We start from the raw sequence: 144,179 nt of genomic DNA, 5'->3' as shown, positions 1-144,179 counted from the left end.
GGAAGGAGGGGCTGGGATGCAAGGAGGGGGGCTGGGGAGGGAACTCGTGAAAAGGCATTGGCCTTTTTTGAAAAATTATCCAATATTGGGTCCACTTTTACCATTGAGCCCAGCTGTTGGCTACCGAGGTGTTCGATCTTGAAGGCATTTGGTGGCACCTAATGTTATTACACTCCATCAAACCCTACATTTTTTCAAGAGATTAAAGGTTTTTTCCGTGTCACAAATGTGCGGTATGTAAAATCAGTACATTTAAGAGTAGAAATTTGAGGTCCTTTTAATCATGGCAAACCTCTAAAACCGATGTTATACAACCATTTATGACCTGTAGCACAAAAAATGTAGTGTATATGATTGAATAGATATAGGATGGATCACTGCGCTTACTAAGGAAGAAAAAAAGAGAGGCTGCAGGCACTCCAATACAACAATATTGTTACTAACTTATATACTCCTTATATGTGACGCGTTCAGAAATGATAAAGTCAAATTCCTCCCACTTGTATAACAGTTATTAAAGTGTAAACATTTGAAAAAGTGCTGAGTGCATAAAGTAAACATCAAACCAATATGATATGTATCATCACATAAATCCTTATACTATTCCTAAGTCAGAAAACGTACTATTTGCAGATAAAGATGATGAGTTTGTAAACAGATAAAAAAAAAGTGCTTAGTGCAAAATTGTCAAGGAGCTGAATGCCAATATTCTATCAAATCACTATATTTGATCACTATACCTCTCAATGAGTATTGACCACCTAAACAACTTGGAGACAACTCACACAATGGCAGTGTGGATGTGGTATTTCCACCAAAACAAATGAATAACTTATGTTGAACTGCAATTAAAAAGTCCACTTTGATACCTTTTCTTATGACCTTTTTCTGTGTGATAACCATGAGGGAAGATCAATTCACATATAATTGGCAGGAATATTTTATAAAGTTTTTATGGATCAATGTTTTTTTATCCTATATTTAACTATGGAGGGGGGGGGGGGGGGGCATATGTCTTATGTACATATGTTGTATCTTCATGAGTTCCTGTCTGTCATTCAGGTCTCTGTTTGAAAACGAGGCTTGAGTTCATCAGGTGGTTTTGACAAGTGTTGGACTAAGACTGCGGAAGTGAATATATGCCCGGTGATGATCAGCCTCATTTTGGAGATGAGGCTTGGTCATCTACCATGCTGTTCAACACATTTAGGCGTGCATGATCTTTGTGATAGACGCCCTCGCCTCGTTTTGAAAATAAGGCTTGGTTAGAATGGCGAGATGTTGTCCAGGGCTGGTCTACATTTATGTTGGACATTTGCCCCTCATTTTGAAAATGAGGCTTGGTTGGATATGTACAATGACTGATTTTTATATACATATATATGAGAATAAATATTTATTTTTCGATTTCCCTTCTCAGTTATTTACGTGTCTGCCAATTATTTGTAATAGGTATGCTCATCTTCTATACATAGATCTGGAGCAACTTTTAATTTTAGATTAGACAAGCCTCAGTTTGAAAACGAGGCTTCACTATCCACTCAAACATATACTGACACACATTGAATTTCAAAGCGAGGTGTGGAACACAAGCTGAGATTACCATGTGGATTGATGTTCCCTTAAGGTAATAATCAATTAGGTGTGATTAAATACTGTTAAAGATAATATATATATAAGCGCAAAGGAAGAGAGTTACTCATACCCAAGAAGAAGTCTTTGGAAACTAAACACACGTCGGGTTAAGGGTTACAGTGAACCTTACCACCCTATTGTGCTTGTACCAACTGATTGTGATCACTATGCATTTTTGTTTTTTATCTTCTATACTGTAAGTTTTCTACTGTTAATAAATATATTTATTCATGCGTTATTACACCATGTGGAAGCTTTCTTTTGTTTTCTGAGTACCTGAGTCCTGGGGAAAGGACATATATCTGAGTGAATTTGGCTTACCAGAGGAGAAGGTTACCAGTGATGGTAGTTTCCTATGAGACATTTAACCTACTGCTTGTATGACTCTGTGCCAAAGGCATAAAGAGCCATAAAGACTCTACATGTTTCGGTAAGCGCTCCTGAGTCTATTGTGGTGGCAGCTACACTGGGGGATATTTACCAGTTCTTTCCCTTGGAGATACACTTGGTGTATTTGGTGGACTTCATACACTAGGAGACCAATATTTTCACCTTTTGGACACTCTTTCTTCACTAAGTGGACTTTATAATTGTACTTTAACATAAGTTATTAATTCGTTTTGGTGGAAATACCACATTCACACTGCCATTGTGTGAGCTGTCTCCAAGTTGTGGAGGTGGTCAATACTCATTGAGAGGTACGGTGACCCCCACATTTGATAGAATATTGGCATTCAGCTCCTTGACAATTTTGGACTTTATTATTTCCTATTTTTCACAGTTTGCACTAAGCACTTTTTTTATCTGTTTACAAACTCATCATCTTTATATGCAAATAGGATGTTTTCTGACCCAGGAATAGTATAAGGATTTACAGTATGTGATTATACATATCATATTGGTTTGATGTTTACTTTATGCACTCAGCACTTTTTCAAATGTTTACACTTTAATAACTGCTATAAAAGTGGGAGGAATCTGACTTTATAATTTCTGAGTGCGGCACATATAAGGAGTATATATGATTGAATGCCCATGTGGGTATCAATATGTGGGAAGAACAGTAAGAATGTTACAAACATGACTGAAAGAGCATATTGCTAATATAAAATGTATTTTTTTGGGTCATAGTGTACCTAAACATTATGTGAAATACCACAAAAAAATCCTGAAGGAACAAAATTTATAGCCATTGATAAATTCTCCCCACAATGGAGAGGGAGTTTCATTAGAAGAGAAATCCCGTGTTTGGAGACTAAGTGGATCTATAATTTGAAGACTTACATTTCATTCAACTTGAATGTCAATTGAGATGTAAATAGTTTCATTACTAACAGCTAGGATTGGATACGAACTTTGTATACTATATTGGAAGGTATTAATAAGTAGTATTAGTGGTTTACATACTGTATTACTAAAAGGACAAAGAGATTTTCCCCAGTGGTATTTATAAGGCACCGTTACAATGTATTTGAGACAACATCTATATTATACTTTGAAATATGTTAAATAGTGTAATATATATGCTGTCTCAAATACATTGTAACAGTGCCGTTAAAAATCCCACTGGGAAAAAATCTCTTTGTCCTTTTAGTGATGTGATAGGGATATGACACATGTACTAAACAGACTACAGGCATCACCTTTTTTTGTACATACTGTATTACCTCCTTTTTTTTTTTTGAACGACTTATTGTTGGTGTATATTATTTATGATCATATTTTTAATTTCTATTTTTTATGTTTTGATATACAGTATATTTTCAAAAATGTTGCTTCATTTGAACCAGCTGCTGTAAGGTTTTTTTAATTATCTTCGATATACACTTCTTTAACCACTTTCCCACCGCTCACATTGCTGCTACTGCAGCAATGTGGCTCGTTATCGTCCAGCGACGTAGACCTACGTCGCTGGACTCCTCCCCCTGTAGGCGGCGCTCACGCGCCACCGGAGGCGCGCTCCGGCTGTTTTCAGTCACAGCGGGAGTCGGGCCAGGGGAGGAGCGGCAGCGATCGCCGCCGCTCTTCCCCGATCGTCGGGTAATCGAGTGAGGAGATCCGCCCGCTTGTGTAAACAGAACCGGTATCAGAATAGAGGTACTCACCGAGGCCGAGATGCCGAGAGCGGTTCGCTGTTGCGACTAAGCGCACTCCGCCCCTCTGGAGGTGATACAGAGGGTGGATGGCACAAAGAGGCACAAGCTACCAGCAGGCAGAGTAGAGCTTGCGTGGAGGTCCTGTAGAGCTGGAGCAGAGACTGATCAGGATCCAGCAGTAAAAGTCCGGAGCAGGCTGAGGGTCAAACACAGGTAAGCAGACAATCCAGGTCACAGGCTGAGGGTCAAGGCACTGGAGATAGGAGACAAGACTTGGTCACAAGCAGAGGGTCAAGGCACAGGAGACTGAAGGTAAATCCGGGTCGCAGGCAGAGGGTCAAACACAGGTAAGCAAAAGCAAAGTCCGTAAAACAAGCCAAGGTCGGGTCCAGGAGAAGAGCAGAGCAGGTCAGGGTCAATCCGGGTCACAGCAGGTAAACGATCACACAGGAAACAGGAACTCAGGTACAGGAAGCTGAAAGACAAACCAGCAATTCCTCTGAGCACTTGCTCAGCTTTTATAGGCAGCCAGGAAGTCATGTGGAAGTCATGTGGTGCTTGTCATGTGATGACCAGTCTGGTGCTTGTCATGTGATGACCAGTGAAGGTTTCTCTGACAGTGCCCCCCCCCGAGGGGCCGTCTCTGGACGCCCAAACTGGACATCAACTCCGGGTGATTCACATGAAAAGCTCGGATCAAGCGAGGGGCGTGTATGTTTCTTGAGGGTTCCCAAGAGTTGTTTTCAGGTGGGTACCCCTTCCACTTGATTAGGTATTGGAGAAGTCTACCCCTCTTCCTGCAGTTCAGTATGGCTTCAACCTCAAATTCATTTTCTCCATCCACCTGGACCGGTGGAGGAGGCGGCTCCTCTCTTCCCGGGAAGGGGCTAGGAATCACTGGTTTTAGTAAGGATGCATGAAAGACAGAATGAATCCTGTAAGAGCTGGGTAAGGCCAATTCAAAGGCCACAGGGTTAACCATCCTCTTGATTTTGAACGGCCCTATGAACTTTGGGCCCAACTTCCGTGAGGGAAAAGGTAATTTGAGGTTAGCTGAAGATAACCAAACTTCCTCACCGACCTTGAAAACCGGGTTCTCCTTCCTTCCCCTGTTGTAGTACTTCTTATAGTCATCCTGGGCCTTTTGCATGGTTTCCTGAATCCTTTGAAAGTTCTGTTGGATGGAGGCTATGCGATCTTGGACAGCAGGAACAGATAATTCAGGGGTAGCGTTTGGAAGGAAAGAAGGGTGAAACCCAAAGTTAGACCAGAAGGGCGTTTGGTTGGTGGCTGAATGAACTGAATTATTATACGCAAACTCCGCGTAGGGTAGCAGAGAGGACCAGTCATCCTGAGAGCCAGAAGAGAAACAGCGGAGATACTGCTCCAGAGTTTGGTTCGTTCTCTCTGTCTGGCCATTGCTTTGAGGGTGATACGCAGAGGAGAGACAGACCTTTATTTGTAGTGCTTTACAAAGTTCTTTCCAAAATTGGAGGTGAACTGAACCCCTCTGTCAGAAACAACACTGTTGGGTACTCCATGTAGCCTTATTATTTCTTTGATAAAAATGTTAGCTGTCTCCAAAGCAGAGGGGGTGCCCACCATGGGCAAGAAGTGTGCCATTTTGGAAAGGCGGTCGACCACAACCAGAATGGAGGTGAAACCTTCCGAGGGAGGAAGATCAACAATGAAGTCCATAGAAACTTCAGCCCATGGGCGTTCTGGAATGGGTAAAGGTCTAAGTAATCCCCAAGATTTGGTGTTAGGCACTTTACTGCGCTGGCAAGAAATACAAGAGAGGACATACTCTTTACAGTCCTGCCTCCAACCAGGCCACCAAAAAGAACGGGCAACCAATTCCAAAGTCTTTTGAGTCCCAAAGTGACCAGCCAGTTTATGGTCATGAAGCAACTTTAACGTCATGGGTCTAGCCTCCGGTGGGACAAAAATTCTTCCTTGGGACCAGAACAAGTCATCTCGTTTCTCCAAGGAGGATATTTCTGGGTCAGTACAATGGCTGGATGCCAACTTGATGGTGGTCATAAGATCAGTGTCTGTGAGCAGAAGGAAGTTTTGTGGAGATAAGATGGTGCTAGGTTCCGTTGACTGGGGAGATTCAGGGAACATCCGGGAGAGTGCGTCTGCTTTCCCATTCTTGAGGCCAGGTCTATAAGAGATATGAAAGTTGAACCTAGAAAAGAAGAGGGCCCACCGGGCTTGCCTGGGTCTTAAGCGTTTGGCTGTCCTGAGGTATTCTAGGTTTTTATGATCGGTGAAGATCATGATGGAATGGGAAGCACCCTCCAACAGATATCTCCACTCCTCCAGAGCGAACTTGATGGCCAACAGCTCCCGGTCTCCCACATCATAATTCCTTTCCGGGGAACTTAGTTTCCGAGATGCGAAAGCTACAGGATAGAGGAGAGCCTTGGGGCCCTGTCTCTGGGAGAGGACGTCTACCTCCAACACAAATGGCAGGGCTGGATCCGGATGCCGTAGGATTGGTGCAGAGGTGAACAGGGCTTTGAGCTTGGTAAAAGCTTCCTGGGCCTCTTGGGACCACTGAAAACGACTATGTTGGCGGGTTAGTTGGGTGATGGGTGCAACAATGGATGAGAAGCCAACGATAAACCTCCGGTAAAAATTAGCGAATCCGATAAACCGCTGTACCCCCTTTTTGTCTACTGGAGCCCGCCACTCCTGAATTGCCTTGACCTTCTGTGGATCCATTGCGACCCCGTGGTAGAAATGATAAAGCCTAGGAATTGCACAACAGATTTTTCGAATTCGCATTTCTCTGCTTTAAGGTACAATTTGTGTCTCCTGAGAATTGCAAGGACTGTCTTTACATGAACCCGGTGTAGCTCAATGGTGGCAGAAAAAATAAGAATGTCGTCCAGGTAAACAACTAGGAAATTGTCCAGATATTCTCGAAAGATGTCGTTTACCAGGTGCTGAAATGTGGCCGGGGCGTTACACAACCCAAAGGGCATTACCAAATATTCATAATGTCCAAACCTGGACCTGAAGGCAGTCTTCCATTCGTCTCCAGGCCTGATTCGGATGAGGTTATAGGCACCTCGCAGATCCAACTTGGAGAAGATTCGGGCAGAACGGAAACGCTGAAACAACTCTGGGATAAGTGGAAGAGGATAGCGATTTTTTATCGTTATTTTGTTCAGTTCTCTATAGTCTATGCATGGTCTTAGGGAACCATCTTTCTTTTCCACAAAGAAGAGGCCGGTGAAGATGATGGACGAATGAAACCCTTATCCAAGTTCTCATCAATATACGTTTTAAGAGCCGCTAGTTCAGTCTCTGATAGTGGAAAGATACGGCCAAAGGGTATTTCAGAACCAGGTAGCAAATCAATGGGGCAGTCGTAAGACCGATGAGGTGGTAGGCAATCAGCTTTTTGTTTATCGAAGACATCTCTAAATTCAAGATATACCGGAGGGACGTGCTGGAGATTGTCAGGTGTAGGTGCTACGGTTAAACAGGCGGCTGGAGCTGGAGGAAGGCAATGCTGGGAACAGTAGGGAGAGGAAAATGAGACTTTCTTCTTGTTCCAATTGATGTCAGGTTCATGTGCCTGTAGCCAGGGGAGCCCCAAAATGATGGGGAACATGGGGGAGAAGATGATGTCAAAGCTTAGAAGCTCCTGGTGGCCGGAGTCCGTGGTGACAAGGATGGGCCTTGTCTGTTGTGTGACAAATCCAGAGCGAGGGAGAGACCCATCAGCCAGGTAGACTTGGAGGCCTTGTTCTTTGGTTTGCAGGGGAATGTGCAGTTTTTGGGCCAGTGAAGTGTCTAGAAAACAACTACAGGCTCCGGAATCAATGATTGCTGGTAGATGAACTTCCTTTTCCATTAGCTGTAAGGAGACAGAGAGGGTGACATAAGTCTGGGATAAACCAGGGTTCTGAAAGTTCATAAAAAACTGCGAGCGTGACTTACTGGGTCTCACGGGGCAAGTACGCAGAAAATGTCCAGTTCCCCCACAGTACAGACAGAGATTGGCCTGTCGCCGTCGTTGCTTCTCTTCAGGGGTAAGAGGAGCACGGACCAATCCAAGCTGCATGGGCTCAGCCTCTGGAGCAGAGGTGACAGGAGTCACTGGAAAGGATGGGTGAACGGGAGAAGGTTTAGGGAGCATCCAACTAGGTCGGGGACCCTGGGAGCGCTCAGAGCGCCGCTCGCGCATGCGCCTGTCTAGCTTGGTAGCGGATTGGATTAAATCCTCCAAAGTGGCAGGGGTTTCAATCCTGGCCAACTCATCTTTCAAAGCTTCTGACAGCCCCTGGCGGTACTGGTATTTAAGAGCGGGTTCGTTCCACCCTGTGTCAGCTGACCATTTTCGAAATTCAGCAGTGTAGTCCTCCACTGGTCTCTTTCCTTGGGACAGGGAGTGTAGCACGGCTTCTGCAGTAGCGGTGCGTTGGGGGTCATCATATAGTTGAGACATACTTTCAAAGAAAAGGTCCAAAGAGTTCAGAAGAGAGCTCCTCTGTTCCATCAGGCTGTGGGCCCAGGCCTGCGGCTCTTCGGTCAACAGGGAGATGACAAATCCCACCTTAACTACTTCGGACATAAAAGTCCTGGGCTGAAAGGCTAAGTACAAGGAGCATGCATTTTTGAAGGCCCGGAACTTTTTGCGATCGCCTGAAAAACGCTCCGGTGTGGGAACCCTGGGCTCAGGGGTAGCCATGATCACTGTGGGGCTTGATGCAACTTGAGAAGAGGAGGCTCCGCTGGTGGGCGCAGGGGCTGCGGCTGTTGATGCAGATGACCCTGAAAGTTGCTGGAGACGACCGTCAATCTGGGCATAGCCTTCCTGCAGTTTCTGGACTGCATCAGTGAGGGTTGTGACCTGCTGGCACAGGATCTCAAGAGGAGAACGCGCTCTGTCGGCCTCTGACATGGCTGGTTTGTACTATCAGAATAGAGGTACTCACCGAGGCCGAGATGCCGAGAGCGGTTCGCTGTTGCGACTAAGCGCACTCCGCCCCTCTGGAGGTGATACAGAGGGTGGATGGCACAAAGAGGCACAAGCTACCAGCAGGCAGGGTAGAGCTTGCGTGGAGGTCCTGTAGAGCTGGAGCAGAGACTGATCAGGATCCAGCAGTAAAAGTCCGGAGCAGGCTGAGGGTCAAACACAGGTAAGCAGACAATCCAGGTCACAGGCTGAGGGTCAAGGCACTGGAGATAGGAGACAAGACTTGGTCACAAGCAGAGGGTCAAGGCACAGGAGACTGAAGGTAAATCCGGGTCGCAGGCAGAGGGTCAAACACAGGTAAGCAAAAGCAAAGTCCGTAAAACAAGCCAAGGTCGGGTCCAGGAGAAGAGCAGAGCAGGTCAGGGTCAATCCGGGTCACAGCAGGTAAACGATCACACAGGAAACAGGCACTCAGGTACAGGAAGCTGAAAGACAAACCAGCAATTCCTCTGAGCACTTGCTCAGCTTTTATAGGCAGCCAGGAAGTCATGTGGAAGTCATGTGGTGCTTGTCATGTGATGACCAGTCTGCAGCTGAAGGTTTCTCTGACAACCGGCAGATCTCCTAAGTGACAGGCAGGGACAGATCGCAGTGTTCAGCATAGCTGAACATCCGATCTGTCCTTGTGTCACTCAGTCACCTCCCCCCCCACACGTTAGTAAGCACCAGGCATACATTAACCCCTCCCTCTCCAATAAAATTAACCCCTTCCCTGCCAGTGTCATTTTTACAGTAACAGTGCATATATATAGCACTGATTACTGCAGTAATGTCACTGGTACCCCCAAAAGTGTCAAAAATGTCAGTCAAGGGTCCGATCTGTCCGCCGCAATGTCGCAGTCCCGCAAAAAAAATCGCAGATCGCCGCCATTACGCGTTAAAAAAAAAAACACCAAAAATGACATAAATCTTTCCCTTAGTTAGTAAACGCAATAACTTTTGCGCAAACCAATCAAAATACGCTTATCGTGATTTTTTTTACCAAACATAGGTAGCAGAAAAGAAATTGGCCAAAAATTAAAAAAAAACTAGATTTTTACATTTTTTTGGGGGGGAATTTTATATAAAAAAATGTTTAAAATTTTGTTATTTTTTCAAAATAAACGCTCTTTTTTTGTTTATAGCGCAAAAAGTAAAAATCGCACTGGTGATCAAATACCACCAAAAGAAAGCTCTGTTTGTGGGGAAAAAAAGGACGTAAATTTTGTTTGGATACGGCGTCGCACGACCGCGCAATTGTCAGTTAAATTCGCACAGCGCCGAATCGCAAAAAGTGGCCTGGACATAAGACAGCAAAATCCTCCAGTGGTAAAGTGGTTAACAGAAGATTTTTAGGTTGAGTTTTTTTTTAGCTTGTTTTAATAATTATTGGTATATGTTTTTTATATTATTTTGACCATACAGGCTGATTGATTCGTTTTGTGATTTGGTTTTCCATATAGTGGCCACAAGATGGTGCTGTTGATGGCTGTCGTGTGGTGGCCTCTATTGTTTTCTGTAAATAGAATATGGCGCTGCTAGTGATAGCGTCCGTTACCTGGGTAACTCTTCTCCATGCAGCTTTTTAAGTATTGGATCCATGATGGATGGAATCTAGCCAGTCTCCTGACAGTGTCATTTCCTGATGAAATGTGTAGGGCATGGCAGCAACATGACATCATCATGCACAGTGCCAGTGGGAATTCGGCATTGGATGAACCGCCTGTTTTGACAGACTGGATTTTATCTAATGCACATATTGTGATATGGCCTGTGAGTGCATACTACATTTTAAATAAAAGCTTAGTTTTACGTACTTCACTATGTTTTGCACCTTTTCATTTCTCTACTAATACCAGTACTAATACCCGATAGCAGCTCTGGATATCATTGGAGGCATAGTAGTTTTAGTTCCGACCATTTATAACCTAATGGTCCACAGTATCTGATAAGAGGTCTCTTTACTTTAGTGCATGCATGTGTTGGAGAACACATTTTACTTTAATGTACATAGATCACTCAAAGGGGAATGTTTTTTTTCTTAACAAAAGTGGAGTTACTCTTTAAAGAACTTCATTTCTTTTTTAAAAATTGCTAGTCTTATTAATTGCTTAAATATTGAAATAAAATGTATGTAACAAGCACATTAAAAAAATTAATATAACACTAGGCACACTTCCGCCATCAACTAACAATGTTCAAATCTTATTGCAAGGACAGTGATCCTCTTCCCCGACTCCTTTCCAAGGTGTACACATTACTAATCTCCTCACCAGATCATTTTATTATGTCTGGCCTTACCAAATGGGAGAGGGTTCTTGATAGAACCTTTACACCTAACCAACAACAAAACATCTTGCTTTGAAGTCATCTATATGTACACGCACTCAGGAAACCAATTACAAACTAATAATGCACCGGTATTATACCCCGTTTACTCTATGCAAATACTTTCCGGAGGCTTCGGGTCATTGCTGTAGGTGCCGTGCCGTTTTTGGACTTAAAAAAACGTAAACAGTACTGGTCGGATGTGCAAAAGATTACTTAACAATTCACAGATTTTCCGATACCAGATGATCCTGCCTTCTTCTTGCTCCACTGCTCACAAATTCCTCTTAAGAAATACAACAAATCAGTTATTCGCCATATGGGTAATGCCGCCAAAGCTTGTATTACCTTGTGCTGGAAGGACGCTAATCCTCCTTCCATTGCCATGTGGCTTAATGAGGTCTGCAGCATTAATGCTCTGGAGGACCTTGTACTGACTGCCCAAAACAGGAGAGAGCACTATACTAAAACATGGTCATACTGGAACATGTTTGTATATTCATACAAGGGTAAAGCCCTCTTGGAAAACTATTCTGGAGGTTAAGGTCCTTACATAGTTAGTCAGGTTGAAAAAAGACACAAGCTCATCTGGCTCAACCAATAAAAAAAAAAAAAACAGTAAAGTAAACCCAACCATACAATCCCATATACACAATCCTATACCCGTAGTTGATCCAGAGGAAGGCAAAAAACCCCAGCAAAGCATGATCCAATTTGCTACAGCAGGGGAAAAACATTCCTTCCTGATCCCCCGAGAGGCAATCGGATATTCCCTGGATCAACTTTACCTATAAATATTAGTAGTACCCATTTATATTATGTACACCCAGGAAAAAATCCAGGCCTTTTTTTAAAGCAATCTAGTGAGCTAGCCAGAACCACCTCTGAAGGGAGTCTATTCCACATTTGGACAGCTCTTATGGTACAGAAACCTTTCCGTATTTGGAGACGAAATCTGTTTTCCTCTAGTGGTAAGGAGTGCCCCTTGTCCTCTGTGTTGACCTTAAAGTGAATAACTCAACACCAAGTTCACTATATGGACTCCTTATGTATTTATACATGTTGATCATATTCCCCCTTAACCACTTTACCACCGGAGGATTTTGCTGTCTTCCGTCCAGGCCACTTTTTGCGATTCGGCACTGTGCGACTTCAACTGACAATTGCGCGGTCGTGCGACGCCGTACCCAAACGAAATTTACGTCCTTTTTTTCCCACAAGCAGAGCTTTCTTTTGGTGGTATTTGATCACCTGTGCGATTTTTACTTTTTGCGCTATAAACAAAAAAAGAGCGTTTATTTTAAAAAAATAACAATATTTTTAACATTTTTTTATATGAAATTCCCCCCAAAAAAGATGTAAAAACCATTTTTTTAAAAAATTTTTGGCCAATTTGTTTTCTGCTACCTATGTTTGGTAAAAAAAATCACAATAAGCGTATTTTGATTGGTTTGCGCAAAAGTTATTGCGTTTACTAACAAAGGGAAAGATTTCTGTCATTTTTGGTGTTTTTTTTTTTAACGCGTAATGGCGGCGATCTGCGATTTTTTTTGTGGGACTGCGACATTGCGGCGGACAGATCGGACCCTTGACTGACATTTTTGACACTTTTGGGGTTACCAGTGACATTACTGCAGTAATCAGTGCTATATATATGCACTGTTACTGTAAAAATGACACTGGCAGGGAAGGGGTTAATTTTATTGGAGAGGGAGGGGTTAATGTATGCCTGGTGCTTACTGACGTGTAGGGGGGGAGGTGACTGTGTGAGTCATGGACAGATCGGATGTCCAGCTATGCTGAACAGTCCGATCTGTCACTCCCTGTCACTATGGAGATCCGCCCGCTGTGTTTACACACAGCGGGCGGATCTCCACACTAGATCCCCGGCGATCGGGGCAGAGCAGCGGCAATCGCCGCTGCTCCTCCCCTGGCCCGACTCCTGCTGTGAATGAAAACAGCGGGAGCGAGCCTCCGGCGGCGCGCAAGCGCCGCCCAGAAGGGGGAGTGTCTGACGACGTTAATACTACGTCGTCAGACGATAACGAACCACTTTGCCGCAGTACTATTACCGTACTCGGTCGGCAAGTGGTTAATCTCCTCTTCTCAAGAGAGAATAAATTCAGTTCCTCTAATCTTTTCTCATAGCTGAGCTCTTCCATGCCTCTTATCAGTTTGGTTGCCCTTCTCTGCACTTTCTCCAGTTCCCCGATATCCTTTTTAAGAACTGGTGCCCAAAACTGAACTGGATATTCCAGATGAGGTCCTACTAATGATTTGTACAGGGGCAAAATTATATCTCTCTCTCTGGAGTCCATGCCTCTGTTAATACAAGAAAGTACTTTGCTTGCTTTGGAAACCGCAACTTGGCATTGCATGCTATTATTGAGTTTAGGATCTACCAGAACATCCAGATCCTTCTCTGCTATGGATTCCCCCAGTTCTACTCCCCCCTAGTATGTATGCTGCATGCATATTCTTAGCCCCCAAGTGCATAACTTTACATTTATTAACAGTAAACCTCATTTGCCACATAGTTGCCCAATTAAACAGTGCAGTGAGGTCAGCTTGGAGACATACTGTACAGAAGTTATTCCACTGAAAAGTTTGGTGTCATCTGCAAAGACTGAAATTGTACTTTTAATCCCAGACCCTATATCTTTTATAAAGATATTAAAAAGGAAGGGTCCCAACACTGAACCTTAGGGTACACCACTGATAACTTTACTCCAAGCAAAAAGTTCTGGCGCTACTCCAGGATTGGAAAGTCCTGCAATGTCCCTTCGCAGAGAGTGCACAAAGGTATATATAAAAGTTGTATGTTTGTATATATAGCAGCACTGTTCGCCCAATCCCAAATACAGGACAGCATAAGAATGGACTTAGGAGAAAATGAGGGATGGCGCTCAGATGTGCATATTGCTAGTGAAAGACCCCAATGCAGACTTGGATGGACAGTCTCATAGAAATTTTTATTAAATTGATCCAATGGTTAAAACATAATAAAGGGTTAATCAGAAACAGTCCTACCACTCCTTGAAGCCTCTGTACCTTCTCACCAATAGTATAGGGAGATCCCTGGCATGTTCTTCGGGACCTGGTGACTACTATGGGAAACCGGCTGGCAGATGGAGAAGCGGATTCGGTCGCAGATGATGTCACTGCGTGGGACCGGAAATCCGCTAACGGATGAATGAATACACTTCTGTATACTTCGGATAATGAATTCACTTCTGTGGAGCCTCCCGGTCGCCACAACGACATGTTTCGCTACAATCGTAGCTTTGTCAAGTTACTGAAACTTGACAAAGCTACGATTGTAGCGAAACATGTCGTTGTGGCGACCGGGAGGCTCCACAGAAGTGAATTCATTCAGTCCTCCGTCCTTCCGGGTGACTCCGCAGCCGGCCGTTAGCGGATTTCCGGTCCCACGCAGTGACGTCATCAACGTGCGACTCCCGGTGCTTATGGTAGGCGCCGAGGGAGTTCTACACAGAGGCTCCGGTCTGAGGAAGCGGCCGCATACCAGACCGTCTGAGCCCTCCTGTCTGCGACCGAATCCGCTTCTCCATCTGCCAGCCGGTTTCCCATAGTAGTCACCAGGTCCCGAAGAACATGCCAGGGATCTCCCTATACTATTGGTGAGAAGGTACAGAGGCTTCAAGGAGTGGTAGGACTGTTTCTGATTAATCCTTTATTATGTTTTAACCATTGGATCAATTTAATAAAAATTTCTATGAGACTGTCCATCCAAGTCTGCATTGGGGTCTTTCACTAGCAATATGCACATCTGAGCGCCATCCCTCATTTTATCCTAAGTCCACTGATAACTTTAGACCATTCAGAGTAAGAATCATTAACCACTACTCTCTGCCCTTGCTTGCTTGCTGTGGCACACATGCACCTAAGGCTATCCGTCTGAGTGTACTCCTTCAGATTGCCTACAACAGGCAATCTGCATTACAACAGGCAATACCTTGCATTTTCTTTATCTTGCTTTGTGCTTCCATGATACTTTGGATTACTTCTTTTAAATGTGCGTTATTGCACCAGTTCTGTATTGTTATACTCTGTTGCTAGGATGCTTTATTCCTTTATAAATTCCTTTATAAAATAAAGAATTTGAAAAAAAAAATAATACATTCCATTCAGCCCGGTCAAGGCCAAAATATTGTGGCTAATAATAAGTGAAAAGCTTTCTGCTATTCTGAATGATAAAGTTAAGCGGATTAAGAAAACCTTGTACCCTTGAATAGTTGACATATCTAGAGGAAAATGAATGACCTATCTTGTGCTCTGGACTCATGGGGCAGACAGGCCAGAACTCCTATTCAGATGCCCTTCTTTCAATCATCTATCTTCTTCTTTCTTATCTTTCTCTTTACAGATATCCTTTTTACGTCCAAGGATGTGATGCACAATGTTGAATGTGGGGAATATCGCCAGAGTAATAGATATGCTTACTAGCTTACTAGCAGATCCCCCAAATAAGCTGTTTAGGTACTTATGTTACTTAAGACTTAAGACTTAAGACTTTGTGACTGCATGCATGTAATATTGTGCACAAACGTTTATAACAGTTATTGAACCTCTTTGCAGCTTTTCTTAATATAAAACAATAAAAACTTTTGAAAAAAAAAAATTATATAGTTTAGTTTTTATTTATAAATACAGTATATGCATTTTACTTTATTTTACATAGATCACTCCGAGGGGAAGTTTTTTTCTCTACAAAAGGGGAGTTACTCTTTAACCACTTGACGACCATCTGCTGCACATATACTGCAGCAGCTCGGCTCTACCTCTGTATGTTGTTTTGTGGAATAGCCAGTGTAGGCATGGCTGTGCCTCTTGATTGGCCAGAGGGGGAGCCAATCAGCGGGTCACCCACGATGTCTGCCAGCCACCCACGATGTCCGCCGGCCACCCACGCATACCCCCCATAGAGACAGAATGGCAGTCTGCCTATGTAAACAAAGCAGACTGTGATTCTGTCACAGATGAACACAGGGACCCTGTGTTCCTGCTGTTCAGGAACACAGATCTCTATGTTCATCTAGTGAGTCCATCCCCCACACAGTCAGAAAGCACCCCCTAGGCACACATTTAACCCTTTGATTGTCCCTGGTGTAAACCCCTTCCCTGCCAGTGTCATTAGTGCAGTAACAGTGCATATTTTTAGCACTGATTACTGAAGTAATGTCACTGGTCCCCTCAAAAGTGTCAGTTAGGTGTTCGATCTATCCACCACAATGTCGCAGTCCTAGTAAAAATCGCTGATTGCCGCCTTTACTAGCATAAAAAAAATAAAACATAAAAATGCCATGAATCTATCCCGTAGTTTGTAGACGTGATAACTTTTGCGCAAACCAATGAATATACACTTATTGGGATTTTTTTATACCTAAAATATGTGGCAGAACACATATTGGTCTTAATTATTGATTTAAAATGTATGTAAAGTGCACATTAAAAAAAAAACAATTCGATCTGGTCAAGGCTAAAATATTGTAGATAGTGGTAAGTGAAAAACTTTCTATTTGGTTTCCATTTATACATATACAGTATGTGCATTTTTTCTATTTTTTATTTCTTTGCTTTCACTTTGTCTGCTACCAAAGGTCAAAGAATGACAATGTCAAAGAGTGACACCCTTTCCAAAATATTTTCTGGGCAGTTGACACCTGCCTGGACTGCTGATATATATGCCGTATTTTTCCATCACCAGAAGAGGCAGATGGACATACAGTGACAGAGATCAGTGACATGCTGTAAATGATTTGGGCACAAATTATATAATTGCACATTGTGACCAATTATTTAATAAAGAGAACATCTGCAAACCATAATTACATGTGTAGAATATGGAAGTTTCTGCCTATTCTCTACTCTTGGATAATTGAGCAGAGGTAAATTGTTACAGGGCTTTAACCAGGTACAGGCTGTAAAGAAATTAGTAAATTGAACATAGGGTGATTATGAAAAACGGGTCACCTGCGCCAAGGACCACCTTTATAAGTGAACAACTATTTTTATTTTACTAAGGTAATAGATTGTGTTTTATATGTATGTAGCAGCTTCTAGACCACCTCCTGCTACAGAATTTGACTAAAAAAGAAAGAAAAGGGGGGTGGGACACCTACCCCACAGGTCTGTGCTTGCGAATGGAATTCAAATACCAGGTTTGGTGGTAGGATATGGGCTAAAACCCAGTGGATAATAGAATATAAAAGGGGGCACATTATGTGGCCACTTGTGTGGGATTGTGGCGACCCCTAGCAGCATTAGGTTAGATAGATAAGGGGGTTAAGCTATGCAGGAGTAGGCTTTTATGGGGTTAAAATTATACCTGTGCTCTGCAGCAGGTGTCATCCAATAGGGGCATGAGGAAGGTTCCTGCAGGTATAGCAGAGGCTATATAAGTTTGGTTTGGTCTGGGGTGCATCCTTTTGCACCGAAGAGCAAGAAGAAGAAAGTTCAAGAGGAAGACAGTACAGCATAGTGATTAAGAAGAACTTTCTGTGTACCTTGCTGGCATGGAGGCTCTTCTGAAGCAGCTTATAGAGAAGGCGGAGGGTGCAGGGGGAGAACCCTGGCTGCGGCATTGCCTGAATATCCCTGGGACTGTGGAGCATGGTACCGAAGATGGCCGCCCCACCCCTCACAGACCAGTGTATATGCTGAGCGGCCGGCGGACAGTCCAGGCCGGGAGACCAGAGCGAGGAGAAGTCGGGCCCCTGAGAGGGAGAAGACGCTGGAAGAAGAGCCCGCTCAAGTGACTGCAGGAGAGCCGCCGTGCGTTGTCACTGCGGTGAAGACAGCCCAGGCGCGCCTGTGCCGTGCCTCCAAAAGAAGAAGACGAGCCTCCCCGTCTCCAAGAAAGGGCGGTGGAGGGCGGGCTGAAGGTTTCCAGGGCTCAGAGCAGGAAAGAGGGTGGCTGCCTTCTCCACCTAAGGCTATCCCAGTGAAGGTACAGGCGACACCTGCTGGGGGCATGCCCACATTACAGCAAAGGCTTCCAGGAGCAGCCAGTGATATGCTGAGTGATGCGGAACAGCAGGCAGTGCTGCCCCCAGTGGGTGAGTTAAGTAATGCGCACAATTTGTCTGTTCTAATTAACTCTTTGTCGTCCTTGGTAAATTCTTTTGCACAAATTGCTCCTGTTGTAGCTCCTAATGTGTCTGTCAAGCAGCCTATTTCTTCGTCTATGTTTGTTCAGCAGCAATTGAGCTTTGAGCCTAATTTTTCTCCTGCTGTATCTACTGTCCCCTTTCCTTCTGCTGACAATCTGTTACAGGGGAGTGCTGATATATTAAAGGATGCTAATATATTGCCTTTACATGCATCGTCAGTGGTTAGCGGTGTTCCCGGAGGTGTGCATGAAGAGCGCGATGCCCTGCGAAGTGTCACCTTTGGGCTACCATCTGAGTTTGGGGGTCAAGGAGAAGATCTGGAAGGGAGAGTTCATTGACATATTGTCACTTTTGCCCGCTCACAAAGAGCTGTCGGCTAAGTCGGATAGGAGGGAGAAAGAGCAGGAGGAGGAACGACGCAGGGGGGCCCCCAGATCATTCCATAACTGGCTCCAAGTGTTTTGCATATTCGCTGGTGTAATAGCTGAGAAGCACCCCGAGAAGTGCGGGGGCTTGTTTCAGCATCTAGACCATATCTTGGAGGCTTATAAGAGCTTCGGGGGGTTGGGTTGGTACTATTATGACGAGTCATTTCGTCAAAAACTGTCAGTCCATTCCTCGTTACACTGGGGTATGAAAGATTTTGGCCTTTGGCTGAACCTGATCGCCCCCCAGAGGCAGAATTCTACTAGGCCAGCGACATTGACTACTCAGAATGCAGCTTATCGCAAGGGTTGCTGTTTCGCATTCAATGAAAGCCAGTGTCGCTGGAATGCGGCTTGCCGCTATAAGCACGAGTGTTCGTTTTGCGCGGGCACGCATCCAGCGACTAAGTGCTTTAGGAAAAATGTCAATGTAGGGGCTAGCCAATCACAGAACAATATTTTTCCAAAAAGCCTGCACGCCTGTGAGGCTGGAAAGAATGCGTCCGTGGTTGGACAGATACCCAAACAGGGAGAAGGCTCGTTTTCTCACTGAAGGCTTTGAGGATGGTTTTCCTCTGCCTTCATTTACCGGGGAAGGGTGCCTGGAGGTTAATAATTTAAAATCAGTTGAAAATTTTCCACAGGTGGTTCGGGACAAGATTATTAAAGAGATTGAGCTGGGACGGGTGGCTGGTCCTTTTGAGCATCCGTTTTTTGATAAGTTTCGTATCTCTCCACTAGGGGTGGTTCCCAAAAAAGAGACGGATGAATTCCGTGTTATACATCACCTCTCCTATCCTAAGGGTAGTTCATTGAATGATGATATAGATGGGGAGCTGTGTTCGGTGTCCTATGCTACGTTCGAGGAAGCCATCGCTAAGATAAAGGGTTTTGGTCAGGGTGCATTGCTAGAGAAGGCGGATATAAAGTCCGCCTTTCGGCTGTTACCGGTATCCCCTTTGGCATTTAATTCTTTGGGTTTCCAGCTGGATGGTTTGTTTTTCTTCGATACAAGCCTCCCTATGGGATGTTCATTGTCCTGCTCTTACTTTGAGGCCTTTTCGTCCTTTTTGCATTGGGTGGTATCTGTTAAGTCGGGTAGTGCGGGTGTTCTGCATTACCTGGACGACTTTTTGTTCATGGGTCCATCAGGCTCTGAGGATTGCTTTAACCTGCTCCAGGTGTTTAGAGAGGTGGCTGAGGATTTTGGGGTTCCTTTGGCGGAAGAAAAGACTTGCCTGCCCGCTACGGAGATAATTTTTTTAGGAATTCACATTGATACAAACAGGATGGAGTTCTGCTTGCCGGCGGATAAGGTGGCGAAATTGAGATCTCTGGTGAGGCTTTTTATGTCCAAGAAAAAGGTCCTCCTAAAAGAAATGCAATCGTTCCTTGGTTTGCTGGCGTTCGCGTGCAGAATTATGCCTATGGGCAGGGTCTTTTCAAGGCGTCTTTACCTGTCTACTTCGGGTTTGAAGTCCCCTTTTTCGCATATTAGGTTGACCAGTGAGCTGAAGGATGATTTGTTGGTTTGGTCAGAATTTTTCGACGTTTTCAATGGTCGTTCCTTTTTCCAAGCGGATTTTATTTTTGCCCCGGATTTTCGTTTGTTCACCGATGCGGCGGGTTCTAAAGGCTTTGGGGCCAGCTGGCAGACACATTGGTGCTGTGCAGAATGGCCTGAGTCATGGAAGAGTGGAAAGCTGACGAAAAATGTGGTCCTGCTAGAGCTTTTTCCAATTTTTGTGGCTTTGGAACTGTGGGGAGAGCGCTTCGCGAATAGGCGGATTTTGGTGGAGACTGATAATAAAGGGGTGTTGTTCGCAGTGAACTGCCTATCCTCCAAATCAATATTTGTGATTAGAGTGCTGAGAAGGGTGGTTTTGTTATGTTTACAGCTCAATATTTGGCTTAAGGCTAAACACACCCCGGGTGTCATGAATAATCTGGCCGATGCCTTATCTCGGTTTCAGATGGACCGCTTTCGCCAACTGCTGCCGGAGGCGGACGAGGAGGGTACCGAAATTCCAAGCCAGGTCTGGAAAGTAGTTGGGATCTAGTCGAGAGATCGATAGTGGGATCTGTGGCCTCGAGAACCTGGGCGAGCTATTCCGCTGCCTGGAGGAGCTGGTTGTCTTTCATGGAAGCAAAGGGTCGGATGGATGGTCGTCCGGAGGAGAGTTTTGTTTTGGAGTTTGTAGCGTCGTTAATGCAGCGGCAATTGTCTTACAGTTATGTGAGAAAGACACTTGCGGGCATTTCTTTTTTCTGCCGCTTGAAAGGCTTTCCTGCATGCACGACATATTTTTCAGTACAGCAGGTATTGAAGGGATACAGGAGGGCAGTGGTGGTGGTCGATAACAGGAGACCTATATTGCTTGAGTTATTGGTGGATATTTGCAGTGCGACCTCGACGGTGTGTTACTCTGCTTACGAGGCACTGCTTTTTAGAACGGCCTTTGTATTGGCTTTCTTTGGGGCCCTCCGCATCTCTTAGCTGCTACCCTTATCGAGGAAGGTGGATGGAGGCCTTCTGTACGATCATGTGGTAGTAGGCCGGGAAGGGGTTCATATTTGGTTAAGTCGCTCAAAGGCGGACGTTATGGGAAAGGGTGTGGGAATTGCCCTCAAGGCCCAAAATATGGGGGAAGTGTGCCCTTTATTAATGGTCAAAAAAATTTTGGAAGTGAGACCTAATAGTGGTGGACGTTTTTTGATTCACCAAGACTCTGCTCCTCTCACAAAATACCAGTTTGATTTCGTACTACACAATTGCTTAGAAAGGCTGGGTCTACAGAATTTTAAGTTTTCATCCCATTCCTTCCGGATAGGGGCAGCATCTGAGGCAGCTAGGAAGGGATTTTCAGACACGGTCATACAAAATATGGGAAGGTGGAAATCTAAATGTTTCAAATTATATGTGAGACCTAATTTGTTTCTTTAAAATTCCCTAGGTTGTCAGCAAACAGTATGGATATTAGGTCACTCATTCATTTATTGGGCGAGGAAGAGAGCAGCACAGCGTTCATACAATACGAATTTAGCACTACCTACGGATTTTCAGTTATTTTGGAAAGGAATTAGAGGCCTGCAATGGTATCAATTATATTTTCACCTGTCTAGGTTGTTTCAAGTTTGGCCTCCGCCATCCATAGTGGTAATTCATGCTGGGGGTAATGATCTGGGTAATGTTAGGACTTTGGGCTTATTATTCAGGATAAAAAGTGATTTGCATTTGTTTTCTCTCTCTTCTCCTGGGACGGTGATAGTCTTTTCCGAGATAGTTCCTCGGCTTCCTTGGCTTTCCTCATCACAGAGGAAGGTTATGGACAAAATGAGGAAGAGGGTGAATAGGGCCATGGAGAAGTTTATGCCGTCCATTGGCGGCCTGTCCTATAGGCATGTAGATCTGGAGGGCGGGTTTCAAGGGCTTTATCGTCAGGATGGCATCCACCTTTGGGATGTGGGAATTGACATATTTAACCTTGGATTGCAGTATAGCATTGAAAGGGCCGCGGTGGTGGGGCAGGGCCGTCCTTGATGCTCAAGCCCGGCTGGTGGGGACATTGTATTTTCATAATGGTAATTTATGGTTTATGGTTGCTCGAGTTCTTTAACTGAGCAACTAAAAGTTATTACGGTATTTGAGTGGTTGTTTACAAACAGTTAAATATTTATGATTTAAGTTATATTAAACCAATAAAGTGTGCCGCGGCCTTTTCTTGCCAAACTGTGAGTCAGTGCTATTATTTAGTAGGTTAAGATAGTCTTGCGGGAGTGTGGCCTACAATTCCATATAAAAGGGGGCACATTATGTGGCCACTTGTGTGGGATTGTGGCCACCCCTAGCAGCATTAGGTTAGATAGATAAGGGGGTTAAGCTATGCAGGAGTAGGCTTTTATGGGGTTAAAATTATACCTGTGCTCTGCAGCAGGTGTCAGCCAATAGGGGCATGAGGAAGGTTCCTGCAAGTATAGCAGAGGCTATATAAGTTTGGTTCGGTCTGGGGTGCTTCCTTTTGCACCGAAGAGCAAGAAGAAGAAAGTTCCCCACCCTCCCTCCCTTTGTCGCGAGCACCTTTGTGTGGTTGGGTCACCCTGGTATCCTAGGGGGGACATTGTATTTTCATAATGGTAATTTATGGTTTATGGTTGCTCGAGTTCTTTAACTGAGCAACTAAAAGTTATTACGGTATTTGAGTGGTTGTTTACAAACAGTTAAATATTTATGATTTAAGTTATATTAAACCAATAAAGTGTGCCGCGGCCTTTTCTTGCCAAACTGTGAGTCAGTGCTATTATTTAGTAGGTTAAGATAGTCTTGCGGGAGTGTGGCCTACAATTCCACAGTAATGGTGATTCTGTGTAAATATATTTGTGCCTCTATTGCATGAAACGTGCACGAAACATCACTCAAAATTCTATGTGCTACCTGTGTATGTTACAAAACTAAATAATACGTGCACTTAGTAGAGAAATTATATAAATAGCTAAAGGGCACAAAAAAGAATATACCAAAGAATATAAAGTATTGGGAAAAAGTGAAATGAAGTGCTACCATATTCCCCCACCAATCCTGGTATTTGAATTCCATTTGCAAGTGCAGACCTGAGGGGGTAGGTGTCTCATCCCCCTTTTCTTTCTTTTATAGGGTGATTTTATGTTATATGCATTATTGAATTGGGTCAAAACTAGCTCCTTTGCATGGCTAGCCTGAGAAATATATTTCCTTTACGCTTGATATAAAATAATTGTATTCATGCTGTAAATGTAATCATTTTTCTGTGATTTTAGTGTGGCTGCGACCATGCATGACTATTTACAGATAAAATCCACAAACACTGCTATACAATCTTTATTCAAACATGTTATATGAAAAGTCATGTTCAACTGTTGTCATCATATATCACCAGCAAGGCCAGGAGAACTATAAAAAGCGCAGAAACAGATCTGGAGCATGACTTTGGAAAAAGGCCACTGCGAGGGCCAGATGTCGAAAAGAGATATTATTTGTCAAGAAGTATATAAACACGGATCAAAAAAGTAGATGACAAATTGCTGACATAGAGTACAAAGTATATAAACAAGAAGACAGAACTCAAATTTGGCAGTGTTTATGTACACATAGTGTCATTTAACATCCTAGCTCATGGCAGGGAAAAAAATATCTAATTTCCAAGATACATTTACAATCCAGCTGTGGTAGATGGGTAGAACATTTCAGAAATTACCAAGTGTGAAAACACCCTAACTGACTCTGGGGGGAACTGACTGCAATTGACATTACCAGTGACATTAATACAGTGATCAGTGATAACACTGTACTAATGACACTGTCTGGGAAGGGGTTAACATCTAGGGTGATCAAGGGATTAAATCAGTGCTGTATCTTGGCCTAGGCCAACAAGGCCCAGGCCTAGGGCGGCACTTTACAAGGGGGCAGCAAAAAAGCTGCACCCCACAGAAAAAAAACCCAGCCTGCTCCTGACTCCTGCATAAAAAGGGTCCCCACTGGCTTGCGCTATACTTTTAGTATAGTGCCAGTCTTATGGGACAAATTGGGCCGGAGGGCAGGGTCCAGGAGGCAAATCAGTCCGGCAGCCCCATAAAGCGATCACACTGCTACCTGCTGGTAAGATAAATACCTGCCAGTGAGGACATTCAGACAGATCACAGGCCGCCGACCACACTTTAATACAACTGGCCCGACAGCCGCCAATGCGAAAAACTGTGGCACTGCAGCCTAATGAATAATAAATTAAGGGTTGTAAAAGTTTAGTCAGGCCTAGGGCAGCACAAAACCTAAATACACCACTGGATTAAATGTGTGTCTAACCATGTATAATATGTGTAAAGTGTGATGCTGTGATGCCAGCAAACTCACCTGACCTAAACCCCAAAGAGAATTTGTGTGGGATATTGTCAAGAGGAAGATGAGACACAATGCAGATGAGTGAAAGCCACTATCAAAGAAACGTGGGCTTCCATAACACGTCAGCAGTGCCGCAGCTGATCGCCTCCATGCTACAACACATTGATGCAGTAATTCATGCAAAAGACCAAGTGCATACCATACTGTACATAGACATACTTTTCAATAAGCCAACATTTCTGGACTAAAAATGCTTTTTTTTTTTATTGGACTTATGTTTTATTCTAATTTTCTGAGATACTGAATTTTGAGTTTTCACTAGCTGTAAGCCATAATCATCAAAAGTAAAAGAGAAAGAAATCATTGAAATATATCACTGTGTGTAACATATCTATATAAAATATACAGTATCTCACAAAAGTGAGTACACCCCTCACATTTTTGTAAATATTTTATTATATCTTTTTATGTGACAACTCTGAAGAAATTACACTTTGCTACAATGTAAAGTAGTGAGTGTAAAGCTTGCATAACAGTGTACATTTGCTGCCCCCTCAAAATAACAACACACAGCCATTCATTTCTACACTGCAGGAAACAAAACTGAGTACACCCCTAAGTGAAAATGTCCAAATTGGGCCCAATTAGCCATCCAGCCCCCCCCCCCCCCCCCCCCCGGGTCATGTGACTTGTTGATGTTATAAGGTATATCCCTCTCACTCTCTCATACTGGTCACTGGAAGTTCAACATGGCACCTCATGGCAAAGAACTCTCTGAGGATCTGAAAAAAAGAATTGTTGGTCTACATAAATATGGCATAGGCTATAAGAAGATTGCCAAGACCCTGAAACTGAGCTGGAGAGCTACAGTTCATTGAGGGAACCATGACTGTCAACATGTACTGTGACACTGAAGCAGAGCATGATCCCCTCCCACCCTATTGAGCATCTGTGGGGCATCCTCAAACAGAAGGTCTCTAACATCCACCAGCTACATGATGTCGTCATGGAGGAGTGGAAGAGGACACCAGTGGCAACCTGTGAAGCTCTGGTGAACTCCATGCCCAAGAGGGTTAATGAGGTGCTGGAAAATAATGGTGGCCACACAAAATATTGACACTTTGGGCCCGATTTGGACATTGTCACTAAGGGGTGTATTCACTTTTGTTGCCAGCGGTTTAGACTTTAATGGCTGTGTGTTGAGTTATTTTGAGGGGACAGAAAATTTACACTGTTATACATGCTGTACACTCACTACTTTACATGGTGGCAAAGTGTAATTTCTTCAGTTTTGTCACATTAAAAGATATAATAAAATATTTACAAAAATGTGAGGGGTGTACTCACTTTTGTGAGATACTGTATGTTTCACTTTTTGAATTGAATTACTGAAATAAATAATTGGATTTTTTGTCTTACCGTAAAACCCTTTTCTCTGAAGTTCATTGACGGACGCAGTGTCTGATCTTCATATCAGTAGGGTTATGCTGTCCCCTACAGGAATAAGACACTAGGCAGAAAAAAGTTCTGGCTATGCCTATGGGCAGTCCCAGGGGGTATACCCTCTCTCTTCCTGCTATAGGATGTCAGTTTTGTATCAAAGCAGTGTCAGAGAAAAGAATACCAACCCAACTCAAAATAGAGGGGCAGGTACTGCGTCTGTCAATGAACTTCAGAGAAAAGGATTTTACGGTAAAACGAAAATCCAGTTTTCTCTATCGCTCATTGACGGACACAGTCTCTGATCTTTATATCAGTAGGGACGTCCCAAAGCAGTTCCATAAAATTATTGGTGGGAACAGAAGAAAAATACGTCTAAGAACCCCCTTAAACAGCAGCCTGCAAAACTTTGTGGCCAAAAGAGGCATCTGCAGCACATGCCAGCACATCCAACTTATAAAATTTTGTGAAGGTGTGAACAGAAACACTGGTCTTAGCGCAGACCCCGCCAGGAAGTACATATTGCAGGCCACAGACTCCGCCTTTCTATCCGCTGGATCCTTAAAGAATGGGGAATCCTCCACTGGGATGATGGTAGCTTTATTCAGTCTTGAGACCGGAGGATCCACCGTAGGTGGCACAGTCCACTTCTTTATAAGGCACTCCTCAAAGGGGTTTGTGAGTGCCAAACGTAACCTGCGCCTCAGTCGCAGCTGCGTCCTCCATTTTTAGGGGCTCACGCACAGATACAACCAGTGCATCCACCAGCACCTTTTCATTTGTGGCAGTGGAGGTAGAAATGTCCTCCTCACTATCAGAGGAGACAGGGCGCGAGGTATTCGGCCTGGCAGGGAGACCCGCGTCTGTGGTAGCTGAGTCAGACTCGGAATCTGAAACATCAGATGAAGCAGGGGTAGGTGGGGCATTTTTTAGCACCTCGCCCCTTAAAGGCCACCTCCACCCGGGACACAAATGATTCCAGAGCCGCTGAAATAGCATCTATGGACAGCTGGGAGCCAGAGGGCCCTGTGGCCTCCCTGAGGGGGTCAGGTAGGGACACATGTTCCGCAGGGTCCATGTTGCACCAGTGGAACCCGTCAACAAAAAATGTTAAAAATGTTTTTTCTTTTTTCAAAAATGTCCCACCGCGCTACAGCGCGTCACAGGACGTCAGGCAGTGCGCCCTATGGACCCCCAGCAGAAAGAGAGAGGGAGACTCACCACCCTACACCAAGATGCACCAGGAGGCCCAGAACGTCTGTACAACAGGTGTCAGCAGCGATCTTGATCCAGAAAGAAAGATCAGAAGATCAGCACTCAGGGTATAGGGAGGGGCTCCAACCACAAAAACGCCTCCAGAAACTCCCATTCAGTGATTCTCTATCAGAAAAATCCACCGAAAAATGGCGACGGGTGTACCAAGATGGCCGCTGAGCTTCTGAGAACCCTCATGAGGACCCCCCATCCTCCTGAATGGGATCAATTGGAAGGTGGACCCTGGAGTGACAGGTAGTACTCCCCCCCCGCATGATCATTTGTCCGTCGTCGGCAGCGCACCTCCCCGCCCCCACCTGAAAACTCGGACTCAGCCCCTGGGAGTAGTCACCCACGTCTCAATATCCCCAGTTGTGAGGGGGGGTGAGGGGGGACAGTAGGTGGGGGTGCGTGATAGGACAGAGGGGAACCCGGGATTGTGAGGGTCTGACTGTCTCAGGGAGTGGCTCGCGTCCACCCCAAAATTCACCAGGGGAAGAGGGGGGAACATTTACTCACCATACCAGAACAGGCAGGTGCCATCTCCTGACAGAACCCCTCTCCGCCAAAGTGGGGGGCTGTCAGCCAAATAGGAACGCTGCGACTCTGGCCTTGACCCGGTCGTATGCGACCTGGCGAGACGTTTGACTCACGGGGGGCCAGTCCCCATCAAGTGGGACTATATCATGGCCGACCCAGCGCAGAGCTAAGGCTTGCGTGCGCTCGTTGGCTGGCTGGGGTGACCACTGGATATATACATCCAGCCCGTCGCCCAGATCCAGCATAGTTGCTTGTAGATCTCACAGGAAAAAATCCAGAGAAAAAGCTAACTAAAAAAAAATTATCTAGAAAAAACTTTGCAAGCACCAGAGATCCCAGCAAGGAACTAGGCCCCTTCTCCTGACTAGGCAGAATAAAACTGACATCCTATAGCAGGATGAGAGAGGGTATACCCCCTGGGACTGCCCATAGGCGTAGCCAGAACTTTTTTCTGCCTAGTGTCCTACTCCTGTTAGGGGGCAGCATAACCCTACTGATATGAAAATCAGAGACTGCGTCTGTCAAAGAATGATAGAGAAAAACTTTTTGATGATATTCTAATTTTATGAGCTGCACCTGTATCATGACGTCATTTTTATGCATCCACGATGAAAAAGGCCACTATGGACCAGGGTGTCTTCCACCCAAATTGATGTAACAAAATAGAATTTCACCTGGTGCACCCATTGATGTGCCTCCATCCTTAAATTATTATATCCATACAACCAATTTATTTGTCCTGGGACATTAAATGAGGCACAACATTTACGGCCAATGAATAACTAGTTTCCAACAATGTTGTTTAATAAATGAATTTGTGTATCAGAATGTATCAGAGGTGGCAATTGCAAGTGCTGGCAGTGATCGGAGCTGATCCTGCTGTTTTTAGGGACATTAATATAGTTTTGACTGTGATCAAAATACTTATCCATTTAGGCACTATACTAGTAAAGGTGATTAGCGAGTTATAGTGTGGAGGGAAATCTGGTGCTAACTGACTCTGGCGCTATCTGATGTCGCTAGTGACAGTAATACAGTGAATAAATGCTGTACACTGAAGTAATGACACTGGTGACAGGGCAATCAATGGAGTTAACTGGAAGGCAAGCAAAGCGTTAAATGTGCCTAACAAGGTGTATGCAAATGTACATGTGCTGCTTTTACTCATACGAGTCTGGCTTACTTCTCTCTCTGGAATTGAAAAGATTCAGAGAGGGAAGAACCAGCCATATCCTGTGTCTATGATTGTAAACAAGACACAGGGCTGTGCTGTGATTGGCTAAAGCCGATTAGCAGATTCACAAGCAAAATCATTGGACAGAACCTGCTGACAAAATTAAGCTGTAGTGAATCACAACACAGTTCAGCAGGAGGCGCTTGCATGCGTACCTGAGGTAATACCCCTCTGTAGTTCTGTAGCCAACAAGTTAGAGCCTGTCCTTTTCTATGTAGCCATGGCTTTTGATTTGGTTTTAGCAATTAATACAGCCTCAGTCCATAAATGTATATAGCCAAAACATATTAGGTATATTCATCTAAATCTGCACCTTGCAAATATGCCTCACTCATGATTTCAAAACAGTCCTGCAAGAATGAGGTGGCTTTCAAGTCATTTGGAAGAGTTTTAATAGCTGGTCTTTTCTGCAGATCGGAGATTTGGCAGATATAATCATTATAAGTAAAATGTGATTTGATCAAGAAGTGGTAATAAGGTAACTTTGTATACTCTAGGGATATGTCAGGGTTATTTGGGGAGGTTAAATTTAATAAGAAGAAAATTAAATGTTATATTTTATTTTACATAGAACTTAAGCAGTGGCATCCATTTTTGTCAGGTTACTAAAAGGTTAATTATCCTTTAACAGAAAAGTGCCTGTTCAGGAAATTCTTAAACAGGTTTTACCCCAGACATGCTGTGTTGACCTAAGGTAATAAATAAATAGTCTGTTGACTTTCTTTAAGATAAGGTCTAAGACACTATTCCAAGGTATCTTATCTGTATGTGGAACTAAAAACCTTAGTCAGTATTTTCTATGCTTAAACCCATTTAAAATAAGATTTAAAGACATATATTATAATCTTATATGTAAAGGAATATTAACACTGAAATATATATATATAACTAGCATACATAGATATGTAGAAGACCGTTATATATTATAATTGTTTCATATTTTGCTAACTTCTAACTTTACTGATTTTGATGACTCATCTCTGTATGTCAAGACAGGCTTCAGTAAACATTTCTAAATTGTAAGATGTAGAAAGCATCATAAAATTTTGTTTGACCTTGCTAGACTCCAGAAGGTCTGGATTGTAAGCTATTGGTCAATATAAGGTGCGAAGTTTATTTAAAGATAAATAATGCTGCTATATTGCTACATACTGAACCTAAAGAGCAATGCAATACTGCCATCACTGGTCACTGAATGCTACTACGGTAATTGAAGTCTTGGGTTAAAAAGTAAAATCCAATATATTTTAAATAAGATATGTTAAATATTAGAATGGTGTTATCAAGATTAATCTTTATTCAGATACCTGGTGGATATTAAATGGATTAAATGGACATGTCATAGATGAGAGCATGGTTACATTTTATGTTGTTTTATAATAGTCTTAAATGGAGAAATCTTTATTTAATTTTAATATACTGGTTGACCAAGAGGTGTCACCCTATGACATCACCAGTTAATTAATAAGCTGTTCCAACCAATGGGGATCATGTTACTCCCTCTGGGTTTAACTTATGGTAATTTTAATAGTCCTTTGTTCTATACCATATAAAAGCCCAGATGAGAGAGACACATGACATTTTGCCCAATACACATCACACATACAACACACACGCTACTACAACCATGCATAGACTCATCTACACAGACTCCATTTCGCTCCGCCATGTATCTGAACCTTTGAGGGACGCCAAACTAAACTCCTCCCTAATTTGCCACCATCTTGGAAAAGCAGCCATCTTAAGGAACCTGGTAACAACCATTCTAAGCTAGCGGCCATTTTAAATATGGTAAATATGCCTTGCTAATTATTTGATTATTATTCAATATTGTTTATGTACCTCCTTAAATGTTTTACATTTCATATTCAAGGGTAACGAGAGTACAATCCCAGCCGTATAAACCATATGTAGATTTTTCTCTAAAGAGATGATTTTTGTTTTTATACATTTTTATTAATATTAGATTTAGTGCATATTGGCGTATTAGTCTAACGTTTTGCATAGCCTATTCTCGCTTCATCTGCAGTGAAGTGACTATCAGGATGTGCATTGCGCAGACAATTGTGGTCTGATTATATAGAACATTCATTTATGGTTTCTACTACATCTGGGGAAAATGTAATCTTGCTTTATTTTTACTTTCATTATTGAGCTACAAATCACATTGCATTTATTGTTTGAAGTTTGTATTTTTGTAAAGTTATCTTTTTGTGTCATCTCAAGTTTGATCATTTATCGTGATTACATGTCTCGTGAATAAAACTTTTATATATTCCATACTGTAGACTGTTTTCACTAAAGATTGGTATATGCTTTTAAAAAGAAATTAATCAATAAAAAGAATTCGCTACATATTAATTTATGGATATAAGTCGAGATTCTCCTTCCTCATAGATCTTTGCTTATTATTAACCATAAATAGACACTTATATTCAGAGCAGTATAAACATTCTGACATAATGGAGGCACAGCGAAATATTATTAATGTATTATTAATTTTGACAGATATTTGTATACTTGGTCGACAATGTAATTTGCTCTCATTGGGAAACTCACTTTTTTTTAATAGAATTTACTTTATTCAGCTTTGTGTCTCCAGCTGCAACCAAAATGCCCTCTGAATGCGTATTCTGCTGGATGTCAACAGGATCATGTTTTTTTCCCAGAGCTAGCTTAGCTTTCCGTGTGGGGGCTATATACACAGTAGTGATAATGACCATACAGAACTCACTCAGCATAATAAAAAATAAAAAAAAAAAGTCTACATTTCACTATTTGATATTTCAAGTCCAGCAGGCAATGTGTCTCAGCAATAGCTGTACAAAAGTCATTGTTTACATATGGTAAACATGGGCTCTTCCACCTTTGGACTTAACAGAATCTGCAGGACTGTTTGCTCTATCTGTTGATACCCACATCAGGAATGGAGCCATCCAGCCAAGTCTCTATCACAGCTTGAGTTTGTTGATCATGTTGATGAGTGATCGGGAGTGGCTAAAAATAGGAGTCTGCAAAGTTGGTTTGTTCAGATAAGCTTTTACCTAAACTCAAGACCGGCTCTTACCTGCATGGCCTTCTTTGTTTATCTGGTGAGATAGTAATATTTCCAGTTGCCTTCAGTGAGTGTAGGATCTCTATTGGAATAAAGTTCGGGCTTTTTGGAGTGTGATTCTGGTACTCAGCAATTCCTTATGTCCATATCATATATGTTTTGGCTATTTTTGAAAGCACCACCACCACTGCTATGGAGCCACTGTGCCAGCATGTGCCTCTATAGCAACTGTCAACAGTTAATGTATAAGAAATGAACAGACGCTTAACGTGTCTATATTACAAGGTGCAGAGGGCTAATAAGACACATTAAACCTCCTAAGAGAAACACATAAGATTCATGTCATATTTGGTGTCTATCAAATCTTGGTTTTATTCTATAATCTGTTGGCTGCCAGTTTGTGGAACCTTGTCATCTGGAAGTATTGATGGAATAACTAGCATTCAGAGAGTATTAGCTGGGGCATAACAAAACTAATTATGAGAGCCAGTGACTCTAATTTATCAGAGTGGATTTATGCTGGAGGAATTTTAAGTTTCATTCACTTTTAATCAGTTTTGTTTTAATGTTGCATATCGGCCTTTGTAACATTTTTCTATAAATATTTATTCCACCTTGTTCTTTAAAATGGTCATTTAAAGCCTTACGCCATGTTTTCTGTCACTTTAAAGTGGTTGTAAAAGTTAAAGTTCTTTTTTTTTATCCTTAATGCGTTCTCTGGATTAGGGTTAAAAAAAAAAGGATTTTTGACTTACCATAAAATCCATTTCTCTGATGTTTGACAGACACAGCTCCTGCTCTTTATAACCATTAGGTTATACTGCCCTCTACAGGAGTAGGACACTAGGCAGTCTCAGGAGATATACTCCCTCTCTCTGCTATAGGTACTCAGTTTTGTTACAAGCAGTGTCAGAAGAATTACAACTACACAGGGGAGGGGGTTTACGGTAAGTTAAAAATCCCATTTTCTCTTTTGTTCATTGACGAACACAGCTCCTGATCTTCATAACCAATGGGACGTCCCAAAGAAGTGTTAAACATGAGGATTGGGAACAGTGAAAAAGAAATTGCCATGGCTAACTATAGCCACCAGATAAACAGGAGCTCAAACAAAACAACTGGAGCTCACCTGAAAAACACAATACACCCTCAAAAAAGACCAAGTCCTCTAAACAGCAGCCTGCAAAACCTTGCGGCCAAAGAAAGCATCCGCAGATGGTAACACATCCACTTTATAGGACTTTTTGTAAGTGTGAACCGAAGACCAGGTGGCCGCCTTGCAAACCTGCGTCACTGACGACTGATGACAGAAGGCCCAGGAGGCACTGAGCACCCAAGTAGAGTGTGCCTTGACAGGGAAAGGAGGAACCTTACTCCTAAGGAAATAGGCCTGGATCATGTCTGTCTGATCCATCTGGAAATGGTTGCACAGGAAGTGGACAACCCTTTCTGAGGCCCATCCGTGGGCACAAATAGTGAGTCTGACTTCCTAAAAGACTCCGTAGCTGACTGGTACACCCTAATTGCCCAGACCGCCTCCAAGGCATGCAGGGCAATTTGCTTCGGATTTTTTGGCCTGGGACATAGGGAAGGCAACACAATGTCTTCATTCAAATGAAAATCAGAGACAACTTTTGGAAGGAACGATGGACAAGGACGAAGAACCACTTTATCTCTGTGAAACACCAAGTAAGGTGAACGACAGGATAATGCCATCAGTTCCAACACCCTGCACGCAGAGGTGAGAGCCACCAAGAAGACCACCTACTGGGACAGCGTAAGCAGGGGAATCTCCCGAAAAGTCTCAAAAGAAGGCTTCTGGAGGACTGGGAGCACCAAATTGAGGTCCCAAGGCGACAACAGAGACCGCAATGGAGGGGCCAAGTGCCTAACTCCCTGAAGAAAAGTACGCACCAGGGAGTGTGTGGCTAAGGGCCGTTGAAAGAAGACTGCTAAGGAGCCTTGCCCGTGGGGCTGGAGAAGCCCGCTCTTGGCTTGCCAGACCAGGTTCATTTGGATCCTCCAGAGGAGGTCCTGAAAAGCTTCGAGCCCTTACCAGTCGACCCTGAAGGAAGAAAAAAAAACGGAATTTTTGTAAAATCTTACCTGTAAAATTCCTTTCTCTGAGTCCTCCGACAGTCGCTGCCTCTTCATATTCGTCACAATGGGGGTAATTGACTTCCGCTTCATAGGAGTAGCTAGGCAACAGAATATGTTAATATTAAAGCTTTTAACATATCCCACCCCCAGGGGGTGGTCCCCTCAGGCAATTACCTCCCTGCTTCCTGAATTCCTCTCCAGTTTCAGTAGAATAGCAGTAGAGTATACCAAAAAAAAAACAAAAGAGGGGCGGGGGCGGCGACTGTCTGAGGACTCCGAGAAAGGAATTTTACAGGTAAGATTTTACAAAAATTCCGTTTTCTCTTACGTCCTCCGACAGTCGCCGCCTCTTCATATTCGTCACAATGGGGACGTCCCAAAGCAGTGTAAACATGAGGGGTGGGAAACGTAACCGCGCCTAAGGCAACGCAGCCTCCCATCAGAGAAAGGAACCCTACCAAAGGAAGGAAACCAGCTGGGCAGCATGAAAAAAACTTGCTCAACAGGAGCAACAACCCAGGAAAAAAGCAAACAACCTAGGGATAAAAAAACATATCCCAAACAACCAGGGGTCCAAAGAAACAAGGGACCCTAAGGAACTGCCGCACTAAGAACCTCGCGGCCAAAGGAAGCATCTGCCGATGCCTGAACAACCACTTTGTAGAACTTCGAGAAGGTGCGAACGGACGACCAAGTCGCCGCCTTACACACCTGGGCCACAGAAGCCCGATGATGACAGGCCCAAGACGTACTCAGAGACCTGGTAGAATGCGTCTTCACAGGCACGGGGGGAACTGTCCCCTTCAGAGCATAGGCCTGTTTTAATGGCCTGCCTGAGCCAATTGGCGATGGCGGAAGCCGACGCCGCCATCCCCTGCCGAGGACCTCCCGGCAGAACAAACAAGGCATCCGTCTTGCGAAAAGATCCAGTCGACTTTAGGTAAACCCGAATAACATCCAAGAAGTGCAAATCCAACTCCTTCGGATGTTTAGGCCTCGTACAGAGCGAAGGCAAGACAATGTCCTCAATGAGGTGAAATTCCGAAATCCTCTTCAGAAGGAAGGGTTAGGTCGCAAGACCACCTTATCCAAGTGAACGACCAAATACGGAGACCTGCAGGACAGAGCAGCCAGCTCCGACACCCTGCGAGCAGAAGTGATCGCCACCAAAAAGGCAACCTTTTTGGACAACAAAGACAACGAGATCTCCCTGAACTTTTCAAATGGAGCACGTTGTAATACGGACAGAAACAAGGTTCAAGTCCCAAGGAGGCAGAGGCTCCCTCCTAGGAGGAACCAGGTGTCGCACCCCTTGAACAAAAGTGCTAACCAAGTAGTTAGACGCCACAGGACGCTGAAAAAGCACGGCCAGCTCAGAAATCTGACCCTTGATCGTAGCCAGCGCCAAACGCTGGTCAGCACCCGATTGAAGGAAGGCCAACACCCAAGACACTGAGTATGCGCGAGGGGAACACCCCCTGGACTCACACCAGGCAAAATAGGCCTGCCAAGTACGGCAATAGACCTTCCCCGAGGAAGACTTCCTCGCGTTGATCAAAGTGTGAATGACCTCAGGGGAGAGACCCCTATACTTCAGGACCTCGGTTGCAACGGCCAGGCCGTCAAAGCCAGCGACTGTAAAGCAGGATGGAATATTGGTCCTTGAGACAGAAGATCCTCTCGAAGAGGTAGACGCCATGGAGCGTCGATGACCAGATTTACGAGGTCCGCGTACCAGGACCGGCGAGGCCAGTCCGGCGCCACAAGAATCACCGTGTGCGGTTCCGAGTTCAACCTGCTAAGGAACCTGGCCAGCAGTTGAATCGGTGGAAATGCATACATCAGTCAGTACTGATGCCACGGAGCTACCAACGCGTCTGACGCGTCTGCCCAAGGATCGCGCGTTCTTGTCACGAACCTTCTTACCTTGTTGTTCAGACGAGACGCGAACAGGTCCACATCCGGAAGACCCCACTTCGCGCACAACATCTGGAATACATCCGGGTGAAGGGACCACTCTCCCTGGTCCAGAGACTGACGACTCAAAATCTGCCTGCCAGTTCTCCACCCCCGGAAAGTGAACCGCCGTAATCGCCGGGACGTGCGTCTCGGCCCAAGACAGGATGTCGGCTACTTCCCGAGCCGCTCGGGCACTCCTGGTGCCCCCTTGGTGGTTGATGTAAGCCACCGCCGTGGCATTGTCCGTCTGCACCCGAACCGGACGGCCCTGCAGCCTGTCCGTCCAACGACGCAGGCAGAGATTTATCGCCTGCAATTCCAGAATGGTGATCGGGAGGGAGGACTCTCCCTCCGACCAAGTCCCCTGGGCGGACAGAACACCACCCCAGCCCGACAGGCTGGCATCGGTAGTGACGACCGTCCATAAGAGAGGACGAAAGGACTTGCCCCCCGACACCGTCGAGGACTGGAGCCACCACAGAAGACCCCTTCTGGCGCGAAGACCCAATGAAAACTGGAGATCCAAAGACTGTGGTCGCCCGTCCCACCTGGTCAAGATCTCCGCGTGGAGGCCCCGCGTGTGAAACTGGGCGAAAGGAATCGCCTCAAAGGCCGAGACCATCAATCCAAACATCGCATGCACGTCCAGAGTGACGAGCACGGAGCGTCCCTGAGGGACCCGACTGCTTCCTGAAGAGTCCTGATTTTGTCGTCCGGTAGGAAGACCCTCGCCTGGACCGAGTCCAGAATCATTCCCAGGTAGGGAAGACGAACCGACGGACACAGTGTTGATTTTGAAAAATTTATCATCCAACCGAACTCTTGCAGAGTTTGCATCGTGACAGACAGGTCCTTCGCCAGACCCTGGCTGGTCGTAGACTGAACCAGAATGCCGTCCAGATATCCTAGGACAGAGATGCCTTGGGCTCTCAACAAGGCCAACACCGGTGCAAGCACCTTGGTGAACACCCGTGGAGCCGAAGCGAGACCAAAGGGTAGCGCCACGAATTGGTAATGATCCTTCGCAATGGCGAATCGAAGGTACCTCTGGTGACCTTCGCAAATTGGAATATGAAGGTACGCATCCTTCAAGTCGATGGAGGCCATGCATTCCCCCGGAACCAGGGCAGCCACCACTGACCGCAGGGATTCCATGCGGAACTTACGAACCCGCACAAAGCGGTTCAGAGCCTTTAAGTCCAGAATAGCAAACGTCCCCCCACCCCAGAACTGGGTGAGGGCGCCCCTTCAGGCCACATTGTTCCGGGCAGTGGAGACAGACTGACCGGACTTTTGCTCACCCGTCCCCGGCTTCTTGTGGGAGCCTTGACCTTTGAAAGGCTTGCCCTTATAGTGTGACCCGAAAGGCACGAAAAGACCCCTGAGAGGGCCAAAAGGAAGCATGCTTCTTACCCTGGGGAACCTTAGCCTTGTGGGTTTGTGGCAAGAGCGTGCTCTTACCACCCAAGATCCCTTTAATCAGGGCATCCAAGGGTTCGCCAAAAAAAGGCAAGATCCCGTAAACGGTAGATTAGCCAAGGTTTTGCGCGAAGATTGGTCCACAGACCAACATTTCAGCCAAATCAAGCGGCGTGACAACACCGCCACGCTGTGCACCCGTGCAGCCAACGGGACTAAATCCAAGTCCGCATCACACAAATACATGACACCCTGGTGGATTTGATCCACCATAGCCAGTGTCTCCTGTGATGCGGAGTCAGCTACCAGGATGCGCCGAAGCACCTGCGTCCAATCCGCGACAGCCTGAGCTGCCATAAGAGAGGCAAAAATAGCCTTTAGCATGGAGCCGGTAACCGAATAAGTAAGACGGGCAAGTGACTCCAGCCTCCTAACCGTGGCATCCCGGAACACCCGGGTATCCTCAGCCGGAATCGCAGTGGACTCATTCAAAACCACCACTGCGTGATCCACTGGAGGCGGCACACACCAACGCTCTTCTTAATATTGCGCCATTGTTCTCTAACAGCGCGCTGAAAATCCTCAGTGCAAGGAAAAACCTGCGAAGATGTGCGTCTTCGCTGCGTCCCACAAGAGGCCAAAGCAGTAGGAGCACAAGGCTCATCCTGTAAACGCAGTGTTTGTTTGATAGGAGCAACCAGGCTATCCATGAGTGCAAGCTCTTCAGACGAGCCAGGGGGAGAATTATCAACCCCTTCAATCTCAGCCTCCACCTCGGACCCCAACAGGTCCAGGGACGAACGGGACCCCGATAAGGAAACCCCCGCTATAGCAGCCCCATCACCATCACCCTCTGAATCAGAGGAATTGAGACCCTGGGCCTTTTTGTGGGTTGAGCAGCCACAAGCATGTGCACCTGAGCAGCAAGGTTAGCCACAACAGTAGCCAAATCACTCCCTTCCTGGGAGGCAGCAGCAGTCCCCTGGCCCCCCACCAAAGTGAGAGGAAATTTGCTTTCCTGAGAATCCATGCCCCCAACAAAAAAAAGTGTGTTAACGAAAAAAGGGAGTACTGCCCCTTTAAGAGCGCGGCGAGCGCAGCCCACCGCAACACAAGCACACACTGACCCCCACAGGGATAATACAGAAACTTAGGCAAGGAATACAGGGAGAAAGAAATTAAAGCTGGAGAGACCACTTAGCTGCTGCACCGATCGCTGTAGCTCAGGAAAGGAAGAGATGCAATTGCAGATCGCTCCTATAAGCCTATTGAGGCTCCACAAAAATGGCCGCCGGTGAGGGACAAAAAGTAAAGACAGAGCATGCAGCGCTGACATGTGGCCCGAGCGATCGCCGCCAAAATGGCGGCGTTTGGCGCCAAAAGACCCCGCTCCTGTCTCATAAAGACGGCCAAGCATTGTAGTTATAATAAAAAATGGCGGACCGCCGTAGCGGCCGCCGCATGCATGCACCAACACATGTAATAACAGCATGCTTCATACATCACAGTCTGCCACATAAAGGCGGGCCGCCGTAGCGGCCGCCGCATGTATGCACTAACATGTAATAAAAACATGCCCCCATACATATACAGCCTGTCACACATATCTTCATACCAGTAACACTGAGCAGTGTACAGCAGCCCCCCTCCTTGCAGCCCACAGCAGCATTAGGTCAGACAGGGAGCCCAGCAGTTTGAACAGGCATGCAGGTTACACAGTCCCAGAATGACACCCACCACATAGACAGGTCCCCACAGAAAAGTACACTTACCTCCATGCATGGCGTGGGGAACCCGCACAGGCGAACAAGCCACTGCACATGTGACAGGGAGAGTCGCATCCAGGACGCAGAAAAAACTGGGGTTGAGAAACCGCACAGCGTCCAGTGAGGTAGCCACCTCACCATAGCATCCCTGCAGCGAACAGGGATGGGTCGTTCATTGTGCCAGGAGCATTACCTGACTGAATGCTCGAAGGCAGGCTGGGAAGCCACTGACCCACAACCTGCGACCAGGGGGATCAGCCCGAGACCCAGCCCGCATGATCCTCTTCATCAGAAGACTAACTAAAGCGGACAAAAAGAAACAGCTAAGTAAAGAGAGAGAAAAAACTCAAATAAAAACCAAAAAAGGAAAGAAAGGCTGAGACAGAATGTCCCAGCACAGAAACCTCCAGCCACTCCTGACAAGCTAGACAATGAAACTGGAGAGGAATTCAGGAAGCAGGGAGGTAATTGCCTGAGGGGACCACCCCCTGGGGGTGGGATATGTTAAAAGCTTTAATATTAACATATTCTGTTGCCTAGCTACTCCTATGAAGCGGAAGTCAATTACCCCCATTGTGACGAATATGAAGAGGCGGCGACTGTCGGAGGACGTAAGAGAAACTCCATCTTTAAGGTCTCACGCACAGATACAATCAGTGCTTTCACCAACACCTTTTTGTGCTCAGTTGCAGGATGTGGAGGAATCATCATATCAGAGTATTCCAGGCACGTGGTTGCAGACCCAGCAGTTTGACCCATATCCGTGGCGGCCAAATCAGATTCAGGATCCGATTTGCTAGCCCATTGCCCGAAAGCCACCTCCACCAAGGACACAATGGACTCTAGGACCGCCATCAATGCATGGATGGATGGTTGTAAAATGGAGGGCCCTGCAGCCTCAGAGAGGGGATCAGGTAGGGAGATGTGCTCCATAGACTCCATGAGCCACCAGGGGGACCCCACAAAAAGTGTAAAACACTGGAAAGGAACAACCCCCACTGCGCTGGCAACACCACCCGGTCGCCAGGCACAAAGCGATCCTCAGCAAAGAGGGAGAGGACCCCCACTACTCTCACCACTCAGCAGAAACAGGCACCTACAGCCACCAGAATAATGTGCACTCCACGTGTGGCGATCAGGAGTTGAACAGCACCAGGAGATGAGGAGGGACTCCCACTGCCAAAATTGCCAACCACAGGGCGCCACAGTCATAGCCCTCGCTATTTTCAATGGTAAACCACCACAAAATGGCCGCCAGACTACACAAACATGGCCACCATGCATTGAGCAGGCAAGGCTACAGCAAAGTGGTGGCACCACAAGGCTCCCTGGGACCCAGGAGGGATTCCTAGGCCTCAAGGACAAACCCAGCCAGTACAGGATGCCCTGGCAGGAGCCCCCACCAGGTACAACCCCCCCGCACAGCTGATTGTCCGGTCGCTGGCGGCATACCCCTGCCCGCATAGTACCCTGACCCCCACCCCCGGCATAAGTGGATGGGGGGGGGGGTAGAATGCGAGGACAGATGAAGGGGAGTGCCTTATGGGAAGGAGGGGAACCCGGGGGTCCGACCGGTCTAAAACCCTCCAGGAGGACAAGGGGGACAGCTACTCACCGTACCAGGAACCGGGCGAGGACTGCTCCAGACAGAACCCCTCGCCATCAAAATGGGGTGCTGTCAGCCAGGAGGAATGCTGCGACTCAGGCCAAGACCCAGTCGTATGCGACCTCAAGAGGCATTTAACTCGCAGGCCAGCCCCCGTCCGGAAAATTTGCCAGGACCAGAGATCCCAGCAAGGAACTAGGTCTTTAACCCTGACTAGGCAGAAAAAAACAGAGTACCTATAGCAGAGAGGAGGAGTATACCCCCTGGGACTGCCCATAGGATAGGCCAGACTTTTTTTCTGCCTAGTGTCCTACCCCTGTAGGGGGCAGTATAACCCAACGGTTATGAAGATCAGGAGCTGTGTTAATCAATGAACAAAAGATGAAAAAATATTTTAGGTGCAGCTCCCCCCTACAAATACTTACCTGGGCTCAATCCAGCACTGTACCTAAGAGTGGCAGCGTTGCTCTCTCTCCCACTTCACTGGATTCAATGAGAGCAGCGGGAGCCATTGGCTCCTGCTGCTTTCATAAAAAAATCAAGTGATGAGGGGGAAGGTGTCAGGGCCGAGCCACACTGTGTGTGTAAATACACACACACACACACAGTGTGGCTCAGGATCGAGCATGCGCAAATGCCCCCATAGCAAGCGGAATGGAGTAGGAGCCTGAAGCACCCGCGGGGAATCCCATAAAAGGAGGAACAGGGCTGCCCTGAGCAAAACCACTGCACAGAGCAGGTAAGTATAACATGTCTGTTATGTATTCGATTTTTTAAGGAGACTTTACAATTACTGTAAATAGTTTGTTTGGTCCAAGCCAGCCAAAATTAAAGTGGTTGTAAAGGCACAAGGTCATTTACCTTCATGTGACATTTTCCCTGTCACAGTTTAAGTGACAATTGTTCAGTCATGCAACACCGTACTGAAATTACATTTTTATAAATTTCTTCTCAGATAGAGCTTTTTTTTTGGTGGTAATCACGTTTTTTTTTCTCTATATAGACAAACAAAATAAAAAAACTGTGGAGACTGGAGTGCACATAAAAATTATTTCTTAATAAATGTAGGCCAAAATGCATTCTGCTAAATTTCCTTGGTAAAAATAACCCCAAATCAGTGTATATTATTTATTCAGTTTGAGATAACTCTATAGTTTATATATTTTAAAATTGATCAATCATAATGTACTGATTGCTTTTCTTATTTCTTGACGCCCTACAATGCCACACAAATGCACCCTAAACGACCCCTTTTTTTGGAAAGTAGACAATCCAAGGTATTTAGGAAGAGGCATTGTGAGTCTGACGTTGTAATTTGTCACACTTTTTTCAAAAAAAAAAAAAAAAATAAAGGAATTTTTTTTTTTTTCACAAAGTTGTAATTTAAACAAGTAATGTCTCAGACAGCATATGCATACTTATAATTACACCCCAAAACACCTTCTGATATGCCTTATGAGTATGGGGATATCACATGAGACCTAGATGCATAGAGGGTCCCAAAATCCAAGCAGCAGCTTTATGGGCCATACACACTATAAGATGTTCTGAAGATTTTTTCCTTTAGATTTACCAAAACCATATAATAGGAGGTCAAACCTAAACACTTTCAATTTGTATGCAATCTGGCAGGCCCTTGCACTACATAGAAAAGGTAAATCTGAAGGAAAAATTCTTCAGAAAATCTTATAGTGTGTATGGCCATACAGGCTGTCAAGGAGCATAAAATTACACTTAAATTAGCATCCAATTTCCTGACTATCACATTATTGGAGGCCCTGGATCATCAGGATAATGGAAACACTTGCAAAATTACTACATTTTTGAAAGCAACACTCCAAGGTATTTTACCAAAAGCATAACGAGTCTTTTGAAAACAATTTCCTAACTCAATCACATTTTTGGAGGCCCTGGGTTCAAATCATTGCTTTCACATAATTGGATTATAGAAATCAGCAGAGCTTTCCCTCATTGCAGATCTTCCACTTAGATCTACAGCGACTTCACTTCCAAATGCACTTGTAGTGCAGAGTGGATTTGCCTTTAGTAAATCAACACCTAGGTCAGCATATGGGCAAAGGATCAGTCCAAGCCACAAGCAGAAACATTATCAATAAACAGGAAATTTAGGAGCGCTGATTCTATCTACACTGGTCTGGCGACACTGGCTGGGGATCCGAGCACTGTGACTAGCTGTACTATTAGAGCTTGTTTATATTTGAGGTGAGGGGGGGGGGGGGGCAGTAAAACCTTGGTTTTACTACAACTCAACTGCTACCCCCCTTTAGCTGCAGAAGGAGCAGCTGCGGGTGTATACCTGCTGTGGCTGAGATGCTTTGCCAATCACAGCAGCCCAGAATTAAGCACTGTAATTCGCTGTGCCCAGAGGAACATGCCGCTGTGCTCCCCAGGGAACACGCAAACAAGGGGGGGGATGTACCCTTACTTCCTCCTGAAATAAAAAGAATACGCACGCCACCATATATGTACACTTGCTTCCCACTTGGCCAGTTCGGCTTAAAAAAAAAAAAGGCCCCAACACTATATAGCTTCCCTTTGAGGCCTCATACACCATACAAGATGTGCATATTTTGGCACCCAGGTGAGGCACAGGTGAAGCATACAGTCGAATGCCAGCAGTCTGTCAAAATCAATTACAGGCTGAAATATGGAGCAGCCGTTTACGATTCAGAGCAGTATTTGCATACAGGATGTATCTGCATCTCATACTGAGTCTAAGTACAACTGCATCCAGGGCCATCTCTGGATGAAAAGACAAAACAAAAAAACAGGTCAGTTGTACAGCAAACTTGCCTTTGCATAATTGCAGATTCAAGTACTGAAATGCTTTAAGGCCTTCTGATCAAACAAACAAGTTAAGACTCCTTTCACACTTGTGCGACTTCGGACCCCAAAGTTGCATGATAAGTCGCAGCCCACGTTTCCGGATGAGTACAGTTCTTATTTAAGTGATTTCCGAGTAGTTCCTGCACTACTTTGGTCTGACTTTCATGTGACTTAAGTTCCATAGACCTCAATGTAAACCTTCAAAAGTCACATCAAAGTCGCACCTACGTTATACAGTTGAGATTTTGGTTAAGTGCAAAAATGAAAAACGTGTTAGATAATAATAAAAAAAAAAAAAACACCTAATTTCACGTTTTTAGAACGATCAAAATGCGAATCGGATGAAAATTAAGCAACTGATTTGAATTGTGGGTGAAGAATAGCTGGTTGTTAAGTAACAAGCTGGAAAGCCAGCCGCTGCATCCTTAACCACTTGCCTACAGTGCACTTTCACCCCCTTCCTGCCCAGACCGATTTTCAGCTTTCAGCGCTCTCACACTTTGACTGAGAATTACTCAGTCATGCAACACTGTACCCATACAAAAATGGTGTCCTTTTTTTCACACAAATAGAGCTTTCTTTTGATGGTATTTGATCAATACTGGGTTTTTTATTTTTTGTGCTATAAATAAAAAAACACTGAAAATATAGTGAAAAAACGAATTTTTCTTTGTTTCTGTCATAAAATTTTGCAAATTAGTCATTTTTCTTCACAAATTTTGGCCAAAATTTATACTGCTACTTATCTTTGGTAAAAATAACCCAAGTAAGTGTATATTATTTGGTCTTTGTGAAAGTTATAGAGTCCACAAGTTATGGTGCTATTCATTGAAAATTGATCACACTTGATCACACCTGATGTACTGAAGGCCTATCTCATTTCTTGAGACACTAAAAGGTCAGGAAAGTACAAATACCCCGCAAATGACCCCTTTTTGGAAAGTAGACATTCCAAGGTATTTAATAAGGGGCATGATGAGTTTTTTGAAGTTGTAATTTTTTCCCACAATGCTTTGCAAAATGAAGATTTTTTTTTTTTATTTTTTTTTTTTTTACACATTGCCGTATTAACAGGTTATTTCTCTCACACAGCACATGTATACTTGCAACTACACCCCAAAACACATTCTACTACTCTGCCTGAGTATGGCGATACCACATGTGTGAGACTTTTTCACAGCCTGGCCACATACAGAGGCCTAACATCCGAGTAGCAGCGTCCGGCATTCTAGGAGCACAAATTACACATATCATTTCCTGACAACCTATCGCACTTTTGAAGGCCCTGGAGCACCAGGACAATGGAAACCCCCATAAAATGACCCCATTTTGGAAAGCAAACAGCCCAACGTATAATCTTTGAGGCATAATGAGTCTTTTGAATATGTCATTTTTTTCCACAAGTTTTTGGAAAATGTGGAAAGAAAATGAAAACACATTTTTTTTACACAAAGCTGTCCATTTATGCAATATTTCTAACACATCGCATGTACATAGCAAAACTTGCACCCCAAAATACATTCTGCTATTCCTCCTGAGTATGGCGATACCACATGTGTAACACTTTTTCACAGCCTGGCCACATACATAGGCCTCACATCCAAGTAGCGCTTTACACAAAGTTGTCCATTTATCCACTTTAAGACTGGGCCTATTTTTGACACTTGGTGTTTACAAGCTAAAATAATTTTTTTTGCTAGAAAATACTTTGAACCCCCAAACATTATATATTTTTTTTTAGCAGAGACCCTAGAGAATAAAATGGAGATCGTTGCAATATTTTTTATCACACCATATTTGCGCAGCAGTCTTCCAAATGCGATTTTTTTTGAAAAAAATTCACTTTTTTGAACTAAAAAATAAGAAAACAGTAAATTTAGCCCAATTCTTTTCCATAATATGAAAGATAATGTTACGCCGAGTAATTAAATACCCAACATGTCATGCTTCAAAATTGCGCAGAAAATACAAAGCAAAAAAGGGCGCACCAGCTCTGAGGAAGAGGCACAGCCTCGAAACGCGTCAGCCCTCTGCTTCCAGTAAAGACGTTGATCCTCTGGTAGGAGGCAGGTGTATGGAATTGATGTGCCTGAAACTTCTTGTTTGTTTGTGAGTATTTGATTTTAAACAATTTTATCCAAATAAACTTGCCAAGGATAATGCGCTAGGCTGGTGCGCCCTTTTTTGCTTTGTATTTTCAGTGTCTGGTCGACCACCCTGGTCGTAAGGGGCAGCAAAGCCTAGCCATCATGGATGCCTAATACCAGTACGAGTTCCAGGATTGTAACAGCCTGAGGACCAGGTTCCGAGCGCAGGAAAAGGGAGTGCTGTCCAGCACTTATCTTTTTTGGAATTCAAAATTGCGCATGCTCACAGAATGGCGCCAAACATTGGTACTTAAAAATCCCCATAGGCAACAATTTAAAAATTTCTGCAGGTTACTAGCTTAGAGTTACAGAGGAGGTCTAGGGCTCAAATTATTGCACTCGCTCTAACGATCGCGGCGATACCTCACATGTATGGTTTGAACACCGTTTACATATGTGGGCGGGACTTGCGTATGCGTTTGCTTCTGCGCGCGAGCTAACGGGGACAGGGCGCTTTAATTTTTTTTTTTTTTCCTATTTATTTTATTTATTATTTTTTTATTTTTACACAGTTTAAAAAAAAAAAATGTTTTGATCATTTTTATTCCTATTACAAGGAATGTAAACATCCCTTGTAATAGAAATAGGCATGACAGGTCCTCTTTATTGTGAGATCTGGGGTCAAAAAGACCTCACACCTCACAACTACACTAAAAAAGAAAAAAAAAAAAAAAATTGTTGAAAGAGGGAAAAAAAAAAAGCAAAAAAAAAAAGCGGCCCTTTAAACCGGTTGCTAGGCAACGTCTTTTGACGTAGCTCCGGTCCTCCAAGACCATAGAGTTGAGTGAGGGCCATCTTGCCCTCACTCGACTTCCTGTCTCTGAGGATCCAGGACCGGATAGTTTTCCCCGCTGCCGGCGGGTCCGGTAAGCTGGGAAAACGTCTGGGACGCGGCAGGAGGGGGGGGGCACCTCTTCCCCTGCACCGTAAGGGTAATTCCGCGGCGAATCCGCCACTGGGACCACCCTTATCTGAAAGCCGACCGCCCGCCGTTTCAAAAAATACCAGGGTTATGGGGGCTATCTGCTGCCATAACCCCAGTATTTAGCTTTTAATGGCCGACGCATATAGTCGTTAGGCGGTCAGTAAGTGATTGCATGTATATGGCAAACAGGTGACGATGACTGACGGGGTGACAGGTGACGATGACTGATGGGGTGACAGGTGACGATGACTGATGGGGTGACAGGTGACGATGATTGATGAGGTGACAGGTGATGATGATTGATGAGGTGACAGGTGACGATGATTGATGGGGTGACAGGTGACGATTGATGGGGTGACAGGCGACGATGATTGATGGGGTGACAGATGACGATGATTGATGGGGTGACAGATGACAGTCACTAATGGGGTGACATGTGACGATGATTGATGGGGTGACAAGTGACGATCACTGATGGGGTGTCAAGTGACGATGACTGATGGGGTGACAGGTGACGATGACTGATGGGGTGACAGGTGACGGTGATTGATGGGGTGACAGGTGACGGGCGATGGTCACTGATGGGTGACAGGTGACGGGCGATGGTGCACGGCGGTACTGATGGCAGTCTCTGGTGACCGGTGAACTTTAGGCTACATTCACATGTGAGCGTAGCGATCACGGGCAGAATCACTGCGATTCTGCCCGTGATCCAGAAATCATTGCAAATTGCGGGGCGCCTGTGCGTTGCCCGTGATTTGCAATAGCACCCCAAATGCTGTGCGATGTTGCTGCGATTTCCGCCTGCCGAATCGCGGTAAGATTGCGCAAACAACGCATGACGCTCCAAAGAAACTCTTGTACCTTTTTTGGGTGTCATGCGATGTTTGCGCGATGTTACCGCGATTCGGCAGGCAGAAATGGCGGCAACATCGCACAGCGTTTGGGGTGCTATTGCAAATCAGGGGCAACGCACAGGCGTCCCGCGATTTGCAATGATTTCCGGATCGCGGGCAGAATCGCAGTGATTCTGCCTGCGATCGCTGCGCTCACATGTGAACGTTATGGGTGTCAATTTCTGGGCACTGATGAGGTGACTGTTGGGTGACAGGTGACATTGGGGGGGGGGGGGGGGGCTGAGGACAGTGTGGGGACCTTTATTAGTGTGATTTTTACTTTGTGACATGTGTACAGAGCAGTAACTCACTATTTCTAGCTCTTCTCTCCTCATACTGGAAACTGTATGAGGAGAGAAGAGCTAGTAACACTGAGTTACTGCTCTTTGTTTACATTTTCTGATCGGCTGTGAATGGATTCACAGCCGATCACATAGTAAACAGTCACTGTCAGTGACTGTTTACTACCGCCGGTGACAGCTGTGTTCCTACGGTACACAGTGCCACCGACATGACCGCGCTGCGCGCTCCCGATCGCGCATGCGCGGTCATCTAGTGGGCGCCTTCATTGTGATCGGCTGTGTCATTGGAACACAGCCGATCACGTGGGAAACAGCCACGCCCATTGGCTGTTTCCCCCCCTGCCGGTGACGGGGGGTGTCCCGGGGACACCCCGACACCGGCAGTGCAGGGCGGCGCGCACGCGATCGCGCGCCTGCCCTGCTTAAAGTGCCGCCGTCATATGACGGCGGCCCAGGATAATGGTCGCACCGCTCCGCCGTCATATGACGGCGGGCGGGCGGCAAGCGGTTAAAGTGGTTGTAAAGGCAGAAGGTTTTTTTTTATCTTAATGCATTCTATGCATTAAGATAAAAAAGCTTCTGTGTGCAGCAGCCTCCCTAATACTTACCTGAGCCGCATCTCTATCCAGCGATGTGCACAAGAACCTCAGCCGTCTCCCTCCTGATTGGCCAACTGACTTTGACAGCAGACACAGCCAATCAGGAGAGCGGGCGGGGCTAAACCGAGGCTCTGCGTCTGAATGGACACATGGAGTTGCGGATCTGGTGCCCCATAGCAAGTGGCTTGCTGTGGGGGCACTCCACAGGAGGGGCCAGGACCATGGAAGAGGGACATGAGAAGACGAGGATCTGGGCTGCTCTGTGCAAAACATACTTACCTGCCCTGTGAAGTAAATATTTTTTTTTTGCGTTAAAAAATAACGAAGAGAAGACGAGACTTATCACTTTAACAACGGATAACTCATTAGCTGTCAGTGAGGTTCCCCACGGACAGCCGAATGTAAAATAAAAACAGCCTGGAGTACCCCCCCAGAATCCATACCAGACCCTTATCCGAGCATGCAGCCCGGCAAGTCAGGGAAGGGGCACGAGCATGCGATCCCCTCCCCCCAAGGCACCTTGTCTCCATGTTGATGGGGACAAGGGCCTCTTACCCACAACCCTGGGAAGGGGGCTTATCAGAATCAGGAAGTCCCCTTTAATAAGGGGCCCCCAGATCACGCCCCCCCTGTGAATTAGTATGGGGTACATAGTAAACCTACCCATTCACCAAAAATGTGTAAAAAGTTAATAAACACAGGTTTTTGACAATTCCTTTGTTTTTTTGTATTTTTTAAGAATGTCCCCCAGAAATAGATCCATCGTCAATTATGCTGCCTGCCGCACCGAAAAAAAATAAAAACCTCCGGTCCCCAACGATTGCTCCTGTGGACTGCCTGCTCCTCTGACAGCTCCTAAATACCTAATGGGCGGGGGCTGCCCTATGATACCGCCCCCTTATGAAGTCACTGACCCAGTATGCCATCAGGCAATGACATTACAAGAGGGCGTTGCCACCCAGTGATGTCACTGGGTGACCCTGCCCTTTAGGCATTTAAGAGCGGTCAGATGGAGGAGCAGGCAGTCCGCGGGTGCAATCGTTAGGGTCAGAGGTTTTCTCTCTTTTTCGGTGCGGCATGTTTGACAATGGATCTACATCAGGGGACATTTTTTGTATTTTTTAATAAAGGAATTGTCAAAATCCTGTGTACGGTGTTTATTCACTTTTTACACATTTGGTGAATGGGTAGGGGTACTGTGTACCCTCATACTCATAGGGTGGCCAGGATCTGGGGGCCCCCTTGTTAAAGATTCTGATAAGCCCCCCGCCCGCAGACCCACACAACCACTGCCCGGGGTTGTGGGGAAGAGGTCCTTGTCCCCATTGGGCAAGGTGCTTTGGGGTGGAGGGCAGAGCCCCACTGCCCCCATGTTGAGGGCATGTGGCCTGTTTTGGTTCAGGAGAGGTTTCCCCTTAAAATCCATACCAGACCCGAAGGGCCTGGTATGCATGGGAGTTTTTTTCTTTTTATTGTCGGCATGCTTTTTTTTTTTTTTTTTTTTTAACATTCAGTGGTCAGTGGGGAAACTCACTTACAGCTGATGAGTCATCAGTTGTGAAAGAGGTGGCGGCCGGCCCGCTATTCAACCAGCTATTCTTCACACAGAATTCAAATCAGTTGATCAATTTTAAACTGGTTCAAAATTACGAATGTTCTGAAAATTTGGAATTCATTCGAAAATATAAAAACAACAACAAATTTTCACGCACAAGTCGGACTTATCCAAAGTCGCATCAAAGTCCTGTCAGGTTGCATGAAAATCACACCAATTTTAAAGTTGCACAAGTATGAAAGGAGCCTAAACTTCTTATATGAGAAACGGGTTTTCTGGCTTGGATAGACAAGAAAACACTGCTTCAATATACAACATACCAAAAAGCCACTATAAACAGCATGGTCTCAGCATAATGAATGGTATGAAAATCAATCAATAAATAAATAAAATAAATGTAGCTGAAAAGGTAAGCAGTATCATCTTTGTAGGGTTAGAAACTAGATATGATAAACCCTAAATTCCTGGATAAATGGAACACTGAAAACATGCAAAGCAAACACCAGTAATGCGTTGACAACATTGATTTTTTTTTTTATTTAAAAAAAGCAAAAAAAAAAAAACCAAACAAAAAAAACAAACTGTTAGGGCACATGCATTCCCTTTGCAATGCTGAACTGTAACACCAATGAAAAAAAAACAAAACAGATAAACATAGGTCAGTTTCAAAGCACTATTGCTTATGCCACTGTCTCAGTAAGGATTTCAAGTAACAAAATGTATACAATTCATGGTTCTTAAAGCGATATCAGAAACTCAAATACTGGAATGTGTTAAGACTTTCAGGCCATGGCTATGCTTATTTTTTTTGTTCTACAAGTTAGTATTTATTTTTGAGAATTGTTTTCCCTGCTATGGGGAAAAATATAAAATATATATATATGAATAAAAAGAAGCCATTTAACAAATAACTGGCATCTACCTGGTACTGAGAAAGCGGCAAAATTGGTTTTACACAGCAACACTGCTGCAATGTTGATAAACTATGCATACATAATATACAAAAGGCAAGTGATTTCAAGCTTAACAAAAATACATAAAAGCTGTAACAATTTATGAGGACAATAAACATCCCTCCATGTTGCCCTTTAACAAAAATGCAAACTACATACAGTAATTTATTATTGAAATAGTAGTTCAGAGCTACCAAACATTTTATGACTGCCTGTCTGTGGTGTATAGTATAGAAATAAAGCGGTTATATTTTATTGTGAGGACTGTAAAACAGATATACTTCAAGTCATTACAACATTGCAGGGGCAATAAAAATCCCCGTCAGTAAAAAGGGATTCTTGAAAAACACAGGGTATCTATTACGGAAATAGGAGGACCCTAAAATGTGAATAAGTGAAATTCAAATTCACCTGGTCAAAAAAACAAACCTGTAAACAAAAAGCGCAATTTCTGGTTTTGAAAACCTAGAGTTTTAAATTTTAGAGGGGTTGTTAATTGTAACCCATTTCACTTTCATCCCAAAAAAACTTTACCATGTTTGGTTAACATTTTCTGCACAATGAAATATTAAAAAGGAGTAGACCATGGAATTTGCATATAATATTATGCATCATAGAGACAGTTATGCTGCAAAAAAAAAAAAATTATAAAGCCCATCTGTGCCCAGACAATGAAAATGTATGCATTTACATATTCCTTATATTAAAAGTTATGAATTTATGTAAGCCCTCAACTGAACTTGGTAGCTGCAGGCCCTGTAGGGTAATTCATCCTCAAATATCACAACAGTCACTTCCCAACAACTCAAAAAGGACCTGCTGGGTTACATTAGAAGGCTGACCAGGGAAAGCAACTGGAGAGGAAGCTGCAATTTTAGCACCTCAAACTTTAAAATAATACAGAATACATCTGTAGATTGTGGGATGCAAACCATGGTCTTACATATTGTAACATTGACCAGACATATAGAAGATCTGTAGATCATTTTACAAAAGCCAGTCTCTCTAGCTGTATGACTAGAGAGTTCTAGAACAAAAAGGTAGGTGCTTGAACACATATCCAAGTAAAAAAAAAAAATAAAAAAATAATAAGGAGGATAGGAAGGGGGGAGAACCCACCTTTGGGGAAGCCCACTCAGCTCCACAGGTGAAATGAAGAGAACCTCTAGAAACCCTTTAGTCAGATTGGGAGGGGGTCTGGGGACTGAGCTTGGCCTGCTATAAGGTGTTTGCCATTGTGTGTGTACATTAATTTAATGCCAAAAAACAGGTCTTATTGAAAACAATCAGACTAGGTTCTTGGAATGTGTGAGGTTCTCCATGCTTTCAATCTCTTCCACCTTGTTCAGGGAAAAGTTGAATTGAGGGTGGAGTATGTGATCTGCATGAGGGCTTGTTTTAAAGTCTAGATTAATTCACTGCTTAAATATTTAAATGCTTTAATGTCCATAGTATGGGCACAGGTAAATGTTAAGCTAGCTTAAAAATTATACCAACATCTATCAATTAAAATATACTTAGTACACAAAAAAACGTCTCTATCAACTTTGATTTGAAAGTTGCGTAGCAAGGAAAATTAAAAAAATGGCAAAAAGATAGTCAATTCTGCAACCCATCCTTGTAAAAAAATGGTTGGACTCCAAACTCCACAACCATTAAATAGGTCTCTGCAATTTCCAATATATTTCACGGGGAGTTTTGTATTCTATAAAGGAGTCAGATTGTGAAGTCATCCATCCGCCTCAGCCAATCCGGGGAAGCTTTGTATTAATTCATAAAATCGTCTCAATTTGGTTTTGGGAGTGGGATGGGAAGTTCTCGGCCTGCTGCAGGAATGCAGTACTGTATGTAGCTGAGGCTACATACAATTTATGCAGCTCACACAGCAGGCACATCTCGAAGTGAGGGTAATAATGTTTCAACCAGCTTAATCCAAAAAAAACTATTTAAACTTCACTAAATGATGGAGATCATCATTAATTGTGGCAATGCAAAAGTAAAATGTAGTAAATTACTCTGAATGCTGGATAGTTAAAAACTTTAATAGACATGGCCAAGCATGTACCTGTATATGTATTCTATATTTGCCGATAGGAACATTCCATCATGTGACCTAAGCTTCCCGAGTTTTGCAGGAAAGTTTTTGCAGTGGGCAGATTATACTTAAACTGTTCCATCTATAGCAATGAACTTGCATATGAACACCTAACAGATCTATCCTTCTACATTGCTGTCAGCTGCTTTGGGTATTATTCTAAAGAAGTTACTCCACACTAGAGAAGGTGGTTAAAACTTGACATTTTCTTGTTCATTTGAGATTAGTGGTTAAATTGCAAAGTGTAGGACAGCAACATTTAACACACTTTCATTAACGAGTAGATGGCTAGATAAAAAAAGTAAAATGCCTGTTCGCGGCTAAACATTTGACACATGATAATAATAACCATGTATAAAACTTTCTCAAAAAAGAAAAAAAAAAAAAAAAAAAAAACTTTTTTTTTTTTTTAAGTCAATAGTCTTAAATCATTAAAGATTATTCAAAATATTTTTTTCTTTAATTTACAACTCCAATTCAATGCTGCCTCTGGAGCACTGCATAGCACTACCTAAAATATTTCATTGTTTGGGCCAGCCTTAACTTCGCAGAAATCAACCTTAATGGTTAAAGCAAAACAAAAAACAACATTTTGGGTGATTGAATTTCCAATTAAACAACCCTAAATTAATAGTCAATGTACAGAGTAAAAACTGAAATGTAAGCATGATGCTAAATAAAATTAAAACAGTAAAGATAGCTCAGAATCCTTGATATTGATGAAGTGTGCTTATGAATGTGTGTTTATACTTGTGTTCATCATGGACTGAATCCGAGTGCTCTACAAGACTGCTGTGCTCAGGTAAGCCTTCTGCAGAGTCTCCAAACCCATGGTAATAGCTATACTGCAAGATATCTTCTATACCCTCACCCCAGGAAGGCCTAGAAGCAACACAACTACTTGGACTCCCATTAGTATGCAAAGAACCACAAGAAGATAAATTTACAGCTTCATTCTTATTTTCAATATATGTTGCGCTCCCATCACACTCCTTATTTCCATTTGTGACAGTGTTGTATCCGTTGATCGACTGAAGGCACTTGGGAGGGCTGGTTTCCATTTCACTGAGTGCTGCAAAATGTCCATTACTTGCTGGTCCATTGGTTAACGAACTGAAGTGCATGCTACCATTCATATCTGCATTAAGAAACAAACCTGTCAAATATCTTTTATAAGCTGATCGAAAACCATTGGATTTTAATTTCATAAATTTTCCAATCCTTTAACTTTAGGAACATATTAGGAGACTGCACTCCAGTTCAACATTAGTTCATGTGCACCTGATATCCCATTTACATTTGAGTCTGACTTTATAGCAGTGTAAAATGCAGCAATAAAGTTGCATTAAAGTATTGCAAGTATAGCTCCATTTCCAGTTAACTATAGCCTATAAAATTACAGCCCAATATTGTTCCGGGGGAAGGTGGCAATCCGTAAATGCAGGAGCCCTCAGTGAAGAGCCTTACAGGTCAAAATCTAGATACTGCATTTGTTTTCCTCAGTCAAGTTTACCTTTTGCAATAATATTCCAAGGATGAAAATTCCACTTTAAGAACTGCTCAAACCATAAATCTAGTGGCTGAGATGTTAACTAGCCTTGATTTAATAGGCTACATACAAATACAATTGTGTTCTGAACTCTGCCCTAACTCTACTACTGTTCGCAGGTGGGTAGCACAGTAGATAACATCAGTTCATATTCCAATAACCACCCACCAGTATGTTCAGTGACCGATTTAGAGCACTGCCTGGTCATAACAGATGATACAAGATCCACCCGTTACTATGATTCGGATCATTGACACTACATTTCCTCTTACAAATGCAATTCAGAGTAAAGCATGCATCCTTCTATAATACCAGATTACCACTGTACCAATCGCCATCTAGCTTAAAGCATAACTCCACTTTTGTTGAGGGAAGAAAAAAAAAATTACATTCCCCTCTGGGTAATCTCTGTACATTGCAGGGATTTTAACAAACTTTGCAGATTCCCATCTTTTGTTATTCTGAAGAAATCATTCTTTGTTCTCCTGTGCCAAGTGGGTTAAAAATGGGAGTGGTTTCATAATTATCTAGCAGCTGTTGGGATCTAATGAGGAAATCTGCTGGGCCTGCATCCCTTTAGACATATTCCTATTAGGAGTATTTCACAAAAAGAAAATTGATTTTTGTAAGACCTTACTGTAAAATCCTTTTCTCTGAAGTTAATCGACAGACGCAGCTACATCTTCATTACTAGTAGGGTTATGCTCCTCCCATCAGGAATAGGCACTAGGCACGGAAAAAGCTTAACCACACCTATGGGGGCCATCCCTGCAGGTATAACTCCTCACACTCTGCTATCAATAATAAATCAGTTTAGTTGAAAGCAGTGTTTAGAAGACCAAACCCCATACACTCAGAAATAGAGGGGCATGTGCTGCGTTTGTCAATGAACTTCAGAGAAAAATGATTTTTATGTTAAGTTCTTACAAAACTCCAGTTTTCTCTATCATTCAGACAGACGCGGCTCTATCTTCATTACTAGTAGGGATGTCCCAAAGGAGTATATTTACGAGGGGTGGGAAGACGATGCAAAAAACATAACGCAAGTCCCCCCCCAAAAAAGGCTAAAACCGAGCCAATCAAGTAACATGGAACTCAACCAGGAACAACCGGAGCTCTCCCAGAACAAAATTACACCCTCAAAGAGAAACTACAAAAAAAAAAAAAAAGTTCTCTTTCAAACTGCAGTCTGCAAAACCTTGTGGTCAAAAGAAGCATCCATGGATGCCAACACATCTACTTTGTAGAATTTTTTAAACGTATGCACAGACAACCAAGTTGCTGCCTTGCACACTTGTAGCACTGATGGCAAAACGCCCAAGAGGCACTCAGCGCTCTCGTAGAATGCGCCGTCAGCGGGAAAGGAGATTGTGGTTCCTCTGAATCTTGGTCCTCAGGAACTAACTAGTGGAGAGAAAAAAAATCATAAACTTTCCCTGTTACATCTAAGACCAATGTCCCAGCAGAGCTAGGTCCTAACACTAGGCAGAACAAACTGATTAATGATAGAGTGAGAGGTTATGCCTGCAGGGACAGCCCCTATAGGTGTGGTTAAGCTTTTTAGAAAAGAAAGAAAGGAGGCGCAAATACCTAGTGCATTACCCTTGGACACCTTTAAAATGGCAATGGCATTTTAAAAAAAAAGTTTTAAAGGTGTCCAAGGGTAATGCACTAGGTGTTTGCGCCTCCTTTCTTACTTTCTATTCACTTTTGCTTGGAGTGCCCCACCTGAGAGCAGCACGCCTATTCCCATCGGAGTGAGCGCTTGGGTTGATTCAGTAGTTTGCAATATCGTGGTTAAGCATTTGCCTGCCTAGTGCCTATTCCGGATGGGAGGAGAATAACCTCACTAGTAATGAAGATGGAGCTGCGTCTGTCGAACGTTAGAGAAATTACATTTTTGTTGTAGGGGATACCAGAAATCTGACTTGTATCTTAGGCAGACTTCTGGGAAAATTGGTGAGCCAATCACACAAGCAGGAAATTATGTTTCTGAGGTGTGGTCAGTACACATTCTGTGTACAGAACAGCTCCAGGTAACCATATTGCATTTTCAGAAAATTACAACAGCTGCAGATTGAAAAGGAAAGGTCATTTTTTAATAACATTCACTTACAATATGAATTGTGTCGCAATTGTATACACTAGATTGTTTCTTTATTTGCTACAACAGTGGAGTTACCCTTTAAATCTAAAACATTGACTATAGCAACCAACCTCAGCACTGAAAGGCATCTTCTACATCACTGTGTACTAAAAGGATTGAAAACTATGGACAATCCCTCCATTTTTCCAGCATTATAAATCAAACTGTCAGCTTTCTTCTGTCTTATTAAGAAATGTATATAATATTCCCCTTTAAGCTACATTTGTTTTGGTAGCATACAGAATAAAAACAATATAAAAATAAATGCAAGAATGATTAAGAGCAACTTATATTGTATATATTTATTACAAACTATTTTGAGATAAATATGGAAAGCAGCATTTAGCAACTGGAGTGCAGGCATTTTATACATAGTTACATTGGTCCAGTTCTATATACCATATCTCTGAAATCCTTCTAGAAGTTGGAAATCGCTGTAGTAGGCACCACTAATCCAGTGAACTCCACTAGCTCCCTTGGGCAAGGTAGAGAGCATGATGTCACCCTTACTCTGTCCAATCAAAAAATGCTTTGCATTAAGAAAAAAACGCAAAGCATTATCTGAATGGCTTCACACAAAAAAGGGCAGCGTTGCAACCCAATTAGTACAATCTTGTGTTGCGTTACATATATCGGTGCCCCACTCTGCCAGCCAACACAAAAGAACCGATCAAAAGAGGCAGCAACACTATAAAATGCAGTCCTTAGTCTGTATTCAAGCACTGCAGTACAGTGGTTAAAAATCCAGGAAAAAAAATAAAAGGTTGACCCATTTCAGACTCGGTAGGCTTACTCTTGAGTAAGGCCCGTTGAAGCTAAAAACGCATCAATCTTTTCCTGGATTTTTTACTTCCGTACTTCAGTGCTTGAATAAAAAGACAAAGGCCTGCAGTTTAGCATGTTGCTGGCTCTTTTGATTGAATCTGAATGGTGCCCATGCCAAGCAGCTGACCTTCTGTGCTCACAATGCAGCAGGTCAGACTCTTGGTACAGGACCTGGAAGTTAGTGGAGATCACTGGAGAAGCTGTTCCCACTACAATGATTTCCAACTTCTAGGGGCATCCCACAGGTATGGTATATACACAGTTACATTGGTCCAAGTTGGATCAACTATCTGTGTAAAAATGTCACACCTGGAATTCTTTACCCAAAAAAAAAAAAAAAGGTACCCCTAACCCGTGCATGCTAACTAAAGTGAGTAAAATCTAGAAAATAGCCCTCATCGTAGGAATTAGCATTCTGCAAAAAACAGAAAATTAATTATAGCCTTGATCACTACATCGACAGATACCTACTTGGTACGTGTGCTATATTTTTGAAAAAAAAAAAAAGAAAAAACGGGGGGGGGGGGGGGGGTGTATTGTAAATTTACAGGTTTCTTGTTTAAGTGGTAGCCTAGGCACCTTCCTATTGTAACAAATAGGAAGGGAGGTCGAGGCCTATTTGCGGAGTGCGGTTTATAAACATCACTTCTGAAAAAGCCCTTGGACGGCTAGTATGGCTGTTAATAGCTGATGAACAAAAACATCAGTCACGAATTGTGAGAGCCTACCCCTTCCTCTCAGCAGAGGTCGGCATAACTAAAGAAAGAGTGGTCATTCATTAGTTCCAGAGCACAAGCAGCAGTAGCAGCAGATTAAAGGGGCATTCGATTGCGTTTTTTTTTAACCTTTTTATTTTTTGCCCATCTGAAAGCCTTAACCTTCATCCTCCCACTGTATGTGACCTGTACATTAACCCCTTCAACGCCTCCCTCTGAAAGGATATGCCTTATGCACCATTACCAAACTCCATGTTTGCCTATCTTGATACCAGCAGGTTTCTTAATTTTCAGAATGTTGTGCCAACAAATTAGATCACATTGGGGTGTCCACTTTCTAAAAAATGGCTCATTTTAGGGGTGTATTCTGGTATTTTAGGTTTAACAGCAAAGTAAGGGAAACCGTTAAATGTTTTTTTCCTTCTATAGTTAAAATAAATAATAAAAAAAAAAAAAAAAAAACATCCAGTGGTTATTAACCACTAAAAGAATGCTCGGTCTCAAAAAAAGATATAAGATTAATTTGGGTACATTGACAATTGCATGACTGAGTAATTGTCAAACTACTGCAACAATGAAAAATGGCCTGGTAATTTAGGGCTATATACAGGTTGATATTCAAGTGGTTAAAGGACACCAGTTATGTGAGAAACTTTGGACTGAAAATTCTAACCATTTAAAGTGTTTGTCTGGCTGTCTTTGACTACAATAACTTCCGGGTCACAAACCCATTACAGGAATGCTGTGTGTAATATTACAAATGTGTAGTCATTTTAGAAAACCTTGGCTATGGCAACAATGTTTTCATTAATTGGTTTTAGGCCAAATGTTTCATTTCCATTGGAGCTATATTAGTCTTTCAGAAACATTTTGGGGCTGTTCCTTTTACTGGGTGAATTTAAAAGAATAAATGGCAAACTACTGCCTATCGCAATTCGATTTTAAAACATTAATGTGGCATAGAAATATAAATTGCTGTCACAGGCAGCAAACCACCAGTTTGCTTTAATGAAATTTGTGTCACCATGGCATAGCTAGAGGGTGAATACACATACCCTTTGTGGGTCTCAATGCCATTCTTCAGCATCACTGAGAACTTTACTGTTCAGCGTACTTGGAAACACAAAATCATCTTAAAAAGCCTCAATGCCTTGCTCCTCACCTTTTTAGGTGTCAACATTCTAAATTTCAATGAAATGTTCATTTTGGTGGAGCACAACCTTCTCATTAGGATAAGGATTACAGAGCACATGTACAGGAGGAACAGGGCTTAAACAGTGAAGAATATATTCAAGTAGATACAGTTCAGTGATGACTAGTCCACACAGTGAACTTCTTGATATAACAAATTGGGCACACCAAGGGTAAGAGCACTAAAATTGCATTTCTCCCCAATTCTATGAAAGTAGTATGGCCAACAAAATATAAATATAATCTATTCTATCCTTTTCCTGTCTAACTGCCATGCTGGCCAAGAAAAACAAAACAAGTATTGCTCGATAACACAATTTGTAAAGATGTGTGCCTGGCAACTTTGAACACAACTTGGCTTATTCAAAGCACATCTAAAAAGGTTCTTAAAAGACAGTCCAAACAATTCCCAAAAAATGGTTACTATACGATGCCAAATCTTCAAAGTAAACTTTACCTTCCTAGAGTGTGCCAACTCCTCCACTACGCTCCCATTCTAAGGAACTAAAGTTCAGTGGGAGGGTTTCAGCAACAGAAGCAGTGAATCCAGAAATCACAACCTACATGAGGGTGGCAATGCTACTCTAAATTCTAGAGCAGTGAAGTATCATTGCCACCCCATCAAAGGGATGCATTAAGTGGACTCTACTAGCAGGATTGACATGTATTTGTGGGACTGTGAAAGGGTATGGGGGGGGTGCAACCATACTGTAAAACGCATTTTACAGAATGCCATAGTTTTACTTTAGAGAAATACATTTAAAATGTCTTATAATCTGCATATTAACGTTTACAATAGCCTCCAGAAACCAGGAGTGATGAAACAAACACTAACTGAACAGTGTTTATACATTATACCATTTTTCAGAACCTCCACCAAACAGAACAGGTTATCCAATTTTGTGCCAGTTCATTAAAGTGGCTCTAAAAGGTTGAAGAATTTTAATTTTACATTATTAAAAGCATACTTTGCATTCCCCTTATACTTATCCAAGCCTAATCTCAGGGCTGCTGCTCTCTCCCTCTTCACAGGCTCAAAAAATAAAAAAAAAATCAGTGGGACCCACTGGCTCCAGTCACTTTCAATCACAGCCAGTAAGAAGGGTGCAGAGGGTGGGGGCGGAGCTGCGCTCTGTGTTTCTATGGACAGAGGCATCTGCAGAAGTGCCCACATAGAAAGTGGTGGGGGGAGGGGGTCAGAAGAGCCCAGAAAGGGACCTGAGTAGAGGAGGATCGGGGTGGCTCTGTGCAAAACCATTACACAGAGCAGGCAAGTATATGGAAAAAAAAAAAAAGGAAGGGGGGCGTTTACAATCATTTTGATATGCAACTGCTGGATTTATCGTGGAGAAATACATCCAGGCTTTTACTGCATAGTATATAGTTTAATGGTTCCTAAAGCCAAAACAAGTTCAGACTTTAATCCCAGAAAAAGCAAGATTTCATTTTAGAGAAAGTTACAGGTCAGTTAAAAAGCAGTTGTTGGAAAAAAAAAAAATATATAAATAAATATGCTAAAAGTTAAGACCCATTAAACATGGCAAATTAGAATATCACACTTCAGAAAACAGATTGTGCTTGATAATACTGTTCTCATCCCATGTAATATATATTCCTTCCCAGAGTCTTTATTAGGTATGACAAGATACTACAGTACCAATGGTATAAAACTTTGGATTTCCACCATATCTAAAATGCTGGAAATTACTTAAAAGTAAGCATACTGACTGATACAACGAAAGGGGGTTTGTGTTGCAGATACTGAAAAATTATTAGTATCTGTTGGTCTATTAGATGTGCTCTCTTGAGGTTTCAGATCTTCAATCATCGGTATGTTGCAGCATCTGTCAGAAAACTGCCCAATCCCACCTGATATATCTGAGTGATTTTCTACATGCATGCTGTCGTCATCGTCCATCCTTCCAGTCATGTACTCTGTGCCAAAGCTGTTCGCTAAAAGAAAGAAAAAAAAAGCCTTACAGAAATATGTGCGTTTAGAGAAAAGCATTACTTTATTTTCCCTACATATGAACATACAAACTTTCAGAGATGTGAACATGTGTTTGCATATTTAATCCTGTAAAATTGGGTCCACACATGCCATTTTATTCAACCCAGCAGGATGGAAAAAAAAAAAAAAAAAAAAAAAATTTAAAATAATAAAATTACAGATGGCTGTATCAACACAAGCAGTGTAGGTGCAGCGATCTCCCCCACTGTGCCTTTGTGTTCCGACAGGGGGGTCTCCCCCCCACCAATACACAATGATCAGCGCTTACAGCCTGTCTGCAAGCTCTAATCTTCGTTGGACTTACGAATGAGCTCTCGTAACGGAACTTGTTGTATGTAGGGGGGACTTAGTGTACAGAAGTCAAGAGTTTTATTTGGTGATAGCTACTACACAGTTAAAATCTTAATTGGGGTACACACTATAAGAAAATCGGGCGAACGATCGTCAGATCTTCCACATTGCACAGCAAATCTGAACCGACGAAAGAAAATTCGTACAAAAATTCTCGTACCACAAAGGCTTTTGTTGTTTCCGATCATGCGCAGTCTTTTCTTGTACAACAATCGCACAAAAACGGTACACAATAAAAACGAAAATCTTTCGTTTTTCCCGTACGAGAAAAAATTTAGAGTTTGTCCCTTCGAGAATTTTGGTGAGAAAATTCTTAATCGTCTGTAGAAGGATCTGTATACACTACACTAAAATTTGGACGAAAATGTTCGCCCAATTTTCTTCTAGTGTGTACCAGCCTTTACTCAAGCCAAAGCTTTCTTAGACAGGAGGTGTTGGAACCCCTTCTCAAGTTTTTTTCTGTGCTCAAGTTTTCCCCTCACTTCATACGGATGAGAGGAAATTATGGAAAATATATCGTGTGTGTGTTGTCCAGAAGACTATCAGTTTTTTTCTTGTCCTGGTAGAACAGGAAAAAAAAAAAAATTAGGGAATTTCACCAATAAAGAAAGCCACAACAAACTGACTAAAGTTAAACCTTCTCTCGTTAAAAAAAGAAAGTTTAAGCTTCTATTGGCAATGTTCTAAACTGAAAATATACCTGTACCTTCTGGCCAAGAAACACACAAAATTATTCATGACAACTATAGATATAGGGCTACATTCATACTGCTGTCGACCTGTCAGAGTGAACGCGGCTGCACCTAGCCACTCACAACTGCAGCAGGAACCTGAGATTCCTGCTGCTACAATTCGAATCAGCCTTAATTGCCGGTGTGAATGTCTTTTTTTTGTAGCCAAACAGCAGCCTTAAAGCAAATATTCTTATTGATAAAGTAATTCCCATGCCAATGTATTTCACGGTACTTAGAACTATATGCAGTGCATCCGGAAAGTATTCACAGCGCTTCATTTTTTACACGTTTTGTAATGTTACAGCCTTATTTCTAAAATGGATTAAATTCATTATTTTCCTCAAAATTCTACAAACAGTACCCCATGTGAAAGAAGTTTGTTTGAAATCTTTTCCTTTATTTTTAATAAATTTGCAATCAAAAATCACATGTACATAAGTATTCACAGCCTTTGTTGCAAACTTTGCTAAAGAACCTTTGGCAACAATTATGGCCTCAAGTCTTTTTGAGTATGATGCTACAAGCTTGGCACACCTATTTTTGGGCAGTTTCTCCCATTCTTCTTTGCAGGACCTCAAGCTCCATCAGGTTGGAAGGGGAGCGTCGGAGCACAGCCATTTTCAGATCTCTCCAGAGATGTTCAATCGAGTTAAAGTCTGGGCCACTCAAGGACATTCACAGAGTTTTCCCATAGCCACTGCTTTGTTATCTTGGCTGTGTGCTTAGGAACATTGTCCTGTTGGAAGATGTACATTGCTGCATTCATCTTTCCCACTTGCATCACTGAAGGGATGGTATTGGCCCAGTGAGGAGCGGTGTCTGGTTTCCTCCAGACATGACACTTACCATTCAGGCCAATGAGTTCAATCTTTGCTTCATAAGACCAGAGAATTTTGTTTCTCATGGTCCAAGAGTCCTTCAGGTCCCTTTTCGCAAATTTCAGATGGGTTGTCATGTGACTTTTACGGAGGAGTGGCTTCCGTCTGGTCACTCTACCATACAGGCCTGACTGGTGGAGTGCTGCAGAGATGGTTGTTCTGGAAGGTTCTCCTCTCTCCACCGAGAAACGCTGAAACTCTGTTAAGAGCGACCACCGGGTTCTTGGTCACCTCCCTGACTAAGGCCCTTCTACCCCGATCGCTCAGTTTGGCCGGGCGGCCCACAACTTTCAATTTACGGATGATGGAGGCCACTGTGCTCATTGGGACCTTCAACGCTGCATACATTTTTCTATACCCTTCCCCACATCTATGCCTCAATACAATCCTGTCTGGGAGGTCTACAGACAATTCCTTGGACTTCATGGCTTGGTTTGTGCTCTAACAATCACTATTAACTGTGGGACCTTAGACAGGTGTTTGCCTTTCCAAGTCATGTCCAATCAACTGACTTTACCACAGGTGGACTCCAATCAAGTTGTAGAAACATCAAGGATGATTAGTGGAAACAGAATGCATCTGAGTTAAATTTTGAGTGACATTGCAAAGGCTGTGAATACTTATGTACAGGTTTTTTAACTGGATTTTTGTAAGAACTTACCCTAAAATCCTTTTCTCTATCGTTCGACAGACACAGATCTGCTTAAGTCATAGACTATAGGGTTATGCTCCTCCCACTAGGGATAGGCACTAGGCGGAAAAAAGGCTTGTCCACGCCTATAGGGGCTATCCCAGCAGGTATAACCCCAGGCTTTGCTCTACTTAAACAGTTGTGTTGCAAACAGTGACAGAAAAAGACCCCATAACAAAAAAACTGTATTTTTGACTTACCGTAAAATCCTTTTCTCTTAAGCTCATTGACAGACGCAGACTTCTTGATTAATATCAGTAGGGTTATACTGCCCCCTAGAGTAGGAGGACACAAGGCAGAAAAAAAAGTTCTGGCTACGCCTATGGGCAGTCCCAGGGGGTATACCCTTTCACTTCCTGCTATAGGATGCCAGTTCTGTAACAAAGCAGTGTCGGAGAAAATCATACCAACTCAACTCAAAAACAGAGGGGCGGGTACTGCGTCTGTCAATGAGCTTAAGAGAAAAGGATTTTACGGTAAGTCAAAAATCCAGTTCTCTGTCGCTCATTGACAGACGCAGACTTCTTGATTCATATCAGTAGGGACGTCCCAAAGCAGTGCCATAAATGAGGGGTGGGACAGCAGAAACAAATCCACAAGGCTAAACATAACCCACCAGGTAAAACAGGACTCACCGAAACAATAAGATGAGACCCACCTGAGAAACAGCAACCCGCAAACTTTGTGGCAAAAAGGAGGTGTCCGCAGATGCCAGCACATCAACTTTATAAAACTTTGTAAAAGGTGGGTACAGACGACCAGGTAGTCGCCTCGCCACCCTGAAGTACAGAAGCCGGACAGCGAAAAACCCCCAGAAAGAACTAAGCGCCCGAGCAGAAAGCGCCTTCACAGGGAAAGGAGGAACCTGACCCTATTTAACAATCCTGTACCACCCTCTGCCTGACCCATCTGGAAACAGTAGCAGCAGATGCAGGCAACCCTTTCCCAGGGCCATCCATGAGCACAAAAAAAAGGAACCAGACTTGCAAAAAAAGGCAATAGTTGCCAGGTACACCCAGATTGCCCAAACCACAACCAAAGCATGCATGCAAATTTTCGGTGTGTAGGCTGAGGACACAAGGAGGCAAACAAGACGACTTCTTGCAAATGAAAAAAAACGGAAACCACCTTCGGAAGGAAGGACGGTTCCGGACGAAGTATCCTGTATCCCTATGACCCATCAGATAGGAAGTAACGACAGGACAACGCCACCAGTACCGACACCCTGCACGCAGCAGGAATAGCTACAAAGAAAAAAGGGGGCCAACTTCAGGGACAAAGTGAGCAGGGGAATCCCCTGAAAATTTGCAAAGGGAGGGTTCCGAAGAACAAACAGCACCAAGCAAGGTCCCAAGGTGGTAACGGAGGTCGCACCGGAGAGAGCAGGTGTCGCACCACCTGGATTAAGTATGCACCAGGGAAAAAAGTGGCCAATAGCCTTAGAAATAATATTGCCAAGGCATGACCCTCGATATACGCAAGGCCAACCTTTGATAAACTCCCTGTGGAAAAAAAGCAAACCAATCGAGCCACGGAGCAAGAGCTTGGGGAACCCCAACAGACGCACACCACGCAATACATGACTTCCACGTATGACGATTCATTGTTCCAGAAGTCGCGTTCCTTAGTGTGAGCAGAGTAGGAATGATTGAAGTAGACAATCCCCATTTCTTCAGCACCCGGCATAAACAGCCAAGCAAGCAAAGCCAGCGACCGTAAAACAGGATGGAAAATTGGCCCCTGACAGTAGGTCCTCCCTGAGAGGAATCCCCCAGGGAGCTTCCGCGACCAGCCCAGGTCGGCGTACCAAGCCCAACGAGGTCAGTCTGGAACCACAAGAATGACTGGAATCCTTTCCACCTCCATCCGGCAAGCAGTCACTTGAGAGTAAAGGCATACATCCGCTGATACAGACCCCACGGGCCCACCAGCGGCGTCTACCCGAGAATCCCAGGAGCGGGCCACAACCCGCTGATCCGGGACGCCTAACAGATCCCTATCTGGAGTGCCCCAACTTGGGCACAACTGATGGAACACCTCCGGATGGAGAGACCATTCTCCTAGATCCAAGGTCCGCCGACTGAGGAAATTCACCAGCCCATTTCCCACTCCAGAAAAGGGAACAACGGAGAAAGCTGGAACAAGCATTCCGCCCATCGGATGATGCCGGCCACTTCCAAGGCCGCAGGGGGCAATTAAGGAACCCCCCAGCAAATGACATAAGCCACGGCATTGTCCGATTGAAAGCGCCCTGGACAATCCCATTGTCGTTCGGTCCAGCGAAACAGGAAAGCCTGATCGCTCCCAGTGCCAGCACAGTAAGAGGCCAACCTGGATAATTCCAGGGACCAGATTCCCTGAACAGAAAATCCACAGAGAACCCCTCCCAAACCGGATACACTGACATCCATGGTAACAATAGACCAATAAAGCGAAAAGGAGGGAATACCCTGGAGATAGCACCAGGGACTGAAGCCACCATATCAGTGACTCCCTGGGCACCAGGCTCAGCTGAATCGGATTGTCCAGGGAAATGGGATTATCGTTCCATTTGAGAAGGGTGTCCTTCTGGAGGATTCTCGTGTGGAATGAGCAAAAAGGGACTGCCTCGAAGGTCGACACCATCAGTCCCAGAACACACATACAGGCCCGAAGGGACGACCATTTGCTAGACAGCAAGAGCTGATCGCAGTCCGGAGCTCGTGGAGTGTGTCCGAAGGAAGAAACACCCTGGCTAAGGGCGAGGTCAAGGCAGGCCCAGAACGGCCAGTCACCCAGACCGACAGTCCCCGCTGTCACAACAGCGCCAGAACTAGAGCCAACCACCTATGTGAAGACCTGAGGAGCAGAAGCGAGACCAAAGGGTAACGCCACAAATAGACAATGGGCCACTCCCACTGCAAAGCGCAGAAAACGGTGTCCTGCGCATAGGGGATGTGAAGGCAGGCATCATTGATAGCCATGGAGGCCAGAGTCCAATGCAGGGCGGCCACCACCCTGGGATGGATTCCATCATGAAATTTTGAACCAGCACGAAACAATTCATCTCCTTAAGTCCAGGATTGGACGCTGTCTTGAATCAAGGAGAGCCACGGGTCCAGGAACCGGCAAGTACGTTCCCCCACCCCAGATATGGGTGGGGGTGCACCTTCAGGCCAGTGCCCTTGTCTGCAGGTCTGGAGAGATTGGATTCTTGTTTTTCCAGACCAGGGTCGCTTGGAACCCCCCAAGGGAGCCTTGAAGGACTTTGTCCTCATCGACTGACCCTGAGGGACGAGAGAACTCCCTATGCGCTGAAAAGGGAGGGTCCTCGTCAGCGACGGGGGTCCTCACCCTTCGCAGCCTACGGGAGAAAAAAAAAAAAAGGTACTTTAACCCCCAGTGAGACTTGGAAAAAAGTCAGCCAAGGAAGTCCAAAACAGACTATCCCTAGGGGGAAAGGTCAGTTAAAGCAATCATCCAAGGCTGATCCGCAGACTAACACTCCAGTCACAACATGCGCCAGAAGATCAATGCCCAAAAGGACAAAACGGCCCAGCATGGGAGCAGTGTCCAATGCAGGAGCACAAACAACCGCAGCCCTTGCACCAGTTGGTCCAGCAGCTCCGAAAAAGCAAGGGGGAGTAGCCTCCCCTCCAGGTCACGGCGTAGTAGCATAGCCCATTAAGTCAATGTTTGTGACCCCAGGGCCCCCAGCAACACTAGTCTTAAAGCAGGCCCCACCAGAGAGAACACAGTGCAGGGCACAGATTCCACCCTCCGATCCACCGGATCCTCACAGGATGGAGGAACCTCCACCAGGATCACAGTAGCTCCATACAGTCTGCATACCGGCGGATCCACCGAAGGTGGCACAGTCCACTAGTCAATGCGGGACCCTGCAAAATAATAGCGCCTAGCATTCCCTCAGGCTGGGAGCAGTGTCCAAAACCCCAGAGAAACGTTTTGGATAGTCTTGTTTGAGCATATTGTCCAAGTACGCAGAAAAAGGTAAAACCTTTGCTGATCTGGAAGGCTTGTGGACGACAATGTAGCCTGCGCCTCAGTCGCAGCTGTGTCCTCCAATCCAACAGTATCACGCACAGACACTAATAGTGCGTCCACCATCGCCTTGGCTTGCGAGGCAGCGAAGGCAAAAAAAGGACAGAAGACCCGACAGGGACATCCGTGTCAGCAGCGACTGATGCAGACCCGGAGTCTGAGGCATCAGATGAGGCAGGGGTAGGCGGAGGGTGTTTTTTTAGCACCTTGTCCTTTAAAGGCCACCTCCAGCCAGGACACGAATGATTCCAGGACCACCGAAGTCTATCTATAGCCAGCTAGGAGCCCGGCGGCCCCCTCGAGGGGGTCAGGTGGGGGCTCATGTTCAGCAGGGTCCATGTTACACTAGGGGAATAATTAGCAAATTATGAGAAGTTTTTTTTTTTTTTAAAGAGAGCGTCCTACCGCTCTATAGCACCCCAAGTGGCCAGGCAGCGCACACTAGAGACCCCCCAGCAAAGAGAGACCCCCAAGGCTCACCAACCCACAGCCAGATAGACTAGAATGCCCAGAATGTCGCAGCAGAATAGGCGCAGCCAGAACTTTTTTTTCTGCCTAGTGTCCTACTCCTGTAGGGGGCAGTATAACCCTACTGATATTAATCAAGAAGTCTGCGTCTGTCAATGAGCCACAGAGAAAGTAGAGGGGCAGGTGCTGGGTCTGTCAATGAAATTCAGAGAGAAGGATTTTACGGTAAGTTCTTAAAAAAATCCAGTTCTCTGTCGTTCATGGACAGACGCAGCTCCGCTTAATCAGACTATAGGGATGTCCCAAAGCAGTAAAAACATGAGGGGTGGGAACAAGACAGGAACAAAAAACCTGAATGCCCCAATGGGCAACCAGGTTAAAAAAAAAAACACACACACACACACACACACACACTGGAGCTCCCCCAAAACGATGAACCCGCAAAGAGAAACCAAAAAGGGGGATTCTCTCAAACTGCAGCCTGCAAAATATTGTGGCCAAAAAAGCATCCGCTGATGCCAACACGTCTACCTTGTAGAATTTAGTGAATGTATGCACAGAAGACCAAGTTGCCGCCTTGCAAACTTGTAGCACCGACACCTGATGGCAAAAAGCCCAGGAGGCACTGAGCACTCTAGTAGAATGCACCTTCACCAGAAAAGGAGGAACCTGACACTTTAGTGAATGGGCCTGTACCACCATCTGTTTGATCCATCTGGAAATTGTTGCAGCCAGTCCCTTACGAGGTCCATCCGTAAGGACAAAAAGAGTGTCCGATTTTACAAAGGACGCAGTGGTCTCCAAGTAAACCCCGGTAGCCTGGACCACATCCAACGAACGTAAAGCATACTCCTTAAGATGCTGAGGTTTAGGACAAATGGAAGGCGGTACAATGTCTTCATGTCAATGAAAATCATAAACCACTTAGGAAGGAACGACTGATTAGGTCGAAGTACCACCTTATCTCTGTGCGTCGCCATTATTCAGCCACAATAAAGTGAAACAAGTCAGGACAAGGGAAAACTTTACCCGATTTGCGATATTTGCAGGAACCAAAAGACGCCTGCATACCTGACGCTGTGGGTTCATCTGCCATTTTAAGAGTTTCCACCAAGGTGCTTTCTCACGCCACAGCTGAGGACGACCGGTCCTCTTCGCTGTCAGAACATGAAGACACCGACCCCTCAGGGTGGTCTGGGGCAACCATATCTGTGTCAGAATCCGAAGATTCTGCAGATGGAGGGGAGGACGGGGGACGTTTGCGGCTAGCAGCACCAGAACAAACCGACTGCACTTTTGACTTCAGGCTTTGCAGAAAAACTGCAATCTCTGGCTGCAACTGCCAGCCGGAGGGTCCCGCACTCATTTCCAGGGGGTCTGCAGGTGATATTTTTTCCTAGGACTCCATTTGCAAAAAAAAATAAATAAATAAAAAAAAAAACAAAAAACTTTTGTGCAATGTCCCTTTAAGACCGGGAAAACGCAGTCTCGCCGTTATTACTGCAGACCCCCAAAACCTGAGCAATGTATAAATATAGCAGAGCAGGAGAGGAAAAGCCTAAAAAGGGGACCCCGTGAAACTTTACAAGAGCCCAGATAAAATCGTGCAGTCCTGGCAAGTGTCAAAAATGAAAGTAACACAGAAGAGCAGGAAGAGGAAGCAACTCTGCCACAAGCATAGAAAAAAAATAGAAATATGTGCTGCATGCCAGTCCCGCCCCCAGACCACAAGAAAATGGATGCTATACATTCTCAATGGGGAATCCTAGAAAATGGCTGCCCATAAAAACTACTGTGAACACAGAGGTCATGAACCACGGCAAAATGGCGAACCCCATGCGGTTTCTGGGACCCCCAGAACAAAAAGGCAACTAAGTCCTCATTCAAGGACCACCCCCAGACGATCCATCCCCCTCAAATATGTCCCGAAAAACTGGCCGCATTATTAGCCCCCCCCCCAGGTGAAAACCCACTGGGGGAGAAGCAAGGGTTACGCCAGATTAGATTTCCAGGAAGCCAGGGAACCGGAGGGAGCCCCTAAGGTCCGACCATTCCAGGGAGGGGCCCAAGCCCACCCTGCGACCTTCAGGGGTTTTGGGGGGACATTTTACTCACCATATCATGATACAAGGCAGGTGCCATTCCGAAACAGATCACCTCCCACCCGGGATGGGGGTGCTGTTAGCAAGGCCTAGTTCTGGACTATAACCTGCTCACGCTCGCAGACCAGGCTAGGCCACCTTAAGGATCTAGATTATCTAGTGCGAATACCAGCCGGCTGTTGCTTGTAGTTCCTCTGGATCTTGGTCCTCAGGAAAAAACTAGAAAAAAAAAAAAAAAAACACCACAAAAACACTTGCCCTGTTACAGCCAAGACCGGAGTCCCAGCAGGGAACTAGGTCCTATCCCTCTCACTAGGCCCTATCCCTCTCACTAGGCAGAACAAACTGTTTGAGTATAGAAGAGCTTGAGGGGTTATGCCTGCTGGGAAAGCCCCTATAGGCGTGGCCAAGTTTTTTTCCCCCCACCTAGTGCCTATCCCTAGTTGGGGAAGCATAACCCTATAGTCTATGATTAAGCAAAGCTGCGTCTGCCGATGAGCAATAGAGGAAAGGCAGTTTTCCATATAGAAAATGGCCACAGATTCCTGCCAGGTGTTACTGTTGTAAGTTATGCGAGCCGTGATGCTTCTCTCTGCCTTGGCAGTCAATACACGGTTAACCTTGCAGACTCTGCTTACAACCATCCTCCTCTTTCCTGCTCTGAGCTGATGGCAGAGAAATCAGCATTCTTTCATGCTCTCCGTGCTGTGTCTGTCAGGCACATAACAGAGAACTGTGCTAACAAGGGACTTGCGCTCCTTTTGTTAATCAGGAGCAGCCTCTTCTACATGTTTTTATCTTTCGAAGAGTGATGCATGCATGCTGTTTGCTACGTTTTTATCTTTCGGAGAGTGATGCATGCATGCTGCTTGCATCACTGTTAATTAATTCCTCCTATAAGGTACAGTATACTAATGTGCTCTGAACTTTCCTAACTTCACTGTTAGCACACATCTCTCTGGTGATTGTAAGCTGCTGCATAGCACATTGCATGCTAGCTCAAAAAGGCCACACACCACTCCACCAAAAGAAATATTACTGCAAAGACGTGACAGTTACCATCATTCAAGAGATGAAAGAGAGAGAAACCAAATTATGTCTTTTACACCCAAGGCTACCCCGAGGGAAAAAACAAAAAACAAAAGGGGGGGGAATTCAAACTGCTCACAGTGCCTTTAGTGTAGATAGGAAATAGGTTTCTGAAAAATAGGTTTTTTGGATCTTTACATTGGAAATGAGTAGTAGTTTTCTGCCACCATCCCAAGAGTGTAGTTTGTCGATTTGTGGTGCCTCAAGTCAGGTGTGGGATTTTAAGGGCAGGAGTAAGAGAGGTACAAGGTAATAGTGCAAATTATAGATAAAATTTATTTACATGCATAGGTTATATACAAAAATTCGAGTGAACTAATGGGTAAAGTCCCATTGTGCTGGTGAAGAGGAAGTAATGAAGTGTGTATTACACGTGATAATAAGTGACTTGAACATAAATAGTAGATGGTCCTGCTCTGCTGTTCCTCGTATCAAAAGATAGGGGTAGATGCAGAGAAAGGGCCTGATCGGTATTCCGACATGTTTCGGCCTTTATCAAGGATATGTTTTACCGATTCTAGAATTGATAGAAATAAATTGACAGTAATAGCAATGTATACTGTAGGTCAGATTTGGATATATACAAAATGTGGTTTGACATACATGTTTTTTTGTCCACTTCCTGAAATATTGCCTCCCCAGAACTAAGTTCCCGGAGACACTCTGGGGAGGCAATATTTCAGGAAGTGGACAAAAAACATGTATGTCAAACCACATTTTGTATATATCCAAATCTGACCTACAGTATACATTGCTATTACTGACAATTTATTTCTATCAATTCTAGAATCGGTAAACATATCCTTGATAAAGGCCGCAACATGTCGGAATACCGATCAGGCCCTTTCTCTGCATCTACCCCTATCTTTTGATACGAGAAACAGCAGAGCAGGACCATCTACTATTTATGTTCAAGTCACTTATTATCACGTGTAATACACACTTCATTACTTCCTCTTCACCAGCACAATGGGACTTTACCCATTAGTTCACTCGAATTTTTGTATATAACCTATACATGTAAATAAATTTTATCTATAATTTGCACTATTACCTTGTACCTCTCTTACTCCTGCCCTTAAAATCCCATACCTGACTTGAGGCACCACAAATCAACAAAGGAAATAGGTTTCTGTACAGTGTAGCATACAAACATATTGCTTACCTTCAGTTCTCAGCTTCTTAACAACAGATGCCTCCAAATCATGGAATGACCTTTTACGATGGTTTATTCCTCCATTAAGGTGATTAGATGCATTCTGTGAAACTCCATTTAAGGAGTTAGTGCAATAGAAACCGTTGAGCTGACTGTTCTGGAGGTTAAGGAGGAATTGAGCACACTCTGTAAAGCCCTGGGAGTGCGCAAGGTCAGCCGCTGTCAAGCCACTGGCATTCTTAAAGCTGTGTAACAAAGAACTGAATTAGATACACCATATTGTAAAGAGAAAGCCCTCAGTTCTCTAACTATCTGAAGGCTAAGCAGGCATACAAACTTTCTGCAAACGTCTACGATCTTCTTTGCTTCCAGAGAGGCCCTTTACTGTATATATGGAGGCCTTCCCAGCAGTAAAAAAGGACGTTGCTCGTTTTAAAATACAAATTTCTACTGTCATCAACAATCCTAACTCTTCACAGAAATATCTTCCTCTCTAATCACCTATTAATACTACAGAAAAGGTCTGCAAGATGCTTGAAGTTCCTAATTTTACAGTGAACTCCATAGCAGAAATTAAAGTACTACAATACTTTGTCTACAACTGAAAATTACTACTAAAAGAAAACAAAAATGATAAAGCTTTATGCACATTTATAGATTGTCTGTGGCATTTTCATATTTTAACTTAGTTACACTAGTAAATAACGGGAATATTTCCTAGTTAGTTCCACAAAAAATGCAAATCCCACTGGCTGAAACTACCAACTGTGAAATGGCATCAAGAGGATGAAAATCAGGATATTGGGTGTATTTAGTATTTAAATTGCAAGAATAGCAATTTTGAGAACATATATAATGAAAACAATTTAACACAAGGTATAAAAATATAACAAAAGCTGATAGAGATTAAAGCGTTTGTTACCCCAACACTTCATATTCCTGATTTGTGCCTGCTGTACCATGTACTTTATGAGAAAGTATCCTGCTATTTTCCTTTAGGTGAAATCCCTGGTGTTCCTGCTAGTCCCCTTGCTTTCCTGTTAAAAGCTGACCACACTAAGCAGGAGAGCACACCATGATCAATGATCAGTTCTCTAGTTACGCTGGGAACTCTGTGTACTCTCCTCCAATGATCAGACTAGTCCGGGGGCATGTCACAGCACAGCCATTCACTGGGAAGCTCTGTGTGCTGCTTTTCTCCTCCCCCTAGCTCTTATGCAGCTGAGAACAGAGAGGGAATGTGATCACTAAGGGGGGGGGGGGGTAGTGTATTTAGAATGTTTTAATACTTATACAAAAATGTTTAGCGTTTCATTTCCATTTTAAACTGAAATGGGTTGTTTTACAAGGTGATCATTTACAATCACTTTAAGTCAAACAAGAAAATGAATATAATGTGTGTTGGTATAGTCTCTACATTATATAGGGATTAAAAAAAGGTGAATGTGGGACTTCACCAATTTGACAGTACAAAACAGTGTTCTAAAGCAGCCTTTTTCAACCAGGGTGCCCATGAGGATCCACCCTGGGATGCCTTGAGGTTTCTTCAGGGGTGCCTTGGCAAAATGCCTGAAAAATACCCAAAAACTGCATACAAGCTGGCCTGTGGATGAAGCCTGGCTTTTAGTTAGACAAAGCCACAGGTTTTCATTGTGCACCATTACAATCTTCCAGCTGCTGGCATCCTAGTGACCAATGGCATCATCAGTTAATAAGGAGGAAGTCAGTCGCCTGCAAAGCATCCTTGTTTGACCCTCCCCATCAGTGTTGGGGGTCACATCAGCTGAGCGATGGAGAAAAACTGAGGGAGAAGAGAAACATTGGCATACTAGTCGGTACCAATTTGCAAAAGTGTATTTGCTTTGGAAGAATAAATCACCTCCAACGTTGGTGTCCTACTCTGTTGCTGCATTATGCATTGTTAGAATAGCTTTTACATTTTAGAATGGGGTGCCTCAAGACTTTTCATCAATTTTTAAAGGGTGCCTCGAGATTGTCCATCATTTTTAAAAGATGCCTTGACTGAAAAATGTGGAGAAAAACTGTTCTAAAGCACCAAATAATGTATTTAGTTTAACATAGTCCATTGTAGCTGGATCTCAGATGTAGCCATTGACAGTGGTTTTAAAATTCAACCTTTTGTGTATATAGTTTTTTTTTGGCCTCTTTTTTTTTTTTTTTACAGATTGGGAATACATAGGGGCTTCACTACTGCTGATTTGAAGTTGATTGCTTGCAAAAGGTCAGGGGAGAATCAAGAATAGATGGGAGTGTAAAGCACAGATGAAGCAATGACTAAATACAAAGATGCACGGCAAGCAATTGACATGGGGCTTTCAGAAGTCTGTGCAATAATCCTATCAATCATCTTCAATGTACACACCCATCTTCCACAAAAAGGTTTTCAAATATTTTATTTACTTTGGTCTTTTAGTGTTACTTGCAGTGAAAGCAACATAAAAAGGGAAAAATAAAATTAAAAATTAGCTCATAGCTCCAGAGTGTATCAAACACTTCCAGTGCATTTATACTATTCATTATGAATGAAGTAGTAAGGAAATGAACAAAGCAGACTGAAATCCCAAATCTCTAAAGAAAGGGACAAGTATTTTATTGGTTAGGGAGACAAGTTGTACAAATCCTGCTGATGTAGAGATCTTTGTACTTTCTGAATCTGTTTAAAGCATTAGTTCTCCTTTCAAAAAGATGTATGCAAAGCCCGAGATGTGAAAAAGAGCCAAAAAAATAACAGGGAATGGGAATCTAGCTGTGCTTGCTTCAGTTTCTAAGTAGGTCTCGTCACAATAGAGAAGCTACTGAACTGGATTTACAAGTTATGATCAAAAGCTTTAAAAACCTTTTGCAGGGCTTTCCAGGACTGGAAGCTATAGGTGATAGGATTTCACTCCCTAAAGCGGAACAAGTCTCTCAACATTAACCATTTTTAATCCTTCCGCAGCTATGATTAGTAAATCTAAAAAGAAAGGTTATATTTTTATTATATGTTCTTGGTTTTAACTTTCTCCCCCCCCCCCCCCCCCCCGCCCAATACATCCCCGGAATCTCCACCTGTATTTTTTTTCCTGTGATGGAGGGGAGGAGGCTCTCTCTCAGATAAGCACATCCTCCTATGTGTGTGCCTGAACTAACGGCAGCTAGATTCTAGTAAGTTAATAGTACATGAAATATTCTAATGCCCATGGAAGGGGGTTTTTCAAAGTGATTTCTCAATGAAAAGCATGGAGACATGGAAGTATGGGTGAGTTTTGTTTTTTTTGTTTTTTTAATGGTGTTTTTAGTGCTCAGATAGTTTATGTTCCCTTTAAGAAGAAATTCAGTATACAACATAGGCTACTTTGGCCAGGGGGTGATAAAATATGAATACTGTAACTATACAATGATTTTGGATCAGAATTCAAAAAAGGTAAAGAGAATATAAAAAAAAAAAAACCTCTCTGGCCTCCAAACACATTCAGCGAGTTGCCCATGCCATGTCCACCTCAATTCCAGTTTTGTGTAATTATCCTAAAATATGTTGTAACCAGATTGTACAAGCCCCAACAGCCTTCATTCTGTGCAACCACCCTCTTCAAGCACTCCTGTAATCCTTCCAGAAACATACAAATTAAAAAAAGTTAAACATCTCATACCTTGATCATACCAAATTTTTAAATTTGGGCAGTCTTGGGTTGAGCACAGCTTGTGTGTCAACTACTGTATATGCTTTAACATCAATGGTTTTCTGAAATTCTTGGGAACTGGAACAGGTTGCAAACTATTAAAACATTCTGGCAGGTTTGGTGGTGTTCACAGTACAAAGCCAGAATGAACAGGAGGCAATGGGCAGGTATAGATAAAAATTTTTATTTAAGTGGTTAAATGATAAAATGGTTAACCATTACGCTTCTTAGCAGATGCACAAAATTTTATGTATGTGCTGCTATACAAGAAGCTTATAGTAATGGTAAGATTCATAAATAAATCTATCCAGGGTGAATAACCATTAGGTTTGCCATAGTTTTGGATACTAAAAAAAAAAAAAAATAGTCCCCCAGAATAATAAACAAAAAAAACTTAACATATCTGAGGAGCAGAGCAACTGACAGGCTAGCAATTATCTTTACAGCAAAACCTAGATTTGAAAACCACGAGAAAAAAAAAAAAAAAAAAAAAAGTCAGCTTTCAGCACGACTAGATCACAGTGCAGTAAACTACACAGAAGGGGGTAAGGAATTGGAATTCCCTAGAGAAATATACAATGACTTACATGGATGGACATGTTAAAGAAATGAAGCCAGTAGGATTACAGAATAAGGGGAACTAACTGCTCTCCTAGGAGCACTCCTTGGAAGGTGTTCTTAATTCAATTTTAAAACATTTCATCTCAAACACAAAGATAACAATTAAAATTAGAACGCAAAATCTAAAAAAAAAACAAAAAAAAAAAACACTAATTTGGATTTAGGACATTGTTTTAATAAATGGTACTTCAACCACTGCAAAAGTTTACAATGCCATCAGACAATTTACCTTGGTAACTGTCACATCCTCATCCTCTCAAAATAAACATTAACTATCCTCCTCTTAACTATTGTTAGTTAAAAATATGGCAGATTCTTTATATTAGGGTAACATGCATGCAAATCTAAAAATTCTATAACTGAATTCCTAAAGTAGCATTAAAACCAATCACCGCAACAAATACCTCAACAGTATGCCTTGTGTGCAGAAAGGAAGCGATACTGAACACTCATTGCCACAACTGTAAGGTTTTCGGAGAAGCACCTGTGGCAGTTTCAGCAGTTTCTATTTGGGATGCTCCCCTTTCTAGGATTACTTGAAAAAATCAAGTCAATTCGAATTACGTAGCTGTAAAACATTGACATGTGTAGTTTTTACAGTTTTAAAAATACGTCTAATTAATTTAAAGAGGGACATGGCAGATTACAGAAAAATAAACAGGTAACTGATCATGTAAGGGATCACATATCTGCAGCCAACATTTAAAATTTTAGTTACATCTACATACACCCAAAAAAGTGTGCTGGAGCCCATGTCATAGATATTATTTATATTTAAATTCAACTGATCAGTCTAAAAGTTTATTTTAAAAACCCATTTATTATAGGGATTTTTGCTCCAGAAGAATTATCAGCTAGGTTTACATGATCTCTAAAAGGGAATGGGTAGAGTATGGCAACAAAAACTAGTAACTGTACTAAGACATCACATTATCAGAGTAAAATATGAAAACTGTCTGTGCAGTTTGACAGTCAAATGGAATTAGCGACCATGTTTTAATTCTATACCAATGCTGCAAAACACACAACTTCTGTCATTACATTCCTAGAACACTGAATATCTGCTGAAACAAAAGTCAATAATAAAATTACTAAACTTCAGGAGAAAAGCCATTTGCAAATGTAGTAATAGCCAAAAGAAAAGGACAATTTAAAAAAAAAAAAAAGGAAGCTTTTACGACTATAGCCCTTGCATCATTAAGTGACAAAGCGATGCCACAATAGGGGATGGAAACAGTACAAATACATTAGAATAAGGACAAACGGCTGAGAATTATAAACTATTTAAATACTAGGTTTAATAAAATGGGGTTAAAAAAAAAAAAAAAAGGGAGATGGGCCAAAGCTGGCATCTTAGAGGTTGGGCTGATATCCAACATCAGTTTACAACAGATTAGCCCTTTGAAATATAGGTATGGATGATTACTGGTGACTAAGTTTTATAACCTTTATATCACCTAAAGGAAAAGACATAGGCTTCATTCACATGGCATTTAACTCACAGCTGCAGCAAGAATCCAGTGTATTCCTGGGTCTGGATTCATAGCTGGAGGCAGATCAGATGCAGATGTATAAAATTAATAAAAGGGCTGACAGTGGCTGTAGCTGTCTGGATAAAAATTGCACATGGACCCAATCACCTGCAGCTAGGGACAGAGGATGGCTCCTGAATGAAGGCTTTCTTGCTGTACCTGTAACAAATCCCAATTGAATAAGGCCTTCTTGCTGTACCTGTGACAAATCACAAATTGAATGAGGCCTTAGCCTTAGCAGCCCTTCTGGACAAGAGCTATATACTTAAACAGGCATTTTCATCAAGTGTAATTAATACACAGTACAATTTGCACTGTGCCTGCATAAACTAAAAACAATGAGCAACTATTAGAAGGGGTGTGCATAAAAGCAATTTCCAAGTAGAAAATGGATTAAACTTGGAAAGCAACAATATGGGATTTAGAAGAAACGGCTGCTGAACAATGTAACTAACGGAAATGCAACCGTTGTTTATGAGGGCCCCAGGGCTCTTAGGTTCAGTCATGTGATAGGATTTCACAAGTAGTGGTGTCCCCCTTGATAACATGCAATAGATGAATAGGTTTGTGTAAAAAACAAAAAAACGGAACCCCCCCGTTATGATTACGCAACTGGTCAGCAAAGGCTCATAAAATCTCTACAGGTACAGAGGGGGGGGGGGGGGGGGGAATCTTAATTTTGGGTGTCTAGCTTATACCTTTGTATTTTCAGTTAATTTAGTCATAATTATAAAGTTCTTTAAGGTGCTAAATAACTAATAAAAACTATAGAAGAGAATGTGGCTCATTTAAATCTTTAGCATATATCATATATGGGACAGTTTTCAGACAAAAAGCTAGGATAAATGGGACATCAAATGCTTAATGCACCAGTGTAAACTGTACATAAAGAAAAGGAGATAACTTATTATGAGCAAGAAAAAAAAGGTGCTATAACAGACATTTTAGAAGATGAAAATAACTCGCATCTTACCCAAATCACTATTGGAAACTCAGAGCATGTCCTCTGAAAAAGCAGAGTACTAAAAGGTGAGGCAAGAAGGACCATCAGATCTCGATGCAAACTAAGGTCCAATGAGACAAACTTCATTAGGTGATGTGCTAGAATTCACTGATATATTTTATTAGTACAGCACTTTCTAAATGGGATGAAAGGTACAAAGTAGGCAGCAATGAGATGCACCTTTAGCTCTAAAAATTGTAAAATAGTTAGGGCAAAGCCAGGCTAGCAAAAACGGCAAAACATTTCAGAGAGAACACTGCAACAGTGGCAAATTTATAAAATCTGGTCAGTTTATCCTAATGCAAGATCTAGGGAATTCAGTGCAGACAGATTTTAGACCTCTGGTTAGGGCTGCTGCAGCCTTTTTTTCCCCATTTTCACACAGAATGATGTACATGTGCTATGCAACCTCTCTTTGTGGGCTCAGAGAGAGAGAGAAGTGCAAGATGTCATTAACATGCTAGCTTCTGCAGACTAAGATTCTAAGCCATTCAGGAGACGGCCATGAGTTTTAGACTATGTGGCACTCACATAAACAAGGTGAACATCTGAGAGGTAGGCCCTGATCCTTTCAATACATTTAAGGTTATTCCTCTTTTCAATTAAGTGCCAAGAAATACTGAAGTAAAGAATACGCAGATATGCAGCGAAGTGTGCACTGCCAAAAGGCTTAAAACAGTAACAGAAGGGGGGGGGTTGGGTGATAACGCCATATGTGCTGCTCTTGTGAAAATGTTCACCAGGTTAAAGAAGCCACACGATAAAGAATTTATCAGCTGCAAAATAACTGCATCTTAAAATCGTAGCTGACCTGGATACTGATTTCATATAAAAAAGCTGCACCCATTTCATGTCAATTCAAAGGATATTACTTTTGACAGCAACACTTAAAAGGGGAGGAGTATTCATGCCTACACAATATGCCAAATAACACTAATTGCAACAAAATGTCTATGCACTTGTGTTTACACATCCGTTTAGGCACTGTAAATCAATTACCTACATATTAGGATGTATTTTTTCTGCAGGGGAGGGACATATGCACTACAGTTAATTTTATTAGTGCTTTAAAGGAATATGCTTCTTTCAATTTGAAAAACACAAAACATGGTCACTAAAGCCATGTGGTATTTTCATAAAAATAATTATATTTTGTTTTAATCTGCAGCAAGCCATATTGAAAATTATGAATAAGATCCATATTGCTTAGAAGGCACAGCTTGTTTTAACAAGGCAATGCAGTATTTCTTGGCAGGATCTTTATTTTTGTTCTTACCATACCATGACCTTCCTCCACCAAACCATGGTGTTCAAGGGCTAACATACCTGTCAAGTTGAATAAATAGCTCTACATTTTAGGCAAATTCCGAGCTAGGCAAGAGCAAACAGCTGTATGTTCAATGGATATCTGGCTCTGTGCCTTTGGCCTTTTGTCTAGTGTCATTACGTCAAGAATGACTCATTGTGACCCTTTAAGGGTGCTATAAAACCAGTGGCTCCTAATTCAGATGACCATGTGGTCACCAAAGCATTCTTTCCACGGTACCAGCCACTAAGCATAAAAAAGCACTAAGACCTGTGTAATTGACATCTAAATGCCTTCTCTAATGCCATACTTGCAGTTATGAAAGTAAAATACAACTAGTTTTAAAAGTAGCAGTAGTTTTTATACTTAATAGATCTACTTAAATATGGTGAACTTGGTGACAAGTATATGACTATGTGGAGCACATGGTTCAACTAATTAAGGTAGACCCATGGTCCCCCCCCCCCCCCCCATTTAAAAATGTGTGCTGCAGCACTTAAGTGCATCTGCATTTAAAGGTTTCTCTCCCCTGGCAAAGTTCTGAACAACTGTTGAATCCTGCCCCAGTTAACTCCGCCCAAGGCAGCTTTTTGTGATGGGATAGGAACAATGTTACATTGCTCCTGAATCAGAGTATGTAACTCTTATATAGGCTTTGCCTCCTTGCACATTAGGATGACAAAACGTAAGGGGGTTGTGGCTATAAGCATTGTCACTACTGATTCACAAACCCATAGCTTGTCAGTCAACACCTGGCCACATCCAGCCCTGCCCATTAATTTCTGGATTGACAGCACTACCTTTGTTTCTGAAACCCTCCCACTGCGAGCTGCAGTTTTCCTAATATGAAAACAAATGGAGGATTTGTCTCAGTCAGGTGAAGGTAAACTAGGTTTTTTGTTCACATTATGAAGCTTGCACATAAACACAGTGACTAGATTTGGTACTTGTTTAGACTGTCATACAGGTGCGTTTATTTGTACCTTAAAAGCAAGAACATTTACAAAACAAACCAAGAATAAAAGATATCCTCATTTCCTTTTCATTTTTGTTTTGCAGCATTACAAAGAAAGAAAACATGGATTTGAATTGGAGTCAAATTCCACTCCAGGGTTTACAAGTTGTATGAACAGAGAAAACGATTTCTGAACCTTCAAGACAAAATGGTTAAAAATGTAAACCAAGCATACAAAAATACAACAATTATTATAATTCAGCAACATGTTATTGATAACCGTTTTGGCATATGAGACTACAGTGGGCAAAATTATTATTCGATTACCTGCAGAATTTGTAGGTTTGCCCACTTACAAAGAAATAAATGGATCATTTTTATCATTAGGTGTATTTTAAATTATAGAAACAGAATATTAACCAAAAATCCAGAACACACACGATACAAAAGTTATAAATGGAGTTGCAGTTCAGTGAGGAAAAACTTAATTTTTGTAAAATCTTACCGTAAAATTCCTTTCTCTGAGTCCTCTGACAGTCGCCGCCCACTCATTCAGTCTTCACCAATGGTATTGACCTCTTATCCATAGGAGCAAGCTAGGCATAAGACTTGTTGAAAACAAAGTCATTTACATAGACACACCTATGCGGGCTGTCCCACTGGTCCAACACCCCCCTGCTATCAGCCATCCCAACTCAGTTTGGTAGCAAGCAGTTAAATCTAAGAACCCCAAATAGAGGGACAGGGGCAGCGACTGTCAGAGGACCCAGAGAAAGGCATTTTACGGTAAGATTTTACCCGTTCCTTAATCAAATAGGCCTGTACAATCGTCTGTCTGATCCATGCTGAAATGGTTGCCGCAGACGCAGCCATGCCCTTCCGAGGTCCCTCAGGAAGCACAAAAAGAGAATCCGACTTCCGAAAAGGATTCCGTGGACGACAGGTAAACCCTGATCGCCCTGACAACATCCAAGGAATGCAAGGCAAACTCCCTAGGATGTTTAGGATTCGCACAAAGCGAAGGCAAAACAATGTCCTCATTAAGATTAAAATCAGAAACCACCTTTGGAAGGAAGGACTGGTTAGGTTGTAGGACCACCAGGTAAGGGGAGCGGCAAGACAAGGCCGCCAATTCCAACACTCTGCGGGCAGAAGTGATCGCCACTAGAAAAGCAACCTTTTTTTGACAGCAGAGGCAAAGAAATTTCCCTGATGTTTTCAAAGGGAGGACGTTGCAGAACGGACAGAACCAAGTTCAAGTCCCAAGGAGGTAGAGGCGCGCCGCCTAGGAGGGGCCAAATGACGTACACCTTGAACAAAAGGTGCGAATCAAAAAGTTAGACGCCAAGGGGCGCTGGAAAAGGATGGCCAGTGCTGACAACTGGCCCTTAATCATGGTCAACGCGAGGCGCTGGTCCACACCAGTTTGCAGGAAAAGCCAACACCCTCGCCACCGAGTAGGAACGAGGAGGGAACCCCCTGGATTCACACCAGGCAAATTAAGCCTTCCAGGTACGGTAATAGATCTTACCAGACAAGGCTTTCCTGTCTCTCAGGACCTGGCTTTCAACAGCCACACCGTTAAAGCCAGCGACTGTAAAGCAGGATGGAAGATCGGTCCCTGAGACAGTAGATCGTCTCGCAACGGTAGCCGCCATGGAGGCTCGACGGCCAGTTGAATGATGTCCGCGCACCAGGACCGGCGCGGCCAGTCCGGGGCCACCAGAATCACCAACTTCGGTTCCGAGACCAACCTGCGAAGGAACCTGAACAACTGAATCGGGGGAAAGGCATATATCATACGATACCGGTGCCAAGGCACCACCAGCGCATCAGAGGCGTCTGCCAGAGGATTGCGCGTTCTTGACACGAACTTTCCCACCTTGTTGTTTAGCCGGGACGCGAACAGATCCATATCTGGGGATCCCCATTTTGCACACAGCATCTGAAACACCTCCGGGTGCAGGGACCATACCCCCTGGTCCAGGGTCTGGCGGCTCAGATAATCGGCCTGCCAATTCTCCACACCCGGAATGTGAACTGCAGAAATCGCCGGGACGCGAGTCTCGGCCCAAGACAGAATACTGGTCACTTATTGGGCCGCCCGGGCACTCCTGGTGCCCCCTTGGTGATTGATGTAAGCCACCACAGTGGCATTGTCTGTCTGCACCCGTACAGGGCGCCCCTGAAGACGATCAAAACCAATAGAGCAGGCACAGCCTGATCGCTCTCAATTCTAAGATGTTTATCGGTAGGGAGGATTCCTCCTCCGACCAAGTGCCCTGGGCAGACAGGGTGCCCAGAACACCACCCCAGCCCAACAGGCTGGCATCCGTGGTAATCACCGTCCACAGCAAAGGCCGGAGGGATTTTCCCTCCGCTACAGCCGGAGACTGGAGCCACCACAGAAGATCCACTCTGGTTTGGTGACTCAGACACCCTCCGGTCCAAGGACTGAGGGAGCCTGTCCCATCTGGCCAGTATCTCTGCCTGGAGAGACCGTGTGTGAAACTGCAAACGGTATAGCCTCGAAAGCTGACACCATCAACCCTAGGGACCGCATACAGGTCCTTGAGCGACAAGGACTCGTTGTCCCTGAGGGACCTGACCTCATCCTGCAGGGTCTGGAGCTTGTCCTCTGGTAGAAACACCTTCGCTTGGGCCGGAGTCCAGGAAAATCCCCAGATATGGGAGACGAACCGAAGGAGACAAAGTCGACTTCTGAAAGTTGATGGTCCAGCCGAACTCCTGGAGCGTCTGAACTATCGTGGACAGATCGCGCAGCAGGCTCTGACTGGCACTCGACCTTAACAGGAGATCGTTCAGATATCCCAAAATCGCGATGCCCTGAGCCCGTAACAGGCCCAGAATAGGAGCCAGTACTTTGGTGAACACCCTTGGAGCCTCCGATGACCCTCGAATATGGGGATGTGCAAATACGCATCCTTCAGGTCGATAGAAGCCAGGAAATCTCCCGGACTCAAAGAGGCCACCACCGAGCGGAGCGAGTCCATGCGGAATTTCTGAACGCGCACAAAGAGGTTAAGAGCTTTCAAGTCCAGAATCGGACGCACCTTGACCTCCTTTCTGGGCACAGTGAACAGATTCGAGTAAAACCCCCGAAATCTGTCCCGATGTGGCACCGGGACGATTACCCAGCGAGAAGCGAGAAGATCCTGCACCGCCTGATGAAGATCCTGCAACCGATCTGGGGTCAAATGAAGATTTGAGGGAAAGATTCTGTCCGCTGGTCGTGAAAGGAATTCGATCTTGTAACCGGATCGAATGATTTCCTGAACCCACCTTTCCGGAATCCAGAGCAACCAAGGTTCGAGAAAACCACACAAACGTCCCCCCACCCCTGGAACGGGTGAGGGCGCCCCTTTAGGCAGTGGCGGACTGGGCCGCCGCACCAGCCTGGGCGGCTTTTGGCTTGCCCGCCCAGGGCTTTCTCTGGCCACCATGGTCCTTGAAGGGTTTCCCCTTGTCCTGTGCTTTGAAGGCACGAAAGGACCCCTGATTTGGTTTAAAAGGATGGGCCCCCGCTTACCGCGGAAGAACTTACCCCTAGGATTCTGGGGCAGCAGAGTGCTCTTGCCCCCAGTGACTCCTTTAACCAATTCGTCCAGGGATTCCCCAAAAAGACGAATCCCCGCATAAGGGATGTCAGGACACCGTCTTCCTAGAAGTCTGGTCAGCCAACCAGCTCTTTAGCCAAATCAAGCGACGGTTAAGGACCGCGACACCAGACAGACGCGCTGCTAACGGGGCCTCATCCAAGGCCACGTCACACAGATACATAACCGCTTGATTAATCTGGTCCACCAGCTCCAAAGTAGTAGGGGGGGGAGTAGAATCAGCCACGAGGGTGCGTCTAAGCACCTTGGTCCAATCTGCCACCGCTTGAGACACCATGACTGAGGCAAAAATAGGTTTCAGCATAGAACCTGCCACCATACAAGCATGGCAGGCACGAGATTCCAGCCTCCTATCCGTAGGGTCCCTAAACACCGGAGAATCCTTGGTGGGAACCAGAAAGAAGAGGGGAGAAGCGCTCTAAGTGCAGACAATTTATTGCAGATAACAAGGCAGGTGATATACACTCACTAGACATGAAGACTGAAAAGCTGTATGTGTCAAAGCAATCCTGCAGCCATCCTCTGGAGGGTGTCCTCTGGTCACAGGAAGCCGTATGCAGTACTGTCACTGGTGGTGGGAACCAGAGTGGCCCTGTTCAATCTGGACACAGTGTGATCCACTTTAGGGGCCACAGACCAGCGCAATTCAGTAGGAGACGCAAAGGGGTAACGAAATTGAAACCGTTTAGGCACCACAAAATTTGCGCTTCAAATTGCGCCATTGTTCATTCACAGTTTTGTGAAACTCAGCAGGGCAAGAAAACACCTGTGCCGCCTTTCGGGATCTGCGGGTACCAAAGGAGGACCGCTTGCCCAGAGGATTGGGCTCATCCTCTAAATGTAGTGCATCTTTCACGGCAGTAATAAGCGCAGCCATAGCAGCGTGCTAGCCGGCCGTCCCGGGGGGGGGGGGGGGGGGGGGGGGGGGGGGGAATCATCCCCCTCCTCATCCTCCGCCTCCCCTTCAGACTGGGAGGAAGGAGACCCTTCATCAAGGGGTACAATATCTACGGCAACCCATGTCAGACTCAGAATCAGAGGAGTGAGAAAACCTCAGCCTTTTCCTAGAATCCCGTTCAGCCATCAAAAGATCCACTTTGGACGCTAAAGTCGCAAGTGCAGCAGTAAGTGTAGAAGATTCAGAGGAGCCTGAATCATCCACCAAGGCTGGGGGAAATTTGCTGTCCTGGGACTACATAAGAAAAAAGTTTATATGGTGCTGGCCCTTTAAGTCGCACGGCGATCCCACCTCAGTACACCGCTATTAAGGATTAACACTGAAAAACCCCTCAGGCAGGAATAAAGCTGATAGCCAGAGATATTCCCCACAAAACAGCAAAGACAGACCCCACAAGTGTTACCACGCTTGCCTGATGATCTCCTCTGTATGAGAAAGGAAGTGATGTCACACCGCAGGAGGCTGAACTGGATTCAGGCTAAGGGAAAATGGTTGCCCATAGAAAGCAATGGGAGGCTCCGGGAAAATGGTCGCCGACATGTGCACAGCCGAAAACACATTGCCACACACAAGATGGCGCCGGAAAGCGCCAAAACTCACTACATACATCGCTGCAGAAATGCCCATAGTGAAGCCAAGCAGCTGCCCACACCAAAAATAGCGGACCCGCGGTTTTTAACCCCGCAGCAGCCACACATGTCTGCACCCAAACACACAAAAATAGTGTCACTCAGGACAGGGACCCCCACAACCCCCCCCCCCCAATAACGTCCCAGACGCGATAGAGCCCCCGCAGGGACCGGGAGTAAGGGAGCCCCGAACACACAGACATGAGGGGATACCACAGAAACAGCAGACTGCCATCCCCAGACAGAGGCCCCACACAGAATGTACTTACTGTACCCGATGGCGTGGGCGCCTCTCATCGACGGGAAGCCTCCCACCCCAGGCAAAAAACGCAGGGCGCTAGCAACGCACGAAAGCGCGGTTGAGACGTCCAAGCGAGGTGGCCACCTCACGGGCTTTCATCCCTGAGGACAGGGACAGGTAGTTTGCGAGGCCAGGGCGTACGCATAGCCTGCTAAACGCTCAATGGCGGGCTGGGATTCCATAAGGCCCTCGACCAGTGCGACTCCCAGCTCCGCAAAGCCGTCATCATCCGAAGATCCGACTAACTAAACGCTGACAAATAAATAGCTAGTAGTGCAAAGAAAACACATTGCAGAAAATAAAACCATAAAATAGAAGAAAAGGCTGAGACCGTAGCCCCAGCACAGGGAAGCCTATCTTACTACTTAACTAGGCAGAAGACAAACTGAGTTGGGATGGCTGATAGCAGGGGGGTATTGGACTAGTGGGACAGCCCCCATAGGTGTGTCTATGTAAATTACTTTAACAAGTCTTATGCCTAGCTTGCTCCTATGGATAAGAAGTCAATGCCCATTGGTGAAGACTGAATGAGTGGGCGCTAACTGTCAGAGGACGTAAGAGAAATAAGTATTTGATCCCCAAGCAAAAGAGGACTTAGTAATTGTTGGAGAAACCCTTGTTGGCAAGCACAGCGGTTAAGACGTTCCTTGTAGTTGGTTACCAGGTTTGCACACATCTCTGGAGGGATTTTGGTCCACTCTTCTTTACAGATCTTCTCTAAATCCTTAAGGTTTCTTGGCAAATCAAAGTTTCAGCTCCCTCCATAAATTTTCTATAGGGTTAAGGTGTGGAGACTTGCTAGGCCACGCCATGACCTTAATGTGCTTCTTCGTGAGCCACTCCTTTGTTGCCTTGGCAGTATGTTTTGGGTCATTGTCATGCTGGAAGACCCATCTTCAGTGTTGTGGCTGAGGGAAGAAGGTTCTCATCCAAGATTTTACAATACATGGCCCCGTCCATTGACCCTTCATTGTGGCAAAGTTAGCCTGTACCTTTGGCAGAGAAACAGCCCCAAAGCACGTTTCCACCTCTGTGCTTCACTGTAGTGATGGTGTTCTTAGGGTCCTAGTCAGCATTTGTCTTCCTCCAAACACGAAAAGTGAAATTAACGCCAAAGAACTCAATTTTGGCCTTTGGCCATAGAATTTTCTCCCCATCCTTCACATAATCATTTAGATGTCCATTGGCAAACTTCAGACGGGCCTTTGAGGAGGGGGACCTTGCGGGCGCTGCAGGATTTCAATCCATGGCAGCGTGTTTTACTAATGGTTTATTTGGTGACTGGTCCCAACTGCCTTGAGATAATTCACAAGCTCCTCCTGTGTAGTTCTTGGCTGATCTCTCACTTTTCTCATGATCATCCTTACCCCATGAGGCGAAATCTTGAATGGAGCTCCAGACTGAGGGCGATTGAGGTTATTTTGGATTTCTTTGATTAGTAAATAATCGCTCCAACAGTTTTCTTCTCACCAAGCTTCTTGCTGATGGTCTTGTAGCCCATTACAGCCTTGTGTAGGTCTACAATCTTGTCCCCGACGTCCTTTGACAGCTCTTTGGTCTTGCCCATGATGGTGGGTTTGAATTGAAGAATCTGTGGGCAGGTGTCTTATGGGCAGGTGTCTTACACACATAACGAGTTGTCGTTTGGTGCACCTTTTTATATTGACAGGACTAATTGTGTATCACATGAGCACATACTGTAGCCAGTTTGTGGGAGCCAGAATTATTGTTGGTTAGTAGGGGGATCAAATACTTATTTTACTCACTGAACTGCAACTTAAATTTATAACATTTGCATCATGTGTTTTTCTGAATATTTTGTTGATATTCTGTCTCTATTATTTAAAATACTCTTATGATAAAAATTATAGACCCTTAATGTCTTTGTACGTGGCAAATGTACAAAATCTGCAGGGGATCAAATAATTATATTCCCCACTATAGGTTTGCCAGCTATAGTTAATGTTAAAAGCAACATGCATTATATAGAACTACAGGTGTGGATTTATAGATTGTTTGGACTACATACATCCCAAGATAAGTCCATTTTTTTTTTTAAGTGGTATAAAAATTTATATGTGTAGTGTTGAACTATTATATGCAATGCAGAATAGAGAAGAAAAACAAAAAAGGCACATACTCTATCTGCCCTCCATTGGACACAAGGGCCTTAAGGCAGTCCATACTACCAGCCCTTGCCGCTTTGTGTACAGGGGTCTCACCTACGTAGTCCTAGAAAACAGAAAAAAAATATGTCAAAATTAACATTCAAAAGGAAATTTAGCTATAAATAGGACAAGCTTATTATTAGGTACACCAATAACTATTTTTTTTTTTTTTTTTTAAAAACTATTAATTTAGATATTGTTTGAGGATTTTGTGGTAGGACGTGCAGATATATACTTGCGATCACTTACCACCTTGTTAAAAATGTTAACTGTTGCTCTATAGCAGTGGTCTCTAAATTGCATCCCGGGGGCCAAATGTAGCCCTTTATCTGGCCCTTGAGCCACTATTCCACCAACTTACACCAATGATGGGGCACAATTCCCCCTACTGACACCATCAATGGTGTACTATTCTCATTGAAAACAATGGGGCACTATTCTAAAACCGATGAGGCACTGATGCTAGATAATTTTCTACTCCCACTGGTCACAGTCTGTCCCCCCTAAAGTCTGAAGGACAGTAAACCGACTGCTTGGAAAGTTTGAAGACCTCTGCTATATAGCAGCCATTTGCAACCTAGTGTTCATTGAGTAACAGACTTCACTTTTGACAGTGCCTGCAAAATTCTAGGGACATTGCTACTTGTCAGAGTCAGCGGCATGACACCAGTGATCTTTTCAGCTATCTGCAAGAATGGCATTCTGACCACCACTAGTCGGGGGATTTCAACTGTTGACCTATATAAAAGGGCCTTTTTTCCTCACTTACCCCCTATGAATTGGTTTTAGCGGGGATTCCCTATGACAATGAAATCCAGGATTAATCTTACGCAGTAACTCTTTCAGGACAGCCCCTGAGACAACACTTGCTTCACTGGACAGGAAATACACTTATCATGGAGGTCCTCCAGGCCTTCAACCTCAGGTGATCCGAGAACAGGACAGATCTAAATATTAGAACATATCACAAGCATAACACAACACAGTGCAGGAATCCAGTTCTGCAAGACTGCTGGAAAGAGTTACCGGTAAGAAACTCAGGATTTCTCCCAGTCATCTTCAAGGACAGCCCCTAAAAAGATAAACAAGGACTTACCAGGCTATGGTGGGGATAACTGCCTGGAGGACCTTCTTATCAAAGGCCTGATAGTAAATTCAGCCAATGACATTTAAAGTGGTTATAAAGCCTTAAGATTTTTATTACCTAAAATCCTGTTGCAGAAGATTTCCCCTAGACCACCCCCCATACTTACCTGAGCCTGATCTCAATCCAGCAATGTGCAAAAGAGCAGCAGCTCTCCCAGCATGGTCTCTGGGCTCCTGCTCCTATCCAATTCTATGACCAGGGATTGGGGGCGAGTCCCGCTGTCAATAGACGCAGACAGGGCAACTCGGGAGCGAGCCCCCGAGTGCCCCCATAGAAAACAGCTTTGAGCACCAGCAAGGAAAAAAAAAAATGCCAAGAGGAGGATCGGCGCTGCTCTGTGCAAAACTATTAGGTGTGTGTGTGTGTATATATTATACATATATATTTTATATATATATATATATATACATATATATATATATACATATATATATATATACATATATATATATATACATATATATATATATACATATATATATACATATATATATACATACATATATATATACATACATATATATATACATACATATATATATATATACACATATATATATATATATATATATATATATATATATATATATATATATATATATATATATATATATATATATATATATATATATATATATATATATATATATACATATACATACATATACATATACATACACACACACACACACACACACATACATACATACACACACACATACACAGTATCTCACAAAAGTGAGTACACCCCTCACATTTTTGTCAATATTTTATTATATCTTTTCATGTGACAACACTGAAGAAATGACATTTTGCTACAATGTAAAGTAGTGAGTGTACAGCTTGCATAACAGTGTAAAAATTTGCTGCCCCCTCAAAATACCTCAACACCGCCATTAAGGTCTAAACCACTGGCAACAAAAGCGAGTACACCCCTAAGTAAAAATGTCCAAATTGGGCCCAAAGTGTCAATATTTTGTGTGGCCACCGTTATTTTCCAGCACTGCCTTAACCTTCTTAGGCATGGAGTTCACCAGTTTCACAAGTTGCCACTGGAGTCCTCTTCCACAAGGACACCAGGGAGCTGGTGGATGTTAGAGACCATGCGATTCTCCACCTTCTGTTTGAGGAAGCCCCACAGATGCTCAATAGGATTTAGGTCTGGAGACATGCTTGGCTAATCCATCACCTTTACCCTCAGCTTCTTTAGCAAGGCAGTGGTCGTCTTGGAGGTATGTTTGGGGTCATTATGTTGGAATACTGCCCAGCCGCCCAGTCTCTGAAGGGGGGGGGGGGGGTCATGCTCTGCTTCAGTAGGTCACAGTACATGTTGGCATTCATGGTCCCTCAAAGGAACTGTAGCTCCTCAGTGCCGGCAGCACTCATGCAGCCCCAGAGCAAGACACTTCCACCACCATGCTTGACTGTAGGCAAGACACTTGTCTGTACTCATCACCTGGTTTCTGCTACACGCTTGACACCATCTGAACCAAAAAAAGTTTATCTTGGTCTCATCAGACCACAGGACATGGTTCCAGTAATCCCATGTCCTTAGTCTGCTTGTCTTCAGCAAACTTTTTGCAGGCTTTCTTGTGCATCATCTTTAGATGAGGCTTCCTTCTAGGATGACAGCCATGCAGACCAATTTGATGCAGTGTGCGGCGTATAGTGTGAGCACTGACAGGCTGACCCCCACCCCTTCAACCTCTGCAGCATTGCTGGCAGCACTCTTAAGTCTATTTCCCAAAGACAACCTCTGGATATGACACTGACCACGTGCACTTAACCCATTTGGTTGACCATAATGAGTCTGTTCTGAGTGAAACCTGTCCTGTTAAACCACTGTATGGTCTTGGCAATCTTATTATAGACTAGGCCATCTTAATGTAGAGCAACAATTCTTTTTTCAGATCCTCAGTTTTGCCATGAGGTGCCATGTTGAATTGAAAAAGTATCTAATATTCAGGGGGGGTTCTAAGTAATTTTCTAGAAAAAAAAAAAAATATTTCTACATGTAGAAGCAAAGTGTCAGAATAGACTTGGGAAGGAGGTGGTTAAACTGTCATTTTCTGTGTCAGCCAAGTGCATCCTGAATTTCTGGTTTCGGTACCAAAATTTCCATTCGGTGCATCTCCAATAGATGTCAATTTGCTGACGAAACGCATCAAGTTGGTACGCACGCCGCTATGCCCAACCCCGCTGGTGAACCGCACGCCGTGATCCCACTTCCGGGTACGGCGCCTTCACACACAAATACGGCAATACGCCGCGAGGCGGAATAGTGTTTGCAAAAGGGGTAAGAGCTGCCTTTTTCTCACAGCAGAGACTGTAATTTTTCTTGAAGTTTAACCACTATTTTGGAGTGTTTTTTCCCTCACAAAGTGTATGGTTTACGGTTTTTGGCTCATATAGCTTTTAAGTTTGGAGTGTTTTTAAAGCTTGGAGCAGGGGCGTAACTACAGGGGTTGCAATCGCTACCGGGCCCCATGCTCCAGGGGGCCCGGTAGCAAACCAGTGGGTGAACTTCCAGGATCGCAAAGGTCACACTTGCGACCGGACCCTGGCATTGCACCACTGTGGGGAGGCCCCAAGATTGCAGGAAGGGGGCCCACAAGATTGCAGGAAGGGGGCCCACTGCAGAACTTGTGAAAGAATCCTGCTGCGGGACCGTAATAAAAGGCCATGCAACGAGTGTAAAGAGCCCCAGGATTAGTGGGAAGAGCCCTGGGCTTGAAGGTAAGGGCCCCGGCCAGGGGTCTGGGGGGCCCTTCATGGTTTCTTGCATCAGGGCCCTGAAGGTTCTAGTTACGCCTCTGGCTTGGAGTGTTTTATAATCATGTTTTAAATAGAGTAATTTTAACACTGCACTATGAGGAGCACTTTGCTTTTATTTTATATTGAGCCACAAAGCACACTCTAAAGAGAGAGTTCCCATCTCACTGTGAACCACGAGTGATATCCGGCATACCCTTGAGGCACGGAGGAACCGGGACACAACAAATACTAAGAACAGTTTGATTCCCACTGGCGTATGCCACTAGGAATCTATAACATCTGGTAAGTGAGTCTTCTTACCACAAATATCACAGCCAGGTGACCGGTGAAGGGTTACAGCATTGATATTGGAGCACAAAGAATTATATGAAGGACTTTTGCACCACGGCACTTTTTCTCTATCCATACGCTTTTGTGGAAACAATAGCCCACGTGTAATACTAAGGACTGTTTTGACATATATTGCCAAGTTTATGCCATATAAATGTAAAAGTTTTTTGTATCTTGTATGATACATGATACTAGCCAGTTTTCTATGCACAGTATATGCACTATTTTAAGCTCACTGTATGCACTTTACCTTTGAAAGAAAGCGATCATATAGACGCAAATAATAAAAAAAGGAGCATAATAGATATTGGGGTCATTCTCAGTATCCATATACACTAGGGGGATAGCGCAGTTACACACCTACTAATTTAAAATTACCTTCTGGTTATTTTTGACTTGCAGCTTCCCTAAATATACATTATATATACCAGAGGTGCGAGTGAAATCACATACACACAAGAGTCAATTAAGCCTTACAGCATCAAGGAAAGCAAAGAGCGTTTCTTAGAAATATATATTTGGATAGACTGGGGAAAAGGAAAAAAAAAACTCTGGTTACGCATTTTATTCCTGTTGCCTCTCCTGCCTCACAGGATTATAGTTAGAGGGACAAGAAATGAGAAGAAATCTTCAAAAAATAAAAAAAAACGGAATTTTTGTAAAATCTTACCTGTAAAATTCCTTTCTCTGAGTCCTCCGACAGTCGCCGCCTCTCCATATTCGTCACTATGGGGTTATTGACCTTTGCTCCGTAGGAGTAGCTAGGCAACAGAATATGTCAATATTAAAGCTTTTAGCATATCCCACCCCCAGGGGGTGGTCCCCTCAGTCAATACCCTCCTGCTTCCTGTATCCATACCTCAGTTTCAGTAGAATAGCAGTAGAGTACATAAACAAACCCCAAAAGAGGGGCGGGGGCGGCGACTGTCGGAGGACTCAGAGAAAGGAATTTTACAGGTAAGATTTTACAAAAATTCCGTTTTCTCTTACGTCCTCCGACGGTCGCCGCCTCTCCATATTCGTCACTATGGGGACGTCCCAAAGCAGTGCATACATGAGGGGTGGGAAAGCAGCCGCGCCTAAGGCAACGCAGTACCCACAGCAGAAAAAAAAGGAACCTTACCAAAGGAAGGAAACCAGCTGGGCAGCATGAAAAAAAAAAAAAAAAAAAAAAAAAAAAAAAAAACTTTGCTCAACAGGAGCAACAACCCAGGAAAAACAAATATCCCAGGGATAAAAACATCCCAAACAGCCAAGGGCCCAAAAATAAGGGACCCTAAGGCACTGCCGCGCTAAGAACCTTGCGGCCAAAAGCAGCATCTGCCGATGCCTGAACATCCACTTTGTAGAACTTTGAGAAGGTGTGAACGGACGACCAAGTCGCCGCCTTACACACCTGGGCCACAGAAGCCCGATGATGACAGGCCCAAGACGTACTCAGAGATCTGGTAGAGTGCGCCTTCACAGGCATAGGAGGAACTTTTCCCTTCAAAACATATGCCTGTTCAATAGTCTGTCTGATCCATTTGGCGATGGTAGAAGCCGACGCCGCCAAGCCCTTCCGAGGTCCCTCTGGAAGGACAAATAGAGAATCCGTCTTGCGAAAGGATTTAGTCGATGACAGGTAAACCCTGATCGCCCGAACATCATCCAAGGAGTGTAAATCCACCTCCTTCGGATGTCTAGGCTTCGTGCAAAGTGAAGGCAATACAATGTCCTCATTGAGATGAAATTCCGAGATCCTTTTCGGGAGAAAAGAAGGGTTAGGTCGCAAGACCACCTTATCCAAGTGAATCACCAAATACGGAGACCTGCAGGACAAAGCTGCCAGCTCCCACACTCTGCGAGCCGAAGTGATCGCCACCAAAAAAGCGACCTTCTTGGACAACAGAGGCAACGAGAGCTCCCTGATCTTTTCAAAGGGAGCATGTTGCAACACGGACAGAACAAGATTCAAGTCCCATGGAGGCAAAGGCTCCCTCCTAGGAGGGACCAGGTGTCGCACCCCTTGAACAAAAAGGTGCTAACCAAAGAATTAGACGCCACAGGGCGTTGAAAGAGAACGGCCAGCGCAGAAATCTGACCCTTAATCGTGGCCAACGCCAAACGCTGGTCCACACCCGTTTGAAGGAAAGACAACACCCTAGACACCGAGTATGAGCGAGGGGAAAACCCCCTGGACTCACACCAGGCAAAATAGGCCTTCCAAGTACGGTAGTAAACCTTCCCCGAAGAAGTCTTTCTAGCGTTGATCAAAGTGTGAATGACCTCCGAGGAGAGACCCCTATCCCTCAGGACCTTGGTTTCAACAGCCAGGCCGTCAAAGGCAGCGACTGTAAAGCAGGATGGAATATCGGTCCTTGAGACAGAAGATCTTCTCGAAGAGGCAGACGCCATGGAGCGTCGACCGCCAGATTCACAAGGTCTGCGTACCAAGACCGGCGAGGCCAGTCTGACGCCACCAGAATCACCGTGAGCGGTTCCGAGGACAACCTGCGAAGGAACCTGGATAGTAGCTGAATTGGTGGGAATGCATACATCAGTCGATACTGATGCCACGGAGCCACTAACGCGTCCGACACGTCTGCCCGAGGATCGCGCGTCCTTGCCACGAACCTTCCCACCTTGTTGTTCAGACGAGACGCGAACAGGTCTACATCTGGAAGACCCCACTTCGCGCACAACATCTGGAAGACATCCGGGTGGAGTGACCATTCCCCCTGGTCCAGGGTCTGGCGACTCAGATAATCCGCCTGCCAGTTCTCCACCCCCGGAATGTGAACTGCCGTGATCGCCGGGACGTGCGTCTCGGCCCAAGATAGAATGTCGGCCACCTCCCGAGCCGCTCAGGCACTCCTGGTGCCCCCTTGGTGGTTGATGTAGGCCACCGCTGTGGCATTGTCCGTCTGCACCCGAACCGGACGGCCCTGAAGCCTGTCCGTCCAACATCGAAGGCAGAGATTTATCGCCCGCAATTCCAGAATGTTGATAGGAAGGAAGGATTCCCCCTCCGACCAAGTACCCTGGGTGGACAGAACGCCCAGAACACCACCCCAGCCCGACAGGCTGGCATCCGTGGTGATCACCGTCCACGAAAGAGGGCGATAAGACTTGCCCCCCGACACCGCCGGGGACTGTAGCCACCACAGAAGATCCCTTCTGGTGCGAGGACTCAACGAGATCTGAAGATCCAGAGATTGTGGTCGCCCGTCCCACCTGGACAGGATCTCCGCTTGGAGACCCCTCGTGTGAAACTGGGCAAAGGGAATCGCCTCGAAAGCAGAGACCATCAATCCCAGACACCTCATGCCCGTCCGGAGGGACGAGCACGGAACGTCCCGGAGGGACCTGACTTCTTCCTGAAGTGTCCTGAGCTTGTCTTCCGGCAGGAAGACCTTCGCCTGAACAGAGTCCAGGATCATTCCCAGGTAGGGAAGACGAACCGACGGGCACAGCGTCAATTTTGGAAAGTTTATCGTCCAACCAAACTCCTGTAGAGTTTGCATCGTGACTGACAGGTCTTTCACCAGACCCTGACTGGTCGCAGACCGAACCAAAATGTCGTCCAGATACCCCAGGACCGAGATGCCCTGGGCTCTCAAAGCCAGAACCGGTGCAAGCACCTTGGTGAACACCCGCGGAGCCGAAGCGAGACCAAAAAGGCAGCGCCACGAATTGATAATGATCCTCCGCAATGGCGAATCGAAGGTACCTCTGGTGACCCTCGAAAATGGGGATGTGAAGGTACGCATCCTTCAAATCGATGGATGCCATGAATTCTCCCGGAACTAGAGCAGCCACCACCGAGCGCAAGGATTCCATGCGGAACTTGGGAACCCGCACAAAGCAGTTCAGAGCTTTTAAGTCCAGAATTGGACGTACCTTGCCCTCCTTTCTGGGCACAGTGAACAGATTTGAATAAAACCCCCGAAATCTGTCCCGATGAGGCACCGGAACCACCACTCCCTGAACCCGCAGGTCCCGCACCGCCAGGTGCAGATCTCGCAAACGCTCCGGAAACAGTTGAAGATTTGAGGGAAAAAATCTGCTCGCCGGCCGAGAGAGAAACTCGATCTTGTAACCGGACCGAACGATCTCCTGAACCCACCTGTCACGAACGCGGGCCAGCCAGGGTTGAAGAAAACTGAGCAAACGTCCCCCCACCCCAGAACTGGGTGAGGGCGCCCCTTCAGGCCGCATTGTTATATGCAGCGGACCCGGACTGGCCGGACTTCTGCTTACCTGTCCACGGCTTCTTTTGGGAGCCTTGACCTTTGAAAGGTCTGCCCTTATAGTGCGACCGAAAGGCACAAAAAGGACCCCTGAGAGGGTCTAAATGAAGCATGCTTCTTACCTTGAGCAACCTTAGCCTTGCGAGACTGGGGCAAGAGCGTGCTCTTACCCCCAGTGATCCCCTTTATCAGCGTATCCAAGGAGTCGCCAAAAAGGCGAGATCCCGTATAGGGTAGATTAGCTAAAGTTTTGCGAGAAGATTGGTCCACAGACCAACATTTCAGCCAAATCAAGCGGCGTGTCAACACCGCCACGCTGTGCACACGTGCAGCCAAAGGGACTATATCTAAGTCCGCATCACACAAATACATGACACCCTGATGAATTTGATCCACCATAGCCAACGTTGTCGGCGGGGCAGAATCAGCCACCAGGACGCGCCTGAGCACCTGCGTCCAATCCGCAACAGCCTGAGCTGCCATAAGGGAAGCAAAAATAGCTTTTAGCATGGAACCGGTAACCAAGTATGGCGGGCAAGAGACTCCAGTCTCCTGTCCGTGGGATCCCGGGAAAACCGGGGTATCCTCCGCCGGAATCGCAGTAGATTTATTCAAAACCGCCACCGCGTGATCCACCGGAGGCGGCACACACCAACGTTCATCAGTGGCGGGTGTGAAGGGATAACGCAGCTTGAACCTACTTGGCACAGCAAAAGGCTTCTTTATATTGCGCCATTGTTCACTAACAGCGATGATTTGCGTCTCCGCTGCGTCCCATAAGAGGCCAGGACGGCAGGAGGACATGGTTCATCCTGCAAATGCAGTGTTTGTTTGATAGAAGCAACCAATTCATCCATGATTGCCAACTCTTCAGACGAGCCAGGGGGGGAATCATCAACCCCTTCAACCTCTGCCTCCCCTTCCGACCCTACAAGGTCCAGGGACGAACGGGACCCCGATAAGGGGACCCCAGCCATAGCAGCCCCATCACCCTCTGAATCAGAGGAAATTGAAACTCTGGGCCGTTTTGTCGATTGAGCAGCCACAAGCATCTGCACCTGAGCAGCTAGGTTAGCCACAATGGTAGCCAAATCGCCCCCCTCGGGGGAAGCAGCAGACCCTTGGCCCCCCACTAAAGTGGGAGGAAATTTGCTTTCCTGAGAATCCATGCCCCAAAATTTTGCAGGAAAAAAGGGGTACTGCCCCTTTAAGATCGCGGCGAGCGTAGCCCACCGCACACACCGACCCCCACAGGGAGAAGTACAAAACTTAGGCAAGGAATACAGGAATAAGGAAGGTAAACCTGGAGAGATCACTCAGGCTGCTGCATCGATCGCTGTTCTCAGGGCAAAGGAAGTGATGCAATACAGACCGCTCCTATAAAGCCTATGGAAGGCTCCACAAACATGGCGGCCGGTGGGGGACTGCAAAGGCAGAGCATGCAGCGCTGACATGTGGCCTGAGCGATCGCCGCCAAAAACGCCGCTCTCCTCATACAGTAATGGCCATCATACGCCTGCAGTAATAATAAAAAAAATGGCGGACCGCAGCAGCGGCCGCCGCATGTATGCACAAACATGTCTCACATCATGGCCCACAGCATACAGCATGTCACACAGAAAAACACACAGCCTGTAACACAGAACAGTGCAGGATAGCCCCCCTCCTTGCAGCCCACAGAAGGCAGCAAACCAGACAGGGAGCCCAATAGTGTGTACAGAAATGCAGGGTTACACAGTGCCAGACTGACACCCACTAAACAGACAGGTCCCCACACAGAGTACACTTACCTTCTGAATGGAGTGGGGAGCCTGCACAAGCGATCAAGCCGCTGCACAGAGGACAGGGAGAGTCGCAGCCAGGACGCAGTAGAACTGCGGTGCGAAACCGCATGGCGTCCAGTGAGGTAGCCACCTCACCGCAGCATCCCTGCAGCAAACAGGGATGGGTCATTCACACATGCCAGGAAAAAACCTGACTGAACGCTCGATGGCAGGCTGGGAAGCCACTGGCCCACAACCTGCGACCAGGGGGGCCAGCCCGCACGATCCTCTTCATCAGAAGAACTAACTAATGCTGAAAAAATTAACAGCTAAGAGAGAGAAACACTCAAATAAAATCAAAAAGAAGATAAAGGCTGAGACAAAAAGCCCCAGCACAGAAACAGCCTGCTACTCCTGATAGCTAGACAATGAAACTGAGGTATGGATACAGGAAGCAGGAGGGTATTGACTGAGGGGACCACCCCCTGGGGGTGGGATATGCTAAAAGCTTTAATATTGACATATTCTGTTGCCTAGCTACTCCTACGGAGCAAAGGTCAATAACCCCATAGTGACGAATATGGAGAGGCGGCGACTGTCGGAGGACGTAAGAGAAAATAAATTTTATCAGAAAACAGATGGCCTGTCTAAAGATTAACATAAATAAGCGTTTGGGCAAACTTGGAAACAAAAAAACGGCAGATTGTAATCCAGTTATAGGCAGGACACATTTCTCATACAAAGCTTGCTATATGAACGTAATAAAAAAAAAAAAAAAAAAAAAAAAAGTGTGTACCAGGCTTGACACTTACCAAAGTCCTCACGTGATCTAGTACTGTTCCCACCTGTAGCAGCACCCTCCACCCCCACCAAACACACACGCTTTGCTGAGGCAGCGGGAGCCATTGGCTGTGACAAAGGAGCGGGGGATGGGGCAGAGACACACTGTCTGTGCCACAAGAGGAAGCGGCTTCTTCTGGTGGCATATAGAGGAGCCATGAATGCCAACAGGGGGACCCTAGATGTAGAGGAGGATCCAAGCTGCTCTGCGCTTCCCTTGCATTGAGCAGGTCAAATATAATAGGTTTTTTTATCAGGAGGAAAAAAAAAAAACAACAAAACCTTTACAATTAATCACTTTAATGTATGCTTCTTAGGCTGGCTATGATCATAAAAACAGTTGGAAGGGATCACATAATGCCAAAAATCATATTCAACTGAGGACAGTTGCCATCCATACAAACATTCAAATTTGAAGGGGTGAATATCCAATATATACTTCCAATATATTTGTGAACTCTCTATTTCTATATACCACACATGGTCTTACCTGTTTATTTACATTAGCACCTGCTTGAATAAGCCACATTAGGCAGTGAGGATGCCCTCCAAAAGCAGCAATGTGCGCTGGCGTTTGAGCAAACCGAGTTGTGCTGGCATTTACAGAGCAACCTGCCCCAACCAGCTGGACCAGACACTCCAACTGTGAAAATAAAGGACAGTATTAATTCAGTTAGAAACCTGGTTTTCAAAGCTCCATGATCAGAACATCTGTACCATCATAAAGGAATCCATACGCAAACCGAATGTTCACTAAATGGGTACAGCGACAAGTGTACTCTGTTTTACATCAAACAGCCTGCAATAAGCACCATTTCTTCACGATTAACATTATCGAAGTCTTGTACCTGTGAACCATGCAATTATTCCCCGACTCCAAAGGTGGGGGTACGCAGATCAATATTCAGCTGGCTTAGCAAGAATCAGCTGAATGTGCGTGGCCCTCCCTGTTCAACAGAAGTCAACCGGTAGATAGACTTCCGTCAGATGACCACACAGGAAAACCTATCAGCACCTGCAGCCCCCACTGTCAGAATACAATGCCGCAGCGAGGATTCCTCCCTTGTGTGGATAGGGGAAAACTTTTGTTGGCCGATTCTCTCTCTCCAACACTGTATAATATTTATCATGCATGCCTAGCCTAATTCTACTGCTTTATTCAAGTAAAAAGGTATTGCACCTAAAGTCAGAATGACAAAAAAATGATTGCCTAAAAAACAAGTTCATGTTTTGCATCACATTACATCCGTATTTAGGGTATAACATGTAACATGCTCCAGCACATGATATTCTCACCCCCCTGATCATCCTCCTTAACAGCGGCAGGGGATCCTTTCCCAGCACCCTCTGTCACATTTTTAAAAACAGCACTCTGCGTGCACAGCCACACCATTCATTCAAAGGACTCTTTAAATAATGGGACACCGCTCCTGAGCTTCATAACCATTGGGTTATAATGCCCCCTACAGGAGTAGGACACTAGGCAGAAAAAGAATCCGGCTACCCCTATGGGCAGTCCCAGGGGGGTATACTCCCTCTTTCTGCTGCTATAGGTACTCAATTTAGTGACAAGCAGTGTCAGAAGAATTACAACTCCAGAGAGAGTGGTGGGTCTTGTGTCCTTCAATAAACATCAGAGAAATGGATTTTACGGTAAGTCAAAGTCCCATTTTCTCCTTCGTTCATTCATGGACACAGCTCCTTGATTTTAATAAACATGAGGGATTGATACCGCAAAAAAAAAAAAAAAAAAAAGAAAAAAATTCCCCAAGGCTAAACAGTAGCCAACCAGGCAAGAGGAGCTCAACCAAAACTGTAGCCCACCTGAAAAAAAAAAAAAAAAAAAAAATACACCCTCAAAGAGGATCAAGTCCTTTAAAAAACGTCAGCCTGCAAAAGCTTGCGACCAAAAAGTATCCGCAGATGCCAACACATCCACTTTATAGAACTTTGTGAAAGTGTGCACCGATAACCAGGTGGCCGCCTTGCAAACCTGTGTCACTAACACCTGATGACAGAAGGCCAAGGAGGCACTAAGCGCATCTTAAATAGGGAAAGAAGGAACCTGACCCTTGATGAAATAGGCCTGAATAACCGTCTGATCTGATCCCTCTGAAAATGGTCACAGAGGAAGCAGATAACCCCTTCCGAGGTCCATCCGCGAGCACAAATAGGGAGTCTGACTTCCTGAAAGACTTCGTAGCTGCCAAGTACACCCTAAATTGCACGGACCACATCCAAGGCATACAAGGCAATTTCCTTCAGGATGTTTAGTCCTGAGACACAGGGAAGGCAACACAATGTCTTCATTCAAATGAAAAATCAGAGACAACCTTTAGGAGGAACAACGGACAGGGGCAAAGAATCACCTCATCTCTTAATCACCAGGCAAGGTGAACGACAGGATAACACCGCCAGTTCGACACCCTGCACACAGAAGTGATAGCCACCAAAAAGGCCATCTTCTGGGACAGCTTTGCAGGGGAATCTCCCGAACATTCTCAAAGAGGCCTCTGGAGGACAGAGCACTAAATTGAGGTCCCAAGGCGGCAACAGAAACCGCACTGGGGAGGTGTCAATTGCCTAAGTCACTGAAGAAAAGTACGCACCAGGGAGTATGTGGCCAAGGGCTGTTAAAATAAGACTACTAAGGCCGACACCTGACCCTTAATAGTACTCAAGGCCATTTTCTGCTCAACCCACCGTTGGAAGGTCTAAATCCAAGCCACCGAACAAGAACGAGGCTGAACCCCAAGAGACTCACACCACGCAATGTACATCTTCCACATACGACGGTAGATCTTCCTAGAAAAAAGGTTTCCTAGCCTTTAACAACATTAGAAACACTGACTCAGGTAAACCTCTATCCATTAGCACCTGGCGCTCAGCAGCCAAGTCATTAAAGCCAGCGACTGTAAAGCAGGATGGAAGATTTGTCCTTGGGACAGTAAATCCTCCCTGAGAGGAAGCTTCCAAGGAACATCGGTGACCAGCCGCACCAGATCGGCATACCAAGCCTGGCGAGGCCAGTCCGGGGCCACCAAGATGACCGGAATCCCTTCTACCTCGATCCTGCATAGAAGTCTTGGCAGAAGCTTGAGAGGAGGGAAGGCATAAGTCAGATGTGCCTCCGGTGGGGCATCCCTAAGAAAATGCCTCTGGATGAAGGGACCCCTCCCCTTGATCCAACGCCTGCTGACTGAGGTAATACGTCTGCCAGGCACGTATATGTATACAAATCGTTCTGCCCACCTTGGAATGATGTCTACCTCCACAGCCACCACGACACTTCTTGTGCCCCCCCTTGGTGATTGACATAAGCCATGACCGTAGCATGGTCGATTGAATACGCACTGGGTATCCCCGAAGACGATCCGTCCAATGGTTCAGACAGTCTGATCACTGGAAGTTCCAAGACATTGATCGGTAGACTGGTCTCTTCCAGTGTCTAGATCCCCTGAGCAGAATGTTTGCCGAGGACGCCTCCCTAGCCGGACAGGTTGGCATGCGTGGGTGGTGACCACTGTCCAATACAAGAAGAAGGATTTGCCCAGGCGAAGCGCCGGAGAACGAAGCCACCATATTCAGGGACACCTTCGTTCTCCGACTCAGCCGCATCCGATTGTCCAGAGACTGCGGAATTTTGTCCCATTTGGCCAGAATCTCCCTTTGCAGGGACCTCGTACGGAACTATGCAAACAGAACTGCCTCGAAGGTCCCGCATGCAAGTCCGGAGGTATGAATATCTTCTGGACAGCAGGAGATGAATTGTAGCTTGCAGTTTCTGGAGTTTGTCCAGAGGAAGAAGCACTCTGGCTAGGAGACTCTGCTCACAGAAGGGAGGTCGTCCAAGTAGCCCTGTACCCAGATCCCCCATTGGCATAACAAAGCTAGCACCGGTGCTAACACTTGTGAAGACCCGAGGAGCAATGGCGAGACCAAAAGTTAACCCTACAAACTGATAATTGCTCCTCCCCCACGGCAAAGTGGAGGAAGCACTGGTGACCGGCACATATTGGAATGTGAAGGTAAGCATCCTTGATGTTGATAGAGGCAAGAAAATCCCCCTGGCACAGGAATGCCACCACCATGGGAATGGACTCCATTCTGAACCTGCACAAAGCAGACAAGTGCCTTGAGGTTCAGGATTGGATGCACCTTGCCTTCCTTCCAGGGAACAGTAAACCTGTTTGAGTAAAAACCTTGAAAACGTTCCAATGTTAGAACTGAAACAATCACCCCTTGAAGTAACAAGTCTTGCACCGCCCCAAGAAATCCCCTAAACGATCTGGGGACAAGCGTAGGATGGAAGGGAAGAATCTTTTCTGAGGAGAAGATCGAAAAAAGCCTGAAAACGTTCCAAAGTCGGAATCGGGACAATGAACCCTTGAAGTAACAGGTCTTGTACCACCCCAAAACAGACCCTATAAGTGGTCCTGGGACAGGTGCAGATTGGAAGGAAAGAACCTTGCCAGGGGAAAAGAGCGAAACCCGATCTTGTAGCCGGACCAAATTATTTTGTGGACCCACTTGTCTTGTACCAGGGAAGTCCACAGGTCCGTAAACCAGCAAAGACGTCCCCCCCCTACCCAGATACAGGTGAGGGCGCACCTTCATGCTGAAGGAGCCTTGTCCACAGGTCTGGAGAAGCCCGCTCTCGGCTTGCCAGACCAGGTTTGTTTGGATCCTCCAGGAGGCCCTGAAAGGCTCCGCACCCTTGCCAGTCAACCCTGAGGGACAAAAAAAAAAAAAAAAAAACAAAAAAAAAAAAAAAACCTTCCTATGAGCCGAGGAGGGCCCACGTCTAGGACGAGGTTCCTTGCTCCTAGTAGCTTGCGGAAGAAAGGTACTCTTCTCCCCCCTGTGAGACCTTTAATGATATCATCCAGGGTAGCTCCAAACAGGTGATCCCCTTGAAAGGGGAGATCAGTCAAGGTCTTTTTAGAAGTCTGGTCTACAGACCAGCATTTGAGCCAAAAGACACTGAAGAATCACTGCCGAAACAGAGCAGTGTAACTAGGGGAGCCGCATCCAAAGAGGCATAAACTCAGCCCCTGGACCAGCTGGTCTGCCAGCTCAGCAAAGGCGGGGGGAGCTTTTCTCTCTCCAGGTCACGGCGTAAAAGCTTAGCCCACTCGTCAGGGCAATGGTGAATACCGGCCTCAATGCCAAACCAGCCAGAGTGTACATATTGCGGGCCACAGCCTGCGCCTTCCTGTCAGCCGGATCCTTAAAGGCCGGGTACTCTTCAACCGGAATTATGGTCGCCTTGTTCAATCCGTAAACCAGAGGGTCCACCACCAGTCGAACAATCCACTTCTTAATAAGGGACTCCTCATAGGGGTAACGCCTAATAAATAGGACACTTTGGTCACTTTTGGTCGTCCCAACTCTTTGGAGACAATTCTGTCAAAATAGGCAGGAAAACACAACACAAAACCTTTTGACGTCGTCACAAAACAAGAGCCATACCACTCTGCCATCATTTGTCGATTTGTAGCTGCTGACTTTTAATTTTTTACCACAGCTGGAACTCCTCTAATTTCTGAACTGATTTGTGTAGGTTTCTTTGTATGTATGGATTGCATGGGTTGTTACCAACATGTGGTAAAAATATTATGTAAATAGCACCTTTAGAAATAGAATTTACCTAGAAAAATGCTGACGTGTTCAATACTTATTTTATCCAGTGTATATTACACAGCAGTATTAATGTGTCTATCTGCCTGGAGTTCAGCTTCAAAGCTTCATAAAAGCATAGCATATGCTTGCTGTACACATTGCTCTTCTGACAAACGCACACCTAAGTGACCCCCCTCCTCACACTAACTAGAACTGTCAATATTTTAAAACCATTAACCTTCCTAGCGGTATTCCCAAGTGTGGCTAGGGGTTAATATTCAGTGCCAAAAGGGGTAACCCCCAGCCACACTCGGGAATGATACTGACCTTCCCTGCGATCCCCCGTCGTCCTCCTGCTGCTCTCTCGCTGTGTTCGGCCGATGCCGGCACCTTTTTTCGGTTTCCTTCCCTGCGAGCGCTGCATCGCAGGGGGTAGAACCAGCAGGCGATTTAAAAAAAAAAAAAAAATGGCATGATCTGTTAGGATTACAATTTTGTATCAAGCCATTTCACCTAGAGGCTTTTCCAGTGCCCCGCCTGTACTTTTTGCGGTACTTTGTCCCTGGAAAATTGATAACGTCCATGGCTTCCAAAAAGTGTTCTTTTAGCTCAAAAACGCTCTTGGGCAAACTGGAAAACAGAGGATGAATCGGAAATATTTGAAGAAGTGAGCGATAGCAATTTGTGGGAAAATTCGTCATCAGGTACTGAAAGTGACAACAGCGACGATTCTGCGACTAAGCTCAGCGATGTGCGAACTTGGTGCTCTATTGACTGCGATACGGATCAGGCAGCACCCCCAAAATGCTCATTTACTGAAGCAGCTGGTATGAAAGTTGACAACCCCTGGGCATACCTACAATTATTCCTGACCGATGAGGTTATGAAAAATAGTTACCAAGACAAACCGGTACAAAGAGCAACAATGCGCTACGCATCGGAAGTTTGCAAGATGCAGAAAGTGGGAACCAGTGACCAAAGATGACATTTGGAAATTTCTGGGCCTAATAATTCTTCAGGGAGTGGTGGTATTGGAAAACCAATACATTACTTTCCACTCTATTCTTTGGCACGGTCATGTCAGAGTACAGATTTTCCCTCATAATGAAATATCTCCACTTCGAAAACAATAAAAAATCTGATGAAATTTATTAGATTATAATTTATGGTTTTGCGTTTCAAACTTTATCATACCCGGGCGGTCTACTAGACTCTTGTTTGGACAGATTTCAGTGAGTTATTCCTAAGGCCCCGTTCACATAGGGGCGATGCTACTTCGCACCGCGACCTCCGAGGTCGCAGTGCGGGCAGCGCGCCGCGACCTTGGAGCGGCCGCCACGGACTTCATAACATTGAAGTCTATGGCGGTCGCCTCCTGGTCGCCCCAAAGAAGCTCCGGACCCTTTTTCTAGGTCGGAGCGACTTGTGTCGCTCCTATTAGAACGGGTCCGCAGCTTCCCTATGGGAGGCGACCTGCGGCGACCTGTGAAGCGAACAGGTCGCCTCACGGGTCGCTCTAGTGTGAACCGGGACTAAGAATCACAGGCCTAAAATATAAAACAACATATTTCCATGTAAAACAATGTACCGCTTTTAGAACAAAAAGTCGGACATAATCAGACCGCCAGGGAGGTTAAAGCAGAGTTCCACCTAAAAAACAAAAAAATACCCCCGGGACAGTCAGGGCTAGTGCATTCCACAATCAATGGATAGCCTCTGAACTGTCCCGGGTTGCACTTACCTGCAAGAAGAAATACTTACCTTGAAAATGTCTTCTCCAGCGCTGCCATATCAGGTGTGAGCAGCTTGAAGCCAGCGCGATCCTCTTCTGCGTCCTCTTCGGTCCCACGATGCACTACGCCCGCCCCGCTGTCACTTCCGGGTCTGCAGCGTCATCCCTGCACAGCTTATGGGCATACCCAGAAGCTGTTTAGCAAGGTATGACGGCGCTTGTACCGGAACTGACGTCGGGGCCGGTGCAGGCGCATTGATTCCTGGGAGCGATGACGTTCAGCTAACAGGAATAATTGCAAGCCAGGAAGTGACGAATCGCCATGGCCGCCAAGGTGAGGAAGAGGAAGTAAGGTAAGTATATTTTCTTCTAAACAAGGTAAGTAAAAAAAAAAAAAAAAATTGCGATTATCCATTTGTTTTTCAGGTGACCCGGACCAAGAAGAAGGAACGAACTTTCATTTTCGGGTTGAACTCCGCTTTAAGGGCTTGTTCAGACATGCGGCACCTCTGAAAATTGATCCATGGTGGATGGCTTTTCAGAAGATAGTTGACAGGTAGATGGGGTAGGGGGGCTATATTTCACCTCCTCGCAGACTGTTTTAACCCTCAAATGGCTGCCTCATTAATTTAAAGTCTCACTAAAGACAAAAACTTTTTTGTTGTTTTGGATTGAGTGAAGAGAAATTGGAACCAGTCAGGCTTTATTGCCCAGTAGGCTGGATTCACACTAATGTGTTTTTTCATGCTTTTTGCAGAAATGCATTTCATTTTTTTTTTTTTTAACATGGGTTCTTCTAAAAGGAAAAAAAAAAAAAAAAAATCGAAAGAAAGTTTTATAGTGTGTATCCAGCTTAACCACTTTGCCACTGAGTACCGTAGTACTACTGCGGCAAAGTGGCTCGTTATCGTCTGACGATGTAGACCTACGTCGTCAAGACACTCCCCCTTGTGGGCGGCGCTGCGCGCCGCCGGAGGCTCGCTCCCGCTGTATTCAGTCACAGCGGGAGTCGGGCCAGGGGAGGAGCAGCGGCGATCGCCGCGGCTCTGCCCCAATCGTCGGGGATCTAGTGTGGAGATCCGCCCGCCTGTGTAAACACAAGCGGGCGGATCTCACAAGTGACAGGGAGTGACAGATCGGAGTGTTCAGCATAGCTGAACACTCCAATCTGTCCCTGGCTCACACAGTCACCTCCCCCCCCACACGTCAGTAAGCACCAGGCATACATTAACCCCTCCCTCTCCAATAAAATTAACCCCTTCCCTGCCAGTGTCATTTTTACAGTAACAGTGCATATTTATAGCACTGATTACTGCAGTAATGTCACTGGTACCCCCAAAAGTGTCAAAAATGTCAGTCAAGGGTCCGATCTGTCCGCCGCAATGTCGCAGTCCCGCAAAAAAAAAAAAAAAAAAAAAAAAAAAAAAAAAAAAAAAAAAAAAAAAAATCGCAGATCGCCGCCATTGCGCGTTAAAAAAAAAAAAAAAAAACACCAAAAATGACAGAAATCTTTCCCTTTGTTAGTAAACGCGATAACTTTTGCGCAAACCAATCAAAATACGCTTATTGTGAATTTTTTTTACCAAACATAGGTAGCAGAAAACAAATTGGCCAAAAATTTTAAAAAAATTTTGATTTTTACATCTTTTTTGGGAGGAATTTCATATAAAAAAAATGTGAAAAATATTGTTGTTTTTTCAAAATTTACGCTCTTTTTTGTTTATAGCGCAAAAAGTAAAAATCGCACAGGTGATCAAATACCACCAAAAGAAAGCTCTGTTTGTGGGGAAAAAAAAAGGACGTAAATTTCGTTTGGGTATGGCGTCGCACGACCGCACAATTGTCAGTTAAAGTCGCACAGCGCCGAATCGCAAAAAGTGGCCCAGACGTAAGACAGCAAAATGCTCTAGTGGTAAAGTGGTTAAAGCTGGATACACACTATACAATTGTCTTTAGATTTTTTGCTTTCGATTTACCAAAACCATACAATATGAGGTCAAACCTAAACACTTAATTTGTATGCCATCAGGCAGGCCCTTATACTACATAGTTGAAGGTAAATCTACCAACAAAAGTTGTATAGTGTGTATCCAGCTTTAGGGCCCTTTCACACGGGCGGACCAATCGGGTCCACCTGTCAGTTTTTCAGGCAGATCGTCTCCTCGATGGAACAGCAGGAGTCAACAGACATGTGTCAATTTATACCCACCAACATCCACTCCTGTCTGCAGATCCGTTCCCCATCAGTCTGGCAGATTGAAGCTGATTGAAGTTAGGAGTAAACATACAGGCGGTCCGTTTATATCTGACTGCCTATAAATGAGAGCAGGCTGTAAACGCTCTGCATAAACAGGAATGAACATGGACCAGCCAACAGATTCCCCACTGAGCAAGGTGGGGCGATGCCTTATGCCCCGTACACGCGTGCAGATTATCTGAAGACTTTTGTCTGCAGACTTACCAAAACCATATAATATGAGGTCAAACCTAAACACTTTCAATTTGTATGCAATCCGGCAGGCCCTTGCACTACATAGAAAAGTTAAGTCTGCAGACAAAAGTCTGCAGATAATCTGCACGTGTGTATGGGGCATTAGGGAAATTCGCTACCTCTATTTGTCTTGTGTATCATGATCAAAAAAAGTGAAACCTTAAGAAAAAACACAAAAATTTTAAGTTGACACTAGAACAGTAAGAGGTGAATTCTTCCAAAGGGGACACCCATCACTTTCTGTCTTGGCAAAGGGACAGGAAGTGAAGGGAAATCTCCCCAATAGGATACAGATTACAGAAAAAAAAAAAAAAAACACGAACCGGGATTATAAACCTCCCTTATTCTATCCAAAAATGGAAACAAAAAAGGAAGAGGTTTCCCTTTAGTGACACTTTTAATGGGTTTGCGTTTCACAACAGTACTATCTGCCGAAATTGATCGGGCTTGATTTTTGCCACAGCTCGTATACAGTGCTTCATATTGAAAATCCTACCCTACTGAACCTTATTCACCCCCTTGATGTATTTAAAGGTTTCAAATCACGTCTCTCCTTTCCCTTCTTTCCTCCAGACTGCACATCATACACAGCACAGCATCCTTGTTTGCCCCTCTCTGTCAGCAATCGGGTCACATTAGCTGAGTGAGGGAGAGAAAAACGGAGGAAGAAGAGAAACATTGGAATACTAGTCAGTACCAGCGTGCAAACGTGTTTTAGCTTGGGAAGCATAAAACCATCTAATCTTGGTTGTTCTATGTGTGTGGATGTTGATGCATTATGTAAAACTATAACATTTTAGAATAGGGTGCCTGTAGAAGTGAAAAATATTTAAGGGTGCCTGTACTAATAAAAAAAAAAAAAAGTTGAAAAACATTTCTATAGAGCAGGGGTCTCCAAACCTTTAAACAATTGCCAGTTTACGGTCCATTAGGCTTTAGGGTGCCGGACTATAGCAAATGTGAATCGAAAATGTCCCAGCATCAGTGGGAGTAAACATTGCCCCATCATTGGTTTTAACAGGAGGTATAGGGTCACATTGTTGGTTTTTGAAGGAGGCATAGTTCTACGTGGTTGGCATCAATAGGAGGAATAGCTCCCCTATGACACGGCGTCAGTGGGATGACACGGCGCCAGTGGGAGGAATAGCTCCCCCTATGACACGGCGCCAGTGGGAGGAATAGCTCCCCCTATGACACGGCGCCAGTGGGAGGAATAGCTCCCCCTATGACACGGCGCCAGTGGGAGGAATAGCTACCCCTATGACACGGCGCCAGTGGGAGGAATAGCTACCCCTATGACACGGCGCCAGTGGGAGGAATAGCTACCCCTATGACACGGCGCCAGTGGGAGGAATAGCTACCCCTATGACACGGCGCCAGTGGGAGGAATAGCTACCCCTATGACACGGCGCCAGTGGGAGGAATAGCTACCCCTATGACACGGCGCCAGTGGGAGGAATAGCTACCCCTATGACACGGCGTCAGTGGGAGGAATAGCTACCCCTATGACACGGCGTCAGTGGGAGGAATAGCTACCCCTATGACACGGCGTCAGTGGGAGGAATAGCTACCCCTATGACACGGCGTCAGTGGGAGGAATAGCTCCCCTATGACACGGCGTCAGTGGGAGGAATAGCTCCCCTATGACACGGCGTCAGTGGGAGGAATAGCTCCCCTATGACACGGCGTCAGTGGGAGGAATAGCTCCCCTATGACACGGCGTCAGTGGGAGGAATAGCTCCCCTATGACACGGCGTCAGTGGGAGGAATAGCTCCCCTATGACACGGCGTCAGTGGGAGGAATAGCTCCCCTATGACACGGCGTCAGTGGGAGGAATAGCTCCCCTATTACACGGGGTCAGTGGGAGGAATAGCTCCCCTATTACACGGGGTCAGTGGGAGGAATAGCTCCCCTATTACACGGGGTCAGTGGGAGGAATAGCTCCCCTATTACACGGGGTCAGTGGGAGGAATAGCTCCCCTATTACACGGGGTCAGTGGGAGGAATAGCTCCCCTATTAATGGGGTCAGTGGGAGGAATAGCTCCCCTATTAATGGGGTCAGTGGGAGGAATAGCTCCCCTATTACACGGCGTTAGTGGGAGGAATAGCGTCCCAAGGGCTGGATAGAGGCAAGCAAAGGGCTGCAGTTTGGAGAAAACTGCTGAAGAGGGTTATGCTTTGTTCAGATTTCACGTCTGAGGTTTACAACCACTTTAAAAACAATGAAATCCACAAGAATAACCTTCCAAATTTAGATCAGATTCAATCACACAGTCATTCAGCCAGGGCAGAAAATGATTGATCATGTGGAACAGATTGGCAGAACTGAGATACTTTTGTTATCATTTAGATAAGATTACATAGTGGAAACGAGGAAGCAGCCACTAACTTGCAATCATAGCTTATCTAAATCCACTTCCCCAGAAGTGTGGACGATTGATAGAATGGGTTGCGAACTATTGATTAATTTGAAAAAAACATTGATCATTTATTGAAGTGTGTAAGATCCACATATTTGTGTGATAATTGCAGTCTGGCTGTAAAAGAATGCAAAATATCTGATTAAAAAAAAAAGAAAATGCAAAATTGTCTTACATTTGTCATGCTACCTATCACAGATCAGAGTAAAACCCCACATCAACACAAACATAGAACGATCTTATGGAAATTGTGGTGAGAAGCAAAGCTTTCAGAGATCCTAGGGACATAGACAACCCTATAATAAAGCGTCTACACTTCCAGCTAGCCATGACTATGCCCATTACTCAGCGTTAGTAAAGGAGAGTTATTCTGCGCAGTCACTAGATTATAAATATAGCGCTGACCGAACTACAGGGACTTCATATGAACTATCTGCATGCCTCTTCCCATTCCCAGCCGTTGCTTCTTTACACCTCACCCTCTAATAAGCATGCCCCTCCCAATCTCCTCTGAAAACCCCACCCTCTCCCCTTGTGCTTACCATGCTCCACCCTAATCTCCTGCCCCACCGCCTGAAACCCCACCCTCTTATTAGCATGTCCCTCCTAATCTCCCCTGAAAACCTCACCCTCTCCCCTTGTGCTTACCATGCTCCACCCTAATCTCCTGCTTCACCGCCTGAAACCCCACCCTCTTATTAGCATGTCCCTCCTAATCTACCCTGAAAACCCCACCCTCTCCCCTTGTGCTTACCATGCTCCACCCTAATCTCCTGCCTCACCGCCTGAAACCCCACCCTCTGATTAGGAGGCCCTCCCACGAAAACCCCACCCTCTCCCCTAGTGCTTGCCACGTCCCTCCCCCTCTCCATTTTCCAATGCCTGAACATCCAGCCCACTGGATTGAAAAGCCCCTCCCTATCTCCGCTATGTGCTCGTCTCTCTCGCCCCTCCCCAGTCATTAGCATACCACTCCCACCCTACTTCTGGACCTCCTGTCTTTGTCTCCGATCCTCGAGCCGTTCGCCCCGCCCTCTCCACTATCGTGTAGCAGCCGAATAAAATGGCGCCAGCTCCGCCCTCTTTCCATCTCTTCATTGATGTGCCAGAAGCCCGAGTGCCCACACCCGCTGCCCGCCTTTCCCGTTCAGTCACCTTCCCGAAGTGTGCTGCCCAATGTATGGGCGTCCAGCCGTAACACGAGTCTTCCTTGCCGAGCTGCTGAGCGGTGTTCCCGGGCGGCCCTTGCAGGAGGGAGCGGAGGCAGTGAAGGTCTCCATCCCGGCAGGCTCGGTGAAGAGGGAAACGCAGGTTCAATACCTCCTCACTGGAGAAACCGGCCTCTGAGCACACTGACATGACTGCAAGCACCCGCGCACACGCACACATACACACACCAGGGCTAGGGGTGGGGTTAAGCTATGCCCGCCTCCTATTGGCTCACTGCCGGGGCGGGGACACACCCAGCATGGCAATGTATACAGTATACTGTCACATGGCAATGTGTACATTCCCGCCTATAGGAGATAAGAGTGTGTTGGGGTTGCCACCTCAGGTTCCGTGGCTGATAGTGTGGTAATTAAACTCACTCGGTGCATTATATCAGCCTCAGCACCTGTGTAATTCATATGTGTCCTGGATTAAAGAGATGAAACGGCAACCCCAGCGTGTGTACACATACAGTATACTGAAAGTAAATAGTATGTTTGTTTCAAAAAATGGATAAAGGGGTACCACATCCCTATAATGTATACTATGAGAGTATCCCAAAGTTAACCCACAGCTAAAGCCTAAGATGCAAAGGCAGGTGCTCGGGTATGAAGGAAGAAATAGAGCGGAATATGAAAGAAAGCAGAAGCAAAGGATGAAAGTAAAAATAGAAATAAAAAAGAGAGAGAAAAAAAGGGAGAAAGGAAAAGGGGAGGAGGAGAAAATTTAAAGGATAAGACGAGGGAAACAGAAGAGAGGGTGAAAAAGTAGAAAAGACCAAAGGGTCAGAAAAGATAGTGGGAGGGCTGATGGGACTTTATGGGTACCAAATAGATCAATAAGGTAAGAATTACGTTAAAAGCATGAAATATTTATTAATGGTACATATTAAAAACAAAATAAACAGTACAAGTGATGATATTCATATTGGTCTAACATGTACAAAACTGGATATGTGAGGCCATATAAGACACAAGGCATAAAGGTATACAGATAATTCGGTCAAATGAGGAACATCAAACCAATCCCCAAAGGGATTGGTTTGATGTTCCTCATTTGACCGAATTATCTGTATACCTTTATCATAGTTGTCAACATTTGAAAAAAATTTCCAGGGACACTTTGCAGCACAGCTATCAATTACTTACCACACCCACTTCCCCAAAGCTCCGCCCACTCCACATAATTAATCTCAGCCTACTTATCAGATTATAGGGTCTACTTCATAAAGAGAGAATTACAGGAAATTGAAAACTTAAAGCCAAAGTATCAGAGTTGGAATAATTCTCCCATTCAGCTGCACTACTTCTGCCTAAAGTTTAAAATTCTCATCACAATTCCCTGCAATTCTAAAGTGTGAAATGTGCTCAGGTGTGACCATAGAAAAAATGTAATATGGAAATATAAATAAAGTGCAAGGTGTAAATAAGTATGATTATACTATCTGGTATAATTAGGTTTTATCGTACTTATTTACACCTAATACTTTATTTAGATTTACATATTCCATTTTTTCTATGGTCACACCTGAGCACATTTCACACTTTATTCACCTGTCTTTGAATTCAGCCCTCTGTAGGGTGATAATTTTCATTTACATAAAACAATGTAGCATCCTTTCCTTCACCCAGTCCATACCAGTATAGATACTAACACATTACCCAGTCCATACCAGTATAGATCCTAACACATTACCCAGTCCATACCAGTATAGATCCTAACACATTCCCCAGTCCATACCAGTATAGATCCTAAAACATTACCCAGTCCATATTATCCTAACACATACCAAGTCCATACCAGTATAGATATCCAGCATGAGATTTTTCCCATTGAGGATTGAAGTCTGTTTTCATTTTTTTGAGCAATATATATATATATATATATATATATATATATATATATATATACAGTGGGTACAAGTATTCAGACCCCCTTAAATTTTTCACTCTTTGTTATATTGCAGCCATTTGCTAAAATCATTTAGGTTCATTCTTCTTCCTCATGAATGTACACATAGCACCCCATACTGACAGAAAAACACAGAATTGTTGACATTGTTGCAGATTTATTAAAAAAGAAAAACTGAAATATCACATGGTCCTAAGTATTCAGACCCTTTGCTGTGACACTCATATATTTAACTCAGGTGCTTTCCATTTCTTCTGATCATCCTTGAGATGGTTCTACATCTTCATTTGAGTCCAGCTGTGTTTGATTATACTGATTGGACTTGATTAGGAAAGCCACACACCTGTCTATATAAGACCTTCCAGATCACAATGCATGTCAGAGCAAATGAGAATCATGAGGTCAAAGGAACTGCCTGAAGAGCTCAGAGACAGAATTGTGGCAAGGCACAGATCTGGCCAAGGTTACAAAAAGATTTCTGCTGCACTTAAGGTTCCTAAGAGCACAGTGGCCTCCATAATCCTCAAATGGAAGACGTTTGGGACGACCAGAACCCTTCCTAGAGCTTGCCGTCCGGCCAAACTGAGCTATCGGGGGAGAAGAGCCTTGGTGAGAGAGGTAAAGAAGAACCCAAAGATCACTGTGGCTGAGCTCCAGAGATGCAGTCAGGAGATGGGAGAAAGTTGTAGAAAGTCAACCATCACTGCAGCCCTCCACCAGTCGGGGCTTTATGGCAGAGTGGCCCGACGGAAGCCTCTCCTCAGTGTAAGACACATGAAAGCCCGCATGGAGTTTGCTAAAAAACACCTGAAGGACTCCAAGATGGTGAGAAATAAGATTCTCTGGTCTGATGAGACCAAAATAGAACTTTTTGGCCTTAATTCTAAGCGGTATGTGTGGAGAAAACCAGGCACTGCTCATCACCTGTCCAATACAGTCCCAACAGTAAAGCATGGTGGTGGCAGCATCATGCTGTGGGGGTGTTTTTCAGCTGCAGGGACAGGACGACTGATTGCAATCGAGGGAAAGATGAATGCGGCCAAGTGCAGGGATATCCTGAACAAAAACCTTCTCCAGAGTGCTCTGGACCTCAGACTGGGCCAAAGGTTTACCTTCCAACAAGACAATGACCCTAAGCACACAGCTAAAATAACGAAGGAGTGGCTTCACAACAACTCCGTGGCTGTTCTTGAATGGCCCAGCCAGAGCCCTGACTTAAACCCAATTGAGCATCTCTGGAGAGACCTAAAAATGGCTGTCCACCAACGTTTACCATCCAACCTGACAGAACTGGAGAGGATCTGCAAGGAGGAATGGCAGAGGATCCCCAAATCCAGGTGTGAAAGACTTGTTGCATCTTTCCCAAAAAGACTCCTGGCTGTATTAGATCAAAAGGGGGCTTCTACTAAATACTGAGCAAAGGGTCTGAATACTTAGGACCATGTGATATTTCAGTTTTTCTTTTTTAATAAATCTGCAACAATGTCAACAATTCTGTGTTTTTCTGTCAGTATGGGGTGCTATGTGTACATTCATGAGGAAGAAGAATGAACCTAAATGATTTTAGCAAATGGCTGCAATATAACAAAGAGTGAAAAATTTAAGGGGGTCTGAATACTTTCCGTACCCACTGTATATATGCACACACATACACATACACGGATATGTACACACATTTATCTAGAGCTAGAAAACTATATATATGTATCAATTAACAGGTGTATAAATTATATCTATAAAAAAAACATTATTGATAGTAGTAATTAATGGAGTGTGAGGCCTCAAGCTTGTCGGAAGGTGCTCTGCCTCCCCCTGCTGGCGGATTTTGGAAAGTGCACCATGCTGACACCCTGCCTTCGGTGACACGTTAAATTTGCGACAGGCGGGAAGAGTGAGCGGGCACAGAGAGAGAGAGACAACCTGCTGCCAGAACTATAACTCCTAGCTGGGGTGAGAGCGACACTGTGTGGCACAAAATTAAAAAAAAAAAATTTCTTTTTTTTTTTTTTTTGTGATTTACGTTGTCCCTGATTAACAGGGACACTGTAAAATACCCGGGACAGGCTCCTATTTGCCGGGATTGTCCCGGGAAAAACGGGACAGTTGGCAGGTATGCTTTATGCCTTGTGTCTTATATGGCCTCACATATCCAGTTTTGTACATGTTAGACCAATATGAATATCATCACTTGTACTGTTTATTTTGTTTTTAATATGTACCATTAATAAATACTTCATGCTTTTAACGTAATTCTTACCTTATTGATCTATTTGGTACCCATAAAGTCCCATCAGCCCTCCCACTATCTTTTCTGACCCTTTGGTCTTTTCTACTTTTTCACCCTCTCTTCTGTTTCCCTCGTCTTATCCTTTAAATTTTCTCCTCCTCCCCTTTTCCTTTCTCCCTTTTTTTCTCTCTCTTTTTTATTTCTATTTTTACTTTCATCCTTTGCTTCTGCTTTCTTTCATATTCCGCTCTATTTCTTCCTTCATACCCGAGCACCTGCCTTTGCATCTTAGGCTTTAGCTGTGGGTTAACTTTGGGATACTCTCCCAGTATTCATAGTATACATACAGTATACTGTCACATGATGGCAATGTGTACATTCCCACCTATAGAAGATCAGTGTGTGTACAGTATACTGTCACATGATGGCAATGTGTACATTCCCACCTATAGAAGATCAGTGTGTATACAGTATACTGTCACATGATGGCAATGTGTACATTCCCACCTATAGAAGATCAGTGTGTGTACAGTATACTGTCACATGATGGCAATGTGTACATTCCCACCTATAGAAGATCTGTGCCATCATGTGACAGTATACTGTACACACACAGATCTTCTATAGGTGGGAATGTACACATTGCCATCATGTGACAGTATACTGTACACACACTGATCTTCTATAGGTGGGAATGTACACATTGCCATCATGTGACAGTATACTGTACACACAATGTGTACATCCCCACCTATAGAAGATTGGTGTGTGTACAGTATACTGTCACATGGAAATGTGTACATTCCCACCTATAGAAGATCGGTGTGTGTACAGTATACTGTCACATGATGGCAATGTGTACATTCCCACCTATAGAAGATCAGTGTGTGTACAGTATACTGTCACATGATGGCAATGTGTACATCCCCACCTATAGAAGATCGGTGTGTGTACAGTATACTGTCACATGATGGCAATGTGTACATTCCCACCTATAGAAGATCAGTGTGTGTACAGTATACTGTCACATGATGGCAATGTGTACATTCCCACCTATAGAAGATCTGTGTGTGTACAGTATACTGTCACATGATGGCAATGTGTACATCCCCACCTATAGAAGATTGGTGTGTGTACAGTATACTGTCACATGATGGCAATGTGTACATTCCCACCTATAGAAGATCAGTGTGTGTACAGTATACTGTCACATGATGGCAATGTGTACATTCCCACCTATAGAAGATCAGTGTGTGTACAGTATACTGTCACATGATAGCAATGTGTACATCCCCACCTATAGAAGATTGGTGTGTGTACAGTATACTGTCACATGGAAATGTGTACATTCCCACCTATAGAAGATCAGTGTGTGTACAGTATACTGTTACATGATGGCAATGTGTACATTCCCACCTATAGAAGATCTGTGTGTGTACAGTATACTGTCACATGATGGCAATGTGTACATCCCCACCTATAGAAGATCGGTGTGTGTACAGTATACTGTCACATGATGGCAATGTGTACATCCCCACCTATAGAAGATCGGTGTGTGTACAGTATACTGTCACATGATGGCAATGTGTACATTCCCACCTATAGAAGATCGGTGTGTGTACAGTATACTGTCACATGATGGCAATGTGTACATCCCCACCTATAGAAGATCTGTGTGTGTGTACAGTATACTGTCACATGGAAATGTGTACATTCCCAGCTATAGAAGATCAGTGTGTGTAAAGTATACTGTCACATGGCAATGTGTATACTCTACTCCCACATTACATTCCCCCATATACAAGATCAGTGTGTACAGTATACAGTCACATGGCAATGTGTACACTCTGCACCCATATTACATTACCTTCTACAGAAGATCGGTGTGTGTACAGTCACGTGGCAATATATACACTGTACTCCCATGTTACATTCCCTCTTATAGAGGATCAGTATGCGTACAGTATACTGTCACATAGCAGTATATACACTCTGCACCCGTATCATTCCTGTCTATAGGAGATCAGCGTGTGTGCATTATACTGTCACATGCCAATGCATGTACAAACCCAAATCCAAAAAAGTTGGGACACTGTACAAATTGTGAGTAAAAAAGGAATGGACTAATTTACATATCTCATAAACTTATATTTTATTCACAATATAATATAGATAACATATCAAATGTTTAAAGTGAGACATTTTGAAATCTCATGCCAAATATTGGCTCATTTTGGATTTCATGAGAGCTACACATTCCAAAAAAGTTGGGACAGGTAGCAATAAGAGGCCGGAAAAGTTAAATGTACATATAAGGAACAGCTGGAGGTGGCAATTTACAACTCATTAGGTCAATTGGCAACATGATTGGGTATAAAAAGAGCCTCTCAGAGTGGCAGTGTCTCTCAGAAGTCAAGATGGGCAGAGGATCACCAATTCCCCCAATGCTACGGTGAAAAATAGTGGAGCAATATCAGAAAGGAGTTTCTCAGAGAAAAATTGCAAAGAGTTTGAAGTTATCATCATCTACAGCGCATAATATCATCCAAAGATTCAGAGAATCTGAAACAATCTCTGTGCGTAAGGGTCAAGGCCGGAAAACCATACTGGATGCCCGTGATCTTCGGGCCCTTAGACGGCACTGCATCACATACAGGAATGCTACTGTAATGGAAATCACAACATGGGCTCAGGAATACTTCCAGAAAACATTGTCAGTGAACACAATCCACCGTACCATTCGCCGTTGCCAGCAAAAACTCTATAGGCCAAAAAAGAAGCCATATCTAAACATGATCCAGAAGTGCAGGTGTTTTCTCTGGGCCAAGGCTCATTTAAAATGGACTGTGGCAAAGTGGAAAACTGTTCTGTGGTCAGACAAATCAAAATTTTAAGTTCTTTTTGGAAAACTGGGATGCCAGGTCATCTGGACTAAAGAGGACAAGGACAACCCAAGTTGTTCTCAGCGCTCAGTTCAGAAGCCTGCATCTCTGATGGTATGGGGTTGCATGAGTGCATGTGGCATGGGCAGCTTACACATCTGAAAAGGCACCATCAATGCTGAAAGGTATATCCAAGTTCTAGAACAACATATGCTCCCATCCAGATGTTGTCTCTTGCAGGGAAGACCTTGCATTTTCCAACATGACAATGCCAGGCCACATTCTGCATCAATTACAACATCATGGCTGCGTAGAAGAAGGATCCGGGTACTGAAATGGCCAGCCTGCAGTCCAGATCTTTCACCCATAGTAAAGATTTGGCGCATTATAAAGAGGAAGATGCAACAAAGAAGACCTAAGACAGATGAACAACTAAAAACCTGTATTAGACAAGAATTGGACAACATTCCGATTCCTAAACTTGGGCAACTTGTCTCTTCAGTCCCCAGACATTTGCAGACTGTTATAAAATGAAGAGGGGATGCCACACAGTGGTAAACATGGCCTTGTCCCAACTTTTTTGAGATGTGTAGATGCCATAACATTTTAAATACATTTATTTTCCCCTTAAAATGATACATTTTCTCAGTTTAAACATTTGATATGTCATCTATGTTGTATTCTGAATAAAATATTGAAATTTGAAACTTCCACATCATTGCATTCTGTTTTTATTCACAATTTGTACAGTGTCCCAACTTTTTTGGAATCGGGTTTGTACTCTGCACCCATAATCAGTGTTGGTAGTAACTGCGTTTAAGTAAATGACGTTACTTAACGCAGTTACTTTTGAGGGTAACGAGTAATCTAACTGAATACTCGTTCCCTCCCTGTAACGCAATTGCTGGTACTTTCGGCTGCGTTACCACAATTACATCTACCGCCACTAGATGGCAGTAGATGCAATTGTAATTCCCCCTCTCCTGTATGACTGCCGTCCGCGGTCCTGGGGAGAGAAGAGGAGGAGATGACTCAGACGAGAGTGTGGCAGTGAAGGAGTTGCCCGGATCCGCCCCGCCCCGTTGCTCATGGTTGAGGCTGGACGGGGCAGTGATCGGCGTGTCCCAGAGGCAGTGTGCTGTGTGTGGAGGGACGGAAAATATCGGCAGTACAAGGGCCAGCATATCATTTCACCCTGAAGACTGAGGACATCTTGTGGCAGAAAATACTTACTACTGGGGACAGGGGCTCAGAGGAGATTGGTGCCTTTGATATACGTCTGCACTACGGAGGACCCACATTCGCCTGGACAGTGGAGGAGATCTGTGACCTCTTGCCTCAGGGAGTCCATCATCCATTCATCCTGAGAGAGGATTGTTAGAGCCTTTTGGATTACACACACGCACTCTTTGGTGTGTATTGAGGTAAGCGGCCACTACACACTTTCAGTGTTATTGGACTTTCGGTTTATTGATTTCATATTCTTCACTGGCACTACATATATATTGATTTAGATGTTGTCACGCTTATTATGGATTCACATTGTTTGGTATACAGCACTATTTGATTCACACCATTTTCAGCTATATCAACAGCAGTTTTACATTGGGTTCACATACACAATTGGATTTAAGTGATCTTTAGTTTTTTTTCAGCAGTTCTTTAATTGTGTTTTTTTTCACTAGCACATTTCATTCTACAACTCACTTACTTGAATCAGCGCCAATCTTGTTCACTATACACAGAGAGCACAGCGCGCCAGGCCCAGGAGGAGGACATATGTCATGGTCTTACCTTCTTGCTGTTCTCCTTCGTTTGACATGTGCTGGCGGCCATCTTGGTTTCTGGGTTTCTTGTAGCCTCCCACCCTGCGGCTCCTCCTTCCCACTGGGAGGAGCTGGATACCTAGCTCATATATATAGGAGGTCTGTGGCTTCAGTTCCCTGCTTGGTCCTCCTGTGTTCACATGCTACTAAGACTGCTGCTACTTCTGGTTCCTGTTCCTGGCTTCGTCTGACTACCCTGCTGGTTCCTGATCCTGGCTTCGTCTGACTACCCTGCTGGTTCCTGATCCTGGCTTCGTCTGACTACCCTGCTGGTTCCTGCCCCCTGGCTTCGCAAAGACTCTGCATCGGTTTCGCCATCCGTTTGGACTCTTGCTTTATAGCTTGTTTTTCAATAAAGCTTTCTTATTTTCACTTATCTGTTGTTGTACGTCTGGTTCATGGTTCCGTGACATTAGGACCAAGCCATGAATTCTGACGGTACAGGGCCATCCTCGCTACCCACGCTGGTTGCCAGACTTGATCAGCAGGATCACCTGTTGGGTCGGTTCGCTGTGGTGTTGCAAACCCTGCTTGAACGCACGGTACCACAGGCCACGAATTCTGACGGTGCAGGGCCATCCTCACTACCCACGCTGGTTGCCAGACTTGATCAGCAGGATCACCTGTTGGGTCAGTCCGCCGTGGCGTTGCAAACCCTGCTTGAACGCACGGTTCATTTCGCTCCCGTTGCCGATGGGTCGGTTGTCGCTCCTGGGTCCGCTCCTACTGCCGCTCCGGTTGTTGCGCCAGAGTCTACCCCGACACCTGTTGTTGCGCCTGCGGGGTTTCGGGGTATGTCCGGTTCTGCCCCCCTTCCACAGCGCTTTGGGGGAGAGCCAACTCAGTGCCGAGGTTTCCTTAACCAGGTGGGCATTTATTTCGAGTTGCTGCCACATGCCTTTCCTACTGAGAGATCAAAGGTGGGCTTCTTAATCTCGCTGCTCTCGGACAAGGCCTTGGCCTGGGCCAGCCCTTTATGGGAGAACAACAATCCGGTGGTTGCCGAGTTTTCCGGTTTTGTTGCTTCTCTTCGGAAGGTATTCGATGTGCCGGCTCGTGCTGCCTCTGCTGCGAAGCTCCTTATGTCCATCAGACAGGGTTCACGATCCGTAGCTGAATACGCCATTGAGTTTCGTACCCTGGCAGCAGAGGTGGGCTGGAATAATGAGGCTCTGGTCGCTGCTTTCTCTCATGGTCTCTCGGATGCCTTGAAGGATGAGGTTGCAGCTAAGGACCTACCAGTGGAGCTCGAGTCTCTTATTTCTTTCCTGATTTTGATTGACACCAGACTCAGGGAGAGACCTTCCTTTAAGGAGAGTCTGCGGAGGCCTCCCAACAGATTGGCGCCTACCTTTGTTGTCCCACCCGTGCCTCCCTCTCCTCCCACGCCTCCTGGGGATGACTTGTCTGGGGGTGAACCCATGCAGCTGGGGTTTGCTCGCCTGTCCGAGGGGGAGAGGGTACTCCGGAGACGCGAGGGCCGATGCATGTACTGTGGTCTCGGTGGGCATTTTCGGTTGGCATGTCCGAACCGTCCAGGGAAACGCTCGCACCTGAGATCCTGTCGGGGGCAGATCTTGGGTGGAGTCTCCTCGTCCCCGGTTTCCCGTGTTGACAAACCACTGATCACTGTTGTCCTTTCCTGGGTCGGGGGCTCGGTGACGACCCAGGCGTTGGTGGACTCTGGTGCTGGTGGTTTGTTCATTGATAGTGTGTTCGCTGCCGCCAATTCCATTCCTCTGCAGGCTCGAGGTTCTCCTCTGGCTCTTGAGGCGATAGACGGCAGACCCCTTCTGCCGCCACACGTGACTCATGAGACCCTTCCAGTGGGGTTAGCCATTGGTGCCGTCCACAGAGAGTCGGTCTGCTTCCAGGTTATTTCCACACTACTCAGTGGTCTTGGGGTACCCCTGGCTCCAGAAGCATAATCCGATTTTCGATTGGAGATCGGCCGAGATCCTCTCGTGGTCACCGCAGTGTGGGGCTAGTTGCATCCATGGGCCTGTCAAGTTGCTGTGTACTTCCTCGGACTCTCTGTTGCCCCCTGAATACGAGGAGTACCGGGATGTATTCGATAAGGTGCGCGCGGTTGCCCTACCTCCGCACCGCCCATACGATTGTGCCATCGAGTTACAATCTGGTGCCGTTCCTCCTCGTGGCAAAGTCTATCCACTGTCGGTAGCGGAGAATGAGGCCATGGAGGAGTACGTGAGGGAGGCGCTTTCACGTGGACACATTCGCAAATCCTCGTCCCCGGCAGGGGCTGGATTTTTCTTTGTGAAAAAGAAGGGCGGTGAGTTGAGGCCTTGCATCGATTACAGGGGTCTCAATCGCATCACGATCAAGAACGCTTACCCGATACCCTTGATTTCCGAGCTGTTCGATCGCCTTAAAGGGGCCACGGTCTTTACCAAACTCGACCTGAGGGCGGCATATAACCTCGTAAGGATCAAGGCGGGCGATGAGTGGAAGACCGCGTTTAACACCAGGACCGGTCATTATGAATCCTTGGTTATGCCCTTTGGGCTGTGCAATGCGCCCGCAGTCTTTCAGGAATTCATCAACGATGTTTTCCGTGACCTGTTGCAGCAGTGTGTGGTGGTCTACCTGGATGACATCTTGGTATATTCTGAGTCCATGGAGACCCACATTCTGGATGTCAAACGAGTGTTGCAACGGTTACGAGAGAACAAGCTGTTCGGTAAGCTTGAGAAATGCGAATTTCACCGATCCCAGGTAACCTTCTTAGGTTACATCATTTCCGCTGAGGGGTTCTCCATGGATCCTGAGAAGGTTTCGGCTGTCTTACAGTGGCCCCAGCCCAGTGGTCTTCGCTCCCTGCAGCGCTTTTTGGGCTTCGCCAATTATTATCGGAAGTTCATCAGGGACTTTTCCATGCTAGCCAAGCCTCTCACGGATCTGACCAGGAAGGGCAGTAATTCCCAGGTCTGGCCGCCCGAGGCCATCCGAGCTTTTGAGGCTCTAAAGTCCGCCTTTGTGTCGGCTCCGATTCTGTCGCATCCCAACCCTGGGTTGCCCTTTGTCCTCGAGGTGGACGCGTCTGAGACGGGAGTAGGCGCCCTTCTGTCTCAGCGTAGAACACCAGAGGGTCCTCTGCTTCCTTGTGGGTTTTACTCCCGGAGACTGTCTTCCGCGGAGTGCAACTACCAGATTGGTGACAGGGAGTTATTGGCCATCGTGCAGGCTCTTAAAGAATGGAGGCACTTGCTCGAGGGTTCGGTGGTTCCGGTCCTCATCCTGACGGACCACAAGAATCTGACCTACCTCTCTGAGGCCAAGAGATTGACACCACGTCAGGCCAGATGGGCTCTGTTCTTGTCACGTTTTAATTACGTGGTCTCCTACCTACCCGGTTCCAAGAACATCAGGGCTGATGCCTTATCACGGCAGTACTCCGACCTGTCCAGGGAGGATTCGATTCCGACTTCGGTCATACCTCCGAATCAGATCCTGGCTGCCATTCGCACCAGCCTGACCTCTCCCCTGGGTGAGCAGATTTTGGCGGCTCAATCTGGTGCTCCCTCTGGGAGACCCAACGGCAGATGTTTTGTGCCTGAGGAGTTGCGCACTCGGTTGTTGCGAACCTACCATAACTCCAAGACCGCGGGGCATCCTGGAAAGAATCAGCTGTCCTGGGCTGTTTCACGTCTGTTCTGGTGGCCTTCCCTACGTTCCGACATCGCCGCATATGTAGCGGCATGCTCCGTTTGTGCCCAGAGTAAGTCCCCTCGGCACCTTCCGTTGGGCCTTCTGCAACCCTTAGCCTCCGGGGAGCGCCCATGGTCACACCTTGGGATGGATTTCATTGTGGACCTCCCTGCATCCCGAGGCCATACGGTCATTCTCATGATTGTGGATCGGTTTTCCAAAATGTGTCACTGTGTTCCTCTCAAGAAGTTACCCTCTGCACAGGAGTTGGCCACGATTTTTGCCAGGGAGGTCTTCCGGTTGCACGGTTTGCCCAAGGAGATTGTGTCGGATCGGGGGAGTCAGTTTGTGTCCAGGTTCTGGCGCGCCTTTTGCTCCCAGTTGGGGATTCATCTCTCCTTCTCCTCGGCCTACCACCCTCAGTCCAATGGGGCCGCAGAACGTTCCAATCAGGCCTTGGAGCAATTCCTTCGTTGCTATGTCTCCGATCACCAAGACAATTGGGTTGACCTCCTGCCTTGGGCTGAGTTTGCCAGGAACACGGCGGTGAACTCTTCCTCTGGGACGTCTCCCTTCATGGCCAACTATGGGTTCCAACCTGCCGTGTTACCGGAGGTATTCTCTCCCCAGGATATTCCGGCTGTGGAGGATCACCTTTCCGTCCTACGTGCTTCTTGGGTACAGATCCAGAAGTCCCTTGAGGTCTCTGCGCAGCGCCAGAGACTCCAGGCTGATCGCAGACGAGCGCCTGCTCCTTCCTACCAGGCCGGAGACCGTGTATGGTTGTCCACCCGCAACCTCAACCTTCGAGTGCCCACTCCCAAGCTGGCGCCTCGCTTTGTTGGTCCCTTCCGAGTGCTTCGCAGGGTAAACCCGGTAGCCTATGCCCTTGCGCTTCCTCCTGGCATGCGGATCTCCAACGTGTTTCATGTCTCCCTGTTGAAGCCTCTGGTGTGTAATCGTTTCACTTCCTCGGTTCCTCGGCCTCGTCCGGTCCGAGTGGGCAATCGTGAGGAGTATGAGGTGAGCAATATCCTGGACTCACGCCTGGTCCGCGGTCGGGTGCAGTTTTTGGTTCATTGGCGTGGTTATGGTCCAGAGGAGCGTTCCTGGGTTCCCTCCGCAGATGTCCATGCTCCTGCCTTGCTCCAAGCCTTCCACGCACGCTTCCCTCAGAAACCGTTCTTTACTCCGCGGAGGAGGGGCCCTTGAGGGGGAGGTACTGTCATGGTCTTACCTTCTTGCTGTTCTCCTTCGTTTGACATGTGCTGGCGGCCATCTTGGTTTCTGGGTTTCTTGTAGCCTCCCACCCTGCGGCTCCTCCTTCCCACTGGGAGGAGCTGGATACCTAGCTCATATATATAGGAGGTCTGTGGCTTCAGTTCCCTGCTTGGTCCTCCTGTGTTCACATGCTACTAAGACTGCTGCTACTTCTGGTTCCTGTTCCTGGCTTCGTCTGACTACCCTGCTGGTTCCTGATCCTGGCTTCGTCTGACTACCCTGCTGGTTCCTGCCCCCTGGCTTCGCAAAGACTCTGCATCGGTTTCGCCATCCGTTTGGACTCTTGCTTTATAGCTTGTTTTTCAATAAAGCTTTCTTATTTTCACTTATCTGTTGTTGTACGTCTGGTTCATGGTTCCGTGACAACATAGAGCATGCGGCGGTGACCAGGACTCCACCAGGGCAGCAGGAAGTCCACCACCAGTCCACCAACGCACACCAGCCCAGAAGAGAGAGAGGCACCGACAGTCAGGCCTGAGGCCTGGAGGAGGACGGAGCCAGACGGACCCAGACAGTGTGCCAGTGCCTGTCAGGCCACACCACCACCACCAGCCAGCCCAGCACAGCACAGCAGGTACGAAAAAAAAAACCTCACAGTCAGTCACAGACAGTCAGGACTCCCACCACCACCACCAGTGTGCCACACCACCACCACCACCAGTGTTCCACACCACCAGTGTGCCACACCGCCACCACCCCCACCAGTGTGCCACACCGCCACCACCCCCACCAGTGTGCCACACCGCCACCACCAGTGTTCCACACCACCACCACCAGTGTGCCACACCACCACCAGTGTGCCACACCACCACCACCAGTGTTCCACACCGCCACCACCAGTGGGCCATGTCACCACCAGTGTGCCACACTACCGACAGTGTGCCACGCCACCACCAGTGTGCCAGTGCCACCCACGCCACCACCAGTATGCCAAGCCACCACCAGTGTGCCACCCACTCCACCACCAGTGTGCCACGCCACCACCAGCCAGGCAGCCATCACCAGCAGCAGCCGGTGTTGGGTTCAAATAAATACCAATTGTTCTAAAATACTGTATATAGTGTTTTTATTCTTCAATCAGTTAATATAAACATCTTTGCTATAAAAATGTTATAGAACGCAATTGCATTTTGGAATATTAAAAAAAAAAAGTCAGTTACTTTGCTGAGTAACTAATTACTTTTTCAATGTGGTAACTGAGTCAGTAACTCAATTACTTTTTGGGAAAAGTAATTTGTAACTGTAACTAATTACTTTTTTAAACTAAGATGAGCAACACTGCCCATAATACTACCCACTACCCACTACTATGTCCCAATTTACATTAATTTTACTGTTTGGATGCGGATGCATGGAACACCTGGGCATCCTGTGTAGGCAAAACATGGCCCTTTTACACAGGTGTACGCTTAAGTACTCATGTCTGAACGAGGCCTTAGGCTGGCCATACAATATACAATTTTCATGTACAAATTTCCTTTAGATTTAACAAAACCTTATAATATGAGATCAAACCTAAACAATTTCAATGTGTATGCAATGAGGCAGGCACTTGCACTACAAGGGATGCACTACTGTAGGATTTTGGATTTCCTCTCTCTTTCTTCCACAGTGACAATGACAACCAGGACAAATAAGGAGGGTGAATTTCTGCAGTGGAGAGGCAGACAGCAATAAACACTGTACAGAGAGGTTCAGAGTTCAAAAAGGTATGGGTTTTGGGACTTTTGACTTTTAAAGTGCTCAGACATGTAATGACACAATTTTTTTAAAAATAAAAATGTAAACCTTTGCTTATCAAAAAGGTAATAAAAACATTCTATACAACCAAATGTTCAGTATGTAAAAGTAGTATCATTCACTGCGCTTTTGTTTCCAACCAGTTTCGCCGTTTCGGCTTCCTCAGGGAAACCAAAACAAAATTTTACGATTGGATAAACAGAAATACAATGAAAATCAAATATATACATAGATACAGTATATAAGAGTTCCAAATACAAAAGAAACCCCACAAAAAACTGAGCTAATTAACCATGCAGAGGTTCCTAGAATGATAGCTCCATACCTGTTGGCTGTATAGAACAAATTAAATCAGATTGATAATGAAAGTGAGTCAGTGTCACCCAGGACCACGCATATCAGTGGAATTAGGGAAAAACATAAACAGCATAAAGCATAAACAGTATTTTGATAAATACATTGGTAGAAAAGTGGTACCCTGGGGGTTGCGGATGCAAATCTTTCCTAAAATCAAAAAAGTGGAACCTCAGGTAAAGGAAGCATGGGAAACTAATTTGCAATTGTGCTCTTTGACTATGATGCAAATTCTAAGACATCAGTATGACATTAATGATGTGGACAAGGAAATACATAGTTGGCAGGAAGAACATAAGGCCATATTCTCTTTCCCAGGGTACTTTGATAGAGATAAAAAAATTTAAAAAACATTTCACTAAATATGCTACAGATCTTATAAAATCCAAGTGGAGTACATTTTTGAGAGATAAAAATACATATGATGGTGAACATGCATACAAATGGTCCCAGGAGGGCTTTCGGCTCTGTAGGGGACATTTAAACTTTGACTTACCTGAAACTAACTTTGATGGCATTGAATCTGATTTGTCTTTTCTGTTTTCAGTTTCCTTTGCACAAATAGGTCCATATCTGGAAGGATCCACTACAGCATCTAAGTAAGGAAAAAATGAAAGGGAGAACCTCTTACCCAGGCACCCCAAGAAGACACACATTCCAGATAAGGACATATCAGCATGCTCGAATCATACGTATAATCGCACCACACTGAACACACATATCACTACTATCTCCCAAAGTAATGCTCTTGCACTATCCTCAGCATCCACGCACAATTTCGCACTTTCAAAGTCAGTCACCCCAAGCAATTAGAAGGCGAGTGAATTTGGTTCCACTGCCTCTAATGCATAACCGGATGTACGCACAGCACCTATTTTTTGTACAGTCAATAACACAGATCCAAAATGAGCACCGGTCACTACTACACCCACACCCTCAAAATCATTGGTTCAGCCCCCAAGGTAGTTTTGCCCAACCCCTAAAGAGAGGAGGGTCAGGAACAATATAAAATCATTAATTTGTCATCCTATTCATTATCAGAATACGAGGCCGAGGTTTTGAAGCTCGGCCTCACCGTCTGTCTGGATCAGGAAGCTGATAAGTTTGAACTTGTTAAGGACTTGCATCTGTTTACCAGACACCTTATGTATAAGATCTTATATGATAAAAGTTCCAATGAGTTGGACACCCCTACTTAAGACAATTCACTTTTGGAGAAAACCACTTTAGAAGATCTACGAGCACTCCTAGATCTCATGGATCTATGGGAGGAGGGTCATCCTGGGGATGAACCTGGGATTGGAGATATTGGTCTCCTCTCCCCGGGTCACACCCTGATGGACAATCCTGCCTTTGCCTCACCTCTGTCTTATAAATCTAAACCTTACCAGTCCTACAAGGCAATCCTAGCATCTGGGCCTTTGTAATCCAGGTAGCTAACGCCATTGAAACTACTAACTGGAAGTCAGGACTGTAATGATGTCGTGCCCAGAGTACCCTAAAAGCTGTCGCGAGCAACCAGCCTTGTCCCCACGGGCAGCCATCTTGTTCAGTGACACAGGCAGCATTCCAGTTTAAGCTATAGCAGCAGATGTGTACTCAGCAGAGATATTTCCTTCCCCCCTCTCTCTCACTCAAAAGAGTGCCTTATCTCCAAACACATCCTGGCTGGCAGGTTGTAAAGTCTTATCTGCCCTTCTAGCAGGAGTTGGGTCTCCGAGGACAGCATGGGGTCTGAGCAGATGTCCAGTGAAGCTGCCTTGTAAAGTCCCCAAGCCAAATTGTTAATTTACATCTCACAATCCATGCTCACGTCATAACTGTTTACCTGAACATAACATATTAACAAAAAGTAGACATTTGAATGCAAGATAAAATACCGATCAAATTAAGATCCAACATGAACACCTTCGTGCCTAGGAAAGACAAGCTAGCTATCAGATGCCTTACAGGTCAGAGGTTATTCCGAGATAACCCATGTTTAGTGTCTATGGAAAGCCAATTCAAGCATGTAACCGTTACATAACTCAAGATATGAGTGCTTTTAATAATCTGTCAAACTGGGCCAAGTACTTCTGGTGACACCCCCTGGGGGGTCAGAGAAAAAGGACAGGAACTGAGAGAGAGTCAGTTCTCATCCTACCATCCAAGCCATAACATCGCTCAAAGGGAACCAATCATACCTTTTTCAGCTTCTGAAACTAAGGTAATACCAGGACCCTTTTAATGCAAGTATTTTCATTCTTTATTCTCATATTTCTAAATTGCTGTATTGTGTCTCTATTTGTTTGTAACCCATTTTTCTGTAAATATTTTTATCTGCACCAATCTTAACCTTTTTTATAATTAAACCTTATTTTGAAAAGTGTTAATTTTGTCTCTAAGCTCTTAAACGCAAACTGACCCAAAGGAACCTGTCTCCTGAAAGTGCGCTACTGTTTAGGCTAACCTATCTGGAACATTCTTGTCTGAGGTGACAGTGTGTGTTACAGACGGTTATTCTAAAGTCATAATTGATATTTGTAAAATCACAAGCGTCCTCTAGGCTCATTATAACGTAGAGGTAATGGCAGAGAAAGGGTTAATTGTTTAATTAGCCTGGTGACAATTGTTCTCAGTCTGCTGGCATCTAGATTGTGGTCCTGCAAGCTGGACAATCTGTGTGCCGGGTGCAGATGAGAGTGGCATTGTTACGCAAGTGACGGCAGGGTGTGAGATTGCTTGGTCTTTGGTCACGAGGTGGATGAGAAGGCCAGGGGTCTGATACCCACCACCGTCACAAGGACCTTCACGTAATCTATCCCCTACTTATAGGCAAGCCATTAGATCTTTAGAAAATAGTCAACATATTGTTATCAAACCCTCAGACAAGGGTCGGAATTTGGTAATTATGAACATGGAGGGGGGTTGGGAGTGTGAGCTTTTTTTCTGATGATGAACAAATAGATGTATTGAATACTATAATATCATGGTATCGCTATATAGATGATGTTTTTATGATATGGGCAGGATCAAGAAATTATTTCATATAATTCTTGAAGAATATGGAACATACATATTATACATACAATCTGAAATTCACTTATAATTTCCACCAAGAGAGGATCACCTTTCTTGATGTGGAGATCTTCATCAATGAGGCGGACCTTCTCTGCTCCAGACTATATAGAGAACCATCAGCCGGTAATACGGTATTAAATGCGACGAGCTCACATCCTAAGCCCTTAGTTAAAAGTATTCCCTATAGACAGTTTTTGAGGATTAAATGCAATTGTGCCACAGATATGGATTTTTAGAGAGAGGCCAATGCTCTACAAAGCTGTCTATTAGAACATGACTATAGTAAAACTAGCCTTAAGAAACAAGAGTTAAGCCCAAGATAGGTTATCCCTTATCTATAAGCCCAGGATAACTACACAATCTACCACAACTAGAATTGTGACTAGATATAGCAGACAACATCAAAAGGTTAAAACTATATATAGTACATTTTGGTATCTTCTGACTTTGTATCAGAAGATCCAATCATACATCAAATTATACCCTGAAATAACCTATAAGCGTTCCAGATCACTTAGGGACAGCTTAGTAACAAGCCACCATTCAATTAATGTCCGGAGGGGTCTTTTTCATGTGGAAGATGCAATTACTGTTCCCTTATTATGAAGAGCAAAGACATCTTGCTTCCCTGTAATACGCTATGGACACCAAAACATAGGACAACCTGTCAAACAGTAGGTGTGGTATATATTATGAAATGCAAATGTAACACGTTCTATACAGTAAAAACCAAGCATCCTTTTTTTTTTTTTTTTTTTTTTTTTTAAGAATCAGGGGCCGTGTGTCCCTAAATACCAAGAAAAAGATGGAAACACCTATCAGCAGACATGTAGTACTTTACCATCAATTTGATATTAATTCCATTAGCTTTTATCCGCTAGAACCTGTCCCTGAATATGAGAGGGGGGGGGGGGTTACATAGACAGGAGATTATTACAAATTGAGACCCAGTGGATATATTCTTTACAGGCTACCAAATATCCTGGATTAAACAAAGGAATTAGCTATAAACCCTTCCTATAACTACCAACCCTAGACTTACTTTGTTTAGGAGATGTCAGTTTTATACCACCCCTTCCTTATCTATCAGAGTACAGACTGTCTACTCTATCTTGAGTATACCTGCTAAATTTTGAATATTGATGTAATATGTTTATATTTACCTTTTGTGAATTTATGGTTAATGTTGTAACATATATGCAATTTGTGTGGTTTTTAACTACTTGCCGCCCGCCCGCCGTCAATTGACGGCGGGACGGTGCGACCATTGTTCTGGGAAGATGTCATATGACTGTAACGTTCATGCGTTTTTGTTAGTGGATGGATTTACAGCTGCAGAATTATTACACTTAGTAGCCTTGTAGAGATTCTGTTGAACAAACATATCCAACTCTCAGGACTTCATCACAGTGCACAGCCTGTTATGCAATATACATATACTCAATCAGATGTTTAATGGAGGGATAGAATATATGAGAATGTATAGATGAGAGACAGGCTATTGTATGGTGAGCACTAAGAGTAGTATTAGGAGAGTTGCAGGTGATGGTAAAGCAGATAGGTTCTGATGTCAAGTATAGTGCAGATGGTAAGAGGACACAGATGGAGTATACTTAGACAGAGTAACCTAGTGCAAGGATAGTTGAAGGTAGTCCCAAGAGCTAACTGTCTATGCAGATGATAGGGAATAGATAGATACAGATAGTCCTGGTAATTGCAGTAGATGACAGTAGGAGATTGGTTAGTAAGGAATCCCCTGTGGGGTACTTATCACTTAGATAGGTTAGTAGTAACAGTGTCCTTTAGAGAGAGGTGATCCCGTAGCGAGATACGGATCAGCAGCGAGGTTCCGGCTTCAGTTCAGCAAAGGGAAATGTCAGCAGCTCCGACTTCACAGGAGAAGGTGCGGTGAACATGTGGTTTGAACGAGCAATGAGTGAGAGAAAGCCAGCGATTGAAATAGCCGCTCATAGCGGCGCTCAGCAATGATGTCATCCGGTCTTAAAGGTGTATGCGTCTCTTGGATAACAAGATGGGACGCAATTTAGTAAGAGAGAAATATGGAACAAGGGTACCAGAGGTACCAGAACATTACAGTACCCCCCCCCCCCTTAAGGCCGGCTCCGGAAGGCCTCTAGAACTGGTTTTTCTGGATATTTCGAGTGGAAATTGCGAATCAGTCTAGGGGCATGTATATCGGAGATCTCCACCTTCCACTTGTACAGGAGGTGGAGGTGAGATAGTAGGCCTTATTCCTTGGTTAGGAACATGGGGCTTCAGTAGCGACACATGGAAGATGGGATGTATCTTGAGGTCCGTTGGTAATGTGAATTGTACTGCAGCTTTTCCAATAAGCTTCTCTATTGGGAAAGGTCCCAGAAATAGAGGTCCAAGTTTTTTACTAGGGATTTTTAATCTCAGATTTTTTTGTAGAAAGCCAAACAAGATCCCCAATGGCATATTGGGGAGAGGGTTTCCTACGGAGGTCGTAGTACTTCTTTTGTTGGCTATGAGCATGGGATATGGTATTGTTGAGTAATCCCAGAGAATCCTTTATCTGGGCAAGATAATCAGATGCCACTGGATTACTTGATGGCAAGATACGTGGAGGAAGGAGTGTGGGATGAAACCCATAATTTAGGTAAAATGGACTTTGTTTAGTAGTGCTATGAGTCGCGTTGTTATAGGCGAATTCCGCTAGCGGGAGGAGATCTGCCCAATCGTCCTGTAGATACGAAGTATAGCAACGCAGATACTGTTCAATGCACTGGTTAACTCTCTCTGTCTGTCCGTTGGTCTGAGGGTGGTAGGGAGAAGTAAGTTTACGCTCTATTCATAGTATCTGACATAGAGCTAGCCAATACTTTGAGATGAATTGTGAACCACGGTCAGACAGCAGTGTTTTTGGAATACCATGTAACTTAAAGACATGTTTCACAAGCAATTCCGCTGTTTGTTTGGATGAAGGTAGTTTTCGGATAGGAGTGAAATGTGCCATCTTGGTCAGATGGTCCACTGACACCAAGATGGTGTTGAATCCTTTGGAAGGTGGTAGTTCCACTATGAAGTCTAAGGATACCACTTCCCACGGAACCTGGGGTATCGGTAAACTACAAAGTAACCCCGATGGTTTCGTGTTGTCAATTTTAGACCTTGCACAGATATCACAAGATGAAACAAACTTTTTTACGGTTGTCTTCATGTCTGGCCACCAAAACTGCCTAGTAAGTAGATTGAAAGTTTTAGTCATACCCATATGTCCTGCCATAGGTACATCATGCGACAATTCCAAGATCTTGGTTCGCATAGTAGGGGGTATGTATAATTTATCGTTGTAGTAGAGGAAGCCTTCTGTGTCAGTAGTTAGTTGTGGTGGAGGTGAGTCCAGTCCTATGCTGTGCAAAATCTCTTCCTTCAGGGAGCGAACGACACCGATAATACGTTCAAGTGGTATTATAGGAACTGAGGGAACCTCGGTACAATCTTTCTCGGCTAGTCGTGAAAGTGCATCTGCTTTTTTATTTTTGTCTGCGGGCGTGTAAGTCACTAAAAAATTAAATCTCAGAAAGAATAACGACCACCGTACCTGCCGGTGCGAAAGAGTTCTATTAGTCTGAAGGTATTGAAGGTTTTTGTGATCAGTATATATCAGGATTGGCAATTGAGTGCCCTCAAGTAGATGTCGCCAATTCTCTAACGCCAGTTTTATGGCTAGTAACTCCTTCTCACCTACTGGGTAGTTCACCTCGGGGCTGCTTAATGACTTTGAGAAGAAAGCAACTGGGTGTAGAGGTGAGGTGTTTGTTGGTCGTTGTGAGAGAACTGCTCCTACTGCCATATTTGACGCATCTACCTCCAAGATGTATTGAAGGGATGGGTCTGGATGGCATAGTATGGGGGCAGTAGTAAAGCTTGATTTCAGCAGACAGAATTCTCCATTTGCTTCTGTTGACCAATTAAATGGTTTCTTCGTGCTTGTGAGTTGTGTGAGAGGTTTCACAATCGCAGAGAAGTTCTTAATGAATTTCCTATAGTAGTTAGAGAATCCTAGGAACCTTTGTAATGCTTTGCGAGTGGTTGGCACAGGCCAATCCAGAATGCAGGATATTTTGCTCATGTCCATTTTGATTCAATTTTTAGATATAATATATCCTAGGAATAGTACTTCCTCTTTATGAAACAAACATTTTTTTGATTTAACATATAAGTTATGTGCAAGTAGCCTTGACAACACAAGTCTCACATGTTTTATGTGCTCAGGTAAGGAATGAGAATAGATAAGTATATCGTCCAAATATACTACAACACAAACATCAAGCAAGTCTCTGAATATCTCATTTATAAACCGTTGGAAGGCTGCGGGAGCATTACATAGCCCAAATGGCATTACAAGGTACTCAAACAGTCCGTATCTGGTTCTGAATGCCGTCTTCCATTCATCCCCTTTACGGATTCAAATTAAATTGTATGCCCCTTTTAGGTCCAATTTTGAAAAGAAAGAAGCTCCACGCACCTGTTCGATAAGTTCAGGAATAAGAGGTAAAGGATAACGATCCTTTATTGTAATGGCATTTAATTGTCTGAAATCAATGATAGGCCTAAGGCTAGAATCCTTATTGCGGACAAAGAAGAGTCCAGCAGCAGTGGAGGAAGTAGAAGGTCGGATGAATCCTTTTGCCAAGTTCTCATCCAGATACTCCTTAAGATGAGAGAGTTCATCCTGTGAGAGAGGATAAACATGTCCGAAAGGCAACTTGCTGTTAGGGAGTAGATCGATACAACAATCATAGTCCCTATGGGGAGGTAGCATTTGAGCGTTTTTCTCAAGGAAAACCTCCGATAAATCCTGATAACACTTGGGTATAATGTCATCCGGCACTACAGACAGGATCCTATCATATGTGGGGAGATTACACGTCGTTTCACAATAGTGAGAAGAGAAGGCTAGCGTTCTTGTTTTCCAATCGATGATTGGTTGATGTATGTGTAACCAGGGAAGTCCCAAAATGATTGAAAAATGTGGTGAAGTTAATACATCAAAGGTGGTGGTCTCCACATGAGACTCGTCAGCAGTTACAAGGAGTACCTGTGTCTGACTGGTGATAGGACCAGAGGATATAGGGGTACCGTTAATAAAACTAACGGAGACAGGTTTGGGTTTTGAAACAATAGGTATTTTATTAAGGGAGACAAAACAAATGTCAATGTAGTTTCCACAAGATCCTGTGTCGATCATAGCCTTGGTGGTGATCCTAGTTTGGTCCCACTGCAATGTTAAATGAACAAAAAGATAAGGATTAGAAAAGGAAGTTGTGAGTCCCCCTAGCAAGACATTTGAACACTCACCCTCTTTTCTGCGGACAAGGGGACAGCCGCTTATCAAATGATTCGGGGATGCGCAGTACATGCAAAGATGTTCGGTTTTCCTCCTGGCACGTTCAGAAAGGGTCAGAGGTGGGCGTATCATTCCTACTTCCATAGGAGTAGGGTCAGCAGGCAACATCCGAGAAGGACTGGAAAATGGTGAGCCCATCTTCTCAGCCTTTCTTTCTCGTAATCGTCTGTCAATATTGATACTGGTCTGTATCAGTCCCTCTAGAGTGCCAGGTAAATCCGCTCGGGCGAGCTCGTCTTTAACGGCCTCAGATAGGCCGAGTCTAAACTGCGTTCGCAAAGATGTGTCGTTCCACCCTGAATCAGGGGACCATCTTTTAAAATTTGCCACGAAATCTTCAACAGGTCTCCTTCCTTGTTTTAAGGCCCGTGTCAGCGGTACTCTGCTTATTAGGGTCTTCATATAAACTAGCAAGTTACATAGTTACATAGTTACATAGTTAGTGAGGTTGAAAAAAGACATCAGTCCATCCAGTTCAACCTATGATGTGTGTGTGTGTTTGCTTTTAGCCGTACATTGTATACCCCTGTATGTTGTGGTCTTTAAGGTGTCCATCTAACAGTTTTTTGAAACTATCAATGCTCCCTGCTGATACGACTGCTTGTGGAAGAGAATTCCACATCCTTACCGCTCTTACAGTGAAGAACCCCTTACGCACTTTAAGGTTAAACCGCCTTTCCTCTAGTTTTAGTGAGTGGCCACGTGTCTTATTGTATCTCCTTTCTCTGAATAGTTTGTTCCTTATGCTCGGGTCGCCAGTACAGTATTTGTACATTGATATCATATCCCCCCTCAATCGTCTCTTCTCCAGAGAGAATAAGTTCAGGGCTTGTAGTCTTTCTTCATAGCTGATGTCCTCCATCCCCCTAATTATTTTTGTTGCCCTTCTCTGGATTTTCTCCAGTTCCAGCACATCCTTTCTGAGGACCGGTGCCCAGAACTGGACAGCATACTCCAGATGTGGCCGGACCAGAGTCTTGTAGAGCGGGAGAATAATCTCTTTATTTCTGGAGTGAATCCCCTTTTTTATACATCCCAGTATTCTGTTGGCTTTGCTTGCTGCGGCCTGGCATTGCATGCCACTGCCAAGCCTGTTGTCTACCAGTACCCCTAAGTCCTTTTCCATCCTAGACTCACCCAGAGGTTCCCCCCCTAGCGAGTAGCTTGCTTTCTGGTTTCTGGCCCCCAAGTGCATTACTATACATTTTTCAACATTAAATCTCATCTGCCATGTAGTTGCCCACTCCGTTATTTTGTTCAGGTCCGCTTGCAAGGTTTCCACATCCTGCATAGAAGATATTGGCATGCCTAATTTAGTATCATCCGCAAATACTGAGATTGTACTAGATGTCCCCTCCTCTAGATCATTTATGAATAAATTAAACAGGATTGGTCCCAGGACAGAACCCTGGGGGACCCCACTTTCCACACCCGCCCAATCCGAGTACTCCCCATTAATCACCACCCTCTGTACTCTCCCCTGGAGCCAGTTCTCTATCCAGGTACTCACCTTATGGTCCATACCTATCTTCCTTAGTTTGTACAGTAAGCGTTTGTGGGGAACGGTGTCAAAGGCCTTTGCAAAGTCCAGATACACCACATCCACAGGCTTACCTTTATCTAGGTGGCAGCTCACTTCATCATAGAAGGTTAATAGATTGGTTTGGCACGAACGATTTTTCATGAATCCGTGCTGATTAATACTTATAATACCGTTTTCATTACTAAAGTCTTGTATGTGGTCCCTTAACATCCCCTCCAATATTTTGCAGACTACAGATGTTAGGCTGATCGGCCTATAGTTACCCGGGATATATCTCGGCCCCTTTTTAAATATTGGTACCACGTTGGCTTTTTTCCAATCAGCTGGCACCATACCCGTCTGTAAACTATCCTTAAAGATCAAGAATAATGGTCTGGCAATCACCTGGCTGAGCTCTTTAAGAACCCTCGGGTGCAAGCCATCCGGTCCCGGGGATTTATTTATGTTAAGCTTCTCTAGTTTAGCTCTAAGTCTATCTTCTGTTAGCCATGGCGGCACTTCCTGAGGTGTATTATTTAGTTCGGCCTTACAAGCTGGGTTCGTGTAGACCCCCGATTCCTTTGTGAAGACTGAAGAAAAGAAATTATTTAACACTTCCGCCTTTTCTCTGTCCTCAGTGGCCATTTTTCCTTTATCATCTTTTATGGGGCCAATGTGTTCTGGCCTCGCTTTCTTACTGTTTATATACTTAAAGAACTTCTTGGGGTTCTTTTTACTCTCCTCCGCTATATGTCTCTCGTGTTCTATTTTAGCCGCCCTGATTTCATCTTTACATTTCTTATTACACTCTTTATAATGCTTAAATGCTGCCACTGACCCCTCAGTCTTGTATTTTTTGAAGGCCTTTTCTTTAGCTCTAATATACATTTTTATGTTGGAGTTTAGCCACCCAGGGTTTAGTTTTGTTCTTTTAAATTTATTTCCCAGTGGAATGCACTGGCCCACCCCCTTGTTAAGTATGCTCTTGAAGCACTCCCATTTTTCCTCCGTGTTCTTTGTTCCCAGGGTTCTATCCCATTTTATATTTTCTAGCAGTGAGCGCAGTTTAGGGAAATTGGCTCTTTTGAAATTCAGCGTCTTAATATTACCCTTGTGTTTCCTATTACTGTAATTAATACTGAAACCAATTGACCTATGGTCACTGCTCCCTAAGTTTTCCCGTATTTCTATATCCGTGAGCAGGTCTGCATTGTTGGTAATCAGTAGGTCAAGTACCGCATTGTTTCTTGTCGGTGCATTCACCATCTGACCCATGAAATTGTCCTGCAAAATATTTAGGAACTGCCTAGCCTTGGCTGAGTGCGCGGTTCCTTCTGCCCAGTCTATATCCGGATAATTAAAGTCCCCCATTATAATGACATTTCCCATCCTTGCTGCCAATCCTATCTGTAACATGAGGTCCGCCTCCCCCTCCTCACTCTGGTTGGGGGGCCTATAGCATACGCCCAATATTACCTTCCCCACCGTGCCTTCCCTTTGAAGCTCTACCCATAGGGATTCTGCCTCGTCCATAGCTCCATTATTAATATCATCCCTCATATTTACCTGTATACTGTTCTTAATATACAGACATACCCCTCCCCCTTTTTTACCCTCTCTATCCCTGCGATAAAGGGAATACCCCTGAATGGTCGCCATCCAATCATGAGAGCTGTCGAACCAAGTCTCAGTTATCCCCACAAAATCTAAGTCCTCCTCAAACATCAGCAGCTCCAGCTCTCCCATCTTGTTGGCCAGGCTTCTGGCATTGGTATACAAGCCTCGTAATTTAGATCGGTTACATTTATCCTCATTTGATGTTTTTAGGCTGCTCTCTTGATTTTTCCCCGTACCCACCCTGGGTTTAGGAGCTCCGAACACCCTACCGCTAATGCCCCCATTTCTGCCCTCTGAATCTTGCTTTCCACTGGCTAATTCTACATCTGTACCCTCCCCCCCATTCCCTAGTTTAAAAGCCCCTCTAACTTTTCGGCCATCCTCGCACCCAGTACGGCTGCACCCACCCCATTTAGGTGCAATCCGTCCCTACCAAAGAGCCGGTGACCGACTGAGAAGTCGGCCCAGTTCTCCAGGAACCCGAAACCCTCCATACTACACCAGCTCCTCAGCCACTCGTTAACTTCCCTAATCTCCCGCTGCCTCTCTGGTGTGGCTCGAGGTACAGGTAGTATTTCGGAAAATACTACCTTGGAGGTCCTAGTCCTCAACTTAGCGCCTAAGTCCCTGAAATCGTTTAGGACTCTCCGTCTTCCTCTGCCTATGTCATTGGTACCCACGTGTACCATGACAGCTGGGTCTTCCCCAGCCCCACCCAGTAATCTGTCCACCCGATCCGCGATGTGCCGAACCCGAGCGCCCGGCAAACAACAGACTGTTCGGCGCACACGGTCTATGTCACAGATTACACTGTCTGCCCTTCTAATAATTGAGTCCCCTACCACCAGCACCTGTCTTTCCTTTCCCTTTCTCCCGGCCTCACTGGAGGAGTTCTTCCCCTGGCAGCTAGGGGCGTCACTCTGCTCCAGCAATGCTGGTCCCTGACTGGTTTCCCCAGCATCACTCAACGGGGCGAATCTGTTGGGGTGCTCCAGCCCAGGATCAGCCTCCTTGCCTTGTTCCCTTCTACCCCTCCTAACTGTCACCCCTCTACTCTGCTCTGATGCCTGTACTTCCGATACTCCGCCCACCTCTGTGCAGACCCCTGCCTGCACCTGACTGGTACAATCCTGGCTCTCCTCCAGTATGGACATTCGTCTCAGTGTTGCCAGCTGCTTCCCTAGATTCAGGACCTGAGCTTCCAGGGAAGCAACGTGCTTACATTTTGCGCATTTGTATTCGCCCTCGATCACCTGTCCGAGGAACGCATACATATCACAAGATGTACACCGAGTCGCATCTCCACACCCGCCGGGCATTGTACCTACTAATCTAATCTAATGGGGATTCAGCGATTTAAGTCTATCCTATGTGGCTATTTCCTGGCTTCCTAACGCTACCTTCTCACCCTGTGGTATTCCGCTTCACTCACTTGACACTCAGTTGCACAACACTCACAATCTCACAGCCCGGTCAGTCGCACAACACTCCCAGTCGCACCACCCGGTCAGACGCACAGCCCGGTCAGACGCACAACACTAAGTCGCACAGCCCGGTCAGATGCACAACACTGAGTCGCACAGCCCGGTCAGACCCACAACACTGAGTCGCACAGCCCGGTCAGACGCACAACACTGAGTCGCACAGCCCGGTCAGACGCACAACACTGAGTCGCACAGCCTGGTCAGACGCACAACACCGAGTCGCACAGCCCGGTCAGACGCACAACACTCTCAGTCGCACAGCCCGGTCAGACGCACAACACTCTCAGTCGCACAGCCCGGTCAGACGCACAACACTGGGTCACACAGCCCGGTCAGACGCACAACACTAAGTCGCACAGCCCGGTCAGACGCACAACACTGAGTCGCACAGCCCGGTCAGACGCACAACACTGAGTCGCACAGCCCGGTCAGACGCACAACACTCTCAGTCGCACAGACTGGTCAGACGCACAACACTCTCAGTCGCACAGCCCGGTCAGACGCACAACACTCTCAGTCGCACAGCCCGGTCAGACGCACAACACTCTCAGTCACGCAGCCCGGTCAGACGCACAACACTGGGTCACACAGCCCGGTCAGACGCACAACACTGAGTCGCACAGCCCGGTCAGACGCACAACACTGAGTCGCACAGCCCGGTCAGACGCACAACACTCTCAGTCGCACAGCCTGGTCAGACGCACAACACTCTCAGTCGCACAGCCCGGTCAGACGCACAACACTCTCAGTCGC

At 44.9% G+C, this 144,179-nt stretch overlaps 1 protein-coding gene across 1 annotated transcript; it reads right to left on the bottom strand.

Moving 5' to 3' along the window:
* Positions 1-53,640: 53,640 nt before the first annotated feature.
* ANKRD10 (ankyrin repeat domain 10) lies at positions 53,641-114,663 on the bottom strand. The gene is made up of 6 exons (XM_082244773.1): positions 114,405-114,663; positions 101,473-101,625; positions 89,868-89,959; positions 73,114-73,349; positions 61,453-61,536; positions 53,641-54,294 (listed from the first exon to the last, which is right to left on the bottom strand). Exons 1-6 carry the CDS (start codon positions 114,636-114,638, stop codon positions 53,858-53,860), a joined length of 1,236 nt encoding a protein of 411 aa, XP_082100899.1. The 5' UTR covers positions 114,639-114,663; the 3' UTR covers positions 53,641-53,857.
* Positions 114,664-144,179: the final 29,516 nt, after the last annotated feature.

Source organism: Pelophylax lessonae, assembly GCF_965119305.1.
Source record: "Pelophylax lessonae genome assembly, chromosome: 2".
Lineage (NCBI taxonomy): Eukaryota > Metazoa > Chordata > Amphibia > Anura > Ranidae > Pelophylax > Pelophylax lessonae.
The sequence above is the reverse complement of the archived record's forward strand: the minus strand, read 5'-3'. Positions and strand labels throughout refer to the sequence as shown.

What these genes read in the sequence shown, in the direction of transcription:
- ANKRD10 (XM_082244773.1), bottom strand. Translation starts at nt 114,638, where the DNA reads ATGTGTGCGTGTGCGCGGGTGCTTGCAGTCATGTCAGTGTGCTCAGAG. An exon ending in GGGCAGCACACTTCGGGAAG is followed by an intron (nt 101,626 to 114,404) that starts GTGACTGAACGG and finishes TTATTTTCACAG; the next exon opens with TTGGAGTGTCTGGTCCAGCT. An exon ending in TAAGAAGCTGAGAACTGAAG is followed by an intron (nt 61,537 to 73,113) that starts GTAAGCAATATG and finishes TCTTTCTTTTAG; the next exon opens with CGAACAGCTTTGGCACAGAG.